This window comes from Cibotium barometz, chromosome 20, assembly GCF_041138505.1.
Source record: "Cibotium barometz isolate CiBa-2024 chromosome 20, ASM4113850v1, whole genome shotgun sequence".
Taxonomy (NCBI): domain Eukaryota; kingdom Viridiplantae; phylum Streptophyta; class Polypodiopsida; order Cyatheales; family Cibotiaceae; genus Cibotium; species Cibotium barometz.
Genome location: NC_141065.1, coordinates 19,566,931 through 19,703,072, shown reverse-complemented (window position 1 = coordinate 19,703,072; position 136,142 = coordinate 19,566,931). Strand labels below are relative to the sequence as shown.

General features: G+C 40.3%; 4 protein-coding genes across 14 annotated transcripts; all 4 read right to left on the bottom strand.

Annotated features, from left to right (window-relative positions):
• Positions 1-22,400: 22,400 nt before the first annotated feature.
• LOC147627638 (uncharacterized) lies at positions 22,401-22,916 on the bottom strand. The gene has a single exon (XM_086814559.1). It carries the CDS (start codon positions 22,846-22,848, stop codon positions 22,513-22,515), a length of 336 nt encoding a protein of 111 aa, XP_086670685.1. The 5' UTR covers positions 22,849-22,916; the 3' UTR covers positions 22,401-22,512.
• A 25,114-nt stretch (positions 22,917-48,030) lies between these two features.
• RRP41L (3'-5'-exoribonuclease family protein) lies at positions 48,031-97,171 on the bottom strand. 11 transcript variants are annotated; one of them, XR_015268275.1, is made up of 11 exons: positions 96,917-97,171; positions 96,701-96,779; positions 81,509-81,620; positions 81,266-81,386; positions 80,879-80,935; positions 79,702-79,790; positions 71,306-71,455; positions 49,202-49,306; positions 48,897-48,949; positions 48,752-48,794; positions 48,031-48,666 (listed from the first exon to the last, which is right to left on the bottom strand). XR_015268275.1 is itself a non-coding variant. In XM_086814554.1 (9 exons), exons 1-8 carry the CDS (start codon positions 97,050-97,052, stop codon positions 49,223-49,225), a joined length of 828 nt encoding a protein of 275 aa, XP_086670680.1. In that variant the 5' UTR covers positions 97,053-97,170; the 3' UTR covers positions 48,031-48,666; positions 49,202-49,222. The 11 variants fall into 11 exon arrangements, 5 of the variants coding, with proteins under 5 accessions (XP_086670680.1, XP_086670682.1, XP_086670679.1 ...); XR_015268276.1 differs by having other exon boundaries at positions 48,031-48,663; XR_015268272.1 differs by having other exon boundaries at positions 48,031-48,794.
• LOC147627637 (uncharacterized) lies at positions 67,648-68,897 on the bottom strand. Its single transcript, XM_086814550.1, has one exon. The coding sequence runs from the start codon at positions 68,752-68,754 to the stop codon at positions 67,714-67,716; it is 1,041 nt and encodes a 346-aa protein (XP_086670676.1). The 5' UTR covers positions 68,755-68,897; the 3' UTR covers positions 67,648-67,713.
• On the bottom strand, positions 68,765-69,890 carry LOC147627636 (uncharacterized). The gene has a single exon (XM_086814552.1). It carries the CDS (start codon positions 69,821-69,823, stop codon positions 68,912-68,914), a length of 912 nt encoding a protein of 303 aa, XP_086670678.1. The 5' UTR covers positions 69,824-69,890; the 3' UTR covers positions 68,765-68,911.
• Positions 97,172-136,142: the final 38,971 nt, after the last annotated feature.

The window sequence follows — 136,142 nt, the reverse complement described above, 5'->3', positions numbered from 1 at the left end:
AAAGTGGAGTCACACTATCGAGAAGCTCAGCATACTCCTCCCTAATACTTGTAGAGGCTCCACCCTTCTCATCAACAAGCTTATTGAATATCACTGCTCCTCCCTAATACTTGTAGAGGCTCCACCCTTCTCATCAACAAGCTTATTGAATATCACATCCTTAGTTACATTTGTCTCCATCTGTTTGATTGTAGTAAATGGATTGAAGTTTGCCCTAAATGAAACCATGTTTTCAATGCTTTGCTCTGCAGTTTTCTACTCTTTCCTTCCTCATATGAATGACTGTGATGACCCAAGTGTATTACACATCTACTAGTACCCTTATGGTCCCTGGGCAAGCAATAATACCTAAATGAAACCATGTATTCAATGCTTTGCTATAGTTTTCTACTCTATCCTTCCTCATATGAATGACTGTGATGACCCAAGTGTATTACACATCTACTAGTACCCTTATGGTCCCTGGGTAAGCAATAATATATCACAGTATGACACAAGGCCACGCTTTCTGGCAACTGGTCACACAATGTTTGCAAGGTTCCTGTTCTTAGGGCCAATAAATCCTGTGAGAAAACTCTTTTTAAATATGCCCTTCCATTGTGTTTCATTGTGATAACCAAGCCTATAGTAATAAGGACAATCAATGTTCACACAATGCAAGTGGCCTGAGCATCTACTCTAAAACAAACTTGAACATGTATTATATTCAACCCACTGATGACAATCATACTTCTCTGTTCCACATTGCTGACTTCTCTAAACATGGAGGTAGTTCAAATGATACATACCCATCATAGACCCTAGGCAACTCGTCCACTTGCTTAACTTCTTTAACACTATGCAAAGTTGCATGTAAACTACTATTCAGAGGCAATGCTCTTATTAAATGTAGAACACTATTTACATTACCTCTGCAGCTATTCACCTTGTCTCGATTAACACGCTCCTTATTGTTTAGAATAACTGCAACCACTTTGTAAAACTGGTGCTGCATGGCATCAAGAATGAACCCCTCATCTCTATTTGAAAGTAACACTAGCTCCAGCTTCACTTCTTCACCTCCCAGCATCAGAGGTCACAAAGAAATATGCATTCCTTCCAAACCGAAATGAGTTTTCTCCCCTGAAACAGAAGTTCAAAAAGAACTTTCCAATGTGCAATTGGAATTAATTGAAAATGTGTATAAAGGACCTTAGCCTAAGGGTCTAGATTTTCAGAAATTTTTAGATTATGGTCCAATTAAGGTTCCTATGGGCCAATAGGATCAATCCAAGTGTGGGGAGGAAATAAATCCAATGAATAAAAGAAAATACCCAAAAATGAGTAATGCCCACATAAGATGAAGAGTTGTTTGACTGAGTACAAGGTTTATTAGTTAAAAACTATGAGATATTACAAAAAAAATGAGATATTTTGGTATAATAATACATTTTTGACACCTTGGTAATAACGAGGGGGGAGACTTCAAGGAGGCGCCTATTTCACACATGTGGTGGAGTTTTTAACTCAAAAAAACTGTGATATTTTTATCTCTCCTCTCTCTTGGATCAAACCAAATCAAAAGGAAGCCAAACTAGGTCCAAATTTTGTCCAAATTCAGCCAAACTGAACCTGGGAAATTCTAGAACCTAGTTGGATTTGGTTAGAGGCCTCCCTCACCTATAAATAGATCCTTAGTCTTTTGTAAAAAAATCTGTGAACTATACCAGGCCAGTATTACATTAAAATAATGATATTTTTTATTATTTCTTAAAAATCCTCTACTTTTGGAGAGAGTGGAGCCTCTCTCTCTCTCTTCAACCATCCTTGGAGCTTTCCTTTCAACACACTAACCAATTGATTGGTTGGGGGCTTCTTCTAAGATAGAGAAGCAAGCAAAAACAAGAGGTAAAGTGTAATTTTATGGTTTTTTCTCTACTATTCTCAATGTTTTCACTTCTCAACCCCTCTCAAGCTTGAGAAGTTTCTAAATTAAGTGTTTATAATGCAAATCAAGCTTTTCTTAAGAGTTGTAATGAATAATTAAGAAAAGTTTACATTAATTAGGATGCTTTTTATGTTTATCTCTCTCTCCCCCAAAAAATGGTCATTCCTATTACCAGTTCTCTATTCAATTGATGCTTCTCATGGAGAAATTATCAATTCACAAATCAAACTCTAGGCTTGTGCAGCTAGAGGTTAAGAAAATGGTTTTTTATACTTATATGCTAGTAAATTATGGTAATCTTATGAGTTAAATACATAAAAATTTCTCTTTTTTTCATTTAATTTCTTGGATCTCAAATATCATGGGAATTCCTCTTTTTACATTTAATTGCTTGTATTCTAAATGTCATGGAAATTTCACTTTTATCATCAAATAAATTTATCTAAAATTCCTCTTTTCTTTAATAAAAATATCTTTTTTTTGGTAATGATACATTTTTGACACCTTGGTGTACGAGGGGGAGGGAGACTTCAAGGAGGTGCCTATTTCACACATGTGGTGGAGTTTTTAACTCAAAAAAATTGTGATATTTTTATCTCTCCTCTCTCCTAGATCAAACCAAATCAAAAGGGAGCCAAATCTTGTCCAAATTCAGCCAAACTGAATCTAGAAAATTCTAGAACCTAGTTGGACTTGGTTAGAGGCCTCCCTCACCTATAAATAGATCCTTAGTCTTTTGTAAAAAAATCTGTGAACTACACCATGCCAGTATTACATTAAAATAATGATATTTTTTATTATCCCTTAAAAATCCTATACTTTTGGAGAGAGTGGAGCCTCTCTCTCTCTCTCTCTCTCTCTCTCTCTCTCTCTCTCTCTCTCTCTCTCTCTCTCTCTCTCTCTCTTCAACCATCCTTGGAGCTTTCCTTTCAACACACTAACCAATTGATTGGTTGGGGGCTTCTTCTAAGATAGAGAAGCAAGCAAAAACAAGAGGTAAAGTGTAATTTTATGGTTTTTTCTCTACTATTCTCAATGTTTTCACTTCTCAACCCCTCTCAAGCTTGAGAAGTTTCTAAATTAAGTGTTTATAATGCAAATCAAGCTTTTCTTAAGAGTTGTAATGAATAATTAAGAAAAGTTTACATTAATTAGGATGCTTTTTATGTTTATCTCTCTCTCCCCCAAAAAATGGTTATTCCTATTACCAGTTCTCTATTCAATTGATGCTTCTCATGGAGAAATTCTCAATTCACAAATCAAACTCTAGGCTTGTGAAGCTAGAGGTTAAGAAAATGGTTTTTTATACTTATATGCTAGTAAATTATGGTAATCTTATGAGTTAAATACATAAATTGGATTTAAGATTAAAAGATAGTTATACTATCATAATTACATTACTAAGTCTTATTCTTTTTAAAAATATTAAAAATTATCAGTAATAGCAGCGGAGCTATGGTAAATTTTTTAAGAAATTGATACATAATTCATTCTTATGCATAACATGAAAAGAGGACTTCCTACCATATTCTAGGATTGCATATCCTAGGCTAAAAGAATGATTTTCATCACATTCAATGGAAAACTAATTTTTAAGGTTTATTTATAATTGAATAATTAAAAAAAGAAAAAATTATGGTAATTTTATTTAAATGATAAAAGAGGAATTCCCATGACATTTGGAATTCAATCATTTAAATAGGAAGAGTGGAATTATTAGCATATTAGAATTAATGGATATTTTATTTAAATTCAAAGAAAAATTTTAGATAAATTTATTTTATGCATGAGAAATATTTAAATGATAAAAGAGCAATTTCCATGACATTTTGAATTCAATCATTTAAATAGTAAAAGTGAAATTCTTGGCATATTGAATTAATGGATATTTTTATTAAAGAAAAGAGGAATTTCAGATAAATTTATTTGATGATAAAAGTGAAATTCCCATGACATTTAGAATACAAGCAATTAAATGTAAAAAGAGGAATTCCCATGATATTTGAGATCCAAGAAATTAAATGGAAAAAAGAGAAATTTTTAATATAATTCAATTTATGAATATTTATCAAAAATGGAAATATAGGTAGAATTAATTTTTGTAAATCCCATAAATTCTTTTATTCAAAAGAGGAATATTGAATATAATTCATTTGAGAAATTGAGAAAGAATATGGAAATAGTCGTCGAGAAAAAGAACCTTTATCTAAGCCAAACAATTGGTAGAAATTTAGAAAAAGTTTCATTATTGGTATCGAAGTAGGAAAAGCTACTAAATGGGAATAAGATGTGAATGGATGTGATAAGATATAAATGGGATGTGATAGGATGTGAATAGATGTGATAAGGTGTGAATGGGATGTGATAGGATGTGAATAGATGTGATAAGATGTAAATGGGATGTGATAGGATGTGAATAGATGTGATAAGATGTAAATGGGATGCGATAGGATGTGATAAGATGTGAATGGGATGTGAATAGATGTGATAAGATGTGAATGGGATGCGATAGGATGTGATAAGATGTGATAGGATGTGGTGTGATGAAAATGAATGTAGATGAGATGTGAAGTAAATGGATGTGGATGTGAATGATGAGATAAGAATGAGATGAGAGGATATGTGAAAGGGTGAGACGGGAAGTAAATGGATGTGGATGTGGATGTGTATGTGAAAGAATGTGATGTATGTGGATGTGTATGTGAAAGAATGTGATGTAAATGGATGTGGATGTGTATGTGAAAGAATGTAATGTAAAGGGATGTGGATGTGAAAGTGATGTGGATGTGGATGAGATGTGATGTGCTGAAAAGAGATGTGGATGAGAATGTGATGTGGATGTGGATGAGATGTGATGTGATGTAAGGGGATGTGGATGTGAATGTGATGTGGATGTGGATAAGATGTGATGTAATGTAAAGAGATGTGGATGTGAATGTGATGTGGATGTGGATGAGATGTGATGTGATGTAAAGAGATGTGGATGAAATGTGATGTGATGTGATGTGAATATATGTGGATGTGAATGTATGGATAGATGTGGATAGTCGTGCATGCGAATGATTGGATGGATGTGGATGAATGAGATGGGATGTGTATGAATGAGATATGATGTGGATGTGATGTAAAGTGGATAGAATGAATGAGATATGATGTGGACATGATGTAATGTGGATAGAATGTATGTGATGGAATGGGGATACAATGAATATGATGAATGTGAATGAATGTGATGTGATGTCAGTCGGGATAAGTGTGGATGGGTGAGATGTGATGTGATGTGATATGATGTAAATTGGGATAGATGTGAATGGATGATATGGGATGCGAATGGATGTGATGTGATGTGAATGGATGTGATGTGATGTGAATCGGGATAGATGTGAATGAATGAGATGTGATGTGATGTGAATGGATGTGATGTGATGTGAATCGGGATAGATGTGAATGAATGAGATGTGATGTGATGTGAAATGGATGTGATGTGATATAATGTAAATTGGGATAGATGTGAATGGATGTGATGTGATGGGATGTGAATCGGGATAAATGTGAATGAATGAGATGTGATGTTAATGGATGAGATATGATGGGATGTGAATCAGGATAGATGTGAATGAATGAGATGAGAGGTGAAATGGATGTGATGTGGATCAGGGTAGATATGAATGGATGAGATGTGAATGAATGTGATGTGATGAGATGTGGATATGGGTAGATGCGAGTGGATGAGATGTGACGAGTATAAATGTGAAAAGATGTGATGAGATGGAAAATGATGTGATTGGATGAAGGATGATGGGAATACATATGATTGGACTTGGATTAAGTAATGTGGATTAATGAGGAACAATGTGGAAAGACGAGAGTTCATTATAGAATTCGTATTTATGACTTGTTTTTAAATGACTGTTTTATGTCAAGAATGTTGGGGAAGCATTTTGACCGTCTTGTGAATGAGGTCATGGAGACCTAAGTGATAAAGTTGCAACAGAGAGTCAACGGAGGACGTCTCGCGTAGCACGTTTGGCCAAGGTCTTGACTAGCCTCGGTTCGATTTAAATGGTGAGCTTTCGGTACGGTGGATGAGGGACCAAGGAAGCGGCCTATGAGTGAAGTGCTAGGTGACCTGCGAAGGTTCCTAGAGGGTGCTAACCATACGGTGCTCGGGCTCTGGGTCATTGAAGATACCCATGCATGCGTTGAGGAAGATATTGGAGCAAGGAGTAAGAGTTGTTTTTTGAATTTGGGCATGGATCTGGTTGATTGACCTTGCTAGTCCTCAACGGATGAGTCCATGGCTCTTTTATATGGATCTGTTGGTTGATCTTGCTAATCTTCAACGGACTATTGAAAAGGCCCCTGAGTGGATAGGTGGTGAGCGTTCTGGTTGCCAATGATGCCATAGGTACACTGATGAAGGAATGATTGGAAACTAGAATTCAACCAGATATTTTGGAGGATTATGATCAGTGATACTATGATTTCATTAAAAGATTGTTTTAAAGTTAGTTGAATCTGTAAAACATGCAATTTCATATTGGGTGTGTAAGTGGTGTGACTATCTTGAAGTTTGCATGAAGCACCGGCTAGGGGGCCTGGGAACTCTTTTCCCTAGTACCTCAGATAAAACATAACCAAATTCCTAAACGGATTCTATCACTACAGTGGTTGGGGTGGTTGGCTAACCCATGGGACTGGATGGGACTGGATGGGGTTAGGCTAACCCATGGGACTGGATGGGGTTAGGCTGGACTGATGGATCCCTAAAATGAGACTCAATTTATTTATGGTACGATAGATGAGTTAAATCCCGGATAGTCTTTGTTCTATGGAAAAGAATCAACGGTTGTGCCTCTCGATGAGGGAAAAAGCGTTAGTCTCTATGATCCAAGTGCAAGTCTTTTCCTTGATCTGACCATGTGACTTATAGGTTCGGTCGGATCAGTTTGGTTAGTGATGACCTTGACTACGTTAGAATAAAAATATCCTGGAGGAATCGCCCGTGCTTTCTGGGCAAGGAAAGTTTTTTTCGGATTCGGTTTTGGAAGAACCGAGGAATTAGTCTCTTGTCCAGATATCCGTTTGGGCGAGGCCCCGAGTGAGAGGCTCTGCCCTGCGCAAGAAGTGCTACTTCCACTGCTAGCACCCCCGAAATCGTTGCGCAGAGGGGGCATGGATCTTTCAGCTGTGGTAGCAGAGCAAATTGGCTAAAGTGGATCAACTGAGAAGCAAGAAATGTGAAAAATTTATGTACCAATAAAAGATTGAAATTGTGTGATGAAATTCATACAAATTGATATCCAAAATAAAAATTCATAAATTGGTAATGGGGTCTTGAGATGGAAGTATTGCAATTGTATGGAATCCCTGACTTGCTTGAGGCCTAGATATGATGGTATTTACCTTATAATTCCAAGGACCATGACTACCCGTATATACCAAGGGTATAACTGTAGCTCTTTACTGGCATTATATACGAGTAAATCTAAGACCTTGAAATTATAAGCAAAAATGCTATCTAGATGATGAATTCGAGTGCTGGTTGATATGATTTTAGAATCCTAGTTGAGAATTGATGAGTTGATTTGGATTTTGATTGAAAGATAATGATTCCTGAATTCTAGTTTGAAAGAAGATAAGTTTAACAAAGCCACAATGAGGATGAATGGGAGGAATCCCAATGATGATGATAATAATTGGAATGATGATGATAATAACTGGAATGATGATGATAATAACTGGGATGATGATTGTGACTTTAGCAAATCATTATGAGATTAGTGGATTGTGCTGACAGATTGCTACTATTGACCTTGACCCAGTGACTCTAATAATAGGATCAATCCAAGTGTGGGGAGTAAATAAATCCAATGAATAAAAGAAAATACCCAAAAATGAGAAAATGCCCACATAAGATAAAGAGTTGACTGAGTACAAGGTTTATTAAAACTATGAGATATTACAAAAAAAAAATGAGATATTTTGGTAATGATACATTTTTGACACCTTGGTGTACGAGGGGGAGGGAGACTTCAAGGAGGTGCCTATTTCACACATGTGGTGGAGTTTTTAACTCAAAAAAATTGTGATATTTTTATCTCTCCTCTCTCCTAGATCAAACCAAATCAAAAGGGAGCCAAATCTTGTCCAAATTCAGCCAAACTAAACCTAGAAAATTCTAGAACCTAGTTGGACTTGGTTAGAGGCCTCCCTCACCTATAAATAGATCCTTAGTCTTTTGTAAAAAAATATGTGAACTATACCATGCTAGTATTACATTAAAATAATGATATTTTTTATTATCCCTTAAAAATCCTATACTTTTGGAGAGAGTGGAGCCTCTCTCTCTCTCTCTCTCTCTCTCTCTCTCTCTTCAACCATCCTTGGAGCTTTCCTTTCAACACACTAACCAATTGATTGGTTGGGGGCTTCTTCTAAGATAGAGAAGCAAGCAAAAACAAGAGGTAAATTGTAATTTTATGGTTTTTTCTCTACTATTCTCAATGTTTTCACTTCTCAACCCCTCTCAAGCTTGAGAAGTTTCTAAATTAAGTGTTTATAATGCAAATCAAGCTTTTCTTAAGAGTTGTAATAAATAATTGAGAAAAGTTTACATTTATGCTTTAGGATGCTTTTTATGTTTATCTCTCTCTCCCCCAAAGAATGGTCATTCCTATGACCAATTCTCTATTCAATTGATGCTTCTCATGGAGAAATTCTCAATTCACAAATCAAACTCTAGGCTTATGAAGCTAGAGGTTAAGAAAATGGTTTTTTATACTTATATGCTAGTAAATTATGATAATCTTATGAGTTAAATCTATAAATTGGATTTAAGGTTAAAAGATATTTATACTATTATAATTACATTACTAAGTCTTATTCTTTTCAAAAATATTAAAAATTAGCAGCGGAGCTATGGTAAATTTTTTAAGAAATTGATACATAATTCATTCTTATACATAACGTGAAAAGAGGACTTCCTACCATATTCTAGGATTGAATATCCTAGGCTAAAAGAATGATTTTCATCACATTCAATGGAAAACTAATTTTTAAAGTTTATATATAATTAAATAATTAATAAAAGAGAAAATTATGGTAATTTTATTTAAATATAAAAGAGGAAATCCCATGACATTTGGAATTCAATCATTTAAATAGAAAGAGTGGAATTCTTAGCATATTGGAATTAATGGATATTTTATTTAAATTCAAAGAAAAATTTTAGATAAATTTATTTCATGCATGAGAAATATTTAAATGATAAAAGAGGAATTCCCATGACATTTGAAATTCAATCATTTAAATAAAAAAAGTGAAATTCTTGGCATATTAAATTAATGGATATTTTTATTAAATAAAAGAGGAATTTTAGATAAATTTATTTGATGATAGAAGAGGAATTCCCATGACATTTAGAATACAAGCAATTAAATGTAAAAAGAAGAATTCCGATGATATTTGAGATCCAAGAAATTAAATAGGAAAAAGAGAAATTTTTAGTATAATTCAATTTATGAATATTTATAAAAAATGATAATATGGTAGAATTGATTTTTGTGAATCCCATGAATTCTTTTATTCAAAAGAGAAATATTGAATATAATTCATTTGAGAAATTGAGAAAGAATATGGAAATAGTCGTCGAAAAAAAGAATCTTTATCTAAGACAAACAATTGGCAAAAATTTAGAAAAAGTCTCATTATCAGTATCGAAGTAGGAAAAGCTACTAAATGGGAATAAGATGTGAATGGGATGCGATAGGATGTCAATGGATGTGATAAGATGTAAATGGGATGTGATAGGATATAAATGGGATGTGATAGGATGTGATAGGATGTAAATGGGATGCGATAAGATGTGAATGGGATGTGATAGGATGTGAATAGATGTGATAAGATGTAAATGGGATGCGATACGATGTGAATGGGATGTGATAGGATATGAATAGATGTGATAAGATGTAAATGGGATGTGATAGGATGTGAATAGATTTGATAAGATGTAAATGGGATGTGATAGGATGTGATAAGATGTGAATGGGATGTGATAGGATGTGGTGTGATGAAAATGAATGTGGATGAGATGTGAAGTAAATGGATGTGGATGTGAAGAATGAGATGAGAGGATATGTGAAAGGGTGAGATGGGAAGTAAATGGATGTGGATGTGTATGTGAAAGAATGTGATGTAAATGGATGTGGATGTGTATGTGAAAGAATGTAATGTAAAGGGATGTGGACGTGAAAGTGATGTGGATGTGGATGAGAATGTGATGTGGATGTGGATGAGATGTGATGTGATGTAAGGGGATGTGGATGTGGATGAGATGTGATGTAATGTAAAGAGATGTGGATGTGAATGTGATGTGGATGTGGATGAGATGTGATGTGATGTAAAGAGATGTGGATGAAATGTGAATATATGTGGATGTGAAGTGATAGATGTGAATGTATGGATAGATGTGGATAGTCGTACATGTGAATGATTGGATGGATGTGGATGAATGAGATGGGATGTGTATGAATGAGATATGATGTGGATATGATGTAAAGTGGATGGAATGAATGAGATATGATGTGGACGTGATGTAATGTGGATAGAATGTATGTGATGGAATGGGGATACAATGAATGTGATGAATGTGGATGGATATGATGTGATGAATGTGGATGGATATGATGTGATGTGAGTCGGGATAAGTGTGAATGGGTAGGATGTGATGTGAAATGGATGTGATGTGATATGATGTAAATTGGGATAGATGTGAATGGATGATATGTGATGTGAATGGATGTGATGTGATGTGAATCGGGATAGATGTGAATGAATGAGATATGATGTGAAATGGATGTGACGTGATATGATATAAATTGGGATAGATGTGAATGGATGATATGTGATGTGAATGGATGTGGTGTGATGTGATGTGAATCGGGATAGATGTGAATGAATGAGATGTGATGTGAATGGATGAGATGTGATGGGATGTGAATCGGGATAGATGTAAATGAATGAGATGAGAGATGAAATGGATGTGATGTGATGTGATGTCGATCGGGGTAGATATGAATGGATGAAATGTGAATGAATGTGATGTGGTGAGATGTGGATATGGGTAGATGTGAGTGGATGAGATGTGATGAGTATAAATGTGGAAAGATGTGATGAGATGGAAAATGATGTGATTGGATGAAAATGGATGGACGATGGGAACACATATGATTGGACTTGGATTAAGTAATGTGGATTGATGTGGAACAATGTGGAAAGATGAGAGTTCATTATAGAAACTGTATTTATGACCTGTTTTTAAATGAGTGTTTTATGTCAAGAATGCTGGGGAAGCATTTTGACCGTCTTGTGTGAATGAGGTCGTGGAGACCTAAGTGATAAAGTTGCAACAGCTGACGGAGAGTCAATGGAGGACGTCTCGCGTAGCACGGTCTTGACCAGCCTCGGTTCGATTTAAATGGTGAGCTTCCGGTATGGTGGATGAGGGACCAAGGAAGCGGCCTATGAGTGAAGCGCTAGGTGACCTGCGAGAAGGATCCTAGAGGGTGCTGACCATACGGTGCTCGGACTCTGGGACGCCAAAGATACCCACGCGTGCATCGAGGAAGATATTGGAACAAGGAGTAAGAATTGTTTTCTAAATTCGGGCATGGATTTGGTTGATTGACCTTGCTGGTCCTCAACGGATGAGTCCATGGCTCTTTTATATGGATCTATTGGTTGATCTTGCTGATCTTCAATGGAGAGTCCATCTAGATTTTTATAAGTGAATATATTTCCGAGTACTATGAGCTAGGAACTATTGAAAAGACCCCTAAGGGGATAGGTGGTGAGCATTCTGGTTGCCAATGATGCCATAGGTACACCGATGAAGGAATGATTGGAAACTAGAATTCAACCGGATATTTTGGAGGATTATGATCAGTGATATTATGATTTCATTAAAAGATTGTTTTAAAGTTTGCTGAATCTGTGAAACAGGCAATTTCATTAAAAGATTGTTTTAAAGTTAGCTGAATCTGTGAAACAGGCAATTTCATATATGGGTGTGTAAGTGGTGTGACTATCTTGAAGTTTGCATGAAGCACCGGCTAGGGGACCTGGGAACTCTTTTCCCTGGTACCCGGGACAAAACATAACCAACTTCCTAAACGGATTCTATCACTATAGTGGTTGGGCGGTTGGCTAACCCATGGGACTGGATGGGGTTAGGCTAGACTGATGGATCCCTAAAATGAGACTCAATTTTGTTATGGTACGATAGATGAATTAAATCCCGGATAGTCTTTGTTCTATGGAAAAGAATCAATGGTTGTGCCTCTCGATGAGGAAAAAAGCATTGGTCTCTATGATCCAAGTGCAAGTCTTTTCCTTGATCTGACCATGTGACTTACTGTTTAGTCGGATCAGTTTGGTTAGTGATGACCTTGACTACGTCAAAATAAAAATATCCTGGAGGAATCTCCCGTGCTTTCTAGGCGAGGAAAGTTTTTTCGGTTTCACTTTTGACTACGTCAAAATAAAAATATCCTGGAGGAATCTCCCGTCCTTTCTGGGCGAGAAAAGTTTTTTCGGGTTCGGTTTTGGAAGAACCGAGGGATAAGTCTCTTGTCCGGATATCCGTGGTGGTGGGCGAGGCCGCGAGTGAGAGGCTCTGCCCTGCACAAGAAGTGCTACTTTCACTGTTAGCACCCCCGAATTCGTTGCGCCGAGGGGGCAGGGATCTTTCAGAACAGGACTATGAGGATTCACAAGTTTCCAAACAAACCTCAGTTAAAGTTTTCAAAGGACCAAGTGTGCCATTGTACACATTGGACACTCTTCAAAAAGATGAGAGCCAAAAAGAGGATGAAAGTGAATGGGAATATGAAACTGACATGGGATCTGAAGTTGAAACAAAAATCGAAACATACATGGTTCCACTTGAATATTCTATCATGGTATGGTTAGATTTCCCTACGGGCAATGATGTTAAGCGCAGATGTCCATTGATTAGCCCTCGGGCTAGTTATAACATCATGATAATAGACACTTGGGTATCATTGGGAAAACCTAAAATCATCTCTAAAGACAATGGTCTTACAAGAGGTGCCAATGGACAAAACATTGAAGTTCCAAGTTTCTTTAACTATGCTACTTAAACAATCAGTGGAAATGTGGAATTTAGATTCCATATTACCCCAGATTCCCATGAGTATGATGTCATCGTAGGAGGCACTTGGGTAAATTACTCGTATTCAATTGATGAATCCATGCAGCAGTCACCTTGAACACTCCTGCAAGCATTGTGCAATTGCTATTACAGGAAAGAAACCTTAGAAGAGCTAGAGCTTCCAACATATCTTACTCAGAATATCCCAAGAATTATGGTTGGATTAGAATTTTCCAATAAAATCACCACAATTCAAGCACAGCTTCATCCAACGAGAGCACAATCTCATGACCCTTGAGTTATGGGATTTGTTAGGTCAACCAACAATCACGGCTCATCCTGATAGAATTCTATTCACACAAGACTTGAACATGCCAAGTTTGGGGTACTTTGAACATACAATGTATATTGAAAAACTAACCCCCTTATTTGCAAGTTTTTTGTGGTTGAGTATGTGTTGGCAGTAGCAGATTTGATCTTGGGGCATAAATGGACCATTGCTGCTCGAGCGCTACTGTGCTTTACTAGCGATAAGGTCATCATGATGGTCAACGACACAAAGTTGACAATACCATATTGTATAGAAAAGGATCCAATCCTAATGGATTTTTATGATGCTGAACGCCAAAGTCTACAAGCCTCTTCCTCGGAAGCCCCTCTACATGAAGACCTCCCATATGCATCACTGACCAACTCGGACAATGCATCTACCCCTTGACCTCCATCCTCACAACGAAGTCAAATGCCACAATCTTGCAATCAATAGCTATTCCTAAAGAAGTCCCCCAAGCGCAACCACCTATCTCTAAAAAGGAACTCAAGGGAAAATCTCTAGAGCCAACTCTCTTCATCGACCAACCTCACCAAAGGAGACGACTGCATGCTCAAAAGCCTCATCATAAAAAAACAGCCACTCCACTAGAGACTCAAGCCTCATTGTCAACCATTCCCATAAGTTTCAAGCCTGTATCCTCAGTGCCAACCAATGTGGAGGGCCCCAACCTTTCCACTTCATCCAAAAAGAAAACCCCATCACGATATCTTAATGGTATCAGAATGTGGGTGGAGAAGCAGCTACTTGTAGCTCAAGGCTACTACGAAGGTGCTAATCCAATTTGGGTGCCTTGAAAATCAAAGCCTCTTCCTCAACGCAAAACTCAAACGCCAAGGAAGAATAACAGTATTCCTTAGCATCGTCCACAAAAGACTAAGTTCCTCAAAGAACTCAGGTAACTCAACAAGTGAGGGTACCAAAAAGGTTACCTGCAAGCACAAGGGTACTACCAAGGTAATGCCATCAAAAAGTCCCCTAAGCATACACAAAGAAAGAAACCTCAGCACCAAAAGCATCAGCCACCACCAATTCATAATGTTCACAAAGAAAGAAACCTCAACCCCAAAAGCATCAGCCACCAATTCATAATGTTCATCAAAGATGGGTGCCTATGCACGTGCTTCAGGAACAAGGGTATTATGATGTTAATCTCATCAAAGATGGGTGCCTGTACACGTGCTTTAGGAACAAGGGTATTATGATGTTAATCTCATCATATAGTTGCCAAGATCGAACAAAGGGAGGAATGCTTCACAACCAACACCTTCAACCCTAATAGTTTCACCTAAATTTCAACAAGAATGGAGGCCCACGCAAAACCAAGCAAGCCACTTAACCCCTCTCATGCATATAACACATACACAAGAGCTTGCTTGTTCAATCAACCCCAATGGTGGTAACCAACTAGAAGCTATACCTACCGCCTCGAAAACACTTGAACCACAAATTCAAGAATCAATCCCCACGTCTACATCAAGGACAAACTCACAATGCTCTTTTCACCCCTTTGGATGAGAAGCATAAGTGCAGAAGCTACGCGGCAGACATAAGAATATATTCTCTAAAAAAGGAGAGTAGCCACAAGAATCTGTTGCTCGCAAGGTGGTAACAAAATTAAATTTAAGCTTTCATGCTTTAAGGTTTCACTTGTTAATCTTCGATGTCGTGACCTACAGTCTGCTACTTCATGGCACAAACTAATTACTCTAATAATTTCCCACATCACTCCAGTGTTGTTATTTCTCACTTCACTAACACTCTTCCCATCACCAAAAAGAAAGAAAAGGACACAAACACAAGGGAGCAGCCTCAGCCCGCCTTTGTTGGATCAGGAGTTCCATGCTCTGAACGTGGGATCATTGAACATTTCTTGTATATCCTCTCTTGTATAGAGACGATCCTCACCTCCTGCAAGTGCCCTAGGTATATTGTCCTCCTCTTCTTGTGTTTCAAGGCTTTTGTCGGCCCTTAGTTCCCTTTGTGATGGGTTATAGAGTTGGTATCACTCCTTCTATTATTCCCATCCACATGCTATCAATGGTGTTTCTAGATGTTTTTGGTTCTTTGCCAAATGGTCAAAATGAATTCAAATCCTCCATTTCCCTCTGTTCTGCCCTTGTTCTTTATGTATAGAGCTCTTATTTTCTTAAGCTTAAAAGCCACAATTATCGCTCTACCTTAGCCCTCTTCAAGTCCATTTCCATCTCCTCCGATGTGGGGAAAGAAGACTTGACCTGTCCTGGCGGTGCTTTCCTTATCCCTTCTAACCTTGGGGGTCATCCCACTAATCCTCAATGTGTTAGCATTCCTGGGGCCAGAAGGTTGGGTTGGTAAATCCAATCGTAGACCGTATCCTAAGCTTGTTGATGGGCCCGTGCCCACGGATTGTGCTTCATCTTACGTGTTGTGTTGGAGACAAAAAAATCCCTTGGCCATATCAAAGATTCCTCTAGATCTTACAGGAGAAGATGGTTTTTCTTCCTCTCCAAGGCCAAAGAATTTTAGCCCTTCTTCCATGGATTCCTCCAAGCTTAAACACTCAATTGAGTGCTCGTCGAGCGAACTGAGTCGACACTTTTTTAGTAGGAAGAACTTGGGTGATTTGACGCACTATTGTCTCGGGGGGTAAGTCGTACCTCAAGTGCATGAGAATGTGTTTCAACAGGCGAAATCACTACACCAACCGTTTCACCTCGTTTTATGCCGAACTGTCTTTCTGGTCTCCATGAAACAGCAGTCAATGGTTCGTGAACTATTATTCACGTTGCGGTAACTTGCATTTCACGTTTCAAAATTTTAGCTCAAAATTACATTAATTTGAGTCGGAGAGACTCTAATGGTGCAATTAGGGCATTCTCTTATCTCTGGTCTGACAACCCTTAATTTGTGAACTAGCAGTCCGTGAAAGGTTATTTCGTGAATTGCTAGTACGTGAAGCGTTAGTACATGAAGGGTTAAATCGTGAAGTGTTAACCCGTGAAGTAGTCGGTTATGGTTCACACCATGAAGTAGTAGACTATAGTTCACGTCGTGAAGTAGACTATGCTTCATGCCGTTAAACATAATGTTGTTAATGTCGTGAAGTGCTTTGCTGCTATTTTATGAGATAAGATTCTTCTGTTTCATTGTGTCAAATGTGTCAGGATAAGGCGCCCTAATTTTAGTAAGGTAATCCCAAGATTCCCGACAGTGATTGCGAAGTGTTTCATGCCGTGGAGTAGCAGGTTATACTTCACATCGAGAACAGTTTTCTGCACTTTCACGTGTTTACAGCCGCGTCGAGAGAATGATGGTTAGAAGCTATTTTCCCTATGCAATTGATCAAGAAAGGTTCTGCCAAGGATTAGGAATGTAATGCCAGACATGAACACAACCAATGGCTCCTTTTTTGTAGTTTTTATGATTTTAAAAAAAAACAATACACTACATGTCACCAACTGCTAGCTCACACTGTAGGAATTGGTGATAGAAAACAGCAACATTGAATGTAAAACTAAGTGTAGCTTTCCTCTAGGTTCTACCAAGTACTCACCCACACTTCTCAACACATGATTTTCCATAATTACTGTAATTCTTTCTCTACCACTCAAACCTTATCTACACAATTTCTTCACAATGCACCTTCCAAATGCAAAGGCAATAGTGAATCTTGCATAATGGGAGCTGGAGCTCTAAGAGGATGGAAGAAACAATGGTGTTTCCCGAGCAATAGCAGTGTCAAAAATGTTATGGACTACGGCATGTCCCAAGAGATAACTCTACCCATTCACAATTGGAAGAAGCAATAGACAACAACTATCGTTGAATACTTACCAATGCTTTGAGCTCACGTCCCTTGAGGCTCCCCAAGCCTGCTTTTGGAAGCTCCACTCCTCCAATCTCCACCTCCACGCTGTCACCAGACAGAGTCACTCTCACCACAATGTAAGGAAATCTACCCCTCACTCTTCCACACACATGCATAGAAGAGGAACATGCACTAGAGTACACTCACACTATCTCTCTCTCTCACTCACAAGACAAAGCAAGAGCTCTCATAGCACAAAGGGGAATTGTGTCCTTTCATTATGAGAATTTTTCTTTTATACAACTGGCCCTTATTCACACTTGGGCACCCAAAACTTACTAACTAAGGCCTTGGGTGGCTAGTATCTCAAAATGTACAACTTTTATATTGCCTTTACATAACACTTATTGAAGTCCTCATTTGGAGGAGCATCTTTGTTAATCCAAAATGGGATTAACAGCTTCCTAATATACATGGTCTCTTTACAATATAGTCTCTAATCCCTCTTCTAGCTTGAGGTTATTAACTTAAGCAATCAAGCTCCAGATTGCTTTTCGTGGAAAATCTATTTGTGAAAGTGGATTTCAAGATCTAGATCCATGGGGTTAAGTGACTTGAACCATTTCTCAACCTATAGAGGCTAAAAGTCTTGATTGGTTAGATTATAAACTCTTCCAAATGCCTCACAAATTTGATTAAAAATTTCCAAGTATCAGGCCCCTCTCCCTTTCTTATTATAAACTCTTGAAGGGTTTTTTCCTATAGTTCTGTTAGAAGGTTTTCTTATGCGCTCATAGCATGTTAGAGGAGTTATCACACATAGCCCTTAGTGGCTTGTACATGGTCTTAAGAAATCATAAGAGTATCTATATAAACATATCTAAAGCTTAGACTATTCAATGGATGTTCTTATGCTACTTTAAACTATCTTGAAGGGTTTTCTCCTATGGTTCTCTCAGAAGGATTTCTTATGTGTTCATAGTATTTGTTAAAGGAGTTATTACACATAGCCCTTAGTGGCTTGTACATGGTTCTAAGAAATCATAAGGGTGTAGCTATATAAACATATCTAAATCTTAGACTATTCGATGGATGCTCTTATGCTACTTCAAAGAGGGGTGTGTGTGTGTGTGTGTGTTCATCTAACCATTTGGAGGCTTTTTAAATGAAGAATTCATAAATATTGAGGAATTATACATGGCTTTTGCTTGTGCTAATGGGATTTCTCTTTACAAATATCTCCTCTCTAGTGGGTTTAATGTCAGTTGAGCTTTTAAAAGAGTATGAGTGTGGCATGTGTGTGTCGAAGCAAGTGTCTTGTGGTGTGTTCGAGTGTGATTGTGGGAACTTTTGGCCTTAACCCTCTCACAAGGATTTAACCATAACCTAGCATGTGAAGGATGTAGGCAGGTTTGGCTTGTTGGAGTCCTTGTTGGAGATGGAATTGTCAAAGAAGATGGTTTATGTAGATTTAAAGTAGGAGTTTTTGGGTAGCCAAGATAATGGCTTGGATTTGGATGTATTATCCAATTGTGATTCTGTTGATGCTGATGCATTTGGGAGGATTGTGATGTGCAAGAAACACCAAAGGCATTATTTTTTAAAAAAGGGGGATGCTTTGACATTGATGATTTGCTCAGTGAGACTAGTGGATGCAGGAGCTCAAGAGGACACCAATGTAGTTTGGTATCCACCTCAATGAGACTTAGGTGGATGTAGGAGCTCAAGAAGACACCATTGTAGTTTGGTGACTTTATGGAATCCCATGTTGTAAGTGTGAGATTTCACATGTAAATCCTTTGTGTGAATGCTTGTGGAATTTCAATGGTGGGTTATGACATTTAGAAAAGCATAATAGCAAGAGTGCTTGGCCAAAAAACTTATATAAAAGGGTGGAAGTAGGATAACTTTTGCTTGTGTTGGTGCAGATACAAGGTTTATAACTCTATATGGTAAGAATATTGAAGATCCATTTTCCAAGAAGGCATTTCATACCTACTTGGCGGAGAGGGGGAAGGGGGAGGGGGATGGGGATGGGGGGATGTGGGGAAGTGGCAGTTTTGTTTTTTTTTTTGGGGGGGGGGGTGTTGTAAATATGTGTTGATGTGTCTTAAAACATTTGTGTGGATAAGGTTTGGTGATAAAATTCAATCTTTAATCTGTTAGATTGCACATGTGTGCAATCTAACATATTAAAGGTTCGGTAATGCAATTCAATCTTTAATCTATTAGATTGCACACGTCTAAGGACTAGAAATCAAGCATGCTCTAGGTAAGAAGAATGCTTATATGTGGCAATTATTCACACCCAGACCCATACGTGGTAGCAAGTGGTGGCTATGCATGCTCGGCATAGGAAGAAGGTGTCTTTAATGGCATGTGAACAACTTCTTAAGAAGGGCAAGTTGGTGAAAATGTAAGCCTTAAAGGTGACCAATGGGTTTGTTTCAAAGCCTTAAAGGCGATATGGAAAAAAAAAGCTTTGAGTATGTAAAAGGTGGTGTCTTGGATGGCATGTGAACAACTTCTTAAGAAGGGCAAGTTGATGAAAATGCAAACCTTAAAGGTGACCAATGGGTTTGTTTCAAGACTTGGATGATATGGCAACAAATTAGTGGATGAAAATGTAAACCTTAAAGGTGACCAATGGGTTTGTTTTCTAGCACGTGGGTGATGCAGAGGCTACAAAGCTTTGAGAGTTTGTTGTTCTGTTGTTGGTGGCATTGGAAGGATACTGATGATAACCACAAACTGGAGGCGACCTCAGAGCTTGGCATGTTCGTCTGCATGTCCACAAACCAGTAAGTTTGTAATTTCACAAGTTGTTAAGCCAAGAGGTAGTCAAAACACTTAGCGAGACCTCAAACTAAGTAAGATACTTTGTTTTTGGGCATTTGAGTTTACCATCATCAATGCCAGGATTTATGTTATCTTGTTTGTTGTGTAAGAGAAAGGTTGCAAAGAGAGGAGAAAGAAAGAGAATTGCGGATGAGAGAGAGAAAGAAAGAGAATTGCGGATGAGAGAGAGATAGAGCAAGCATTGTGTGCTCACACACACACTTATACAAATCCTTGGAAGAATAACATGAATAACAACCTCCTAAATAGAGAATGATCACCTTTTTACCCAAAAAAAAAGAGTTAGATTATATTTTACGTATTTGAACAACCATTAAAATTAATGACTTAGTCACATCTTTATCTTGCATTATATAGAGAATATACTTAGTCACATCTTTATCTTGCATTATATAGAGAATATACAAATAATCATTAACGCCAGAGGTAAAAATCTTTGACACTCGTTGGTTTATTTTTAAAGAATCATTCTTTTTTTTAATATGTTAAATGTTAGAAGAGACCACATCATAAGGTGAAACAATACATGCTCAAATGCTAACCCCAATTCAATTAAAATTTAACACAATCAACGAAATGGGTAATGGAGGGTCACCTCTTCTACACGCTAAGGTGCTTCCACAATTAGTGAAATGGGTAATGAAGGGCCACCTCTTCCACACGCTAAGGTGCTTCTCCCGAGCATAGACACGTTGAAATAACAATACGTACATACATAGATACATACATATATGTATATATTTATTTATGTAAGATGTCAAAATCTTTTTAATTTAAAAACTCTAATGGCACCAATGATTTTTTCATTTAATTTGAGTACAAATTTGACCACATTCGAATACTCTCTGTAAAAATAACACTTGAAAATTTTATCAAATGGCTTGAATAGAGGCCTCAAAAAGGCACTTTAAAAAAAAGGAGGGGATGGGGGCAAGGATGAGGCTGAGGGAGATTACATGTGAAGCTCCAAAAAATTCCCCAAGTGCCTTGAAAAGAGGCTGCATCAATGTAGTATCTTTTCAAGCCATTTTAGCAAAATTTCAAAGTGTCATAACTTTCTCATACGATATCAAAATGTAGTCAAATTTATCCTCAAAACAAATGGAATGATCATTCTGAGCCCGTTGATACCATTAGTTTTTCAAACTTAAAATCTTAAAATTAAAATTTTAAAATATATTTTATTTTCTTTACAACATATTTGTAAGTTTCAAGGCATTATGATGTTTTTTGGGGGTAGTATTTGAAGCTCTTCACATACCTCTCCCTCGGCCCTCTCTCTCTCTCTCTCTCTCTCTCTCTCTCTCTCAACGTGTTTCCAAGTTTCAAGGCACTTTGGTGTTTCTGTGGGGGCAATATTTGACACTCCTTGCCCCTTTCTCTCTCTCTCTCCTCCCCCCCCGCCCTTACCCAAAAATAATAATAATAATAATAAAGTACCATACTTGATGATGTGCACACATTTAGGTAGACTCACAAACAAATGTATTAATACTTGCTCCATCCATGCTATCTAGTCTACCATACTTACACCTTAAGACAATAGCTTTATTCATCAATTTGAGACAATGCCTTTACACATTGGATTTCCATGCAACTTTTCGAACCTATTTTTAAGCCACCCACAAAGACTCCAACTCCCCTATACACCCTCTCTACACTCTAGAGCTTGAATTTGCACAAGAGACAAGGATAGCAATTGGCTGGGGAGAAGCTGATTGAAGAGGTCGATCTTGTTAGAGAAGCCAAATAAAACGAGATTGCCAAGCAAGCTCAACATTTTACTAACCTTTTTTTACCCACATTCACAAGGACTATATATCCTTCTTAAGATGTTGTGCATATGATTCTAATTTTCAAGAAATGTTCTCTTTGGAGGTCAGATGGCTTTCTTGAATCATTCCTCATCCTTCTGATTTTGTTGATTGGATTAGAGTCGAGTGTATTCTCTTAAATTTTCAAGTCTTCATTGCAACTTCTGCCTTGACTATTTCATCACATTATATTTATTTGTTTCAATTGGAGTTTTGTTTTTGATGTATATTTTAATAAGGCTAGTTCGCCTCTCACTAATTCTTTTTTTTCTAGCTTAAGACATGATGTTTGAGTGGTTAGTAAGCCTTAATCAAGGCTCATTAATCCTTTTTTTTTCTAGGCTTATTTAAACCTTAACAACTAAAGTTTACAAGCCTTAGCAATTTCAAAGTCTATAAACTACTGAGTTCCTAAGCCTAATAGACCTAAAAGCTTGAAGGACTACAAAGGAAACGCTTAAAGGTAGAATCGAGCGCTAAGATGCCAGGATTACAGCAGAGCGATGTGATGAAATTGGAAACATTATTCATCCCATGGGGTGATTTAAGTACAGAGACAGACAGAGCATTTAGAAAGTGGCCCTCAGAGGGCAAGCTTGGATAGGCACCTTCAAATGCTTAATTGCCGTAGCCGAAGCAGCACGAGGCAGTGGGGTTCTGGACGCAAATGGTGGGGCACTTCTTCTTCTTCTTCGCCTCCGCAGCGTTGGCCTCCTTCAAGGTGGAGGACATGGCGAGGGCGGAAGCGAAGGCGCCAAAGACGAGGGCGCGCCTCTTCATGATCTCGCGCTCCTTCTCGACCGCAGCGGCATCGTTCTGCACAGCCGAGGCCCTCAAGGGGGAAGCGGCGGCGGCACGGCCAGCGGGGCGAACAGCAGCGGGCGGAGACACCTTGAGGCCGGCGAGTGAAGCGGCGGAAGAGGCCAGGGTGGATGCAGCTGCGAGGGAAGCCATGGCGCACGCAGAGAACCCTAGTTTTCTGTGTTTGGTGAATCAACCCTAGCCTACTACTAACCTGCCCCTTTGGCTTATCCGCTTTCATATACCTCTCACTTATCATTCTCTTCCACGTGTATCCCTCTTCACCCTATCCACTTTTTAAAAAAAACTTACACAAACACCACCATCCTTTAGTGTACCTTGAGAAAAACTGGGTTTAATTTTGCCTAGCCTCTTCAATTTAAAGGTTCCACATTTTTGAACTTTAATAATAGTTATAATATCGATTAACTTACCCATTTTTCCAAATAAAAACCGTTTGAGATTGCACACCGATTACTCTTCTATTATCTAACTGGTTCCTTATACACCTCTTTTAACCTTCTCCTACAGAAAGCAGGAGAAAAATAGATGAAGGACGTGTGACAAATTTCACCCTTTTCACTTCTAAAGGCACTTATCTCATCAATTTTTTGGCATTTTTTATAGTACTTATTTAGCTAAAGTGCTTGCACATCTCCACCATCATGCAAGGCAATAATTCAGCAATCATTCGTTCTTAATGTAACTATGTAGATACAAACATGATCTACCAAAATAACATGGTAATGATCCAAGCAGGTGGTGCCATTAATGCACGCCTAAGCATGCATATCAAAATTGGCCAATTATTCAATCTCATTGTTGCTTGCTTTCTGGTGGTACCATTAATGCAAGCCTAAGCATGCATATCAAGCATATCAAAATTGGTCAATAATTCAATCTCATTGTTGCTAGAAAGAAAGCAAGCATACTTTTTCATGTATTGTATTGTTCTCAATTTTGTTACATGGAAACATAGACAACATAATGAAACAATATAAGACTACATTAAGAAAAACTAATTTCTCATCAACACATTAATAACAAGGATGCTATTAGAAGTGCACATGCCAAAATTTGAGAGTATTTGCCAAGAACAAGATAGAAATGCACCTCTCAAGATTTCGATAGTATTCAGGAACGAGGTAGATGCTCTGATCATTGAATACCAAAGACTCCTCTCAGAAACTCCTTGCACAGACTCCTCTCACATACTCCTCAGAGACTCCTTGCACAAACTCCTTGTGCACATGAACATGGTAAACTCCTTGCCATGAACATAGTAACCCTATATTGATTAAAGCTGATTGTTCTAACAAAAAACTAATTATGTATCAACACATTAATAACAAGGATGCTATGATCAAAATTTTGAGAGTATTTGTCAAGAACGAGGTAGAAATGCATCTCTCAAAATTTAAAAAGTGCACCTCTCAAAATTTCGAGAGTATTTAGGAATGAGGTAGATGCTCCAATCATTAAATACGAAAGACTCCTTGCATGTGAACATAGTAACCATATCACTTTTTTATTAAAGCTAATTGTTCTATAATAACTACCACATTTACTTAGTGCGTATGTGTGTGAGTAGAAAAAGAAAAGAAAAAATCATACACAAGGTATGGCAGGAGAGGTGGCAAATGTCTCCCCTTAAAACTATAATCTTAGGGGAATGTGGCATTTCCCTGTTAGAGAATAGTGGATTATAGCATGGGTGTATAGCCTGCAACAATGTGCTTACATGATTTCATGATAGGCCTTCCTTTAAATTTGATTTAGAGTACTCCCCTTGATTGTTCAATATTTGTTGCCTTCTGGTAATGATGACAAATGTTTTGTAAATTATATATACAATGAAATGTATGCCAAATTAAGATACAAGTCCATAGCTCAAACAATGCCCAAAAAGTACTATACACAATCAGGCCCATGAACTATCCCTAAGAGTAATGAGACCCTTGCATAGCTATGTGCATGCATCTCATACTCTCTTATGATGGATCTCTAACCATAGGGTTAGGCTAATCTAAAGGAGTATTCTCCTTTATGATATGCACTAGGTTTTTTGGATCTCATTTGGGTCCTCCAAGAAACTCCATGTAGGATGCACTTTTCTCTAAAACAAAGCTACCCAATGCGAGTTGTGGTAAGTGTTACCTCGGGGAGATTCACTTTATAGAAAAACTATATATTGCACGCATTCAGGGAGTATTTTGAAAATCCCTTTTCTGTAATCCCTTTTTTATACAAACTTTTTCAATATCAATTTTAGAAACCCCTTCTGTAAGTACAATTGTGTAAGTTTATTCCAAAAATTTTGAATTAAAAACACATCCTGATGAACTCACATGGTACGCTTAGATGTTTTTAAGTGAACCCCCCAAAAGTGTTACTAAAGTAGAACTCTTCAAGTGGATTATGGTAATTCCATGCAGTATGCATCAAAAGGAAGGTCATCAACAATAGAATAAGGAATAGAATCATGTTTACAACTGCTTTCCACATCATCAAAACCATCAACACCAACTATTCCAATGGCAGAAGCACCACATGACACATTAACTGCAAAGCCACATGACACATTAGCTACAAAGCCACCACCATCCACACAAAAGCCTGCATATCCTTGAGCACCAATGGTAGAATCTACACTTGCACAACCAACAGAATTTTCCATTGCACCAATAGCACTAGAACCAGCTGTGCTCAAGTAAGCACCAGAATTGCCCTTCAAACCAACACCATTACTACTGCTTCTACTTCCCACAGACTCAACAGTAACACATGATGTAGATTGGCTTGCCACACCAACAAATACGAAAGGTGAAGACCTGCTTGCTAGGACTAGGCCACCAGTAGTGGCCAATGAATGAACATCGTTGCCTTCACAAAAAATAATAAATATAAACATAAATACCTCACCAATGCCATATACATAAAAATAATAAATGTAAAATCACATAAATAAATGAGAATTGAAACATTCAGAAAAATATCACCATCAACACTTTTGCAAAAAGGACTTATTTTCTCATGTAGAACTGTTGGATAGCTTTGCAATCTTCTATGTGTATCATATGGCATCGAAATGACATCTTAAGCAGCAACCACATGAATATCATTGGAACAATCATACTTTTGATAGCTGGATGCACATTTGCCCAGTTACCAGCATTCCGACTTTAGGACTTCAAGAGGAGGAAATTTCCCTAAGCTCATGCTTATTAAACTTTTGTTTAAATAATTCCCACCCTCAGAAGAATCACATGACATCATGTTTTGAACAAGTAAACTAAAACTATTCACAGATACTTTGTTCCGATTGAACCAAACCTGCAAAACAAAGCTGACCACTTCAACATAAACCAATAACACAAAATCAAACACTTTGAACATTATCAAATCCAAATAACACATAACACACTTGTGTTTGAGGATGTTCAATAGGTTGAAAAGAAAAACATAAGCCAAACTAGGATATGCATCATCCATAGATGCATATGACGTATTAGTGGCAGAAAGTAGCAACAACATCACTGTCATGCACTAATACAGGAGGAATAATCAAAATATGTAGATAGTAATTAAATTAATAAAATGATTTTTGAAAAGATTAACTTATTATTATTATTATCATAGTGTATAAAGTACTTGCTTTTTGTTGTTGTATATAACTATTTTTCTCCCTTTAATATTAAATACAACAAATAGTTATTTTTATCCTAATTAATTACTTACCCCTCACTACAAGCCTTTCAATCAACACCACCATGAGTGCATGCGCGTCAACCCCATGTGCGTGTGCACTACAAGCTCACCACTCTCTCGATCAAGCAAACAGTGAAGCGGCCTCTACTATAGCCTGATCAACACCCTCTCCCATTGCCCCCTCGATCCAATCTTCCACCTATATGAAGGGTTCTCTGGAGTATGTGCTTCTACAATTAGCACTTCTCCACGAGAAGCTGGCTAAAGAAGAAGGTGGGTACTTGGACACATTAGCTAGTTTAAAGACTATGAATAGCTGTCTACAAAAAGCAAGTTGCTTTTTGACTACCAAAACTATGCATATACTATCCCTTTGTTTTCATAGTCCAAAAAGTAAGGCATTCCATTTCTCCTCCACCCCTTCCCCAAGTTCTCTCTTATATGTCTTTCCCATGCCCTTGTCCATTTCCTCGAGGCCTCTACCCCTTCATGCAGTGCTTAATTTCAATGGAAGCATCTCTTTGCTTGCTCTCTCCTCGTCTCCTTGGCATCACAGAGATAAAAAATGATTCACTAGCACAACAACATAAAGGGTGCGGGCACATTATTTGTCATACTATCCATAGGCTAATGGCCAGTGCATTATTCACCATACTATCCATAGGCTAATGGCCAACATGCAGAGAGCACCAACAAGACTTTATGTGGCATTTTAACTAAAACCGTTCAAGCCAACTGAATTAATTAGGAGAACAAGCTTATAGCTATGCTTTTGGCCTTATCCACATCTTAAAAATTGGCAACCAGTTATACAACATTCCAATTGACCTCCGAAGTCGATGCCATGATGCCTATGGGGTATATAGTACTAAGCTTGAGGATCGCAATCAATGAGAGAATGTTATGGTTGTGGAGCGATTCATTGATCTCTCAAGCAATTGGAAGAAAGTAGACTATTGTCCATGCGTGGTTTTATGGTAGAAAAGTTTCGACCAAAAAAATGATTCAACCAAAACATTAAGGAACTTATGGAAAGAAACCTAGTTCTTCTATTTGGAATATTAAGGAACTTATGGAAAGAAACCTAGTTCTTCTATTTGGAACATTAAGGAACTTATGGAAGGAAACCTAGCTCTTCTGTTTGGAACACAAAGCAATAAAAAGAAAAGGCTAAAACTTCTAGGTATGGGACCATTGAGGATCATGGTGGAGATCACTCAACAAGGGTCTATAAGGATTGAAACCCTTGATGGCATGGAGACGATGGTGGGTACATCAATGGAGTAAGGTGAAAAATTATGAATAGACCCATGGCCCAAGACATGCTTGCCCACATCCATAGAAAAAGAAAATTGAAAAAGGAAGAGGAAAGAGTGAGAAGACAAGGCTAAAATATGCTTTCACGAAAACTCTACCAATAAATATGAATGCACTAGTCTCCCTTGATGATGATGCCCTAGCTACATGGGTCAAGATTCAAGTATCTTCTCTATTGAACCTTAAACATTTCTCTAATTAACATAGGGTCAAGCTACTACTTGTTATCCTTTGAAACATGGGAAGCTTTAGGTAAGGTAACCTACCGATCCTAGGGCTCGTAATAAGTAGCCTCTATGCAAGTATGGTAAAGGTTAAAGGAAGTTTGAAAGTGTATACATGGTCAAAAAGGTTTATGTTATACTTGTAGGAGTTAGGGAAGAACAAGTGTTGTCAGGCATGGATTGGTACAACCACCTGCTCCAACGGAGAGAAAGAACAACCTATATACAAAAATATGGGTGCAGAGTAACAGTGCCACTTTGGACTTTGACAAGCATGGAAATTCCATCTTCAGCCAATATTGACAGCCTTCCAAACCCACAGATAAATAAAAGGAAAGGTAAGGGTAACATAGAAACGAGCACCATAGTCATAACCCCTCTTCGTGCTTCCAAAACACTTAATCACTCAAGTCGATGGACTAGAAAACAATGGGTCAATAGACTATTAAAAAATGGGCACCTACAAGCCTCTTTAATACACAAGGGTATTATGAAGGTAAGACACAAGTCTGGATACCTAAGCAAAGAGTGATGTCAAATAAATCCATAGCCTTAGACTCCAAGCAACCCTGCATCACACCAACCTTAATGGGGCAAGAAGGCCTCCTTGCTGGGTACCAAAAGCCACTCTAATAGCACAAAGACATGGTGCCAACCAAATATGGAATACCAAAGAAAGTTCAAAAGCTAGAGGAGATGAAGGCCAATACCACAATGCTAGCTAATGTCAAGCAAGAGAGTGTAGAAAGCAAACCTAACAAACCAAGGTAAAGCTAGATAAAAAGCCACAAGAGCCTCCCACTAGTTTGGAGGAATGTACAAGAGCCATCCTATATGACTACCATAAGAAAATCAACACACCAATGAGGCATGAAGAAACAAAAGAATCATTGATCAACCTCTCTAGTGACAAGGCAAAGAGCAAAGTACAGGAAACACGTGAACCAAAATCCATCATGGACGGCCCAAAAACCAGCTTCATTCACAATGGATGGAAGAAGATATGCAAAGCTCAAAAAGGGAGCTAGAACCACATTGTTAACAATATCACTTGAGCTCCAACGAAGAGAATAGTACTAGGGAACCTGGCAAACAATGATTCAAGAAAACCTACCAAAGAAAGGTAATCAAGGGAATAAATGATTCAAGGGAAGGAAAAAGAACATGAATACATGACTAAAGGAGAGGTGCATGTCATGATGAATATCTCAAGATATTCATATGAACAAAACATTGTTCAAAACGACAACATTGATCACATATGGAATAATCAAGGGATGCACAAGAAACCTTCCTACACCCTTGGAAGGTAAGCATAAACAAAAATGTTTAAGTTCACGCATGACTGGGGAAGTCACACCGGGAATATCTCAAGAAAGTCATGTTAAAAAAATTGTTGTACCAACAAACGCATGACGAGCCATACCTAGCTAGGTATGGTGATATGCTTTCTCAACCCTAGCCTACTAACATGTCCCTTGGCTTATCCGCTTTCATACCTCTCACTTATCATTCTCTTCCACGTGTATCCCTCTTCACCCTATCCACTTAAAAAGTTACACAAACACCATCCTTTAGTGTACCTTGAGAAAAACTGGGTTCAATTTTGTCCAGCCTTGAATTTAAAGGTTCAACATTTTTGAACTTTAATAATAGTTATAATATCGATTAACTTACTCATTTTTCCAATAAAAACCGTTTGAGATTGCACACATAACTCTTCTATTATCTAACTTGTTCCTTATACACCTCTTTTAACCTTCTCCTATAGAAAGTAGGAGAAAATGGATGAAGGACATGTGACAAATTTCACCCTCTTCACTTCTAAAGGCACTTATCTCATCAATTTTTTCACATTTTTTATAGTACTTATTTAACTAGAGTGCTTGCACATCTCCACCATGCTGTGAGTATATGCTTCTGCAATTCGCGCTTCTCGACGAGAAGTTGGCTAGAGAAGACGGTGGGTACTTGGGCATCTTAGCTAGTTTAAAGACTATGAATAAAAATCCAAGTTGCTTTTTGACTACCAAAACTATGCATATACTATCACTTTGTTTTAATAGTCCAAAAAGTAAGGCATTCCATTTCTCCTCCACGCCTTCCCCAAATTCTCTCTTTTGTGCCTTTCCATGCCCTTGTCCATTTCTCTCTTTTCCTAGAGGCCTCCCCTCCATGCAGTGCTTGATTTTGATGGAAGCATCTCTTTACTTGATCTCTCCTCCTCAGCTCCTTGGCATCATAGAGATGAAAACCAATTCACTAGCACAACACCACAAAGGGTGCGGGTGCATTATTCATCGTACTATCCACAGGCTAATAGCCAATGCATTATTCACCGTACTATCCATAGGCTAATGGCCAATAGGCAGAGAGCACCAACAAGACTTTATACATTATTCACCTTACTATCCATAGGCTAATGGCCAATAAGCAGAGAGCCCAAAAAGACTTTATGTGGCATTTTAACCAAAACCGTTCAAGCTAACTAGATTAATTGGGAGAACAAGCTTATAGCTACACTTTTGGGCTTATCCACATCTTAGAAAGTGGCAACCGGGTATACACCATTCCAATTGGTCTTCAAAGTTGATGTCATGATGCCTATGGACTATATAGTACTAAGCTTAAGGATCGCAATCAGTGTGAGAGAATGACTGAGAATGCTATGGTTGTGAGCAATTGACTATTGGCCATGCATGGTTTTATGGAAGAAAAGTTTTAACCCAAAAAAAAAAAAGATTCGACCAAAACATTGAGGAACTTGTGGAAGGAAACCTAGTCCTTATGTTTGGAACAAGAAGTAATCAAAAAAAAAAGCTAAAACTTCTAGGTATATGACCATTGAGGATCATGGTGGAGATCATTCCAGAAGGGTCTATAAGGATTGAAACCCTTGATGGTGTAGAGACTGAATGGAGTAAGCTAAAAAACTACAATATACCCTTGGCCCAAGAGATGCTTTCCCACATCCACAGAAAAATAAAATTAAAAAAGGAAGAGGAAAGAGTGAGGAGACAATCCCAAGATAAGGCTAAAAATAGAATAGCCAAGGCTAAAATATGCTTTCACGGAAACTCTAAAATAAATATGGATGCACTAGTCTCCCTTGATGATGATGCCCTAGCTGCATGGGTCAATATTCAAGTATCTTCTCCATAGGACCTTGAGCATTTCTCTAATTAACACAGGGGCAAGCCACTATTTGTTATCCTTTGAAACATGGGAAGCTTTAGGTAAGGTAGAATTAGAACCTACCAATGCTAAGGCTCATAGTACCTTCCATGCAAGTATGGAAAAGGTTGAAGGAAGTTTGAAAGTGTATATATGGTTGGAAAGGTTTATTATTCTTGTAGGAGTTAGGGAAGAACATGTGTTGTCAGGCATCAACCGATTGCTCCATTCAATGGAGAGAAAGAACAACCTATATAGAAAAAGATGGGCGTAGAGTAAGAGTGCCACTCTGGACTTTGACAAGCATGGAAATTCCATCTTCAACCAATATTAAAAGCCTTCCAAACCCACAGATAGATAAAAGGAAAGATAAGGGTAACACAAAATAGAGCACAATAGTCGTAACCTCTCCCGGTGCTTCCAAAACCCATAATCACTAGAGTCAATGGACTAGAAAACAATGGGTCAGCGGACTAGAATAAAATGGGCTCCTAAAATCCTCTTAAAGACACAAGGGTATTATGAAGGTAAGACACAAGTCTAGATACCTAAGCAAAGAGTGATGAATAAATCCATAGCTTAGACTCCAAACAACCCTGCATCACACCAACAACATCAATGGGGAAAGAAGACATTCTTGCTAGGTACCAAAAGCCACTCTAATAGCATAGGTACATGGTGCCACCCAGATATGGAATACCAAAGAAAGTTCAAAAGCTAGAGGAGTTTTCTTCTACCTTTCACACTTCCCCTTTTTCATATCTTCCATCCTTTTGCCGCTTCAAGCATTGGGTGTGCCCATTTACACCACTGGTCACACTATCTAGCATTGCTTTGTCTACACTCTTGGCCATCGCACATTTTTTCCCCATTTCTCTTGTCATCCTTATTCATGGATGGGCAGATTTGCATTATCTTGGACTTTCCCATGCTATGTTTAAGGTGTTAACACAACTTATATTTTGTGGAGGTTTTTCACATGTGCTTCACATTCCAGGTGGTTTAGTGTTTGATTTGAGAACTTTAGGTGTGTTCACATGCTTTGAGTGTGTTGGGAGGTGTTCACGTGCAGCCATGATTTACTACTACTATCCTTCATGCTACACACCATCATCATCATCATCGACATCATTTTGTTACCATCTCATATCCCAATCGTAGGAGATTTTCTCATGCACTATCATCATGGCTCTATGCTCCTAATCACAAGTTACCGTCATGTCTTAGATCACATTTCTTTTGTCGAGTTCACATATACCTTTGGGCACTTCAAGACTTAGACCTCTACATCCTCATTCGTTGCCAACTTCATGCTATGACGAGGTGACATAGTCACGCCATGGTTGGATGTTTGAGCTTGAGGGTTGGATTGTTTACAGGTATATCTTTTATCATATTTTTGATGCATAATGATCTTGATTTAATGTGTACAGAAATCAGCTTAATGGAATGTGTTCATGTTGTGGAAGTGGAGCTACACACATGAGGGGGGAGATTACACCCAATCTTGGAGTCGTGCTTTTTTGTGAGCTAAGTATTTTTAATTGTTTTATCTCAATTATTGAATATGTTAACCATGTGTTATTTGATGAGTTATTTGAATTAAATCAATTCTTGCAAGTTTCTTTTAAATTTTATCTTCCTAGAAAATTAGATCCATTGACAGTGGTATCAGAGCTAGATCTAGAAAGATGGAGACAAGAATTGAAAGCTTAAAATCTTAATTCAAGCTAGATCATCTAGAAAGATGGAGACAAGAATTGAAAGCTTAAAATCTTAATTCAAAGGTTTTTAAAGAGTTGCATTTATTATCTAAGGGGAAAAGACCAAAGGGAGGGTGGCAAACCACTATGTAGAAAAACCATAAGACCACCTTTTTCTTGAAAAATGGTTTTCCCCAATCCAAATCCTTTCTATGATCCAACCCTATGGATTGAATGAGCTTCTGAAGGAGGAATAAGTTTCACAATTCAATTGTGCTTCCATAAATCAATTTATGGAGATAATTAACTTAATCGGTTGTTGCAAGCTGATTTTTCTTTTTAATTAAAAAGTTAATTACTTAAGGTTTTATTTCCTTCTCTCCAATCGGCGGCTTTTGGTGGGCGGCGCTGATTTTTTTTTTAAATTTCACTCTCTTTTTCCCCAGCGACAACACTCCTTCACAGTCGGACCGCGGCTGCTTACCAAAAAGAGAAATGTTTCTTTTTTTTAAAGCTTAATAACCTTTTCATGAAGCTTAATAATAAAGCTTTACAAATTTTATTTTATTTATTTTTAATCTCTTCATGGGCAGCCGACGCCAATTGCAGACTATTTCTTTTTGTGAGCAGTGGGCGATTTAGTGAGAGAAACATCATTTCTTTTAACTTTGTAAGCTTTACAAAGTAAAAGCTTAAACTATAAGCTTTAAAGCTTATACAATTAAAGCTTTATAAGCTTACAAATGTTTATGTAAGCTTTAAAATTTAATTTATAAAGCTTACCTTTTAAAAGCATTGAAGGGATCTCAAAGAAGAATAAGGGTTTATTCAAAGGGAAAAAAATTCAGAGAAAATTAGATCTTTCAGAGCTGTATGAAATTTATAGAAAATTTCAGAAAAAGCTCTCTTTTCTTTCTGGAAGCCCCTTGCTATTAAATTTCGGCATCAAAGAAGTATTGGCTTTTGTAAATTCTTGGAGGACGGAATCAAGGCCAACTACTAGACAACAAATTCAACAATTCTAGAGCTAAGTCTTCCGTCTTCATTTATTTGCAATATTGAATTGCATTGTCTTTATCTATTTAATTGCAATGGCTACTTCACCCGCACCATCCACTGTGCAAGAACAAATCCTAGCACTTCAAGAGTAGATTGCCAGTGAGCAAGAACTCCAACGCAAATTAGAGCGTCAAGTGAAGCATTCCAAACACAAACGTGATTCTTCCAACTCAGACGAGGAGGAAAGTGATCATGTTAGACACACTGTTAAAGCTACCTTGCATGCTCAAAATTCTCGGAAAGACTCACGAATCAACCGAAAGGCATTCACTTTCCAAAATTATAATGTGGCAAGAAGGATGCTCGAATTCTTATTGCATGGATTAGCCAACTAGATGACTATTTCTCTGGCGAAAAGTTCTCAGAAAAGGATAAAATAAAATGTCATTATAATCACTTGATCGAAAGTGCTACCTTATGGTGGAATGTGATCAAACAAGGTGAACATAGACCTTCAACATGGAAACAATTCCAAAAACTCTTAAAGAAACATTTCCTACCTTCACAATACAAAGCTAAGGCTCGACAAGGATGGTCTACATTCAGACAACTTAACGAAAAGAATATATCAATTTATGTGGACAGGTTTTGGAAAACTTTATTACAAATGTAGGTAATCGATAAGGTTCACACCAAGGATCAAAGAAAGTTCATAGCAGGTTTGAAACCTACAATTCGATCAGAGGTAAATATGTTTTGACCGCATTCTCTTAGCTCAACTATTTCATTAACCTTAAATTGTGAAAAGAAAACTTGGTTTTCTAAGAAATCAATGGCACACCAAACCTCGACGTCGACATTTTTGAGGCTTAAACCCTCTCCGAAATCAATTAATACATCTCTTAATAACCATAACACATGTATTGACACTAAGATAGATGATTCACACAAAAGGCTAATAAACATGATTCAAAGAAGTGTTACAGGTGTAATGAGATTAGACACATCGCATCAAATTGTACATAGAAGTCAAAGTTTATTTCACTAGGACTCAATATGATCAATGATGATGAAGAATAAGAATACCACGATGACTACTCCGACTCTTGAGGTAACATATTTATTCCATTTGATTATTTAACACTTTTTATTAAGTTTCAAACAAGGAGTGTTTGAAACTTCTTGAAGGAGCTAGCCCTTCCATCTTGAACTATACTTTATGAATTTTTCACGATGTATGAATCAAAAGTAGAACTTCTTGAAGGAGCTAGCCCTTCCATCTTGAACTATACTTTATGAATTTTTCACGATGTATCAGTCTTGTGGTATGGGACATGAGATTAATCCTGTGTGAAGGATTCCGATGTATACTTATCTGTGTGGGATAATTTCTGGTGGTATGGGACACTAAAATTTATTACGTATAGAAGTCCTTCATACAATGTCTTTATAACTAGAGAACATACTTGAATTTATCTATTATAAGACAATTGATCTCCTTTCCTCACAACAATAAGCAAACACGCATCTGAGGTCCAAGCAGGAGGGATGTTACATAATGTCCACCCTTTAGTTGTATTGGGACGCTCGGACGCTAGTGTGCCATTCTAGTGAATTGGCATCGTGGGTGACTCCACATTAAATAATGATTACCTAGTGGTATTGGCATAGCTTGAGACCATGCTTGACAGGTGTATGTTGCTAAAGTGTAACAAGTAGTGCCATGCTTAACAACTATATTGTAGTCAAAGTGAAATAAGTGGACTATGCTTGACAACTACACACGATCAAAGTGTAACAAGTGGTTTATGCAACTGATGCACCATGCTCTTGGAGTGTAACAAGTGGTAGCTCACACCATGCTAGATGATGTGTACATGATGATACTCTCATCACATAGTGAAACAAGTGGCAAATATATGTTATGTTTATGCCTATCAATGTTTCATATTGGGATTAATTGTACATAAGGCAATAAATTGGGATATGTTTACAGAAATAGGTGATGAGCAATGTGTGCGTGTCGCACATAAGGGATCTTGTCTATATCATATCATTTAGTATTATTATTTGTGAATTGACGATGGGTGTGCGAGGATCACCAATTTAGGTGTCACACAAGTTTTTGTTGTTGTAGCATTTTCTTCTACACAACTGAGGACACCCAATCTTGGAGTCGTGCTTTATGAGCTAAGTATTTTTAATTGTTTTCTCTCAATTATTGAATATGTTGACCCTGTGGTATTTGATGAGTTATTTGAATTAAATCAATTCTTGCAAGTTTCTTTTAAATGATATCTTTCTAGAAAATTAGATCTGTGACATCGATGCCTAGCCATTTGAGGCAATTAGATCCATGACATCGATGCCTAGCCATTTGAAGCAATTATTTAATGAGAGGGATATATGTGGTTGATGGTCCAGGTGGTCTCGACTTTGTTGATTTATTGCTTGGCTACCTCGACACGGATGGTTCGGCATTGTTTGCATGGGATGATTCTTATTCTGGAGACTTTACATGAGTGTAGTGCACTCTTAATCCATCATGATTATGTTCATGAGAATGTAGACTACTTTGACACAGATTTAAATGATCATGATGATGTATTACACACATACACATGATGTTGTATCGCACACACATACTCATGATAATATTGATACATGTGCACACAATGATACACATGCACATGATGATATTGATACATTATGCCTATGAGCATAGGCCTGAGCTTCTTGTATTATATGTGTTTATATATTCTTCTAGGGCTTACAGATGTGGGTTCATTCTTGATTTGACCACTACTCCTAGATCTGCTTTCTTGGTAGTGTTCCTGTGGATAGAGTTTATATATTTGAGCAGTCAGGCATAGTATGTGAGATTAGTAATGATTTTGTTGAGGTGAGACCTCGTAAGAGAGGCAAGACTATGCATATGGAGCATATTCTTATTAGATCATATGTTGTTGATCTTGAGATATTTTTATTTGAGATAGGCATTATCTCAGATTTTGTACTAATGGATATTGATCTATTATGAGATATAGGTCATATAGGGGTACCCTTGATGGAGATAGACTATGGGGATGACTTAAAGACCTTAAGGATGCCATGGATGATACCACTTATCTCTCATGTGTGGATTCATATTCAATGATGATTATGGTGATCTTGATGATCATGTTTATACTTTAGTTCATCATACACATATAGATGGTCTTGCATATGAGGATATATTACATGGTATATGCACCATGCCTATACACATATTGATGCAGTGGATCATGCCTCGAATTGTCCGAGAGGTGCTACATGCTATGACATCATTGATTGCCATTTGATCTTGCATGATACTGACCTTAAGTTATGTTACTTTGGCTTCTATGATTGTCAACATGATCCTATGTTCTTTGGAGCGAGGACATTTATCTTTGGATACATTCTATGCTACTTGGGGTGTATGGTATTTCATTACCTGGCGGCATGTCATTCGGATACACATGCGAAACATTTTGGTTTGGGCCTACATGATGCTTCATTTGTGCAAGGACAATTCATCATTCCAGCTATAACTAATGGCTTTAGTTGTTGGTGGATACCTTAGATGATGTCGAATTCACACTATGGTTAAGTGGAAGAGCTTGTGAGTTTTACCTTCAACCCATGAGCTATTACTACATTAGATTCAGAAGTCCGTGATGTATACTACAACTATCCATTTGACCTAGGATGATATTTGGCTAGCTTCATCATCGACAATAGTTCCTTACACTTTACATTTAATCTAGGTTTATTTAGCTATCTTCACCATCAACCATGGTTCCTTATGCTTCACAATTGATCTAGATTTATTTGGAGCCATTGTTCTAGAGTTTATATGGTGTAGATTCCCATTTGATCGAGGTGGTTACATGATTAGCCTCCTCTTCAACGGCATACCACCTTTCTTTTCATTCGATCTAGGGGGTCATGCGACTTTTACGTCGACGTCACGTGACATGTTTTTGGCATCCATTTGTCTCGATACATCGACACCTAGTTATGGTCAATTTTTTTTGCTTTTGTATACAACCTCTTGTATATGTTGTTTTGTGCACAACCAATCTTTGAAATCATTGTAGGAGGGCATGGATTTAGTAAAATGAAGGATTTTAGTATGCACATGGGGCATAGGCCTAGGCACATGGGGCTTAGGGCATTTTTATGCATATGGGACTAGGGCACATGTGGCCTTGGGACTATAAAAGGCACATGGCCTTTGTACTTTGTACCCTTTTGATATCTTCTGATAATATACACTTTGTCTTCTTGGAGCTTATGGCCCAAGCTTTTATGGATGTGTCATGGCAGACTTCCCATGTCTAGGTGCTACTCCCCATGATGAGTATTCTCTTTAGGATGGTGACCTACACCCATGTCTAATCCATGCCTTGAGTAGCCCCTTTCTTGCACATTGCGTGTATCATCATCATCCATGAAGATTACACCCTTCTCCATGATTGTTGCTGTGCACATCAATAATATATAAGTCATCTCTTAGGACACCTCAACAGTGTCTTCGTTACTTGCATGACCTATTTCCATCTTGATATACATCTATGAAATCCTTTTAAGGATGTCTGGGTCATCGTCATCTCAATCTTCTCTCTATGAGGACAAGGCCCATCACAAACCCTAAAATCGTGAGCATGGTTCTACATTTTTATGCCAAGAGTTCAAAAAAACTAGTATTTGTACCTTTTTCGAACTCACACTACCCCCAAACCTTCCAAAAATAAAAAAAAAATCACTGACTTTTTTACGTGAAAAACTAGAAGAAATTCACGCCAGATTGGCTTTTCATGCCATTAAAAACTTATTTTTTGAAAATAAAAGCAATTTACTTAATAAATATGCCCTCATGTCACCATTTTCGTGTTTCACATCTACTTTCCTATATTAAGTTTACACATGAAGATCTAAGGATATACACATCGTGAAAAACCAATCTGGTTTTCCATGCCATCGTGAACATTCAAAAGATGCACTATTCATATGATTTACATCTTCTTTTGGATTAGTAAACCAATTTAACATCATTCTGCCTCTAAATGATGACCTCCATTATTAGACATGAATTTCTTAAGAAATTCATGCGTGAATATGCCACCCAATTCATTCAAATCATTTTAAACATATGCACTTTAACCTCCACCCAATTCATTCAAATCATTTTAAACATATGCACTTTAACCTCCACCCATCATGTAGACTACTTGTAGTACTAAAAACATGCATAGATAAAGCCAAGACCATCAAATATTTCACACGTGAATATCCCCAGATATTCATGCTATCATGAAAAAGGCTTGGTTTTTCATGCCATTGGGAACCCTCTCAAATAACTCTAGAGGCCTGCAAAAATCACTTCAATAATTGCATATATATTACTGGCCAATAACTACACATAAAAACCATCATGGAAGAAGAAAGTTTGGGGAAAGACCCCTACCAGTCTTATGCTGACAAAATTTGATGGCCAATTTTACAGGATGAATCGTAAAAATATGGAGACACAATATGATTCCGAGTATGCCATAACCAAACCAAAATCCTCGCAAGACCAAGGATCCACCCAACCAAGAAGAAGCACCAACAAAAGAAAAAAAGTGATCTAATGCATAGAAGCTCACATATTTGGGATCATACCTTAGGGATGTTGCTAGTCATATTGTCTAAAAACAGAGGTACCAACATCCAAGGCAAGGTTGATTTCTAATACCACTCCCCCAAATGCTTATTGTTCCTGGAGACCCCAGAAATGAAGGCAAAACTAGAGGTAATAAGGCTTGATAAGTATACAAAGCGGCTTCCCCATGCCATTAATGCAAACATGTGTACAAAGTTCATAACATCTCTTATGAAAAAAGGACAAAGACATTAGAGGTAACTTTACAGGATGGGACCAAAATAAAAGTCGATTAAGAGAGGATGACATCTGCCAACAAGCCATGCAGTTGCTAGGACAACAGTAACACCACATCATAAGGTAGAGCGTAAGGATCTCCGCTTTGATACCATGTTAAAAGAAAGAAAATTCAACAATAATGGGGTTATGAAAATATCAAAGAGAAGAAAGATGAGCTTATAGGGAAAGCCATCTCCATGATATTGCATGTAAAACCAATTGATCGGTATAACATGATAGATCTCCATGATATTGCATGTAAAACCAATTGATCGGTATAACATGATAGATCTCCAAAAACTTCAGAAGATCCCAATGTATCTTAACAATGATTGCGCACATTACATTCAACAACTACCTTTTGTGCAACATCAAAACAAGGTCATAAATCCATATCTTTTAACAAAAAATCTAAATCACATCATAGGTGTTCCCTTGCCCCACCAAAGAAGAGATGATAGGAAACATCATGGATATTCCCTTGCCCATCAAAGAAGAGATGGTCGAAAATATAAGGCAAATTTTGGATTCAAAAAGGGGGTGTTACATACCACGTAATCACCAACTTGGAAACTTCTTAAATATGCAAAATTATCCATCATGCTATATATCATTGGAAAGATCTCGAAAAAGTAGATTCCCAACATACAATCTTCGATAAATTTTGATTTGATTTACAAAAATTTGACCATCGGCATGTTTTCTTCGAAAAAGCTGACATTGCATTTCTTAGAGGGTCCCTTTTTAAGTCCAAGTTTTGCTTAATGCAACATTATAGGTGTTTCCTTGCCCACCAAAGAAGAGATGGTAGGAAACATCATAAGTATCCCCTTGCCCATCAAAGAAGAGATGGTAAAAAATGCATCCAAGCTCAACAAAAGGAATGGAAGATCGTAATAACCTTGGGCAATTAGCAATTTCTTGGGCACCCATCATTGATTTTCTTGATAATGGTATGAAGTTGGGGTGGATGGGCTTGGTTATATTTTCTAAGTGGTGGTTGGATGTCAAGGAAGTAGTCTGAATGGTCTAGTGGTTGGATGTCGAGGAAGTAGTCTGAATGGTCCAGGCTCTGGTGTTAGAGATGGTCATTAATGGTGGCGAGGTTTTAGATTTGATTTTTTTTTGAAGGGGGTGTGGATGTTGAGGCTTTTGCCTTCCTTGGCAAGTTCAAGAAAGGATTTCTCTAAGGACACTATCAACATTGAGGATGGGACTTGGTTGAGGGTGGTTTAGAAGCTAGCTCTTCTTCATCACATATGAGGCTAACCACCTCCTTGATTTCAAGCTTCAAGGTAGCCGCTTGATTTGTTGAGTCCTCTCTCTCTCTCTCTCTCTCTCTCTCTCTCTCTCTCTCTCTCTCTCTCTCTCTCTCTCTCTCTCTCTCTCTCTCTCTCTCTATTTGTGCTGTTTTGTGACCACTTTGGGATGACATGGACCCACCTTGGGACGACATGGACCCACCTGGGTTCAAGTCTCTCCGTCTCGATTGGTCTCTCTAGATCAATAAAGGCGGCTCTCTCTCTCTCTCTCTCTCTCGATTTTTGCTATTTTGTGACCACCATTTCGCTCTCTCTCTCTCTCTCTCTCTCTCTCTCTCTCTCTCTCTCTCTCTCTCTCTCTCTCTCTCTCTCTCTCTCTCTGTTTTGTGACCACCATTGCTGCCTCTCACCATCATTTGCAGCACCCTTTTGCATCCCATGGCTGACAGATTCTTCATAGCCATAGCCTTCCTCGCCTCCTCATGCACTGACTGTAGTGCCCACGAAGCTACTAAAGCCCACCATTTGCCTGATCTGCTCAACCCAAGCCACCAAGAGTGAAGCGTGCCATCGTGCCTATGGCTCTGCGGTGCCCCATCTTCGGCCATCGCCCTACATGGCGACCTAGTCAGGTATTTATCTGTAGAGTTTGTGCATGTGTAAGTATGTCTGTGTAAATGAGTGTGTGCATGTGCAAGTATGTCTGTGTAAATGAGTGTGTGCATGTGCGCATGGATAGAGAGTTTGCGTGAGACTAGGTGCATGTGTTTGTGCAACTATTTGTACGGACAGAGGGGTGCGCACATGCGAGTGTGTGTGTTTTGCATGGGGAGAAGGTGTGCAAGTGTGTTTTGGATTTTGTGTCTGTGTGCAAGTGTGTGAGTGCAATTCTTTGTGTGTAGATGGGGTGTGCACGTGTGGGTGTTTTATGTGTGTTGATTTGTGCACGTGTGGGTTTTGGTTTTGGTGTTGGTGTGTGTGTGTGTGCTCGCACGCATGCGTGCATTTTTATAGAGAGTGTTCACATGCATGTATTTGTGCAAGTTATACATGGATAGAGGGTACACATGCCAGTGTGTTTTAGTTTATGTGCACATGTGTGCATGTGTATGTTGGTGCATTTTGTGTGCGCATGTGATTTTTTGTTGTTTTTTTTTAAATTCATCATTCCCAAGTAGATGTGCATGTACAATTGATAGTATGAGGTGATACGTTACATCATATGTACAAATAGCATATAAGGCTTCTGACTTACCTCTTGTGAGCTTGATAAGTAAGGGCGAAAAACTACATATCCATCCAAGCAAAAAGCTTTGACACCACCATCGTTGGATTTTTGCTAGTGTGCTTGATTGCACTTTCTATGTCCACTTCTAGCTAGCGAGTTGGTGTTATGGCGTGGCCGCACGCGGGTGATGTAGGACCATGGTAATGATTGCTTTGAGTCTTAGGGTTGCTTGGCTATGCCATGGAAGTGTGTGGGAATAATGTTAGGTAAGACCACTGCACACGGGTCACGTCATATTGCCTCATGTTGCGTAGTGTCTGTAGACCGTTTCAAATCCTTTGGAAGTGGTGTCGTACATGAGTCGAGGGTCCATTGCTCTCCATTCTTGCTTACCCTTTGGGGTTAGTGTCAAAGGCATGGATTTAGGTCTCTACTCCATGTTTGGTGTAGCAGTTTTGATGGCATGATCGTTGAGGCTTGTGGTACAGGTTTTGTTGGTCTCGAGACCAAAATGTAGAGGTTCCCTTTGTAGGATCCTTGAGCTTTTTATGGCATGTGCTTGGGACTCAACAAAATTTTGTCTAGTGGACTCGAACTTTGGTTCAGGGTCACCGCTCGACTCTCTTTGGGCTTAGGAGGTAGGGATGCAAACCATGAGGTTTTTGGAACTCAAATGGAAGGGTTTCCCTCATAGTAGCCTTGAGGTTCTAATATCTTGACAGTAATCTAATGGGGCTCAAGTTATGGGTAAAACTCTATTGCTTAGAGCTCTTGCTTGGAAAATTTTTGCCCAAAGGTTAGCTTCGAGCTAAACTGTGTGGCTGCCAAGTCCTAATTTGCACATCATACCTTCTTGGCTAACTAGGATTTAGGTACCCACTCCTTGGTAACCTCTTTGAAGGGTTTTTGGGGTTGATGTTTGTTAGGAGGTGGTCTTTGTCTTCATTCTCGAGGAGGTTTTGGATCTTCATAATGATTCAAGGGGGTGAACTCCCCAGCGAGATGTGGTAAGATGAGAGGAATGTTGAGTGTTAAGGGTTACTTGAAGTGATGGCCTCTAATTAGACGCGCGGCGAGGCTTGAGATGTTGAAAGTTTTGGGGTGTTCTCATCCCCCAAGGTTATGGTAGCTATCTAGTTGGAAAGCTCGAGTATAGTGTTTCTTTTTTGACAATTGATCACGCAATCAATTGCCAAAATATATCCCTAGGAAGGGATAATGCACTATTTTGTTGTACTTGTAAGGTCACATAAACCTTACAAAGCGCAAGTGTATTTCTAATGTAAAACTTTACTTCAAAATAGTCCATAGCTATGGACTAGGAGTTAATTACAACGATGGTAGTTACCAATGGTATGATAAGTGTCTCCCGAGATGAAATGTTGTGACTACCCTCACTCTCAACCAATGCTCGCCATACAGTTAGGTGGTCTTAATATGGAAACTCAAGCTCAAGGCTATTTCAAATTCCTCTAGCACGAACAAGGATGTGGTTTTGATATTGAACAATGGTGCAAAAAGTGTCCCAAGCATGTGTAGAAGAGTGTCTATGGTTCCCAGAATGTGAAACTAGTCCTTAGAGTCATTAGACTCTAGGAGGAACTCATATTTTAGATCCTCATCTTCACCATCCAACATCTTGTTAACAGGCTTTTAAAGACATCAATTGTGAGCTTTTGTCTTATATAAGCCTCTCCTGGAGTCATCAAACTCTAGGAGAGATTCATATTCCAGATCCTTGTATTCACCATCTAATATCTTGTTTACAAGATTTATAAATATCAATCATAAGCTTCTGTAGAAGAGTGTCTATTGTTCCCACAATGTGAAACTAATCCTCAGAGTCATCATACACTAGGAGGGGCTCATATTCTAGATGCTCATCTTCACCATCCAACATCTTATTATAAGCTTTAAAGATATCAATCATGAGCTTCTGTGTTATATGATCTACGTATATCAACTAAAGTGTTCTAAATGATTGTGTCGGACTTTATTATTTTTTATTTATTTTTTAAGATTCTTTTAAGCTATCAACTCCAACAATACATGAAAAATATGAAATGCATCAGCAAAAATTAACTTTTTCACTCTAATCCACACCACGTGGTGCTCAAAGCTTATATTTTTGGAGTGGATTCCACTCCTAATCATAATATTTGATCTATTTCTTAATTCAATGCAATGAAATTAAACTCTCATAGGCTTGAAAATCATGAAAATGAGGATCCCCATCCATCAAGGAAATATAAGGAAGGAGGCTCGATTAGCTTTTCCACCAAAAGATAAAGGTGTGGTTCCAAAGTGTTTCTAAGAACCAAAAGGTGTAGCCAGATCGAAGACTAATTGGCCATTATTGATATAGAATCCAAGCCAGAGTATATAAAATGGAAGCTTCGTCTCAAAGTCCTATCAAATTAGCTTATAAAACAAAAGTGTTTGTGTCAAAGATTAAGGTACTATTCTCATAAAAGTTTCAATCACATAAACTAGAAACCTTTAAAAAGATTGAATATGAAACTTTGACTAAATAAGAAACTTAAATTTAACTTAAACTCTTTTCTTTGCTCCCTAGATTTGAAAATTCTAGACATTGATGAGTTAAGGTTATAAGACATTGCTCGAGAGAAAAGAAATAAGGAAAATTTTCTAAACTAGGCAAGTCTGAAGAAAATCTCCAAACAAGGTCTATAGCCAACAAGGATTTCATGTGAACCCACATTTGTATAAGCCAAGAGAATAAGCAAGTATCAAATCCTTAATTGCATGAGCAAACGCGGTTGAAAAACACCCAAAGAGAACAAAAATAAAGGATAAAACTTTGAAGCAATCGGTTGAATAAAACAAAGATTAGAACTTACTTACCTCTCTTTTTTTATAACTTAATAACTTGGTTAAACTTTAATGTTTAACTTATAGAAGCACCGCTATGAAAATCTTTTCCAATTGCTAAGTTTTCTTTTTGCTTTTGTAAAAGTCTCTTTCTTTCTTTTCTTTGTGAGGGTAAGAGGGCTTTAAAGCTTGCATAAATATAAGCATTTTAAAGCTTATGTAGTGGATAAATTATAATCTTTTAAAGCTTCTAATACTTATATAAAATTTTTAAAGCTTATATTACTAAGCTTGAAAAGGTGTTACTTCTACTCCCACTAGCGACTAACGGACAACAAAAGGGAGAATAGAGAAAGGAGTGTATAATAATATAAACTTTCTCTCTTTTTAAAAAAAATAGTTATTTAATAAGCTTATGTAATAATAAGCTTATAAGCTTAAGCTTGTAACAAGGTCCCCCATGGCAACTACTAAAAACGCACAGTGCACTACCATGAGAAGTAAAGAAATTAAAAAGAAGGCCGCCGTTTGTCCCCGCCAGAAGAAAAAAAAATTATCGCTATCGTCGTCGCCAAAGGGTGAAGAGAAAAGAGAAGAAATTTAAAATGGATTTTTTCTTGATTAAGAAATAAAAGCTCATGCTTCTCTTTCTTTGATTGAAGGCCTAATCTCCAAGATTTTCTCCACTACAATATGCATTTTTTTTCCAAATTGTTTTATGGGCAATTTCTTATCATCGATTATGGATTTTGAGCATACCAAATGTTTAGCAATTCTAAAATTAGGTCGTTGATCTCCTCAATGTACTAATTCCATCCATACCGATGGATTGTGGAGAGAATTAAAATTTAGAAAAGTGATTTTACGGTGGTTTCTCTTCAAAAAGAGTGGTTTTCTAATCAAACTTATATTAAACCATAACCCTTGATTTAAATCTTGATCCAGAGGCTCAGAAAATTCACCCTTCAAGCTCTTGTCCATGTGTTCTTGAGGCTTTCACTACTTTACTCTTTGGATTCTTGTGAGCTTACCCCTATTCTTCAAATCCAAGTACCCCTATGCTCTAATACCACTGACATGGGATCTTAAATATTTTTTGAAGAATAATACAAAACTCACAAATACAACAAAGACTAAACCATAGATTTGAATTTAAATTAACAAGATGAGCATAAATTAAAATAAAAACAAGAGATAGAATGGACATCACCTTGAACACAGTATTGGGTGCAATCTTCCCCCCCTCCCCAAGAAGTATCGGCATCCTCCCACTTCTTGGATATTTTATGTCTTTATTCATAAAATAGCTCACATGCCAAAAATAGTTGCACGCTTATGCATGGACTTTACCTTTACAAAAATAGAAGTTGCTTTTATCTAAAGCTTAGATAAATTCTTCCTATCTAAATCACTAAAGACAAAATACATAAAGAACCCTAAGGACTAATTCACGTGCAACAAAATCAATAAGTCCACACCCAAGTATAACAAAAGTGGAACTTGATAATTACTCATGCCAAATCACTACCATCATGTCCCAGCCACACCGACTTACGAGCACAAAGCCCGTCAATCTCACCAACCTATAGGTTGTCCATTCAAATACATTTCACATTAGCAACATATACAAAAGATACAAAACAACACATAAGCATTAAATCCAGCACTTAGATATGTCCTACATATGGAATATAAGGAATCACCCAAGTGCCATGCTACGAACATAGTGATAATTAGGCGTCTCCAATTAACCGTAGAAGGACGGATGAACAAACCATAACAAAATGTGTATTGTTAAATGTCAAAATTGACTTATATAAAAATGATTAGCTTTCACACTAGGCCAGACAAAACTTAAAAATAGACCATTGGCACTAGTTCTAATCCAAAGCACCTATGTACATTAAGTTTATCACTTTCCCATTTAGCATTAAGCTCAAGGTAAAGCAGCTTTGTAAAGTCTAACGATGTCTTATAAGAATAGAGCTTCTAGTACATGCAAGTAAGATGGCAAAGCACCTTACGGAGGTTGAGTGATATAACACACACATACATATATCTCACCAAACCCATCTTATATAGTCACTAATGATTCACTGTAAAATGAAAATGCCCTTTGGTATATTCAAACGCAATACCTCCATTTTGAGAGGCATAAATATTATCGCTTGGGCTAGTGAATACCAACGGCAAATTCACATACATACATATATATGTATGCATGTATGTATGTATATATACACACATATATGTACACACACACACACACACACACACACACACACACACACACACACACACACACGTGTTTACAATAAAGTGTGTATGCACTTTTGCTACCCATTAATGAAATCAACATTTACAAAGCTTTGAAACCAATTTGTTGAAACCAAATAGTTCCACTTTTAAAAATATGAGATTTATACACCAATAAACTCCAATTATTGACTGTGCATTTCTTGTTCTATTTCTACCTCTCTTTTTTCAAAGTTGAGATTGGGCATTGAGATGAAATGCCCTTTGGCAGATTCAAAGCCAATAACATCAAACCGGTATTTTCAGGTAACCATAAACAACAACATGCCAAATGGTGTTTGATGAAAAGCATTTCTTGACTACAAGTTCTTGACTACAAGAAAACCAACGAAATGCCCAATACCAGCCCCAAGGACTCTCCATTTAGGGTTGTTATATAAGTACACTCTTTTTCACTCATTGAATGGATCTCAAGGTAATAGAAGAGAGCACTCCACATTGACCTAGTTTGATCAAGGCAAGCAAATAATTATCGACCACTTCCACAAGGTAAGTCCTATAAGTCCTATAAGTCGGCCCATTTATAGCTAGACAAATGATGGAAGTGTAATAGATTATAAATGAAAGTGTGCATTGTTTTAAGTTATATACTATTTGAAATTGTGAGGAGGTCGCCACATCATCATTTTGAGAACTTGAAACTTGACTAAGATTGCATCAAACTATAGCCAAGTTAGTACCCTTGACTACAACAAGGCCATAAAGAATCACAACAAGATTTAGAAGAAAATTATTGCGTTTCATATTGTAGGATATCACGAGTCACTTTCGCTCCATAAGAAAAATATAGGTGAGAATTTATATGATGCTTACACATTACAAATCCAGGTTACCAATAATTGCAAAAGAGATTTCTACTGAGAACGAACAGTGTGAAAGAAACCTCAGTTTTAGTCCCGGATTTAATAAGAACCTCTCTACTTGTGACCTGTGTGGGTACTTCCAAAAAACCACAATTCAGTGCAGCCTACCTAACTGCACACTCTAATCTATAACATTCCTCTCAATGGCGTTGCTGCCATTACTTGTTTTCACATCAGAAGGGACTTTCTAATAAGCCAGTGTAATGAGACTATCACCGGTAAAAGTCGATTAAAAAACTATGTTTTTCTTTGGAAAGCTTCACCCACTGTAAGGGGGTAGTATGGAGCTCAAAATTGATAGACTAGCTTGCTTGAGTGTTGGGTTTGAACATCATATTGATATAGAGATACATAAAGTCTGCATGGCGGATAAAAGTATCTGCCTCCATGATCGGCTACTGGCATCAAAGCAACCAAAAAGAGCATTCAGTACTACATTCCCCACCACTAATTAATGAAATGCACCACTAATCCATTCCATACATATTTGACCATGATGATTATGTATGTGCCATAGATAGTAGCCCTGCAAGAGCGCAGGTGCAAGTTAGATCTGTTAATCATCCATATGCTTGGAAAGCCCAATTTTAAGAGCTTCAACAATAACAATAGTTAACTTAAAACATACACGTATGAACAAAGTAGACAACAATTTCTCTCCAAAAGCTTGAATTAAACCCACTGCTATGCAAAAAAAAAAAAAAAAAAAAAAAAAAACATGCATCAAAGCTTGCTTACTTCACATAGCAGTAACAATGGTCAGCTTTCAAAAAGCAGTGATTTTCAAAGCATAGCAAAAGCACGAGAACCTCGTGGTTTATGTAAGCACAGTCTTACTCACACAAAATTTTAGAGTCACTTGATCAACTTCACGTGACAATGTGAGCTACATTGTCCACATCATGTCTAAGGCTATGAGCAGGGTAATCTCACCTCCTTTGGTCCACATCATGTCTACTCATCCATTGCAGAATCTTTCAATGTAACTCTCATTAGCTCGGCCAATTTACCACATGCATCAAGACATAGATTTAAACCCTGTGAATACAATATCAATTTGAAATTTTGTTCAGTCTTCTTCATAAAAAATTTATGCATTTCTTTTTTTTTGAAAAACAGCACAAGTTTAAATGTTTACCTATACAAATAAATAAATAAATAAAATCGTAAAGGTAAGAACGTAATATTATGCAAAGGTAATGTACACAGGCCTCATGGCCAACAACTGGGCTAGAACACAAACAAACTCAGAAAAAGGGGGGAGGGGGGACAGAAATAGCAGACAGTAGACAGTCCAGACAACTGATAAATTTTCCCGAGCAGTGATGATGCCGCCAGGAAAAAATCCTCTATCAACTATGCCCGCAATGGAACTGTGCGGACGATCCGAATCCAACAAGCGGCCAACTCTTGGCCTATCACATGCACGGAAGCCATGGCCGAAAGCTGCCACAACAGCAAGCCCCAAATTCGTCCACTATGGCCCTGTATACCCGATTGGCCATTGAAGATGAATGCATTTCGGGTGAGCCATATGTGCCACAAGCCAATCCACCTAAAGAAATGAAACAAAAAGTGCAGCCTCCACTATTCCACCTGGAAGATTGCTGAAAACCCAATCCGTGACCGAAAAATGTGTGCACAATGGACCGCCAAGCTCGGGAAACAAAATCCCAAACACGTTTAGCAACCAGGCAATGCATAAATAAATGGCGTTTATTCTCTGGGTAAGTGGTGTAGAAAACACAAAGTCCTGTTGCAAGCTTCCTCCTGTACAATTGATACCCTGTAGGCAAACCTCCCACCAACACCCGCCAAACAAAGACTTTCCCTTGAAAAGGAATCTTGGAACGCCAAACACCCATCAACGTATGCTTCCACCACGAGCGTCCTCGAGCTACCCACCAGACTTTGTTGGCTTTTTCAGTAACCCACCTCTTATCCTCAACCAACAAATGGTAGACTTGGTTAGCAGACACTAGCATAAGATCCCTAGGCTTTTTAAGCATCCAATCAGCCCATGGTGTAGCAGCCTCGAGGGCTGGAATATTCCCAAACGAATCTAATTTCTCCTTAATCACGCTCCACAGTGAACTATAAGACCTTGGAACCTTGAAATGCTGACGAATCCCACGAAAAGAGAAAACCTGGCCCCGCCTCGGTATCAATGCATCAGCCACCCACACCAAGTGCAACCTAGCCATGCGGCTCAATTGCTTGCAATAATCATCCCTCACTAGCCAAGTCACAACCCGTGTAGTAACAAAAGGCTCTCTCTCCAAGGAGTTTGCATGAAGCCTATCCTGTGGTGGATTCCAACGAGTATGCGATAAAACTTCTTGCCAAGAGATCAGCAAATATGAAAGCAACTCAGAAGCAGGCACCCTGACCCTCTATGCCCCATTCAAAATCTCCCACCATGATGCAGCAATTCTTGTCTTACCCTAATGAATACCCAATTCTGCAATAAGTTTGCGGGCCATATATACCCAAGGCTGCGTTTGAAGACACAGGTCTTGAAACAAGGACCAACGGCGAGCCAACAGATGAATGTGCACATCCAACAAAGCTCCTCCCCCTAATCTCTTAGGTGTGGTAATATGCATCCAAGAGACCCAAGTCTGTCCAGCCCTATCACCCTGCTTTTTCCACAACATAAGTCGAACAGGCTACATTAACTCACCTGTCATGTGCACAGTGTGTATCTACCGTGTGCTACACGCACACAAGACTAGCTTCGAGGTTGGGGAAGCTTGGAACTAGGCAGGCTGATTGACGAGCTGAGTTAGGGATAGACTAACGGACGGGCACCCAAGTATGGACGGGCGGCATCCGAGTGAGGACGCCTGATGACCGGCCAAGAGCCTATAAAAGGGTGGCCAAGGTTAGTCATTAGTCATATAGAGTCTCGCGTGTCTTTGTGAGAGCTCTATGGTCAAGAGCCTGGATCTAGTGTAGACGTGCACCTGCTTCATGCAGCCGAGGCCGGCAGCAGTCTCGAGGCCTGCAAGGGTAGCTTCGTGGCGGCATGGGACGTCACGAGGTAGAGATTGGTCGGTACGTCCATCTAGTTAGCTCAACTCGTGGCTCGGTGGGGACAGCCAAGACTTGTGGGCTTGCCCACGGCTGTCGAGGTTGGGAGGTGAGTCAGGCCTGCACCCCCTTCACGTTTGTTTCGTTTGTTTGCAGGTTTCGAGTCTTGTACCACGAGCGTTCCACGAGGAGATCCTATGGGGATTTGACAGTGGTATCAGAGCAAGCCTCGTGAACGAGCAAGTCGGTAGGTAGAGAAAAAGAGGTCGAAGAAAAGGTATGAGTTCAAGAAGCTTGCTGTTTTTTCTGTGCATACTGCTGTTTTTCAGATTCAGTATGTTGCTTTTTCATCGTAGGAGCCCGTGATGATGGAGATTGTGGTCTAGAAAGGGTTGTTTGCTTTGCAAAGAAGAGGAAAGATGTTTTTGAACTGTATGAACAGTTTGAGAGAGAGAAGAAGTAACAGCATGTTGGCTGTGTTTTTGGTAAGAGAGAGAGAGAGAGAGAGAGAGAGAGAGAGAGAAGTAGCGAAGGCTGTTCATGCCTGGGTAACGCCTGAAGGCTGCACAGTCTACATATGTGAAGACAACACAAGTCGCAAGCGGCAGGATACGCACGCGCACAAGGTGGTGCACGTCGGTAGGCTAGTACACAGACTAATCACAGGCGGCGCACATATGCAGGCGGACGGGTGACGTTTGCAGTCGGTCAAGTACACACGCATAACCAAGCATAGGCGGGCGTGTATGCGCACAGCCGATTGCAGACAGCATGCGGGTGCAGCAGAAAAACGTGAAAAGCAAACACGTGGAGTTTTTCTTTTAGCTTTCGTTTTTTTTTTTTAACCCAGGCCTAGTTTATCCTTGCTTTCGTTTTTTTTTTGCTAAACCTTAGTAAAAGTGTTTAAGAAACCCAAGTATTGCTTTATAAGTGTTTTTTTTTCTTTTTTTAAAGAAAATAGAATATATATATATATATATATATATATATATATATATATCCTCCAAGCTTCACCTCCACGCTATCACCGTAGAGTCGCTCGCACCACCACATAAGGCAATCACTCTCTCTCACTCCTCAACACAAGCATGTAACATACAAGTATAGAAGAGACACAAGTGCTAGAATGCTCTCCCTCAGTCTCTCTCTGAAGACACAAACAAGAGCTCTCAATAGCACAAAGGGAGATTTTGTCCATTCATTATGAGAAAATGCCTTATATACAATTGGCCCTTATTCACACTTGGGCGCCAAAAACTTACTTAACTAAGGCCTTGGGTGGCCAATATCTTATAATGTACAACTTTTATATAGTGCCTTTACATGACACTTATTAATGTCCTCAAATGGAGGAGCATATTTGTTAATCCAAAATGGGATTAACATCCCCCCCTTAGGTTCTGTCCTCAGAACCTGTTACCGAGGTCGAAAGACCTGGTTGCCGAACTCATGACAATAGAAGTTACAGGGTGACTCAAGCTTTTTTAAGGTTCTTCTGAATGCGGAGTGTGATCTCCAGAACTCGGTGTCGACCATGTCTTTGAATGTGACATGCATATAGGCTAGTAGACACCTTAGGCGATAATAATACAACATCCTATCTTTGTCACAAGGTCCTTGATTTATATCAAACTGCAACTACTCAGCATCATATCCATCATACCTTTCCTTGGGTTGATCTATCAAAACCACGAGCAATTTTAGGAATCGAATGCTGGCCACTATTGTTGGGTCATGGATACAGCGCCATGCATGTATCCAATTCAGCATCTGCTTCCTTTGCTCGCCTATATTTGTAAATGTGGCTGGCATAAAGATGGGGAAGTTGTAACATACATGTGAATCCCGTTGCTTGGCCACTTGAAACTCCAAAGGTGTCCATCTCTTATATATATATATATATATATTATATTATATTTTTATTTTTATTTTTATTTTTTTTGCCCAAAAAAAAACACAAAAGCAAAAGCTAAAGTTAGCTTTTGGAAAAGGCTATATATTCCCCTTAAGCGAGCTTCTTGCCACACATCTTTCAAGCTCTCAAGCTCTCTAGCACTCTTATTTGTGCAAGATCAACCTTTTCTCTTACCTTGCCCTCTTCAAGATGTCGACCCAAGAATCCGAGTTGGAGCCCTTTATCGAACGTGAAGACCTGCCGGCAAGCCACCAATGCCGATCTTTTCGACGATTATGTGTCAAAATCAGATTTCCAAGAGTTTAAAGTTGCTCTCGAAGCTTCTTACTCGAAACGTCAAGCACAAATCGCCGCGCACATGCAGGCTTTACAGAACATCTCTTTGTTGACCACTACCCTATCTACTCTTTCTGTATGGATACCTTGGCATCTGCTTTAGGTCCCAATATTACTCCGGAACAGTTTGGGGGCGAGCAAAAGCAGCGTACCAAAGGAGATAGTGGACACTTGGCTACATAAGTGACAAGTCCATTTTCAGTTCCATCCATATGACGATGGGAAAAAGATCCAATTAGCAACAGGTTTCCTCTCAGGCAAAGCTTTGCTTTGGTGGAAGGAACTCAATCCTAAACCAACGACTTGGGCACAGTTCGAAGACGTATTCAAGAAAGAATTCTTCAAGAAAGAGGATGACTATGATGTTGTTGCCTGGTTTACTACTTTGACCATGACCTCGCAGAACCTCACTTATGAGGTCTATCTCCAAAAATGTAGGGACTTGCAGATGAGAGCTACGAAGATAGATCCCACAACTCTTTTGGGTTTCTTCGTAGCCGGTTTACTCGACTCATACCGTTTACACGTTAAGAACAACAAATGCAAAACTTTGGACAAGGCCATTCATTCCTCTCGTATCTATGATGATACAATAGTCTCTTCCAAGTCTAAACCCATTACCGAGCAGGGGAACAAGCACAAAAGGAAGTTCTCCGCACCAATGGCTAGCACGACTGAAGGAAAGTCTGCGGACCAACCTTCGAAGAATTCAACTTCGACACCAACGAAGAAGAAACGTCTCCTTAAGGCTTTGAAGCTCAAGGAGGAGAGACGTTGCTTCAACTGCGAAGAAAAAGGACACATGCGTAATGAGTGCCCGAAGCAAAAGGATGCAAAGACCAATGCAGGATCCAAGCCAAAGGCAGCTAACCAGTTGTCTTTGACAGGTACGTCGGTTACTGTACTTTCTCGCCCTAGTACATGTTCTGATTGTCTCTTCAACTCTAAAGTTTTTGGCTTGCATGATCTTCTCCGAGTTTATGGAGAAGTGAATGGCCATAGAATCCACATTCTTCTAGACCCTCGCAACTCACACAACTTTGTTAACTACAAACTTGTGCAGAAATTGGGTCTTGACACAACACCCAGCGATCATACCTATGAGGTACGCCTACCTGCCGATCGGCAAGTATGGGATCGAAAGGTGGAGATGCTACCAATCCGGATTCAGGACTACAAAGATACTCTGGAATGCTATATTATGCACCTAGAACATGTAGACTTGTTATTAGGGATTGAGTGGTTTAAGACTCTTCAAGTCCAGATAGATTGGTCTAGTCATATTTTTTCTTTTGAACATAGGAACACCCAATATAGTATCTTAGGTGATTGTATACATCCCTCTCAAGGACATCTTGTAAATACAGTTGATTTTGGCAATATAATGGATTCTTCTTTGTATACTACTTTCCATTGTGTATTGATTCCATTTTCTTCATTTCTCATACCTTCTATGGATGTCAATGAATTAAGTGTATTTCAAAAGCAAAGAATTATAGAAGATACTTGATTCGTTTCAAGATGTATTTCCTAAGGAACTGCCATCGGGCTTACCACTTGAAAGGGCAGCAGATCATCGTATTGACCTGATCCCTGGTGCTCACCCTGTTAGTATTCCACCTTACAGGATGAGCCAAGCTGAGGAAGATGAGTTGGCGAAACAACTCGAAGATTATTTGAGGATGGGCCAGATCCGTCCAAGTAAATCACCTTGGGGTGCACCTGTGTTGCTTAAGAGAAAGAAGGACAACACCTGGAGAATGTGTATAGATTACAAGAGATTGAACAAGCTGACAATTAAGAACCGTTATCCTCTCCCTACATCAGATGACCTGATTGACCGTTAGCAGGAGCGAAATATTTCACGAAGATAGACTTGCGTATCTGGCTATCACCAGATACGTATTCATGAAAGGCATGTCGAAAGAACCGCCTTTCGGACTAGGTATGGCCATTATGAGTTTGTCGTATTACCTTTTGGGTTAACCAATGCTCCAGTCACTTTTCAGCAAATGATGAACAATCTTTTTCGTGAACAATTGGGAAAATTTGTGGTTGTGTTCCTAGATGATATTTTGATATATAGTCGTACTCTTGAGGATCACGTTAGACACCTCACGATTGTCTCAACTATTTTAAGACAGAATCGACTATATGTTAAATTAAGTAAATGTGAGTTTTTCATGACAGACATCATTTACTTGGGACACAAGATCACTAGAGATGGATTGAGCATTGACTATGACCGAGTGCAGAAGGTTCTGGCCTAGCCTATACCGCGAACAGTGAAACAACTTCGTTCTTTTCTCGGTTTTGTTGTTTTTCTTCGAAAACCTGTGCGGGAGTACTCTCAGCTCACACTACCGATGACCGACTTGTTGAAAGGTCGTGGACGTAAGTCAAATCAGCCTATCAATTGGAATAATGATCTGGATATCGCCTTTAGACTTTTGAAAGATAAAGTCAAGGAAGCACCTATCTTAGCATTACCGGTCGGCCTTATGTTCTTGAAACTGATGCCAGTGACTATGCTATCGAGGCTGCTCTATTTCAAGATGGTAGACCTGTTGCTTTTAAAAGTAAAAAGCTAGACGACACTCAAACTCATTGGCCAACCCTTGAGAAGGAGCTTTATACTGTGATTCACGCTCTCAAGGTTTGGAGACATTATTTATATGGCCTCAAGTTTGTGGTATTGACTGATCATCAGTCAATCAAGTATGTGTGTGATGCAGATGATTTGAGAGGAAGAAAAGCTCGACGAGCCGAATTAATGCAAGATTTTGATTTTGAGATTCGTTATAGAAAAGGGTCCATGATTAGGGTTGCAGATGCGCTTAGTCGAATTTGAGAGGTGAATACTTTGTCGTTCACCGAGATTTCTACTGACTTATTTCAGTCATTGAGAGGGCTTTACAGGACTGATAGTTATTTTGGTCCATTTTGGCAGAAGATCCAGGACGGGAGCTCATTGATTGACCAAGACTCAATGACTGAGCAGACTACTATTCAAGCTACATGAGACTAGTGTGGATGATTCGGAATGGTTTACTATTCCGTAATGACAAAATTTGTGTACCACAGATCCCGGACGTTAGGTCCAAGATTCTTAAGGAGTGTCACGATGCCCCTTCTGCTGGACACCCTGGGGTACACAGGACATTCGTTAGTGAAACACACTTTTTATTGGCCAAAGATGAAAGGATATGTAGAAGATTATGTTCTCAAGTGTCAAGTTTGTCAAGCAAATAAAGCTGAACGCTTTAGACAGGCTGGGTTGTTGCATCCTTTGCAAATCCCAGGTAATAAATGGGAAAGTATTTCCATGGATTTTAGTACCGGATTGCCAAGAACACATCAAGGCCACGATTCTATTTGGGTTGTGGTAGATCGCTTAACAAAAATGGCTAGAACTTTACTGACCTGGAAGACTATTACAGCTACGTAATTAGCAAGGCAGTTTATCGAGCAATTGTTTAGACTGTACGGGTTACCGCAGGACATAGGCAGTGATAGAGAGACTAAGTTTATGAGTGATTTTTGGAAACTTGCTTTTGAGAAGTTGGAAACAACTTTGAATTTGAGTTCCTCAGATCATCCTCAATCTGATGGCCAGACTAAAAGAGTGAACCAGATTTTGGAGGATATGCTTCAAGCATGTGTATCCAAAAGGCAGAGTTCATGGGAGGATTATCTTCCTATGTTAGAATTTGCATATAACAGTACTAAGCATACGAGTACAGGTTTTAGTCCTTTCATGCTTATTTATGGTTTTCAACCTAGATCACTTGTTACAGTGGGATTCTCACGACTTCAGCATGATGCAACACGTAATTTTTTGCAAGATATGCAAGAAATGTTACAAGTTGCGAGGGAATCTATTAGAAGTGCTCAAGACCGAGACAGATTTTATTCTAATAGACATCGTTCACCCAGAGAGTTCTCTGAAGGAACGATGGTGTATTTGCAAGTTCCGAAAGATTCCGAGACTTTACGGACAGGTCGATCTCCGAAATTATCCCCTAGATACTGTGGACCATTTCATATTACACGACGGATTGGTTCACTTGCATATGAATTGGATTTGCCTTCTCATGTGAAAGTTCATCCTCTATTTCATGTCAGTAGACTTAAGGAAGTACTGGGTGGAACAGACCAGTTAGTTACTCCTCAAGATATCATAGATGTTGAGGACATGACATTTGTTCCACACGAACTTGAAAAGATTCTTGGATTTCGTGAAAGAAGATTGCGTAATACGCTTATCACAGAATACAAGATCAAGTGGAAGGATCGTGTTGAGGAGGACGCTACATGGGAGACATTGACTACTCTTCAGAGAGATTACCCTAGCTTTTTAGTGAGCTCAGGAGTGAGCTCTTAGAGGAAGGGGAGTATGACAGTGTGTATCTACCGTGTGCTACACGCACACAAGACTAGCTTCGAGGTTGGGGAAGCTTGGAGCTAGGCAGGCTGATTGATGAGCTGAGTTAGGGATAGACTAACAGGCGGGCACCCAAGTATGGACGGACGGGCATCCAAGTGAGAACGCCCGATGACCGGCCAAGAGCCTATAAAAGGGTGGCCAAGGTTAGTCATTAGTCATATAGAGTCTCACGCGTCTTTGTGAGAGCTCTATGGTCAGGAGCCTGGATCCAGTGCAGACGTGCACCTGCTTCATGCAACCGAGGCTGGTAACAGTCTCGAGGCCCGCAAGGGTAGCTTCTTTCAAATTGAGGCCAAAATCAGTAAATTGAGCCTCTTTCGGTTGCAGAAATTTGGGGCTTTTGTGAAAATTGGGCAATTGACTACACATTGAAGCAATTACAATGCATAAAAATAGGGGCTTTCCAGTTTAGGGCATGTAATAGGGGATTACAGCAGTGATTTGTCACATATGTATACACATTGAGTGTACTTGGACAATTTGGTGTAGGTTTATACTTGCTTCAGGTTGCAGGTAAAAATTTGCACACGACATTTGGTTGCTTGGTAGTGCACATTGATACTTGGTTTGCTTGCAGGTGTATTTTGTCTACATGGCTCAAAATGCTATAGATGTATTTGGTGTGCTCACCCAAGAGGACAAGTTGGATGGATCAAACTACTCCCTCTGGAGTTTCATGATCCGTAATTTGTTGGTAGCCAAAGGGCTTTGGGGCAAATAAGTGTTGTACATTGACCTCATATTTGGTACGAAGACCTTATCCGTACGAGGTACGGTACATATGGAGTGGTACGTAAAGTACTGAAGGTACTCATCGGATGAGTATGGGTACGGAATGCAACTATGGGAAACACTGTATTAGGTACACAACGAGGCAAGAGTTTCCTGCTTGAAGAGGCAATTGGATCTTCTTTCTATGGATGAGGGTGACTCCATGTCAAATCATCTCACCAAAGTGAAAGATTTGCAGGAACAATTGCTCAACATTGATGAGGTTATCCCAGTCAGACAGCTGGTCACCAACACTCTTCATTCTCTACCACCTTCCTACTTGGGCTTTCACACCTCTCAACCTCTCTATGAGAGGAGGTGCTGATCCCGTCACTTTTGAAGAGCAAAAGGGTTTACTCTTTGCAGGAAGAGCAAACAAGAGCAAACCTATCTAGCAACCATGGTGGAGACAAGGCATTTACAGCCAAGGATAAGGGTAAATCAAAGAGCTTTAAGCCTAGGGGACACCAATCTAGTAAAGCTGGTCATGGACAGCCCTCTTCTGGTGGTGAAAAGTCTGACAAAGGGGATGCAAACAAGCCTAAAAAGAAGGGCAAATGTCACTATTGCCATAAGCCTGACCACTACATCAATGAATGTAGAAAGCGGATTGCAAAAGAGAAAAAGAAAGATGCAAGCAATGCAGTAGCAGACTCTTCTGATGACAAAGCAAAGCAATCGGCTAATGTAATTCAGGAAGAGTACACTTTTTTGGTCACATGCACTAGTGACACACCAAGTGCTTCAGACAATGATGTCTTGCATTGCATCTGACAGAGAGGATGTATCATGGTATTTTGATAGTGGTGCTTCGAGCCACATCATCTATGCAACCAAGTGCTTCAGACAATGATGTCTTGCATTGCATCTGACAGAGAGGATGTATCATGGTATTTTGATAGTGGTGCTTCGAGCCACATCATCTATGCAAGTGCTTCAGACAATGATGTCTTGCATTGCATCTGACAGAGAGGATGTATCATGGTATTTTGATAGTGGTGCTTCGAGCCACATCATCTATGCATAGATGATGTGGCTCGAAGCACCACTATCAAAATACCATGATACATCCTCTCTGTCAGATGCAATGCAAGACATCATTGTCTGAAGCACTTGGTGTGTCACTAGTGCATGTGACCAAAAAAGTGTACTCTTCTTGAATTACATTAGCCGATTGCTCTGCTTTGTTATCAGAAGAGTCTGCTACGGCATTGCTTGCATCTTTCTTTTTCTCTTTTGCAATCCGCTTTCTACATTCATTGATGTAGTGGTCAGGCTTATGGCAATAGTGACATTTGCCCTTCTTTTTAGGCTTGTTTGCATCTCCTTTGTCACACTTTTCACCACCAGAAGAGGGCTGTCCATGACCAGCTTTACTAGATTGGTGTCCCCTAGGCTTAAAGCTCTTTGATTTACCCTTATCCTTGGCTGTAAATGCCTTGTCTCCACCATGGTTGCTAGATAGGTTTGCTCTTGTTTGCTCTTCCTGCAAAGAGTAAACCCTTTTGCTCTTCAAAAGTGATGGGATCAGCAGATGTATTTCAGCACTTGCTTTATGCTTCAAATGGCCGCACTGTATCATGTGCAGATCATACCACTTATCCAGTAAAGGGAATTGACAAAGTCATACTTGTTGCAGCCAATGGTGCCAATATATGTATGACAAAAGTATTGTTTGTTCCAGGGATAAAGAAAAATCTGCTCTCCGTCTCAACCATAAACGACCAAAGTTTAAAGGTTGAATTTGAAGATGGGAAGTGTTTGGTGAAAGACCCATCAAAGGGTTATGAAATAGTGACTTCCGAAACACAATACAAAGGCTTGTATAAGATGGACAGCTACGACAAGCGTACTTATGATGCACATTCAGTGGCTGCCCACACTCCTGCTATGCATAATGCAGGGCTTTGGCATGCTCGTTTTGGGCATGTAAATTTTCAGAGTTTAATGCTTTTGCAGAAGTATCATATTGTTGATAATATGCCGCCTCTTGAGTCTCCAACAAGACATGTATGTGAGGGGTGTATTTTGGGAAAGATGCATCGAAAACCATTCCCCAGGGATGGAGTTGTTAGAGCTGAAAGTAAATTACAGCTCATACACACTGATGTATGTGGTCCAATGCGGACACCATCCATAGGGAGGCCTCTTTATTTCGTCACATTCATTGATGACTACTCCAAGTTTGCTTGGGTTTACCCCTTGAAAGCGAAAGCAGAGGTGTTTACATGCTTTTGACACTTTGTAGCAATGGCTGAAAATATGTGATGTAAAGTCCAAACACTCCGCTCAAGATAGAGATGGAGAATACATGTCAAATGCATTCAAGGATTATATGCTTCAAAAGGGCATCAAACACCAATGTATTGTGCCTTATACACCACTACAGCAGAATGGTGTAGCTGAGAGGAAAAACAGATGTCTGGCAAGATGCATGGTGAAAGCACAAAAGTTGCCTCACAATTTTTGGATGGAAGCTATAATGTGTGCAACTCATGTGTTGAACAGGTGTCCAACAAAGGCTTTGAAAACCATAACACCATTTGAGGCTTGGTATAGCCGAAAGCCAAAAGTGGATTATATGCGTACATTTGGGTGTTTGGCATATGCACCTGTGCCAGAACAACTCCAAACAAAGCTAGATGATAAAGCAATAAAATGCATTTTTGTGGGCTACAGCATCACGCCGTATTTTTGTCAGTAGAGATGTGGTATTTGCTGAAAATTCAGTTCAGCCCATGTACAGCTTGTATAAAAGTAATGATACAGGCACACAAGACATGTTTGATGGGCTATTACCCATTGCAATTAGGGGGGATTCAGATCAGCCAGCCTCATGTAGAGCATGTAGAACACCCAACAATTCAGCTCCCTTCTATGGAAGAAATTGAAGATCTTGTCAAGGAAGAGCAAATAGCCATAGACACAGCCAAGTCAGTGCCAAGATGGTTGCTGAAAACTTTGCAAGATAGCAAACTTGCAGCTCCACTGATAGGTAGAACAAGGGCTAGTTCCAGCCATGCATTGAATATGCATCATGGGGAGTCTGCATTAGCCATGGGTGGTCTCTTTGATTCAGAAGAGCCTTCTTCTTATGAAGAAGCACAGGAGAATGAGCACCTTTCTCAAGTTGATCCATAGGGGAAGCTTTCCCAAGATTCTCTTCATCCTCTTGAAGACTTTTGTCGCGAAGAATCGCAACAACCGAAGATTTTAACACTCCAAACGTTTCCATCGCGAAGACTTCTGCTGTCATCGACACTACTTGCAATTGGTAAGCTTTGATGCTTAAATATGGAAGCAAGTAGCAGGAGGAAAGAACCGAACTCCATGATCACATACCCTGTGTAGCGTTCTCTTGTCCTACGTGCTCTCTTGCAGATTGTTGCTACCATGTGTTGGTGGAACGATAGAGGACAAATGGTAGGGAACATGAGCACTTGAGAGAGTAGTGTGAGTTGCAAGTCTACACCGACAACCACATTATTTGCAATATTGTATTCATATGCATTGGTATGAAAATCTGGTCAGAAATGCCCATGACACTATGTACTTGATTCTCCCAAGATCAATATACTGTAATTGAGGGAGGGGCCAGCCGTTCCGGCTCATTGTGTGTATCTTGTCAATTCAATAAATTAGTTCTTGTATTGAGCATGTTGTCCATTAAATCTTGGTGTATTTAAGTGTATTGATTAGCATTGTGTTCAACCAAGTTACAAAACAACTGTCCAGAACCTGCAAAATAGTGGACAGCCACCTAAAAAGAACCAAAACCAAGATAAAAATGGTCCAAAGGTTGAAAATAAGCCTACGAAGAAGCGTCCCTTCCAAGTGAAAGAGGGAGGAAAATCCCAATGTGCATATGGTTTCGGATGTGCAAGGCAATACTTCACATGATAGCAAAGACAAGGTTGTATGTAAAGCTTGGGGATAGCTTAAGGATCAACCCGCTTTGTTCATGTTTCATGATTCTACAAATGAGAACTTCATATCTACTCAGATGGCAGCTGCTTTGGGTATTGAGGTGGGAGACATGGGTCCTCAAATTGAAGTAGGGGCTGCCTTTGTTGGTAGAGAAGTGCAAGTTATGCCAATTATTGACAAGTTGTGTGGACACATTCAAGGATATGTAGATCATGAAAACTTTATTGTAGCGCCGTTGAATGATTGTGATGTAATGCTTGGAAAGCCTTGGCACGACACATTGATCCGCGCAAGGCTTACAAGACCAACAGGATCACCTTCATGCATAAAGACCGAGAGCATGTGATTTATGCTGGTAAAGAGAGTGATACTATTCGCCTTGTATCTAATGTATAAATTAAGAAAGTAATGAAAAAGAGTATTTTTGTATACTTGATTTTTGTACGAGATCATGTTGAAGAAACTAATGTGCATGTAAACACTCTTAGTAATGACAAGCTGAAATTCTTGCAAGAGTACACTGATTGTTTTGCTGATGAGTTACCAAATGAGATGCCACCCATACGACCGCAAGATCATCACATTGATCTTGTACCGGGTAGTTCACCACCTAATAGGCCAACCTATCGTGTGAGTGCATCCAAAAGAGAGAAGAACATGAAGCAGGTAAGTGAGCTTCTTGAGAAGGGTTTGGTTCAGCTAAGCTCTTTCCCATATTATTCACCTATCCTCTTGGTTCAAAAGAAGGATGGATCTTTCGTATGTGTGTGGATTATAGAGCTTTGAACAAGCTCACCATCAAGAATCCGTTTTCAATTCCACGCATAGACGACATCCTTGACAAGTTGGATGGATCGGCATGCTTTAGCTGAATTGATCCCAAGAGTGGATATCATCAAGTGCGTCTGGTGCTTGAGGATGTACATAAAACTGCTTTCAGGACAACATTTGGACTTTATGAGTGTATCTTGTTATGCCTTTTGGTCTTACGAACGTCCCGGCTACATTCAATAGAATGATGGATCGCATGTTCCGTGGATACAAAAAATTTACAGGTGTCTTCTTTAATGACATCCTAGTCTTCTCGAAGGCTCAAGAAGAGCATAGAGCTCATTCAGCTATTGTTTTTGAAGAACTCCGTAAGCATAAACTCTTCATAAAGGCAAAGAAGAGTGAGTTCTTCTTGTCAGAGATACACTATCGTGGGCATATTGTGTCCAAAGATGGAGTGCAGATGGATCCTACAAAGATTCATTCAATTCAGAATTGGCTTGAATTGAGATCGGTGCATAACATCCATAGTTTTCTTGGATTATGCTCTTACTACCGCCGCACGTCCATTCCACATTTTGCATGGATTGCTTCTCCTTTGCATGACTTGACAAAGAAGGAGGCTATATTAAAATGGACTTACGTAGAGGGAGATACATTCCTCAAATTGAAAGATGCAACCCCACATGGTCCAATGTCGATCATTCCATATTTGCAAAAGCCATTCAGTGTCGAATGTGATGCATCTGAAAATTATATAGGAGCTATCCTTAGTCAAGAGGAACATGTTGTGGCTTATGAGAGCCGTAGATTGCATGATGCAAAGCTCTCTCTCTCTCTCTCTCTCTCTCTCTCTCTCTCTCTCTCTCTTGGAATCTATAAGAAAGAGCTCTTACCTATAATTTATGCATTAACCATATGGAAACATTACCTTTTTGGAACTGATTTCATTGTGAAGACAAATCACCACAGTTTGAGGTATTTTCTTACCCAAACTAAATTGTCGGAGAAGCATATAAGGATGGACATTTTCCTCTCCATGTTTCATTTTCAGGTCTTGCACACTGCACGAAAGAAGAATGTAGTGGAAAATGCATTGTCAACGAAAGCCATATGTAGCAGCTATCTCAGTTGCCTTCCATGGAGACTTGTCTGCCATGCGTAATTGTATCATACGGATGCTAATTTGGGCCAATTTGATGGCTAGTCATACACATGCCTCATATGTGATCAAAGATCTTATGAAAGATAATTGCCTATGTGGGGTGTCTAACATGAGGCAAAAGATTTTGGATAAGTACCATGCTCCTCCATATGCTGGTCATAGATGCATGATGCCTACTACACACATGATTGAGCGGTATTTCTTTTCGCCAGCGAAAGGACATAGAGGGACATATACGTGAGCGGTATTTCTTTTCGCCAGCGAAAGGACATAGAGGGACATATACGTGCATGTATTACTTGCTAAAAGGTGAAATTTGATAAGCAAAAGGCGCCAGATTTGCTTCAACCATTGCCTATTTCCACACGACCATGGGAACGTATTACGATTAATTACATTATGGACTTGCCACGAATCCACCAAGGTAATGATGCTATTTGAACAATTGTCGACAGGTTTAGCAAGCAAGCTCACTTCTTGCTAGTTAAGAAGACCATCAAAGCTGAGCATACGGTTAAAATATATATTGCACAAGTGTTCAAGCATCATGAAATGCAGAAGTCCATTGTAGGGGATAGAGATCCCAAGACTACAAGTCTCTTTTGGCGGACCTTATTTGATAATATAGGCACCAAATTGGACTTCTCATCAGCTTATCACCCTCAAACGAATGGACAAAATGAGGCTACAAATTCAGCCGTGTTGGATCTCTTGAAATGTTATGTGGCGGATCAAAAGTCTTCTTGGGAGAAGTACTTACCGCTTGTGGAATTTGCATACAACAACATGGTGCGTGCATCTACGAGAGGCCTCATTTGAGATTGTTTATGGTAAGGTGGTTTTGCCACCCATCCTTCACACAAAGGATGAAATATTTACAGTTATTGATGAGTATGTAAAAGACTTGGATATTACATAGTCATTGGCACATACACAATGCTTTTCATGTGAGTCTCCGTCGCAAGTATGTAGGGCTGGAGCCCAATGAGCCGGTCATTGAGGATCCACCAGAAGTGGATGAGCTTCAAGAGCTTTTGCAGCCAAAAAAGATTGTGTATCACAAGGAACGCAAGCTTGCTGTGCAAGCAAAGTTGTCATTCATGTGTTACCTTGTGAAGTTCAAGAACTATCTTCCCATTAATGCTAAATAAGTAGATGAAGAGTTCTCTAGAGATTACCCGCACTTGCTTCAGATGTATTTGGATGCTTTTCAGTTGGCAGACAACAATTTAGAAGCCGAGGGAGATGTCACCATTTGGCCACCCAACTGGTCCACCCGTGCTTTCTCATTATGTATGTAGATTGGACTAGCGTCCATGAAAGTTGCATATGCCAAGGATCATGTGATACTGTGGACTTGGCTTTCCGTTGGGACTTGTGCCTATGTGTACATGGCCAGAAATGCTTGGAGGATTGGTGTTCCATTGGGTCTAGCACCTTGTGTACTTGCCTAGAACACGTCTATTTTGGTATACTCTCAGAAACGGGGATTGTCCATACCAATGTTGCATTGCATAGCATCTTTATGTACTTGCCAGAAATGGAGTTTGCATGCAGTTTTCATGCTTGCCTGGCCAATGTGTAGTTCCAGATAAGGGGACGCCTGTCCATGAACCATGCGCGTGAAACTGTCTTCTGACATGGTTATGTGGCATGTGGCAAGTGGTAAGTATTGGTCAAAGTCTAGCCTTAAAAACTAGATTTATGAGTGAGTGTGTAAAGTTTTGAGCAGCCGAAACTCACTTATAAATTATGGCCAGCCCTATGTTCGCACACACTGATGTCCCAAGGTGGACAAAACTCAATGTCCACCTCCCCTTTGTTTAAAGAGAGCAACCAACCATGGGTCCATCCCACCTTGCACCACAAGTCACTTTTCCTCTTTGCCTAACACCCATGGTGGACATCTCATCATCTCTCGCTTCCTTCTCTCTGTAAAAGTTGGCACCCTCCTTCATGAGCCTTTGGCTATATTTTCTGCACTTTCTGCTTCCCAACTCCATATCCAAGCTTGCTAGTGTGTTTTCCAAGCTTCCAAGAGCCCAAGTGGAATTCACTCTCCCGATGACTGAAATTCAACAAAGCAGTCCTTTTATTTGCTATAATTTCTGGTCTTTTGGCTGAAAACCCTAATTTCAGCATTCCATTCTCAAGTTGAACCATACGGAAGCTTTCCCACGGTTCCCTTATGCTCTTGAAGACTTGTCGCGAAGGATCGCGACCATAGTTGTCACGGTACGAAAATACGATACCGTACGGTGCGATACCGTACGGGAATATTCGGTACGATATGAAATTTTGGGATACGGTACGATAAAATACGGTTTTTTAAATTAAAGAACACCTACAAACATAGACATTTTCAATTTGGAAGGGTAGAGTCTAGAGAAGTTGTTTCAAACCAAAATATCATTAAAAACAACTAAACAAGTTTGAAGTGACAAACAAAAGTACATAAGTATAGAGGTGCGATGCGATCATGCGCGCTAGGCGCGAGTACAAAAAGAGAGGCTAGAGCCAAGGCCCAAGGAGAGACTAGACAAAGGCATCACTATCAGAGCTCTCGCTGAAATCATCCTCATGAGAAGAGGACACATCAGTGGCCTCGCCGAAGTCGCCATCGCTAAGAAGGTTGCCCTCATCATCGAACTCGGGCTCTCTAAGCTCATGTGAGAAGCCAAAGGGAGCATCCTCATCTGCAAGAGCGAGTGTGGAGCTACCCGATCCACGCCGCACATAGGTATGCACTATGTCCCTGGGAGCACCACGAACCGTGCATCCACGGCTTCCTACTTGCACTCCTCTGCCACTACCTCCACGCCCACGACGAGTGCGAGTAGGTCGTCGATCAAATGACTCGAGCTCTCGATAGATCTCTGCATAGATCCTCTCCTCCTCCTCATCCTGCACTTTGTTTACACTCTGAAGAGTGTCCCCTGTGAGCTTGAATGCATCCACATTCACCTACATTGTACAATGATCAAGTGACAAGCAATGTATTAGAAATTTGGTTCCAAATTTCAATAAACATTGAAGTTTGAAATTTGAATGCTTATAACTTATAACTTATAAGTTGTAACTTATACCTGTCTCGCTGATTCCATCTTTTGCATTGCGCGCAGCATGCGCAAGTTAGCGCGGCAATACACTAGCCGCTCTAACTGTTGCGTGCTCAAGCGATTACGTAACTTCGTGTGTACAAGTGAGTAGGAACTCCAGTTCCTCTCACATGCACCCGAAGAGCAATCCTGAGCTAGGATTCTCAAAGCCACCTTTTGGAGGCTTGAGAGCGCATACCCAAATGTCTCCCACCAAAAGAGGGGCTTCACAAGGGATTCCCTCTTCCAACAGGTAGTAGATGCAAACGCGGCTCCTCCCCTTTGGTCATTGTAGCTTATGAGCTCCTCAAGGAACTTCCCATGGCGATCCTCCGGCAATGCTTTGGGCAAGTAAGCATCTCGGGCTTCAAGTAGCTCCACGTTGGTGAAGAGGGCGGGTGATTTGTAAGCCGGATGCAATAAAGCGGCAAGACCATGGATAGGTCTTCGCATCCACTTCCATCTCTTCTCCACAATGGCCAACATACCATCGCGCTTCTCCTCGTCGATGGAAGGAGAAACGCGTAACTCTGCTATGGCCTCTCCCATGAAGTGAACAAGAAGGCCCATGGTGGCTCCCTCCATGTCGGTCATCCGCAATACCCTATAGAAGGGCGTGACCGCAATGACAATAGTGCGGACCGACTGCCAAAACTCCTCCTTTAGGCAAAGCCGTTGCATGGCTTTGGCCTCCGCCGATTCTCGCTCATCCCACTCATTCCACATTGTGGAGACCACTGTTTGGCGAAGGGAGGATTTCACATCGTGGAGGCGCTCCAAGACGAGCCACATGTAGGCGAAGCGTGTAGATGAAGGCTTCTTCAATTCCAACTTGCTATGTTCGCGGAACATGGCAAGCACCTTCACCTTTGTGGTGAAGAAGGTAACAATAGAGATAGCTTCGGTCATTACTTCCTTCATCCACACTAACTTGCCCATATCCTCCATGAGCAAGTCAATGCAATGGGAGGCACAAGGCGTCCATACTATGGAGGGATAGTCCTTCTCGAGCAACTTCCCCATCCGACGGCAATTTGAAGCGTTGTCGGTGATGACTTGCACCACGTTCTTCGATCCAACCTACATGTCACAATGCACATGAATGGATGCAATGAGCGTATGCCGTATGAGACTTGAGTCATGACTCATGATATAGCCACATATGATCATATGATTCATATCACATATACCAAAGCCTAAACTTTAAAGACTTTAGTGCAATTTGAAAGTTGAAACTTACCTCCATGATGGCTTGCTTGATATGGCGATATATGAATGCACCCGATGTTTTCCTCCCCGCCTTTCCGGAATCCACGCCCCGCACAAAGTATGTGCCAAGAGGGCAAGAGACAAGTATATTGATGATGCCTCTCTTCTTCCGGTCACTCCATCCGTCGGAGAGGATGCTACACCCATACTTGGACCATGCCGCCCGCACCGGATTGAGAGATCTATCGATTCTTTCCCTCTCGTCCACAAGCCTCTTCGTGCGCATGTCATGATAGGAGACGCCGGTCCATCCTTCACATGGGCCCACATTTGCAATGGCTTTCACCATTGACTTCCATTGATCTACCTTGAGCACATGGAATGAGAGATTGCACTCAATAATGGTGCGTGCAATCTCTATATCCGCTAGCCGTTGCCGTTCTCGGAGATGTGATAGAGAAGAAGAGAACCCCCCGGTGGCTTGGGCTAGAGTGGCTTGCCTCGTGGGAGACTCAAGCCTTTGTCTCTTTGAGGAGGCGGAGGCGGAGGTGGAGGTGGCACCGATGGAGGCGGCGGGGGAGGATGTATCACAAGGCGGGGAAATGACCTCATCATCCGCCCTTGAGCTTCTACCACTATCATAGTGAGCACCCAATCCACCCTTGATCTTGTTGAAGATCTCATCGGATATAGCAAGGGGGACTTCCTTGCATGGCGCAACTTGCCCCCCCACCTTTCCAACATGTTGGAGAAGCCTAGTAACTCCACTTGTGTATTGTTTGCCACAATACTTACAAGTCCACCTATATGACTTGGACTTTCCATCGGCTTTCTCTACATGGATAGCATGCACATTGAAGGCTTCATTCTTCTCCCTTGTCATTGTAATAGAGAGAGAGAAGTTAGAAGATTCAAGAGATGGATAGGCTTGAGAGAGAGAGAGAGAGAGAGAGAGAGAGGCTTGAGAAAATGAGAGTGAGGCTTGAGTCTTGACTCGAGGGAGAGAAAGCCTAAAGGCTTGAGAGAGAGAGAGAGGCTTGAGAGAGGGCCTATGGGGGAGAGAGTGGCTTGAAAGTTGAGAGTTGAGAGAGAGAGAGAGAGAGGGGGGGGGGCTTGATGGTCACTTGAGCAAGACTCAAGAGAGGGGGGGGCTTGATGGCTTGAGTAATGAGCATTGAGAGGCTAGAGCTTTGAGAGAGAGAGAGAGAGAGAGAGAGAGGCTTAGGGGGTGGGCATTTTATAAGGCCATGTAGCATGGGCCATGGCCAATGGGCACATGGGCCACAAAGCATGCCCAAAACGGCCAGCAAACGGCTACAAAACAGCCACGAAAATGCGCAGTCGGCGGCGGCGCAACGGCTAAAAACGGGCAAATCTGGCATATCGTATCGTACGGTATCGTACCGTACGAAATCGTACGGTATCGTACCGTACGAATCGTACGTACGAATCGATTCGTACGCGTACGAGAAACAACCCTGATCGCGACACATTGAAGATTTCATCACTCGAGACGCTTCCATCATGAAGACTTCCGCTGTCATCGACTCTACTTGCAATTGGTAAACTTTAATGCTTAAGTAAGGAAGCAAGTAGCATAGGGGAGGAGCAAGACTCCATGTTCACATACCCTCTGTAGTGTTCTCTTGTCCTCCGTTCTCTCTTGCAGATTGTTACTACCATGTGTTGGTGGAACAATAAAGAGTAGATGGTAGGAAACATGGACACTTGCGAGGGTAGTGTGAGTTGCACATCTCCACCGACAAGTGTAATGTTGTATTCATATGCATTGGTATGGAAATCTAGTCAAAAATGCCCATGACACTACGTCTTGTATTGAGCTGCTTGTCCATTAAATCTTGGTGTTTTTAAGTGTATTGATTAGCACGTGTTCGACGAAGCATTCCACACCGACCAGTGGAATTATAGGTAGAGGACAAGGCCCACTATATGTTTAGATGTCCATCATATTATGAGATACAAGGTAGATTTCACTACCTCTTCCGGGAGGGGTTTGGGGATGATGTTGATGCTAATAGTTGATGATGTTGATGGTACTGTTGATGCTAATGCTACTCATGCTACTGATGGTAAATGCTGACCTAATCAGGGATTAATGCTGTTCATGCCAAGGATTAGCCATGGCACGGGCGTGCACGCGACAAGAATCTACTTAACGGGGGAAGACCAAGTCGCCTCTAGGAAGGTACCAAATTGTGAATAGAGAAGGATCTACTTAAGGGGGGGAAAGGGGGTGAGGGTGATGGAGTGCATAATAGGACAGCACAGCCCTGGTACCACAGATGAGTGATAAAAAAGGCCAATCATAGTATGCATCAAAAAGATTTAAGGAGAGAGCATATACCTCAGATAGCCTCATTTGGGGCCATTCTCCTGACAGTGATAGTTGAGTGATTTCATTTCGAGAAGTCATGCATGCTAGCATTAGACTTCCATCCTGGCTATTCTCCTCTGCCAAAGTTGAATCCAGCAGCAACCTTTTCTCAAAGCAACTCTGCATTATACAGTACATGACTCATCAGATGAGAAGAAAAGTTTGAAATGTTTGTAGAAATACAAGATCATAATAGTAACAGAGAAACACAACACGGTGAAAATCTGGAGAAAAGAGCCCTATATTCAGTCAAGGACCTATAAAATTCATTGCTTGTAGACCTTAAGCCTCACTGGTCTTACAGATATGTCTGCCAACAAAGGCCTTCCAAGAATAGAAGATCATGTGAGTGTCATCTGATGCAAGCCAAGCAATCCAAAAAGGTATACCCCCACAGATGCATCTCAATCAGGTTAGTACTGAGCAACACCCTCCTCTCTACTAACACAGGGATATATGTATAATATTATAAAAAACTATAACAAAGGGGGGGCAGTGCCATCTTGATGGGTTCAAAGAACAGATAACGGCAAGATCTAGTTGCTCACAAGGCTCTGTTGGATGCTTGCATTTGTGTTCCTCAAGAATTGATAGGATTTATTTTGGGCAAGAGGCTAACTACATAGCTCACACTTTGAAGATGTGGGTTGATCCTGCTTCTACTCTATCTGATCACTTCAGGCTAAGATGGGGGTGGGAGGATCCTAAGTGTTGGATAGCGGATGCCAGGCTTTTTCCTAGGAGGAAATTAATTGCCAAAAACACTTTACTCAGGAACCCCTGTGGAGGAAGCCAACAGTGCCATTGAGTTTCTGATAGAGAGGTTCTGATAAGAGGCTGGTCAAAGATTCGAAAGTGTGGGACAGGTTTGTAGAGAGAATGCAAAGGGTGATCAGGAAGGTGGGAGCTGGTGGAGAAGAGACATAGGGAAACTTTGAACCATGAAGCGAGGGAAAGGATGTGGTGGTGCAAAACTCAGTTGGAAATTTCGGAGAACAAGAGAGCTTAGATTGGGAGAATTTGTCTACAAAACTCATTTTTAATGCATCTCAGACCCCTTCTAAGCTTTTTTTAGATCCCTCAAAGGTAAAAGAACTCAAGATGGGTGCTAGCAGAAGCTGAAGCTCTCCTGCAGCCACCCTGCCACCGCGCCCGCCCCGCCCCCCATTGCAGTGGCCTCCTTCTACCCTTGCTCCCACGCCTTCCAGCCCTCTGTGTACCCCTGCCTGCACCTCCCCCAGCGCCCCCCCACCCCCCGGCGCCTGCCTCTTAGCCCGCCTTTGCATCTTAACCCTTTTTCCACCTGCCCATAGCCTCTTCCCCGCATTCCACCTGCGCCTCTTTCATCCCCACCTTTTCGCCTGCTCTTACATCCCCGATGCCCTTTGATTCTTCCCTAGCGCACTCTTGATCCTTCCCACCTTCCCCGAGCCCTATCCTCTTCAGCCTCTCCTTCGACCGGTGTTTTCAGCTTTTGGGCAGTTGTTTTCTTCGGTGTCTTCTGGTCTTCGCACCTAAGGAGGAATCAATGGCAGCCACTCCGTCATCCCCGACCGAGGCCAGACACTTGAGCACCCAGATTTCAAACTGCTTGCAACAGGATTGAGGGAGAATTGGCATAGTCCAGATTTCCACACTGGTTCAGCCACCACAGGGGCTTTTGGACGCAGACCTTGGAAAGATATCAGGACTTTTTTATAGGAGGCCACACAGAGCAGACTGGCTAGAGGAGCATCCGTGTCGGAGCCCCTTGCAGCTTCAGGAGTGTACCCCGGATAGCCCGTGGATTGAGACCCAGATGACTACAGCCTGTGCAGAGCTTAGCTCCATTGAAGAGTAGAGGATGGAGAACAGATAATATGCTAGAGCTTCCTTCTAGACCCAGGCGGGAGACAAGGTCACCAGAGATTTCTTTGAGATTACAATCCCACACAAGCAGAGGATGGTATCCGTAAAATCGTGAGGCCAGGATGGATCCATAGTTGCTGATCCCCCTCAGGTGCGAGCTTGCAAAACAATATTAAACATGCATCATTTACACATTAAAACATGTTTTCAAGTTAAAACTAAAGAATCTAGGTTAAAAAACGCTTAAATCGTACAGTTCCAGGTGGACACGAATGAAACGCATTTCATTCGTATGAAACGTTTCATTTAATTCAAAATGAATGAAACGTGTTTCATTGCAACTATGCATGGAAGCAATGAGATTATGTCCACAAGCTCCATGCCAGAGAGGTTGTCAGAGGAATTGATTATTGGATTCCCAAGGAAGGTGGTGACAGATTGGAAATTTGGCAATAGAGACCCATCACTCTCCCAGGGACCGCATACAAAATCTTAGCCAAATCCATGAGCCAGCAACAGCATCCTTTCCTCCCCGATTTGATTCATGGGACACAAACAAGTTTTATTCAAGATCGGAGCATTCTGGACATCACCTTCACTTTTTGGGAGATGACCGCTTCGCCCAGGTTGCTGCAATAGGATTAGATAGTTCTCCTCCTTGATTTTGAGAAAGCCTATGACAGGGTGGACTGATGCTTTTTGGAGGGGACAATGTGCCGGATGGCATTTCCAGAGGAGTGGGTTCAAGGTGTTTCTGGGCTCTATTTGGCCTCGCACAGCCAGGTTCTCATCCAAGGGGCCAAGAGGTAACAAATTCCCTCCTCCTCGCTCGGTCCGGCAGGGCTGCCCATTGGAACCTTTTCACTTTTTGCTTGTTGCCAAGGCCATGAGCAGTTTTCTCTCCGCACAAAAGACAAGGCTACAAGAGTTATGTCTTCCCATTCGCTCGTAGGAGGAGCTACTTGACTCAGAGTTTGTTGATGGCACAGCAGCATGCTTATCCGGAGATGAGGGGAATCTCCAAAGATTCGCTGATGAAATAGAGATCTTCTGTGTTGCATCCGGCACATAGATCAACTGGCACAAGTCGTATGGATTCTCGGTTTGTTATCGCCCGCCCTAACTTGGAGCCCAGATTGAGGCTTTTCAACGGATCCCGAGCGGCACTCCAATTTGTTATCTTGGATGCCAAGTTGGTATCGACACTTCCATGGAGCAGCAATTAGCCCCTCTTCTTCTGAGTGTTCGGAAGAAGTTGCTATACTGGAGTTCAACCAAGCTTTCCTTACCTGGCCAGGTCGTGGTGGCAAAACAGCATATATTTTCAAGTCAATAATTCCCAAACCTCCACAGAAAAAACCTTGTTCCACGTCAACCAGTGATGTGGTCTTTTTTTAACCTTTTTTACTCCATAAAAAGACCTTGATAGGAGACAATAGCTTAAGCCAGTGATTCCTCTTGAAGTCCAGCATGGGTTTAAAGAATTGCAAATAGGATAACTGACCACCACCACTCTCACTCTGAAGGGAAGGAAAGCATTGCTCCATTTTTTCATTTGACATCCATCTTACTTAGCACCCAATCCACTAACTGCTTGTTGGTGAGCCCAACTCACATTGGGCAGCCAAATGCTTGAACACATAGCCTTGGTTAATGACTGGACACCACCATCTGGAAATGTTAATCCTATTCTCCTCTGGCAAGATTATAATCCTAGACTTATGCAGATTGCACCTAGAGCTAGATGCATCGACAAAACACTGAACTATGGCCAATACTTTTCTCATATTTTTATTATTGGCATGTAGTAGAAAGAGGATTGAGTCATCGTCAAAGCATTGTATCACCACCTATCTCATCCCAACCAAGTTGAGGCCTTTGATTTGACCTTTATCAGCAACAAGTTCCATAGCTAGAATCAAAGGGTGGGGGTGATGACTGCAAACAATAATGGGACAAGGGGATAGCTTTGCTGATAGATCTCCTAAGGGCGAATTTTCCCACCATCATACCATTCAAGAGCAAACTAGACTTTGCCCGTATATCAGATTAGAGATCAATTTTCCAAAGCCCATTTTACGAAGAACCCTACTCAAGAATGACCTGTGAACAGTCATAGGCTTTTTCCAGATTTTCAGATCCAGTCAAAGCGTAACACATTTTTGTTTTGTTTGAACATCCAATTCCTTGCCCACCATGACAGAATAATATTATCTAAAACAGACCTCCCTTTTAGAAAGTCATGTTAGCTCTTAAAGACATGCTTTTGAAGCAGAGGAGTCATACTGATAGCCACAACCTTGGTCAAAAATTTGTACAACACAGGGAGCATTGTAATGGGTCTGTAACGAGAAAAGTTCTCACAAGCTACCTGCTTTTGGATAGCGTTGTAAAACGAGACCATGAGTGAGTTTCTCTATCCTCACACCAGTCTTTCGCTATGTAGCTATATCTCTAGTAGGGTTAGGGGTCTCATGATGCTCAGTTTGACTTTACAATATCTTTTCAGGATGCTTAGTTTGACACAAGAGGATGGCATGATTGCCTTTTTCTTCGAGCCTTTACTTTCGACCCATGGTCATGTGAGAGGTTAGCCATGGGTCTAATCATTTTGTTAGGCTTCTCTTCTCCACCTAGACCAAGCAACATGACATAATGATCCAAGAGAACATCATGATAGCTATGATGAACACGGCTCTATAGATCTAGCTATACCATATGTTACCCTATAACATTAAACTTCTTAGATCGATGTATCGAGTCATTAGTTTTTCCATCCCTCGTGGCTGAATTATTGTGCCTTATCGAGTATCATATATTTTGGCCACTTAACGTGCATTTGTACATGATGAGATTTTGGGCGTCATCCTAGCTAGCTCATCTCTTAGATACACACAAAAGAGAGCCAACGAGCATGCTCGGGGTATAAACGACATAGGAAATGTATTCCCTTAGAGGAGGATAAGAGTGATATTATCCCTTGAGGATACACTCTTTGTAAAAAGTAAACTTTATATGTAAAAAGATGTTTTCATTTTTCTCTCGTCTTGTGTAATGTCTTTTTGTTTTTAATATTTATGTATGGATTGCATTACACAAAAATGGCACAGAATGCGACTGTCACTCCTAAGAAATTGTAAGAAAGGAGTCAAGAGAGAGAAGACTCGTTAACGTGGAGTCGAGAACACAGGACATCATTTACATGGTCTAGTCCAATACACGGGCATTAGGCAAAATATGGACTCTCATTTTTTCCCCTTAAGGATTTCCATACCTCCTCTCTCTAGAAAAATGGGCTCATGGTGAAATTTTTGCAAATCAAATCAAAAGTTGGTGGAGATTACACATTTAGAATCTAGTCATCGAGGCCTTTCCCAATGATACATAGCATGATGGAAAATTTTGATTATTCAAGAAGTCCCCAAATTGATGATGATGTGGCATATGAAGTCCCCAAGTTGGTGATGGCGTGGCATATGCCGCGTCATCACCAATTTGGGAACTTCTTGATATGAATAATCAAAATTTCCCATCATGCTATATATCATTAGAAAGGTCTATGCCATGTCATCACCAATTTGGGGACTTCTTGAATAGTCCAAATTTTCCATCATGCTATATATCATTGGAAAGGTCTCCATTAGTAGATTCCTTGGTCCTTCAGCCTAGACCAAAATTCATCAAAGAACTGAATAAAAAAACCATGCTAGAAGGTTTTTTGTTAACAATCCAAGCCACTTGCTCTTTAGCCTGGTCCAAAATTCATTAAAGAAACAAAAAAACCATCCCAATCAGATGTCTTATCCTTCAGGCTTCCCCAGTAGTTTGAGAGCCTCCCAACAATCATCTGCTTCTATCTTCCTCTTAATACATTTGGCTTGGTTAGGGTCTATGTCTTTAGGTATGATCTCCAACAACTAGTTCTCTGCTTGAATCCTTTACCTAGATATGCAGAGACGTCTTCAAGAAGACTGAAGGTACTCCCCAAAAACTGGACTTATTAGCTCTTGAGGATCATCAACCAGATTCTCTTCTTCATCTTGGATCTTGGAGATGACTTCTTGAGTTCTTTTTTTTTTCCAGAAAGAGATCCTTCTATTAGTTACCAAACATAACAGCCTTGCTGGCTAAGTACAAACTCAGCTCCATAGAGAGAAGCGAGAATCAAGAAAACTGAGAAAAAAGGGAGAAGAGGGGCTGCTCTGCGGGGGAGAAGGCTACCTCATACAATTTTTATTTTTTTTATTTTTTATTTTTTTTTATTTATTTTTTCTTGGGGGGGGGGGGGGGGGGGGGGCGGGGTGGGGGGAAGGAAGCAAGGTCGCCCGTAGTGAAAATGCAAAGAATCCTCTACCAAACATGTTGAGCCTTCTGGCAATCCCAAAGGCAATGTCGTTGGGACTCCTAAAGATGGCCACACCTCGAACAAACTGCTGGCCTACCTTTGATGGCCAGCTAGTGCCAACTACTAGGCTCTGATGTGCCAACTGCCATAGAAAGAGGGTAATCTTTTGCAGCCGAAAGCTGTCCCACCGAATCTTCCAATAATCTGAGAGAAACTGAGGGAGGCCCTAAGACTGCCAGTGCCCCACTGTAGGGGTGCCCTCGATCGCGGGCATGTAAATCCTATGTCTGAGCCATGCGGTGTTAGCAAAGAAAGGGGTGTCGGGATCGTGTCCACTCTCCCGGATCCCACTGAAGTCAAGTGAGAGGGCGACCCTCCCATAGCCATAACCATCACAATCCCTCTCATGGAAACCAATCACCCTCACCCTTTGCAAGGTGCATCCATTGAAATCCTCCAAAGGGGGCTTTGCTCTGTCGAGTCTGCCGTAAGGTCCAATAGAGAAGGTGAATGTGCCAACTATGCTCATGGAAAACAACCACCCTCACCCTTTGCAAGGTGCACCCACTGAAATCCTCCAAAGGGGGCTTTGCTCTGTTGAGTCTACCATGCGGTACAATAGAGAAGGTGAGGAAGGCATAGCTCTCATCAACGCCATGGACAAACAAAGGTATGCTATGTCTGGTGAACACTCCCAACCACCTGTTGGGGGGGAGAGGGGGGGGGGGAGGTGGATGGAAGAGTCGATGTCAAGACTAAGTTTGTCCCCGCCCCGTATCCTAGTAAGGCTCCTCTCTTGGGCCTCTGGGAGAAGCTGTCTAAAGAGAAGCCAATCTTCGAGAGATCAAGGGAGCCCCATACTCTCAAAGCTCCCCACGATACATGCAGACGTGATCCCAACATATGACCATTGGGTAAGGGTTCCATATCAGGGGTTGACAGAGGCGCTCCTCTGATGAAACTAGAGTGGACTGTTGAAGGACCGGCTTGAGGTGGTCCCAAGCTCACAAGAGGCAAGCTGAAAATCTGTCCTCAAATGTAGGGCTAAAGCCATGAGCCCGCATGTTTGTGAAAGTCCATCTCGTGCTCTCGGGCTAGGGACCCTTCAAAACAGGGGTGCAAGTGGAGATCCACGCTAGGAGAAAGTCCTTCCAGGGCTCACCACCTGGAAGGAGTCCATGAACTATCAACTTGCCCAAAAGGGCCCAGCTCTGAATAGAGGGGTCGATGATGCCCAAGCCCCCCTGTGTCAAGGTTGGATGATCACTCTCCAGGCCACCTTGGCTTGTGCAGGCCTCCCATCGCTAGAAAGTTGCGGATCAACCGCTAAACCTAACCAATGCAAGCCCAACAAAATGCCTAGCAAGAGGTGCTGTACCATAGTGTGGCAACAAGAACCCATTGCTAGAATGGCTAAACAATTGGGGATCTTTCTTCTACAAGAGCAAAAGTAGACCATTATGCTAAGAATGATTGTGGAACACTCACAGGTTTATCTAAAAGGTTGTTGGAAGGGTATGCCTTGGGTGGGCAAGACTTTTTCACTTGCCCCGAGGAGCCCCTTTGTATGGAATTTTTAGTCAGGGAATGAAATGGGTTCTCCCCTTAGCTAAATGGTGTGGCTCTTCGAGGAGCCCCTTTCTATGGAGTTTTTAGTCAAGGAATGGAATGGGTTCTCTCCTTAGCTGAATGGTGTGGCTCTTAGAGGGTCACTAGTAACTCAATTCTGGGATTACATGTTTGGTGGTCTAAGATTTTAATCCCCCATTAGCCTTGATTGATCCTAGGAAGGGCCAGAAGGCTGAATAACAAGTCTATAATCGACCTATGAGATCTTTGGGATGGCCCATTGATTGATTGGAGAGAAAATCAGCAAATTAAGGTGATGTTTTCTTTGAACAGGGAGGACAAGGAAAACTCTTCAATTGTGGTCTGGAATAGCCAAGCTCTTGCTGCCTAGATAGCTAATCATTTCATTTTGATAACTGTATATATTTGATTATGTTGTATTAGGGGTTTGGTTTGCTGGGGACTCCACCTTGAAACTGTAAATTATTGCTTGGTTAGCACGGCAGGTGAAAGACTAGCTTTTTTATAGGCAGATTTTTTTCACTATTATATAAAATCTTTTCTTCCCCCCAAAAAAAATTTGTAAAAGATAACTAGTATGTACCAAGGACATAGCAGAGACCAAGTCGTACATAACAATTCCTGCATCTGCAAGAGCTAATGATGCACAAGATATCACCACAGACAAATCTCCTGCAAAAAGAACATTGAAATTAGCAATACTAGACTGCAAATTTTATTTTACAAAGTCTAATGACTAGATTCAGCTACATACCAGAGAAGCTAGCAATAGAGGAAGGAGGCAAAAAAACAATAAATTGATACAGTGTCACACATCACTCTCTCCTCCTTTCACTACCAAGCAATTGGCATGTCAAAAAAGTTTTGGGCAATAGTTCATCGCAAAAAGAGGGCTCTGCATGGTCTATGGATGAAAAGAGTTGTTGTCCCATGAGTGATGCAGTGGAAGACTTAAACATAGATTAACGCTATATGCACATGACTCATGAGAGATTAGTGTTGATCAAAACTGAGCAAGACAGGAGAGAGAGACATAATCTATGGTATATTGCCAAACAATGAATGTACATAGATCTTGACTTAGATCCTCATTGTGCATACTTATCTTATAATGCATATAAACTAGCTGATTCACAGCTTCTCTAGTGATCTAGACGCTTCGGTTGCTATCATCCTCGGTCTTGGCTCTATTGAAATTAGGGTTAGCACAATGCAACACCCCTTTTTTGTAAAACCACACATTCTAATACTTTACTGTATAAAGAGAAGAGCCCCCAAGATAAGTGCACTTCTCATACAATGTAAAACTAAAAGCAGTGCAAAAACAAGTCCAGATGCAACTGGTCCAGCTGTTGGTGCTGAAAACAGTCATATAAATATTGACGCAATGATTGACGGAAGTAGTAATAGTGTCCTTCTGAATCGACTGGAACACCAACCGATTGCAATCAATCCAGATTGTCCAAAGTGCTCAAAATCTTGTCCATGCAAAAAAAGGAGCTTTGTCTGTCAATTTTCTTGCCAATCTGCCAAAGATCAAGAAGTTTCTAGAGAAACATACACACAAATACTCAAGCTCACAAAGATATTCACGAAGTGATAGAATCCAACACAAAGGAATAGTAAAACCCTCACAAAGGTGCTCACAAAGGGCAAGGTTTTCACAACTTGAAAAATCACCAAGGTTAAGTCACAGAAAGTAAAGTATTCAAATGGCCCTCTTCTCAAGGAGGGAAAAGAGGGGGAACGTTAAACCTTGCCTTGGACTCTCTGCCAAAAATGCAGGCTGCCCACATCTGCCCCGACTTCTCTACTGCCTACCAAACAGAGGAGAATGTGCTGCAGATTAGCTGAGTAATCACAGCTGCTAATGAGCTCTGGTTGAGCTCCAAAAAACACAGAGTTGTGCAAAGATTGCTTTGAACATTACCCAATCCACAGTGGTTAAACACACAGAGGGTGGACACACACACATTCGCTTAGCCCTTTAGGGGCGGTTCACACACATGGTGAACACACACGAGAGCTCTGAAATCCCCCTCCCCCTCCCCCCCAAAAAAAACAAGAATCTTTATGCTCTTATCACAAGGTCATTAAGAAGCACGTGCAAACAAATAATGATAACATATTCGAAACAATTAACTTACCACCCCCGGACTGCAAAACAAGAGCAAATACGTCTACAGTTGTCTTTGGAAAAGTGTGCAATGCGACAGCACCCTCCAAAGCTTTGTGTAACATTTGTGAGTACTCTTTCTCCTCTGCACCCTGTAGTAGTCATTTTCAAAAGCCCCATGGAATGAATTTTTTTTGGTTGATTAGCACCAATGGTTTTTCTAGAAAAGCACAATGGTAAGTACTTGATATGCAGCTGAAATAACAAGCTTTACCTGGCCTGCCCTTCCCCGAACAGAACCAGCAAATGAAGCAAAACTGACATGGCAATTTAAACGACCAATATCACTATAGGCCTGTGCCTTCTTGCTCTCTCTTGGACCAAACCTGTAAAAGCTAAGAAACTTGCATTCACATGAAACTTCACACTGCAATGTCAACCCAAATAAACCCCAAAACCACTTCCTTGAGACGTCTATACATTCTTATCTTTATGAAACAGCTCTGGGAATACTAAAATATTATCCAGTAAATACAAAACAGCTTGTAACAATCCCCCATAGAGTCACAATTCAACAGCTCCGTCAGAAGACTTAGAATCGCACAATTAATAATTTAATGGCCTTGTATTGAATGCCTTACATGTTCTTACACCTGTGCAAATAGTAACCGTACATAGATGAGCATTTGGACACAAAAGGGCCATTTACAAGATTCTGAATTAAGCACAAAAATTCCTTAACACTAAGTTGGTAACCTAACAGGACAAAAAAATGTCCTTGTTAGGGGTGTTGGTAGCAAGAAAAAATTCTTAGATGGAGGCCACTATTCTGCCATCAAAGAGCAGCAGAAGAAGAAAGAACTAATCACAACAACAATCCTTCAAGTTTTAGGGCAAAAGAGAGACTTTAAATCCTATAAGATTGATTTTTGACTAAAGGGCTTTTAAAAATACGAAATAGGCCCTCTGTACCTCTCCTTTCTCCGAGCTTATTTTTTATCTTTTCTGGACCTTATTTTTGTTACCAAGAATGTAAGTTATAGAGCTTTGCATAATTCTCTTACCAGAAATCATATCTAACCATACTAATTTTTTGTTGTGGAGTTCAAAGCATGGCAAAGAGAATGCAAAAGATAGGGGTGTTGGTAGCAAGAAAAAATTCTTAGAATGGAGGTCACTATTCTGCCATCAAAGAGCAGCAGAAGAAGAAAGAACTAATCACAACAACAATCCTTCAAGTTTTAGGGCAAAAGAGAGACTTTAAATCCTAGAAGATTGATTTTTGACTAAAGGGCTTTAAAAAATACGAAATAGGCCCTCTGTACCTCTCCTTTCTCCGAGCTTATTTTTGCTCTTTTCTGGACCTTATTTTTGTTACCAAGAATGTAAGTTATACAGTTTTGCATAATTCTCTTACCAGAAATCATATCTAACCATACTAATTTTTTGTGATGGAGTTCAAAGCATGACAAATAGAATGCAAAAGATAGCATGTGAAAAATCATCATAGGTAACAAAAACCCACTTAACAAGACATAAAAAGTGTCCCAAGACACTTTTATGTTATATTACTTCCAAAAAGCTATCTTTTATGTTGTATGTGTTGGGTTCTCTGCCCCGGTAGTCCCCCAAAATCTGAGTTATATATTTTGGATTTTGCAACGCCTTCTTTCTATAAAACGGTCCTCTTCATCATTCCCTTTTTGCCCTTGGTTTAGGTGAGGGGGGGTTCGTTTTAACGATGTAAGCAGTCTTTGTCCCTCGAGCACAACTTGACCTCTAGTCCTCTGCACTGGCCCATGTTTTATGAACCTTTGAGCCATGCTTTCAGCCTCCTCTGAGCCATGTTCATAAGCCACTGAGCCAGTTGCAAGGTCCATTCTTGTGTTGGAGTACGGGACTATTGAAAATTATGCATGCAACTCCACCATCACTCCAAAGGGGAGCTTTGCTAGAGTTAGTCTGGAGTTTGGTCAAGTGTCCTTAGTGGTGTGAACACCCTCTTATTTAGGGCGAAAAGATAAGCCCTTGGTGCCTATAAAAGCATTGTCAATGGTGAAAGTATTATCATAATACAATCATTCTTGTGTGGTGCGACTCCTAACTTTTGTGTATTATCATCTCTCCCTGTCTCTCTCTCTCTACATTGATGGGAAGAGGGTCGAATAGCGCCATCTGGCCTATGAGACACGGAGGAAACAACATGAAGACAAAGAGATACACACAGCAATCTGGAACTGTAATGGAGTCCTATGGACACATCCAGGGAGACTTGAGGAGGTGATGGAGGGCCGGGATATCATCTTGATGACAGAGACACATGAGAGCCCGGAGAGGGGCTTACCACGGGTTGAGGGTTATCAGTGGGAGTCAGCTCACCGACAGGGGATGAGACAGGCCACCTCCCGAGGTTCAGGAGGTATTGCAATGCTTTTCAAACATGGGTTACATGAGCATGTTCGAGTCGTAGCACGAGACTCGGAGGCGAGATACATGTGGATTAGCTTACGCCTCTCAGAGACCAGATGGATTTATATCGCCCTTTGCTACTTTCCTCCGAAAGGGTCGCGGTTTGCCACCACCGAGGAGCCAGGTGGAGGAGAGGCTAGTGAGTCTCCATACTCTGTCTTATCTGAGGAGATCTTACACTATTCGACACTGGGAGAAGTCTTCTTCATGGGGGACTTCAATGCACGGACTCAGAGCAGATAGTGCGAGCTCTATGACTTTGAGGATCCCTTGAGACTAGAGCCGCTAGCTATAGAGGATACAGGGACCACTCGGATCTCCGCTGACGGAGGAGCTAACAGCACTAGATATGGGCAACATTTGCTGGAGCTTGGGGCCCGACACCATCTCGTTATTTATAACGGGATGACTCAGTGGCCAGATTCAGGTGGGTTGACTTGCTTTCCAGTGGAGGGTGGCAGCAGTACAGTGGACTATGTGATGGGATCCCTCTCACTTTACCGTACCACCATGCCCCATTGGGGCGGATCATACATATCTATCCCTCACTTTTAGGAGCTTACTGGAGACCCACCCACCCATCATACAGCCACCATGCACTATTTTCCACTTCACTCAGGACCTAGCCGATGTGTATGACTATCATGTTCATGATCAGCTATTTGCCTTAGACCCATCGGCACCCATGGCTATGCTCACCTCCCAGCTCTCACATGTACTGCACTCCGCAGCCGCGAGGAGTTTCCCATACCACATTCAGACAGGACAGCCACCTACATCTGGGAGTATGCCCCAGAACCGATGGTATGATGATGAGTGCAGAAACCTTTACCGCAGTCTCCGAGTGCAGAGGGATCGCGGGGAGATCACCCAGAGACAGGCAGGCAGGAGGATGCATCCTCTCACCCACCGTAAGCGGCGAGCTTATGAGGAGGCTCAGTACTGGGACACATCACATGCTCATCAACAGAGATGCTGCTCCTGCTTGGAGGAGACTCAAAGAGCCCCCTCCTCCCACACCTATTACCGATCCTCAGACCTGGCAGACATATGCAGAGAGACTCTATGATGTGCCTCCACAGCCCCCTATACCACAGCCCACAGAGCCATGCCCCACAGTCTCCACCTTCTTCACCCAACCTATGGTTAGGAGGGCCATATGCCGACTCCAACATGGACGGGCGACAGATCATACAGGATTACAGGGAGAGCATCTCATCTATGCTATTGATACATTGGCACCATTTCTTGCTCATCTCTTCAACAGAGCTCTGTCAGAGGGGTTTCCGGCTGAGTGGACGATGCACACTATTGTGCCAATCCATAAAGCGGGAGATGTACTAGACCCCGGGAACTACAAGACCATCATGATTGGCCATATATTGGCCAAACTATACGGGGCAATTTTGGAGGCAGAGCTGAGCACTCATGCAGAGGATGGGGGATTGAGAGCAGCAGACCAGGCAGGCTTCCGACGAGCCTTCTCGACCATCAACCACATTTTTACATTGAGGTGCCTGATTGATCACGCCAAGGCACGGAGGCAACAGCTCTATTGTTGCTTTGTGGATTTCCGCAAGGCATTTGATACTGTGCCCAGAGAGCGCCTCTTTCGGCGACTACAGACACTAGGCATACCCTCAGACATGATGTGGGGCATATACAGGCTATATGAGCAGGTCTTTGGGAGAGTCCGATGCCCAAGAGGCTTGTCCGACACAGTTGCTAGCACCATTGGTGTGAAGCAGGGGTGCCCGCTCTCCCCCACGCTCGTTGGGCTCTATATTGATGAGGTGGTCGACTACATCACACAGGGAGGAGGCTTTGGGGTTGAGCTATCAGGTATTACTGTCCATGTTATGCTTTATACTGATGACATCGTCTTGGTATCCGACACGCAGCTTGGGCTTCAAAGACACCTTGTGGCTCTTGATGACTTCTGCGCACAGCAGGGTCTCACAGTGAACCTTGGGAAAACCAAGGTTATGATCTTCCACACCTCACCCGCAGTCAGGAGCCACACTACTCTCACATTAGCAGGAGGGCGGGTCGAGGTGGTGAGCTCTTATGTTTACCTTGGCATCACATTTACTAGCTCAGCTCGACGCTTCTCCATGGCTCAGGCAGTCCGAGACAGAGTGACCCGGGGGTATGCAGCTCTTGCTGGCCTTGAGCGTCAGTGTCATCAGGCACATTTTCAGGAACCCCGCACGAAGGGGTGGCTCTTTGATACATTAGTGACATCAGCCTTGATGTATGCAGCAGCGGTTTGGGCACCAAGGGTTGCATCCTCCACATGGGTACAACTGGAGAGACCACAGATCTTGATGCTCTCGAGGATGATACGCAGCAAACCATCCGTCCCGCACGACATTGTTCGAGCTGAGTTTGCTGCACCACCTATGGCAGTGGAGGCATTGTTCCAAACGATCTCCTTTATATACAAGATGAGGGAGATGCCCACAGAGAGATTATCCCGCCAAGCTTTTGAGGCATCGAGACAGCTGGCCGAGGCTGGACACACTGGATCTTGGTATGCACAAATGCTACAGTGGTTCTCACATCATGGGATAGACATTGAGCGGTTGCCACCTTTTCAGTATGATCAGTATGCTCCACGGGGTTACCTCTCTCTCAATGAGAGGAACAGAGTGATGAGACAGGACATATGGCAGCACTACATACAGGAGACATGGACAGCACCAGAGAGCCCACTACCACCGAAGATGCTGTATTACAGAGACCACTTTATGAGCATCTCAGGGGATGGGTTTATACAGCGACCGCGGTATATGGATGTATACATGCCGCACAACTCTCGCGTTGCTATTGGACAGCTACGAGTCTCATCACATCAGCTAGAGATAGAGGCTGGGAGAGCGGCACGGGTTCCCAGAGCCGAGCGGATATGCAGATTGTGCCACGAGGAGGTGGAGACTGAGGATCACTTTGTATGTAGATGTAGAGCCCACCAGGGGGTCAGAGATAGTTATGCAGGATTGTTTGAGGAGCACTCTTCACTACATCAGTTGATGGAGGCCTCGGACCAGCGACAGCTTGGCAGACTACTACGAGAGCTTCATAGTTCTCGAGAGAGACTCCTCCAGACACCCACTCCCACTAGGGGTGGGAGACAGTCCCAGCTCACAGATTTCTTCCAGAGAGCTATGCCAGTGCCAGAGCTGATGTACCACGTGGGGTGACCCCACAGAGAGCAGAGGAATTGAGAGCCAGGAGGAGACCTAGACAGACTGGACACAGAGCACCCCGACTATGAGTCTCTCCCTTACATAATGATAATGCACCTTAATGTGCTTTGTGTGAACATGAAACACTGGGTTTCTCACAACGGCTAATGCACTCTGGCTATCAGTGAAGATGGAGATGGGAGACTGCTGTCCAACACCAAGATCTGCCAAAAAGCGTCTGGGCCATACACACTCCATAGTTGTTGTAAAAGTTGCACTGTACTCAGCTTCACAGCTCAAAGTGGCCACTGTTGGCTACTTTTTACTAAGCCATGATATACATGAATCACCAAGATGCAAGCAAAAGCCACTAGTGGACACTCGCATTGTCACCATTTGGTCCCTTCACCAATCTTGATGAGTATTTCACACACAAATTGGAGCCAAGGTGTGAACGGGGATTTTCCACAAAAGAAAGCTGAAGCTTTTACTGGCAAAGTTTGGCCTGAAAGATGGCTACATAACATAAGCACTATGGGACTTTATTCATTAAGGCAATGACTCTAATCTCCCCGGGCTCAGTGGCTAACGAGCCGTCCTGTCTCCTGAGCTGGCGTACACCTGCTCGAGCATGGCGGGGTCTGGTAATCTCAAAGAACTCCCCAGTCACTCTATCACCAAGCTGCGTACACTGTGAGGCCTGGCGATGATAGTAGAACTCATGTCTCTACTCCTCTGCCTCTCTAACCTCCTGGCGTGCCTGGCTCAACTGGGACGCCACCCACTCACATGTAGGCTGCTGCTCTAAAGGCACTGGAGCGAAGCAAGGCTACGCCTCAAGCGACGCTCCCGCTCTCGTGTCTCTCCTAGCCGTGTCAAGGCTACAGCGTGCAAAAAAGAGCTGAGCTCAATGAGTCCCTGGGCACACTGGCCTGCTGCATCTAGGTCAGAGCTCTGGCTATCATGCCATATCCTCTCAATGTCATCAGAAAGAGTGGAATATGTGAGTATTCTCTCTGGGATCCTCAACTGCAAGCTGGTCTCCCTAGTCCCCTCCTCAAGTGTCAAAATAACTAGCGCCTGGTCGGAAAAGGAAGTGCCAGCGAGAATGCCAACGGAGCCCCCACGCTCCCCGAACCTGTCGCCCACATAGAAGCGATCAATCCGTGATAGATTAGTCCCTCCCTGCTGGCGATCCGACCGACAGAAACTAAGACTGTCCTGAGAGCGAGAGAAAGCCTCATGCTGCCATGCATCAGTAATCCGCAGTCATGCAAAATCGCTCCCAAGCTGCAAGCTCCGTGCCGTGCACGGTAACATGACTGCCTCCAACCCTATCTGCCGGGTCCTCAAGCATGTTGAAGTCTCCTCCGACACACCAATGTGCGGCCTCAAGCAATGCATCTGTAACAAGGGTCCAGAACTCTTCTCTGGCACTAGCATGGTTAGGCGCATAGACATTGAGCACGCCAAAGAGCTCATCATGCATCCTCAGAATAACATACTGTGCTCTACCCGGCACAATGACCCCGCGATCCTCAATGGCCTGCCGCCATGCATAAGCAATGACCATACATCAGGGTTGCAGGAAACGCCAGCCTCGCAGGCGGAAACGCCGTTTCAGCGTTTCCTGCAGCGGCGAACGTTTCCGATACGCGGAAACGTGCAAGAAACGGGACACGTTAATTCTCTGCCACATGTTAAATCGCCTCAACAAATTAAATTTTTTTTAATGCTTTTTCGTTTCGTGTAAGTGACGCGTTAGTTTTTTAACGCGTAGAATTAAAAATGCGTGTTCTCTGCGCGTTGCTCTTTCTCTGCGCGTTGCGTCGTCTGGCGCCATCGTCGTCTGTCAACAATGCGAAGCAAGACTTGGACCAAGCATTGTCTACATAAATGGGCAGACCACTTCAGCATTTGTACTCTCTTTCTCTCTCTCTCTCTCTCTCTCTCCATCACCATGTCTGCCTCCAATGTCACTGGAGAAACAGTCTGAGGGTAGAAATCCTAGGAAAGAGTGCTTCAGCTTTGATTGTGCGCCACGTACTGTGATCTTTGAGCATTGCAAGTGTCCACTTATCATTAGAGGCTATCTATCCCTTGACCACGCCATCCGAGAGAGAGCCCGCAAGTGCAAGTGTCCGAGCATCATACTCTTACCAGAGTGGTTGTGTGCTAACAAACAGGACACTGCTTTTCCACCAATCACCCGAAGGAGAGCACCGCTATTTTCTTAAACCTCGCCACAATATGTTTTCCTCACCATCTGCTTCACAAGGTCCTCCACCAATAGGGTTTCGGGTAAAAACACCACATTCCCCGGAGCCTTTATGGAAGTACGTGACAGAGAAAGGTGCATTTGGTAAAGGTGGGACCAAAAAATGGGCTTGCTCATTTTGTAATCGAGAGTTTGGAGGATCCTATCCTCGTGTGCGCGCACATTTGTTGGGGATCACAAAGGAGGGGATCCAACTTTGTTCGAAGGTTTCACCAGAAGACAAGGCACGTATGGCTAGAGAAGAGCATGAAAGTGCTAGCAAAAAGAAGCAGAAGATCACTCATGCTACACATGCGTCCGGGAAGCAATCCTTGTCGCAGCCTTCGGTGGAAAGTATGTTTCAAAATGCGTCTAGAGAAGAAGTGGACGAGGCAGTGGCTCGCTGTTTCTATGCTAATGGTTTGTCCTTTACTCTTGCCCGTTCTCCATACTTTCACTCCATGGTTTCTGCTATTTCTTCTTTTGGGAAGGGTTATAAAGCCCCAAACTATGAGAAATTGCGGACCACACTCTTGGAGAAGGAGCGAGAAAGAGTGGCTACTTCCCTCTGTCCAGTGGAGGCAAGTTGGGCGGAGTATGGCTGCTCCATCATTTCAGATGGGTGGACAGATACAGCAAAGAGGCCTTTGCTTAATTTCATGGTGTCAAACTCTCATGGAGTATTGTTCAAGAAGTCCGTGGACACAAGTGGGAACCAGAAGACAGCAGAATTCATAGCGCAGCTTCTCAAGGAGATTATTATGGAGGTTGGCCCTAAAAACGTGGTTCAAGTGATCACAGACAGTGCAGCAAATTGCAAGTTGGCCGGTCAACTCATCGAAGAGGAATTCCAGCACATCTTCTGGACTCCTTGTGCAACTCATTGCTTGAATCTTTTACTCAAAGACTTATCTATAATTGAGTGGATGAATACAGCTATAAACAACGGTAAGAATGTGCAGCAATTCATAGCCAATCATGATGCTACGAGGGCAATGTTTAGCAAGCATTCCAAGCTTAAGCTCATAAGAGCAGGCGATACCAGGTTTGCCTCAAACTTCCTTATGCTCCATCGACTTGCCAAGGTGAAGGAACCCTTGAAGCATCTTGTCACAAGTCAGGAGTGGGAGAAATGGAAGAGCCAAAGCAATGCTGCTCAGGAGGTAGAGGATCAAATTCTTTCAGCTTCATTTTGGGAGGGGATTGAAAAATATGTAAAGGTTTGTTGGCCAATTATGGCCATGCTTCGCATTGTTGACAGAGACGAGCCATGCATGGGCTTTGTGTATGAGGGCATTGACCAGGCACTTGAGAAAATCAAGGAGACGCTCTTGGAGTATACAAGTGGTGAAGCAATGCACGAAGAAATTCGTGCAATTGCAGAATACAGGTGGAATATGCTTCATTCTCCCCTTCATGCCACTGCCTTTCTTCTCAATCCTATGTTGTTCTTAAAGAATGCACATAAGGATAAGGAAATCATGAGAGGATGGAGGTATACCTTGGACAGGATATGTCAGAATGCCAATGAAAGGACTATCTACAAGGCTCAATTGGCAAGGTACATTGGGAAGCAGGATGATTTTGCAGACATTGACGCTCCTGGGGACATGCTAAAGTTATCTCCTGTTGCGTGGTGGCAAATGTATGGTGTAGGTACTCCTCAATTGCAAAGATTAGCTATAACTCTCTTGTCTCAAGTTTCGAGTGCATCCGCTTGTGAGCGGAATTGGTCTACATATGGCTTCATACACTCCATCAAGCGCAATCGCCTTGGCCATAAGATGGCAGAGGATTTGGTATATGTCCATAGTAACCTCACGTTAACCTCTCGAAAAGATTCATCATATAAGATGGGTCCATGTCATCAATGGGATGTCATAGAAGAAGATCCCATAGATGAATGGTCTGAGCAACAAGTTGATGTAGAAGACTTGACTCCAATGTCTTGATCTATGAAATTTGAGTTTTCTTTATTCTTTTTGCCTATGTCAATTTTCAATATAATGTTCTTTAATGTCATGTTAAAACTCATCCTACCCCCGACGTTTCCTACTACCTATGCTCACCGTTTCCTTTGCCGTTTCGACGTTCGACGTTTCCTTGCTAGAAACGTTTCGTGTGACTTAGCCATACATACTCCTCCCTGCCCACCCAAGGGGCCAAACCCTGCAGACCAAAATGTGTCCCATCTGCCAGGCATCACGAAACCATATCTCCGAATCCTGCTCGCACTCAAATGGTGCTCCTGCATCATCAGAATATCAATACTGCCCCTAACCAGGCATCTCTGAAGCTCCTGCCTCAAGCATCCATGATAGCGTACATAGTGTGCGCCGCCAAGGCCCTGTACATTCCATGAGATGATCCTCATGGATGACCTGCTGAGGTGGAGGCTATCTCAGCCATACGGCGAGCCTTGGCAAGCGGCTTGGATGGAGAATAGTCCCCATCCGAGCGGCTACGAATCTGCCCACCCAGTGTGCTGCAAGAATCTCGGATCAGGCGCCAGTGGCTGTGTCCCATGGCGACTGCCTCCCGTTCAGAGAGAGCAACCTCGTGTATACATACATATCCAAGGTCGCGTGCTAGGTCTGCCACTATGCGAACCACTAAGTGGCGAACCCCGGAGGCATCCGCACTCCCGGAATCAAAGAAGTGAGCCAGCTCCCAGAGTCGGCCTATCACGTCTGTCACCTCCAGATCGCTCACATGGTGAGAAAACTCAACTGCCTGAGTCTTCAGAATGCTAAGAGCGAGATCCAGAGTCCACTCCCGGTCAATAGTGCCGCAAAGAGGGAAGGAGAAGGCCACCGCTGAATCAAGTGCCTCCTCCCCTCGGGCCGGAGGTATCACCATATGCACTCTGATGGGTGCTGGCTCATGGGGGCCCTCCGCTCCAAAAAGCCGTGTGAAGGAGTAGTCAAAAGCCTCCGAGCGCTGTCGAGCATCGAGCCTACTCAGCCGACTGCGGATAGAAGATATCCGTGAACCGAATCGGCATGGTAGGTCTCCTCTGCGGAGCTCGAGCAAAGTCGGTACTCAGTGCCCGCCGGACAACAAGTGAGCGCCAGGGTACTGCCAGGGCCGCCCGAGGAGCTAAGGCGAGCGGAGGGGGAGGGGGGGGGAGAAGGGGGTGGGGAAGGAGCCGCTGACAAAATCGGAGTGGGAACGGGAGGAGGCGAAGGCGGAAGCGAGGCGGGAGGGGGGGACGAGGGGGGGGGGGGTGGAGGCGAAGGAGGGGGTGCTGGCATCTCCAGATCCTCAGGCTGCGCTGGGGTCTCCTCCTGGAGGGGAGCAAAACTGTTCCTCACTGGAACCCAGTGATGCTGAGACTGTGACTGCTCTGCATCAGCCTCTGGGCCTGCTGCTGTGGCTGTCTCCCTCTACGGCGCCCCTGTCCAGGCTGCCAATATGAGGTCTCCGTGGGCTGAGCAGGTGTCCCGGAGGCTGCCTGCCGAGCCGCATCTGTGGGCGGGCCATCGCGGGCCTGCTGCTATGGTGAAGGTCGGGGTCTCCTGCGAGGGCAAGCCTTGGCCAGGTGGTCGACCTGCCTGCATATAAAGCACTGGTTCGGGAGCCCCGAGAACTCCACTCTCTGATCAATCCTCTGATCAATCCATCTCCCCCCCTATCCTAGGTAGCTGAATGACCTTCGGAAGGGAGGAGATGTCAGGAACCAAAACCCTAACTGAAGGCAGGCCAGCTGCTCTAGCCACCACTGAAGCTGCTGTGGGACCAGTCTCAAGCACCGAGCCCACCAATGCCCCTATCCTAGAAAGGAGCGGACGGTACTCGCGGTGGAGTCCAGGGAAGCAAACTGTGACATGAAAAAGGCGCGCTCCCTGCTCGGCCGCTGCTGGGTCGAAGCCATGCTGCCAAGGTCTGAAGAAGGCCCGAGCACCCCTGATGTCCAGGGGACTCATGGCTAGGACCTCGGCCGTGCTCTGGGCACTCGAACTCGATCTGGTAGTGTCCGCGGCCCAGTAGCTGAACGTCGAGGATCTTGCCCACATCTGCGAGAAGGCGAGCCTGGAGAAGATCCCGGATCTCCCCTCTGCTGGGGCGAGTGCCGACTATACGACAGATGGTGGAATGTGCCTGGAGGCGTTCCACCTCTGCGGCGAGGCTCGCTTTCTCTTCCGGAGAAAGAGAAAGCCTGATGGGGGTATCCTCAGGGGCGAGCGAGGGGGCTGCGGAAGAGTCCCTCTGAGGTGGGGCGGGAGGAGCCTCCATCAATGTCTGAAGCTTTGTCGAAGGCGAAGCGTAAACGGAAAACCCTGCAGGCACCGAGCTGCACAAACGGCGGAGGAGGGGGAGAAAACAAAAGAGGGGAAAAAAGAAAAAGAGGGGAGGGGATTTCAAATACAGGCGGCAAGGGCGGGGGGGGGGGGGGGAAGAGAGACGGAGCAAAAAAAGAGAGAGACACGCAAACCTTGCTTTCCCACCTCAGAGATTAGGTTAGCTCTGATGCCAACTATGACAAACTCCCTTCGGATCATCTTAAACACACACGAAACAGAAGGAGCATAAACAACATAGAAGGGTGCATGCAAGGTCACCACTCAACCACGGTCCACATCTGCATATATCTCCTAAGCCATGGGGCGAAGATCCACATGTCAGTCAGCCCTGGCATCACATACCACCAGTGCCTACCCATACAAGCCCCCGAGAAGACTTCGTAATCCGCCATGTCCCACAGATTCACGACGGTCACAATCATGGCATCCCATACCACCAATGCTGCCGTACAAGCCCTCGGCAAGACTCTCTCCGATCCACCATGTGCGCAGGATAGTGTGACAACTCTTGATCCAAGTACAGCCAAGCTATCAAGCCATAATGATAATAATCCATAAGTCACTTATATAGTAACTACTGCTCTGCTATAAATACCCATCCAATCATAAATAGCCAGTCTCCATGTATTTATTAATAATGAACACTTGCAAGTTGCCACCTATATCAACCTACTTTCCCTAATCTCAAGGCTCCCCTAATCTTGCCACATTAGGCTCTAATCTGGAGGATTAGTATTAGGTACATAACCATTGGTGACACCTTCCTTGGAGGGGTTTTGGTGTGGGTATCGAGACTGAACAAAAGACAAAAACATTCTCAAACTCCTGTAATGGTCAAAACCTAAATATAGTAGATTGAGATCAAACTTGTTAGTATAGGGCTAGGCTAAATGATAGTGAGAACTTCCTAAAAGGTCGAAACTAAGAAAGAGAAAATGGGGAGAGATCTAGAGCTAGGTGTGGAAAAACATCCTCCCTTGTCCATTAGTACCAAACGGAGTCTAGAATGGACATTCCCTTGAGCTGGGATCCGACGGCGATCCCATATTTTGTGGTTCTGCAGCAGAATGCTAATGCCTTTGCTCATTAGCTGAAGTGGAGTGCTGAATTGTCTTGGATTGATGCCACGCCAGATTGATGCTCTCATGATCAAATGATTGGACAATGGAATGGGAGGAGGAAGGGCTGACCAAATCTGCCCTCTTCTCCTAGTCCATTTAGTTGCTTTGCTATATGACCTACAACCTGACCTGCTGCTGCTTGACCTGTCCAAACCTGTCTAGTCTTGTCCAAACCTGTTCAGATGGGCTGCCCATCTGTCTGACTTAGGCATCCTGCCTCTAGGTTGACGATTTGCACGTCTAGACTCTAGTGCCTGGCAATTGGCATAGTAAGCTGCATGGACATCTATACAAACATCAACTTCAAGTGGGTTACAAAACCGTGCAGGCTTTGCGCATGCTCAACTTCCTGAACTTACCTTGGCCTACCTTGTTGGCAACTAGCAACTTGTCACTAGACTAGGGTTCACAAATTATATAGTTCACAACATTAACCCAAAACTTGCACCTTCTGATACTATTGTGTCACCGTGCCACCAAAGTACAGTGGTTGCACATGACATCCCCTCCTGCTTAATTTGTGACGATACTGCACTGCTTCTAAGTAAACCATCAACTAGGTCAAGTACTCCTAGACAAAAAAACTCCTCTTCAAGCCAAACTATTGCATGGGGACGGGGGAAAAACTGCATCAGCTGAATCATTTCATTTCACTTCGTATGTATTATTTACAACACCTTGGATCTATCCTGGGATCTGTAACTCGTCCCCACTTGGGAAGAGCTTCATCAGCTGCATCATTTGCTTTATTTGTATCATCTGCAACATCTTGGGATCTATCCTGAAAGCTGTAATTGGCCCCCACTGGTGTTACTGCCATACCTTCCTCTTGTAAAACTCCCTTCTTGATACTGCACTAGACTTTGCACAACAACCTCAAGAAAAACCTTAGCTCTAAACTGTCCCAAGAATACCTTTGCTCCAAACTTCCTCAAGAAGACCTTTGCTCTCTAAACTGCCTCAAGACAGCATAACCAATGTTGCATGCAACATGGCCTTGCTCTACTCAGATATGTAATTAACAAAAAGTGCCATGAATGGCTTTGTTGCATTGACTAGAGAGAAAGAAAGAAAGAAAGAAAGAAAGAAAGTTATATTAACGTCCACGGGAGGCCGAATCCGACCTATGGGACAGATCAAGTACATCCATTTACATTCCACTCTGGGTATCAATGCCAAAGAGGCATAAAACTGAAAAAAAAATAACTGAAAAAGAGAGAGAGAGAGAGAGAGAGAGAGAGAGAGAGAGAAGAAAACACCCTAACATCTGATTCGGTCCCAATAACTCACTGAAGGGCCCCCACCTTGCAGAGTATCCGCTTTATTATGAAGTTGAAATGAGTAGCGTGTATCTTATTCCTTGACTTGACCACATCTCCTTCCTTGCTTAGCTGAATTTTAACGTGTATCCAGGATAAACAGAAGGCAGGAACTTGCTTGTCTGTGCTGACTGCCTCCTGAGCAGAGATCCTGTATTGCAAGACTACAACAAAACGCTGATTCCTTTGCTCATCTGCTGAAATGGAGTGCTAAACTAACTTTAGTGATGCTGTTGCTCTGCTTGACCTGATCTGGATCTGAGATTAGATGATTCAAATAGGAGGAGGAAGGGCCTATTTATAGGGCTGAATCTGCCTCCTCCGACTGGTCATCCTGGTCGACCTGCTACCCGACCTGTCCAACTTGTCCAACCTGTCCAGATGGGCTGCCAGATTGCCTGACTTAGGGATCTTGCCTTGAGGCTAGCATTTGGCCTAAATATTAGGGTTTTTTTCTTGCATTAGACTACACTCAGCACTACGTGTGCTGATTGATGATTGCAACCGATGAAAGAACATCCAAACCATTACAACCAAGGGATATTTGGCTGTAGCTGTGCATTGGCAAGCCAGGGTGATACCACTCGGTCTGAGCCGGCTGGCTAAACAAAGGGCTTTTTTTGGGTAAATATGCAGAGTAAAGTTAGGGATTTTCTAAATGACATACTTGAGCTGAAATTTATTTCTCAAACTAAGCATCCAGCCATTAATTGTAGGGTCTCGAGCTTTCAAGAGTTACGGATGTAAAAGAACGTGCCGATAGAAAACTCCAGGCCTATGCTAATGCAGGAGAAAGAAGGGCACTTACACTGAGACGATGACTTTTGTCTGGCCGAATTCGGCATAGGCTGAGCCTGCTGCAGCATTCACTGCACCCGTCTGCAAGACTGCAAAAATAACAACCCAAAATGGATAAGCAGGCATGGGACGCTGAGGGTATTGAAGATGAAAAATCATGTGGAAGAGTGTGTGTGTGTGTGTGTGTGTGTGTGTGTGTGTGTGTGTGTGTGTGTTGAGTACTTACAGGCAGCCCTGCACTCGTGTAGATGACGGCCGTCTTCTCGGATGCCATGGGGGGAGATGAGTGGCGTGGAGGACCTTCTGTTAAGAGAGACTCGCTGTGATTCTAAGGAGTAGCTTGAGACCCTCGAGGTAGCCATATCTCTCTCTCTCCTCCCTCCGTCGCTCCCTCTCTCCCTCCCTCTTAGTTAGGAGGCAAGTCCATTTTTCAAACGTCAAGGACGGATTCAGACAGCAAAAAATAACAAAAAAATAGAAGCTATAGCTATGTTTCACGTGTCTGTAAGCCCTTGCCCCCAAAAGGGAGGCACCGGGTTCGATCGATCAAATCTACTTGCTTGCACACTGGCATACAATTTCTTTTTTATGCAACTAATTCCTAGTTGATGAGAGGACTCCTCTTAGGGCCTTGCATGCCCTTTTACAAGCACCACACCTCGCAGACAACATTACAAGATAGCATTATTTCAGGTAATTGGCAGGGTTTGAACCCATAACCTCGGGCATATCAACAAAACACCTTAACAACTGAGCTATCACGATGATAATGGCATGGAATTTCAATACCCTCCCTCACTTTCTTTTAAACGTTTCTCCAATAAGGCTTGAAGATAAAGATTCTTTTTGGCAATAATCCACCATTATCTTCCTAATATAGTTATACCTGACAAATATCTTTTCTCCATACTTTTACCTCTCTTTGCTTTCTCTCTCGTGCTCTTTGGATTGGTCGAGCAATCGAGCGATCTTCAAACTACTTCACGAGGCGTCTCTCTCTCTCTCTCTCTCTCTCTCTCTCTCTCTCTCTCTCTCTCCTCTCTCTCTCTCTCTCTCGTAATAGAAGATATATTACCAAAATTGCTTTACAAATGGCAACATGGCCACCATGTGATGTACTAGCTTTCCCTCACTAATTACTCCGAACCACAAGTGTAGCTCAGAGTACCCTCATCCAATATTAGCCGCCACCAAATGAGCTGACCACCCCACAAGGAAGGGACTTGCCACAATAGTAGCCCTTTTATACGACCTATGTGAGCTGTAATACCAACTTTTGCATCAAATATGAAGGCATTCGTAGTTTACCAGATATGCCACAAACCTGTCCACCTGAAAAAATGAAAGAAAACCGAATGTTCTGGGTTATCTGGCCCATTCGGAATCTTGCCAAAAATCCAGTCTTTAACCTTTACGGGCCTATCTGTCAACGGAGTCCATATGCGAGAAAGGAAATCCCATACCTTCTTTGCCATCGGACATGAGATGAAAAGATGCAAGCATGTTTCCAAGCATGTAGTACAAAACACACAATTACCAGAAGCAATCCACCGCTTTAGCAAATGGTCTCCCAATGACAAGCCCTCAACTAGCATGCGCCATAGGAACACCTTTCCTTGATAGGGAATCTTAGACCACCAACCCTGTAAGATTTCTTCCTTCCACTAGGCCCTACTCTTCCTAATGTTCCATACCCTATTAGCTTTCTCAGTGATCCAACGCTTCTCTTCTACCATCATATGGTACACTTGATTTGTTGTACGCTAGACAATGTCTTGAGGCTTTCTAAATGCCCAATCTAACCAAGGTTACTAATCCTCCAACTAAGGAATATCACCAAACGGTGTAAGTGCTTCCCTCACCTTCTCCAATAACTTCTCCAATAACTGTACATATCCACGTGGAACCCAAAAATATTGATGGATTTTCCAAAAAGACAATAAGCGGCCTCTACGTGGCAACAAACCATCCAGAATTCTCACTAGTCCTAATCAAGCCATTCTATTGAGTTTTGGCCACTCAACAAGTTTATCAGGCCACGCCAGAAGGCCTAAAGTAGCCAACACCTCACCTGCCATAGAATTCAACTGCAACCGCTGATCTGAAGGCTTCCATTTAGTGTGTGCCAACACCTCCTTCCATGAGATCATCAAATGAGAAAGGAGAGGTGAAGCCACCACTCGAACCTGTTAGAACCATTCACTACATCCCACCATGTACCATCAATCCTGGTATTACCATGCACAAGTGTGACCTCCTCTATGAGGGCCTTAGCTATTAGCACCCATGGCTCTTGAGGTACACACGTATCTTGCAATAAAGGCCATCTCCTAGCAACCATATGTAATCTAACATCTAATAGGGTTGCGCCTCCACTCCTCTTCGGAGTAGTAACATGTTCCCAAAAAGTCCACGTCTGCGCTGGCTTATTTCCTGCTCTTTCCATAGCATAAACCGAATTGGCTGTTGTATCTGATGCAAAACTTTGCATATCTCTCTCTCTCTCTCTCTCTCTCTCTCTCTCTCTCTCTCTCTCTCTCTCTCTCTCTCTCTCAGTTTGAGACCCTCAAGGTAGTCATGTGTTTCTCCATCCCCTATTATAATGATGGAGGCAAGCCTATCTTTATAGACGGATTCAAATGGGAACACAAACAAGTATACGTTATGGATCATTCTCAGCCTCACAATAACTCTACCATTTTATTGCACATACTCGAGCAATATGTTAAGAAAACAAACTGCAAACGTAAAGCTATATCTTTTGACATTGGCGATTATGTACTTGAAATCAAAATGGGAGATTGGCAAAGAAAGCAAATTGCAAACGTAAAGCTATATCTTTTAACATTGGCGATTATACAATCAACATGGGAGATTGGCAAAGAGTCTTTTATATGTGAGAATTATCTATGGACAGGAGCTCAGTGTAGGTGGTTGTAAATTTTCAGTGTCTACGGATGAAAGAAAACTCTAGACCATATCCGATGTTGTTGGGCCGCCGACCCTAGCCACAACATGGAAAGATTCACCATAGTTGGGAAATAGGCTGGTCTTCCCATTCTTAAGCATGGGTTGTTATATGGTCTTCCCATTCTTAAGCATGGATTGTTATATGATAATCTTTGTTTGATTTTTTAAGCATTCTTAAGCATGGGAGATAGACTAGTCTTCCTGTTCTTAAGCATGGATTGTTATATGATAATCTCTGTTTGATTTTTTAAGCATTCTTAAGCATGGGAGATAGACTAGTCTTCCCATTCTTAAGCATGGATTGTTATATGATAATCTCTGTTTGCTTTTATATTGCTTTCCTACCAAACTACACTAAAAATCGAACCATTTTCCTCTTTGTAAACGAGCTTTTTTCTGCTTTCCTATCAAACTACACTGAAAAACAAGCCATTTTCCTACTGGACTATACTTTTTTATTACTTTTCTACTAGACTACACTAAAAAGCAAGCCATTTTCCTCTCTACAAACTCCAAGAGGGAGTGGACTTTGGGAAATTGTGAAGTGCATTTCCCAGAAGGAAGGGCCATGGGGGGGAACTTTCAAGGGTGTTCCCAATCGGATTACCATCCGCCGAGGCAATAAGAAGGTCAAAGTGCCAATGGTCAAAATACATCCGTATGTCTCACCTCTTTATGTAAAAGCTCTTAATCAACTAGGAAGGAGTGGAGAATATTGAAGAAGAAAAAATCTTAAAGAAGAACCCATATTTGGTTCCTTGTTGTCTGGATGTTATCTAGTTAGTTCTCAATATGAGCTATCATGTCAATAGTACAACCACTCATGGTAGCACCAATGGTAGATCCAGCACTGGAAAAATCAGAGGACATAGTCAAGAAGACACTTGAAGAACCTAGAGAAGTTGAGGTTCAAGTAGAGATTGATGTAGAAGAAGAAGGAGATGTAGAAAAGTGGTCAGGTTCAAGAAGATGAACTTGGGAGCAAAATCCTTGAATGGTTTGGGTAAGTGCCAAACTCAGAGAAGAATGGAGGCAAAATTTGTAAGAATTATTGTTTAAATACAAGGAGGTATTTGCTTAGAGTTATGCAGATATGAGGGGCATAAAATAAACCTCCTAGAAGATGCAGTTTTGGTTTGATAGCTAATTTATCGAATGAATCCAAGTATGACAAAGGAATAAAATAAACCTCCTAGAAGATGCAGTTCTGGTAATGTATCGAATGAATCCAAGTATGACAAAGGAATAAAATAAACCTCTAGGAAGATGCAGCTCTAGGTCTAAGCAGAGATATCAATGAACCTCCAGGAAGATGCAATTTTGGTTCAATAGAGTAGAGGTATCCAAGAAGATGTAGTTCTCGTCCGACCTCAGAGGTATCGGAATAAAATAAACCTCTAGGAAGATGCACTTCTACTCCAACATCATAGGTATTAAATGATTTCAAATTATGCCAAGCAAGTTGAAGAGGAGATTGACAAGCTAATAAAAGTGGGTTTTATTTACCTAGTTTGACAAAGCCAGTTAGGTGCCATCGATATAGTAATTGCCATTTGGGTGTCATTGATAGTGATTGCTAGTTGGGTGTCACCAATGGTAATTGTCCACAAGAAAAATGGGAAGTTAAGAGTTTGTGTGGATTACATGAAGTTAAATTCAGCCCCACCACCAACACTACAGATCACTTCCCATTACCCTTTACAAATTCCCTTTTGAATTTAGTTAGAGGACATGAGATTATTCATTTTTGAATAGCTTCTTCAGTGGTTACAATCAAGTCTAGATGGCTTCAGAAGACAAAGAGAAAATGCCTTTTGTCGCATAATGGGGGATATTTACCTCTAATGTCATGACATTTGGATTAAAGAATGCCCAAGCCAATTTTCAAAGAATGGGTCATGAGATTTTGTACGATTATCTCACAACCTTCATGAGGGTATTTGTAGATGAGTTTAGTGTGTTTGTTGGGAAGCGCTAAGAGCATCTTCAACATTTTATAATGTGTCTAGAAAAGTGCTAAGAAATTAGGCTCAAAGCCTAAATCCTGCAAAAATGTTCCTTTGCAAATAAGAAATGTTGGGGTGTTGCCATTATTTCAGAAGAAGGATTAGTAGTGGATCCCCAAAAGGTGATTGTTGTGACTGCAAGCTCTACGCAATATCAAAACGAACTGGGTAGAGTTCTTGGGCAAATGAAGTGGCACACAAGATTTCTTATATACTTGGCACATGTGGCATGTCCTCTATGCCCAGTATGTGTGGAATGATAATAATGAGCTGTCATTTTGGTATCTCAAGCTGATGTTAGCAACATCCCTAATTGTACAACCTCCGAATTAGAAAAGGCTATTTCATGTATTTGTTGATGCGTTGAATGTTGCTATTGGGAGTGCACTTATGTAGGAGACAAAAAGAAGGTTGGTAGTTCCCAATTTACTATGCAATCCAGATGTTGTCTATTGCATATAAGAATCAGCTAGAGAGAGGGGGGCTTTGGGTAAGATCTACTCATTAAATGATCTCCAGCATTACCTTCTCAATAATCACTTTGTGTTTCATGTTGACTATTAAGACTTGGTGTATTTGGTGTATTTTGTAGTAGAGAAGAATCTACTAAACCTCTCACTATCAATTTTAGATTGTTAAGTTTCCAAAAAATAAATCTTATCAAATTTAAATCATGCCTTTAATAAGGGAAAGAAAACATGCACTTTGTCTATAGCAGAAAGACTAAGGAAGAAAAATTAAGAATTAAATGAGGGAGGCTAAGGAAGGGGAACTGGGGAAAGGGTAGTTGGAGAGCATGGTGGAGGCTCCTTGTGCCACAAGGTGTAGGCTACACTCACAATGTCATGGGGACTTTGATCCTCCACTGTTGAGAGCACACACAAGCTCAAATCAACAACTATTATGCTATAGTAGCTAGCTCACATAAATGGGGTTGTGGTGTGCCACTGACCTCAAATTGCTTGCATTTAAGATTCTCACAGGAAGGTCGGTTGTGAAGAGCACTTGGGAGCTCAATCTATTGTTCTCTCCTCCACACACTCCTCATAGCTCGATCCTCTCACTCACACAATAATATGCAGGCACATAAGAGCTCAAACATAAGAGGCAAGGATGCAAGAGAGTAGAGAAGAGCACACTAGATAATGCATAAGAAATTGAGTGGTGAGAGTTACATTTTAGGTTTTGTATGTGACCTCTAGGGTTCACACTCTTAGGCAGACAAAGTTAAAAGTATGGTCCTTGAGCTCATTCTAAGATGACCTCTAGGGTTCACACTCTTAGGCGGACAAAGTTAAAAGTATGGTCCTTGAGCTCATTTAGCCACCCTAACTAGTGTAACCACCTATTCTAAAGCTAGCACTCTCAACCTAAGATCCCATGGCACTCCTTTAGACAAGCGACAATCGCATACGCAAAATAATACATTACAATATTTTTTAAGTGAAAACTGGCATTTCTGAGATGACATTGACCAAATTGGTTGAAAATTGTAGGATGACCAACATCAGTTGCATAGAAGTCTTTGGTAGTAGTGCTTAACATGCCCCCCCTTCCTAATACAGATTCTGTCCTCGAAAGATGTTGACGAAGATGAGTCGATGTCACATACAGGAAGGCATATTGCCGTACCTGCATAAAACACAAGTCAACAAGTAAAAATGTCTCGTTGAAAAGGATAATGTTAAACAAGGAATCAAAAGAAAAGGATGTGTCTACATGGAGATTGTTTCCTTTTTGGTTATGACTGGTTTAATGTTAATCACATGTCATAAAGAGGAAAGTTAAAGCCAATTTAACTTAAAGGTTGGTAATAAGTCTATCCACACTTAAACTAATCTTAGTCACATGCCTACAGTTATACGGTTTAGTCTCAAGGTACTCAAACTTATATGAAGTTAGAAGGCATATGCTAAGCATGTTGTTGGTAAGATGAAAGATGATTAGATTTTATTTAAGTGGGTTATATATATATATATATAGACAATTTATAAATATATATGGATTAGGCACCAACCTTAGCCCATAGACGTCTGCCAAGAGTATCAAAGGTAAAAGGAAGGACTACTAGGAATCTCTTGATTATGACACTCGTATAGCCTCTACTTTATTAGCGTATTTTTTACACAAGGTCCTACCCCATGAGGAATAATCGGTCTCAAGATACTACTATGAGGAACCAAGAGTCCTACCAAGATCCTACATGGCGTTGGTTATCATCTTGGTCACTTTTTTGTTTTGTTTTGTTGTTTTTTTTAAATAAAATATATAGGAGTCTTTTCAATACAAATGACTTAGAGATTAGAATATACCTGAAGACTTCACTAAAAGATGAGTGGGAGTACATGGCATACTCCATTGCCACATTTTGAAGGTCAGTCAAGTACATATATGTTTATTACTAAATCTAAGAAATAAATTGGCCTTGGGGCTCCGCTAAGCGACAAGCATAAGAGATTTTAGTCCAGTCATAAATTCATTTAGTTAATGCATGAATGCACGAAGGTGAAGTGAAGAACGATTTAAAAGGTTAAGTTAGTTTAGGATACACCTAAGCAAGTCAAAAATTACGATCCATATCAAGGTTACTAAAAATGGATTTGGTGCACCGTGATGGAAGCCTTTAGACCGTAACTTGATAACTTATAAAACAACTTTATCTAGCAAGCTCATCATCAGATAATCATACTTCATAAGAAAGCTCTAATTTGACATCACTATGTGGATATGCCTCCTCACTTGGACCTTCTAAGATATAACCTGATGTTGGATAAGTAGGTAATGGTTTCAATGATTTTTGGCTATAAAATGGCATAGACACTATAGGTAAGGTGGTCAAGCATCTCATAGCCTGAAAAGTCACAATAAACTTCCTTACTGCTACCCAAAATGAACATGGTGTGAGTAAAAGTATCTCATGAAGTGATAGGTTTAGTGTACGATAATGCTATTCCCTCCATCGCTTATCTACTTCTTCAAGAGGTGTTCGTACTTGATCAGGTCCATTGACTGCTGCGAAAAGAATGCTCAGGTCATCATGCCTTTGCAGCGTTACTCCTATGGATTGGAGTAATGTTATCCCATAGCATCAAAAATAGATTCTATAGTGCCAGCAAATATGGGACGATGTAAACATCATATGTCGCTCACATGCATGGCATAGAGCAATGGGATGAAATTGCAATAAACATAATTCAACAAATGCATGTTCACACAACAAGTCTCCCCTAAAGATGCATATAAAAGTAATGAGAGTGGGTCCAGAAAGGTGGTATCCTAGTCACTCCCTGATAATACCATTCTTGATAATATGGGTCCAAGATAGGTGCATTTGTGTCACGCCAAGTGAAATCCATCGCTTGATACTTGAAACATCAACAGTTAGTCTTATAGAAAAAGTCAATACATTGAGATTACTCATTCTCTTGTTCTATTGTTATTGTGTTCCTCTCTTATCTCTCTCTTTTTATTGGCTGTGGGGGTTAGTTTGTGTGTATATTTCCTATAAATATGTATAGATGTACAATTCCCTTCGCATGTGAACTTGAACAATTGTCAAGGAGTGGAGATGTTCTAGGGGTTAAAGATTTAGGCTTTATGGAAACGCCCCCTTTCCCTGCCTGCGCTGGTCATCCCTCGACTTCACGCAGGCTTATGTAAGCTTTCTATAGCGATCCTCTCTAGCTTTTATTCACTTGGGATTCTTAATTTGGGGTGCACTTGGTTGTTGATGCTATTGAGTAATCCAGGATTAAAGGTGGTAAGAGGATTTCATAAGCGCACGGATAGGACTTGCACGTTCCTAGAGAGGTGTTGATGTTGATGCAGGATCTTGTTGAGTAGCAGGCCTTTCCTCAAGTATTGAGCTCTCTTAAAGTACTTTTGAAAATGGAGTCTGGTCAAGCATTTGAGACCTCGTGGAAACTGGAGGCTTTGTTGGAGTCTTCTTTTCTTAAGGGGCAAGCCATCTTTTAAACAGCTTTCCGAATCCAAATCTTATGAGATCTTGGCAATGAATGTTCATTATTTTGTTTTCCCTTGTTTGCTCTAGTATTAGGGTTAGTAGAGATTTTTAATTGGCCGATGGATGTGTCTGTGTGGATGATGAGGCTCTAGACATCTGCGTCCTCTTTGGCCCCAAATCCATGTGTTACCCTTGTAGGAGCCTTAATCTTAAAGATGACGGATCAGGATCCATTGAGAGATAACCTGTGCTTTGGCTTTTTGTTTGCTATGGTGCCTTTTGGTTTTTTTTGACAGTGTATTGACAAGTTAAAGTTGGTGGTGAAGCTTTAGGTACCCACTTGAAGGTAGGCTGTAGCCTTTTTTGTGGTGGTGGGTTCCTTGTCGAGGTAGACGTGGAAGCAAGGATTGCAGATGAAGTAGTATGATGTTGGAGAGTGGATCTTGATGTGGAGGATGAAGTATCAGAGTGTATCAAGGTAGAGGCTTCCTCCCTGTGGCATTTAAAGGCTTTCAGCATTGAAACACTCTTTGTGGCCCATTAAACACCACATTGAGCCGCTATCATCCATGCTCGTCCAAGAACAACATGATCCTCTAATGCTCCTACATGCATGAAAAAAATGACTATTTTAAGTAAGTAAAGCACTTTGGTATTCTTGGTACCTATGCCATCTACTCTCATGTTAGACATTTGAAGTTGAAGTTTATCCAATTGATTTCATGCACAAAAGAGGGTAAATTATGACTAGCACCCGTGTAAAGCTTAGCATTGTAGAAAAATTTACGATAGGGGCTATTTAACTCAATGGGTGTTCTAAGAGGTGGAATGTAATCTTCCTTATCATCATCTACAACTTCTCTAATATGCGCTTCCGCAACAAGCAGGTCCTAGGTTTGCTTCTCAATGTTGTCGTCATTTGGTCTATTGCTCGTGCCTCCTCTTCGGCTCGTGCCTCCTCTTCGGCTCGAATTTTCTTTAATGCAGCATGTTCCTTGGTGGTTTATTTGTCATGGGAGGCACACGAGGTTTCTTTAGTGAGGGGCCATAGTTTTTTCTGGATTTACTACCATTAAGGAAACCCATGGTTTTAACTCCATCAAGGGTCTCAACACGTATAGTATTTGCGGCATAATTTCATAAACCCTAAATGGCCCTTTTCCTATGAACTTGAGCTATTTCTTCTCACTACACATACCCCATACACAAGTACAAGGTCCTTGTCCTTAATGTTCTGGTCAAACCACCTCTTCCAGCGGTCTTTCTCAATTAGCATGTTTTGCATAGAAAGGTGTCTTTCTTCCTTAAGTTGTTCTAGACCAAACAACCATTTAGCTAATTCAATACCCTCAAGATTCTTGATTATAAACACTCTTAAGCTTGGAATCACGAACTCCTAAGGCATGATTGCTTTATGTCCATACACCATCCTAAAGGGTGTGCAACCAATTATAACTTTATATAAGGTGCGATAGGTCCATAAAGTTGTTGCGAGCTTAGAGTCCCAATCAGTGCATTGAGCATCACTAGTCTTTATCAGTATAGAAAAAAGAACTTTGTTGGTGCTCTCCACTTGGCCATTTGCTTGTGGATAATATGGCATTGACTTGTGGTGTGCAATCATGAGTGTGATGGTATGTTTAATAACGTCATCAATGAAATGTTTACCTTGATCACTCACTAGCTCAAATGGACATATAAAGCGTATAATGATGTTCTCATAAAGAAACTTAGCAGTTGCCATGGCATCCACTTTTCTTGAAGCTCTTGCTTTTTCCCATTTGGTAACATAATCTGTGGCAACAATGATGAAGCGTGCTTGTGTGCCACAAGCAGCAGGACTAGGAAGCTGGTCGTGAAGAGCACTCGGGAGCTCATCCATCGTCCTCGCCTCCACACATTCCTTGTAGCTTGATACTCTCACTCACTCACTCACTCACACAACAATATGCATGCACACAAGAGCTTAAGCACAAAAGTCAAGGATGCAAGAGAGTAGAGAAGAGCACACTAGATAATGCATAAGAGAATGAGGGGTGAGAGTTACATTTTAGGTTTTGTAGGTGACCTCTAGGGTTCACACTCTTGGGCGGCCAAAGTTAAAAGTCTGGTTCTCGAGCTCATTTGGCCACTTTAACTAGTGTAACCACCTATACTAATGCTAACACTCTCAACCTAGGATCTCGTGGCACACCTTTATAGACAAGTGGCGATGACATATGCAAAATAATACATTACCAAATTCTTTTAAGTGAAAATTGCCATTTCCAATGACATTGACCAAATTGGTTGAAATTTGTAGGACAGCCAACATCAACTACGTAGAAGTCTATAGTAGTAGGGCTTAACAATGGCAAAGAAATGAAAGAATCTATACGTACTACCAGGACCAAGAGAGAGATCCATGGGTATCTAACATGACTGACCCACAAGGAAATTTAGAATTATTAGAAGTGAAATGTGATGATAATCACAATCGGCATTGTTAAAAGTGAAATATGGGGTAATTATAATCACAATTAGAAGTGAAATATGGGGTAATTACAATCACAATTAGCATTGCTAGAAGTGAAATATGGGGTAATTACAATTAGCATTGCTAGAAGTGAAATATGGGGTAATTACAATTAGCATTGCTAGAAGTGAAATATGGGGTAATTACAATCATAAATTAACATTGCTAGAAGTGAATTATGGGGTAATTACAATCACAATTAGCGTTGAGAAATGGGGTGCCAAAGAGGACAAGGAAGTAGTAGGGAGTGAGAATGAGTAGCCAAGAAAGTGCAAAGCCTAGCATGAAGCCACATGAGCAAAGGGATTTATCCCACATTGATGTACAAGCCCAAGGGTATACCTCCTCATATAAAAGGGGCCATTTCAAGCAATGAAATCATATCACTTGCACACATCTCAAGCTTATTTATAAGTATGTCTTAATCTTGTAACCTAATTGTGCTCGAGTCTATTGCACATACTTATCATCATGAGTAAAGTTAGATTACATCCACCTTAGATTAATCATATTAACTATGTTTAATTAGATTAGATTACTATCTATTTAGGAAGTGATTTTGTCATTAGGAGAGATTGATCCATGATTCTTAACAATTCTCTCCAAATCCAGCTATTGGATGCTCACACATAGTTTGTGAGTGTTGGGAGTCGTAGCATTTGGGAATTGGGGAGCCACCTGTGTTCTTAGGCTTGTGGGCTTGGCACCATAGCTTGGTCTTCTTTTGAATGTAGCACCGCATGATATGAATTTCCACCTTGTCATATATGAGGTTCTGCTCCTCCTTGTGATATGTAAATATTTAGAAAGAATTTGGAGGGCATTTTCATACCAAGTTACGAGGTAATTATAATCACAATTAGCATTATTAGTATAAGAAGTGAAATATGGGACAATTGTCACCATTTTTAATTTTTTGGTTGATTCTATGAAGAAGTTAAGAGTCTCACAAATGAAAGTATCTCCTATGCCTAAAGCATCTACTCCTAGGCCTAGAGCCATTGAGTAAGTTCATGTGGTAGAGCCTTCTAATGGACACTACAGGGACTTGAAGCCTCCTATTTTGTAATGTAGTGTAAAAGGATACAAATAAATGTTCTATCCACATTTTTCTCAAATTTTTTAAGGTATTTAATGCCCTGAAGGAGATACCCCTCACAACCAGATGGTGGCCCAAGTAAGTATCTCACTAGGCCTTAAGGTATACAACATGTGGGGTTAAGTTTAGAGGAAGCTAATCATCATCAAATTATGTGGGAGAAGTTTAGGCTAGAATGCATACAACATGCGGGGTTGAGTTTACAGGAAGCTAATCATCATCATTAAATTATGTGGGAGAAGTTTAGGCTAAAATGTATAAAGAGTTTAGAGGAAGCTAATCATCATCATCCATTTACATAGGATAAATTTAAACACACAATGTATAAAGAGTTTAGAGGAAGCTAATCATCATCATCTATTTACATGGGATAAATTTAAGCACACAATGTATAAAGATTTTTTTTTCTTCGAAAACAAGCATCATGGTACTTAGGTTGGCTATGAATGTGAAATGGCAAGCTTCTCCTCCATGGAGGCATATGTGAGTTACGTTTTCAAGTCCCATCTCCATTTTTCACTAAAGCCACAAAGTTAAGTGGTCTTATGTACAACTCATGTTATTTCAATTCAGATGTGCTTATATATGTATGTGAAGTGGGATTATGAGGACTAGATTGGCCAAGGCAATCGGTACATTCTTGGATGCTTTCTCACAAGGTTCAATTCGCTTATGGAACTTCATATATGCCATGAAAATATGCCCAATCCACTACAATAGACACAAAGGTACACAATAGCATTTATTTGTATCTCTTTTTTCACATTCTCAATGTGTCCCATTTTAAATCCAAACTTGCCTTGTTGGCTTTTTATTAACTACTTATACTTTTAATAGATTTACCTTTGTCGTGCAATAGGGGTAACAATTGCATTGCACTTATAAAAGTGTGCATACCCCCAGCATTTCATGGTTCTAATCATTGGTTCTTGTGAAAATGATGCTCGTGAGGATTATTCCATTAACCAAGACAAGGACCTAAGTGCCTTTAGAATCCCAAATGTACATCCGTCTCTAGTAAAGTCTCATCACAATACAAGGCCCCCTAAGAAATGTTTACATCCTAAAAAACAACATTACCTTCTTCCCAAGTTGACCTTTCTTTACTATATATTTCAAATACTCAGTATGTCTTCCTCATTTATCTAGACCTACCTCAAGTTCATGTGAAAGACTAGGAATTTCCATGAATTCAAGTGGGGTTTCCTTATTTACCATACTATCCTCTCATGCTGATTTTTCTCCGTAGGCAACTTGCATGAAACATTGAATGTACTCTACATCCATACGGTAGATTCAATTTGTAAAGCAACTGAACCTATTCTTTTAAGTATTGGGAATGGAACATAATACTGAGGATATACTTAGCACATTACTTAGTCTTAAAGGTTACAAGTGGGTACCTATAAGCTTTGATTCTTTGAATAAAGTCTGTCTTTATTACATGGTAAGAATTTACCTAATTTTTTGCTCTAGATTGAGTTTTATTTATGTTGTTTTGAGCTAGCCATTTTTTATATCATCAAGAAAGTCTTTAGCTACCTATACCTTGTCTTTCTTTGGCCAATATCTATCTGTGGTTATAATATGGCTTTTTTACCTTTCTCTAGATTTGTCCAAAGAACTACTTATGGTTATAATATGGCTTGTCTACCTTTCTCTAGCATCACATTTTGACGGTAAATTATTAAGTTTTGATCTTAAAGTTAGGCTAGGTTATTAAATCCAATGAATACCACATGTATCTAATATCCCACCCAAGGCCCTTCAATGTTATAATCGATGTTGGCCTCACATCCACACTAGATACCTTTCCATATGTATCACATCCATTTTAGAAGTTGTCATAACACTTATTCCCAAACTAAGGGGGGGCCAAGACCATTGCCTCAATCCCTTATATTTCATTAAGTTCTAACTAGGGGTGCACATGTACACCTTTTGTGTCTCCACACCCACCCTGTCTTTGATATAGAGATTTTTATATAAAGATTTTTATATAGAGAAGACATCCTTTTGATGTACACAAACTAGGAAGGGGGGTTTCCAACCAAATCCCAAAGCTAAGAGAATGAAAGCCAATTTACATTTTCAAGTTGATCACCAAATTTAGTGGAATAGATGAAGTTCATATGAAGAAATTTGCAAGGCTATTGGAAATATTGCCTGCCTCATAAAGGTACATGCCTTTGGATTACCTTATGGCAGAGTGAGCTAAATGGCTTTGCTCACTAAAACTAAATTAAATATCGTCTACCCCATAAAGGTATGTATATGCCTTTGGATTGTCTTAATGGTATAGTGAGCCAATGGTTTGCTCACTAAAACTAAGTTAAATATAAATTTCAATTACTATTAGTGTGGTTCTATTAACACATGCGCTCGACCATATCTGTTCATGGGTAGAGGTGGAGATGACCTATAGTCATTCTCAAGTGTTGGTTCATTGTCTAAGTAAAGAAGCACTTAGCTTCTATGCTCTCGCCCCCTCTATGTAGATTCTCTCTATCTTCTTTTTCATCAGAGCTGAGATGAGGAGGACCTTTGGAATGGAGCCATAGTCATCGTTTCTCCTTGAGCCATCTCTATCATTTTATCATCTAGATTAAATTCTAACTTAGAGCATTACTCACACAAGTCAGGGTCCCTAATTAGTAGGCATTTCTCCTTGGACCATCTTTATCATGGAACATCTAGATTAAGTGCTAACTTAAAGCACTACTCACATAAGGTTGGGTGGTCCCTAATAATAAAAAAATCATGTAGTTATAATTTCTTCCTTTATCTATGGTGTGAATAATGTACCCTTGGCTCTGCCTTGAGCTTCTGTAGCCACACCACTTGTGCCTTTCTCTATGGTGTGAATAATGTACCCTTGGCTCTGCCTTAAGCTTATGTAACCACACCACTTGTGCCTTTCTCTATGGTGTGAACAATGCACCCTTGGCTCTGCCTCGAGCTTTTGTAGGAACATCACTTGTGCCTTTCTCTATGGCATGGACAATGCACCCTTGGCTCTCCCTTGAGCTATTGTAGATTGGGAACTCCTTGTCAGGGGGTGCCTTGCTTTCTTTACCCTCAAAGTTAAATCTAAAAGCAAAAGATAAGCAATATGCTAGTAGTTTTGGTGCCATGGGGATTAATTGAAGAGTATGAGATGTTTGGTTTATGTATGTTATGTGGCATCTACCATATTAAACATGTTATGGTTCTCTTGGGGTGGCTATAATTAATACTTAAGCATTGGCGCACTTTATTAAACATTTTATTAAACATAGATAGCCATCTCACATATTTCTAGCTGGTGGTTAGGGTCCCTACTCATTTGTTGGACTTATAGGCTCACCTAGGGTTAAGTAGGCTACATGGGATGGACTACCAAGTCTTAATATTAATGACAAAATAATGCCGAGTTTGGTTGTGTAAAAGGCACAAAAGGGTTAATAATACGAGTGATAATTACTACCTAGCTTTTTAGTCTCATGTAATCTCACGACCAACTAAGCAAGACCTTATAGATAAATAAATTAATAGTAAGTGAATTTGGTAGATTCACCATTTCCAAAGGTTAATGTCAAAACTTATCACAAACTAGGAGTTATCAATTAGTCTCTCAATTTAGGTTTTTTAACCACTCTAATCATTTAAGGAAATTTGTAAATGAATGTGCTAACTTATTTAAGCTAATTTTGGCCTTAAGGATGATATGTCATGCATTAAACCCTACTCCTCATGTTTCCTTATAAAAGAGAACTTATTAGGATGGAAAATTTTGAGAGGAATAGAGGGCTATGAGGCTTGCTATTTCGTATGGGCTTCCCCACACCTCCCGACAATCCTTGCTGATTATGATAACATCAATACCACCATCCAAGATAAAGACTATCTTTTGTACACAATAGGTAACACGACATTCATTTTGTCTATTCATGGGCGCTTTCGTCCACGCCTTGGTCTTGGTAGGGAAGGAGAGCGCTCAATTTGGCATGGCTCATCCTCATCCTATTCTAAGCTCAGTTATGTGGGCTCTTAGGTAACATGACATTCATTTTGTCTGTTCATGGACACTTTCATCTATCCCTTGGTCTTGGTAAGGAAGGAGAGCGCTCAATTTGGCATAGCTCATCCTCATATATTATAAGCTCAAATATGTGGGCTCCTAGGTGGTTCCCATTTATCTAGATGGATAATCTCCAAAGATACAAAATAGCCTAAGTTACCCTCCTCTGCATACCCACACTTATATTAGACGAACAATAATTAGGACTTTGTGAAGCCATGTCTCCGTGGTTGCCGAACAAGATCATGACATTATTTACTAGGCTTTCCACAACCTAAGGAATAGAGAGGGTGGCACACATGGGATGCCAATAGGAGTAGGCCCTCATCTAGGTTGAGAATCTTACAATAATGTACACAATGGAAACCTAAACTTAACGTTTTGCTAGAAGAGGTTTTTGTTTTAGATGTGCTTTTGTTAGGAGATGCATCATCTTTAACAATCCTCCCTAAATGAAGATGCATTAATTAGGGGGGAAAACAAACATGGAGAAGATATACAATGTTTGCTTAAATTATCAAAGTACATGTGAAAGAGTTATAATTCCATCATGGAAATTTGGAAGTCCCATACGTCGAAACTAAAGTAAAGCAATGTCTAAAAGTATGATAATTCCACATATGGAACTAAGCAACAGATAGATCTAGTAAATTGAGGTAATTTAATGCTTGGATTTGACACTATAAGAAGCAAATGTTTTTACTCTCCCAACATCTACTAGAATACTCATATGCCAATAATCTACATGTGGATGATATGGACCTTGAAGATAGTGAGGAGATGGTACCTAAGACCATACCAGAAGGTGAGGATGATGAGATGGTACCTAAGACCATACTCGAGGTCTTGGTTTGACCCTTCAATAATGGATGCACCCTCATGGAATGTAAAGGGATTGAAGGATAAGGGTGAAAGGAAGCACTTTGGAGCCATATATCTAGCAAAAACTATAAACTATGGTCCATTTAGGAACACAATGGGAAAGGGGTTAGAAGAAGGAGGAAATCCTTCAAACATTGGTTAATATTCTATGGGGGTGGGAGAGAAACTATAGTGGAGTTATGTTCTTGTGATTGATGAAACTTTGTAACCTATTATGATTGCACCACCCAAAAGACCACCATTAGAGATGTAGGAAATATTAAAGCTAAGAAAAGGGTAGGTGAGCGGTAAGAAGGAATGGGACATGTTCTCAAAGAAGAGACATGATAATTGGCTGCTAAAGGTCATTCTTAATACCATCTCTCAAGGTCAAGAAACATTGATGGAAAGGAGAATCCAATAGGATGATTGCTTACAAGCTCTCAAAAAGATGGGGAAGGAAAAGACCCCTAGATGGAATGGACTAACTATGGAGTTCTACATAGAATATTGGAATGAAATCACATAGCATGTAAACTTCATTGTGTCAACCAAGCTTTTAGGGATGGTAGATGTTATATGTACATTATGTGTGCTATGTTATATACACATTATGTGTGCATATACTAGGAGGCTAACCCACATTAGGCTTGTGAGCATGGGAGCATGGGAACAAGCTCTAGTGGAGCATGGGTTAGGACTAACCTTAAGGTTTAAGGTTAGGGTCAGGCATCCAAGGGTCACACATGAGGAATGGAAAGTCAAGAGTCACTTGAGGGCCCTCCTATATAATAGGGGCATGGGGCACACTCAAGGGAGCTTGGGGGGGCTTGGAGGTTTGGGCTCCATGAGGCCAAGGCTATGCTATGGTCTCTTGTGTAGAGGTCCATATCTACTCACCTACCATTTCACACTATAGCTACATGCTATTGGTTTGTATTATACCTCTTGATGGTATGGGACATCAAGGTAGAGGTATGATGTATTTCATTCTTTATTCATGTGTGCATCCCTTGGGCTCGGGGGTGGTTGGGTGGTTGAGTTTATGCCTGTTCTATGCATGTTTTATGCATAACAATTATCTAGAGAGATCTTAGGGTTTTAACAGTGGTATCAGAGCAATCTCTATTTAATTGTTGATTTTTTTTAGTAAATTTTAATATTTACTAATAAAATGTTATCTTTTGTTGATTTGTGTTGATGAAATGCACATGGATCATCGTTATGGTGATTGGAACGTGTGGTACTTCAATTCAATGGACGAATCGACGTTGCGGGGGAATACCGTGAGTTAATGCTATTTTTCCCTATTTTTTATGGTTAAAATCGAGCATTAATGGATTTTTTTTTTTCAAAAATACCATAAAGTTTATGGTGGATATTTTTGAGAGGATGGATTCCCTGAATTTCTAGAATTTTTAGAAATTTTTTCCTAATTTTTTAGGAATTTTTTGAGCATTTTTTTGATTAAAAATGTATTTTTATACATTTTTTGCGGGTTTTTTCCGCGGGAATGCGATCAAATTCTGTCAATTTCTACTGAAATTCAGTAGGGGACAGCGTGTTGATGCATGAGATGCTCTCCCGTGTGCGTGGGGTCCTCTCCGTTTCTCAAATCTGATTTTTTCTCATTTTTTCCGTGAGAAAATCTCTTTAAAATGATTTTTTTAAACATTAATCATAATTAATGATAATTATGATTAAGATATGATTAATTAAAAAATTAATCAATGGATTAAATTAATCTCTGTTTAGCAGAGAGAGGAGATTGGAGAAAGAGAATGAAAATGAAAGTTGAGAGGAAAGGGAGGAGAGAAGGGAGAAGAGAGAATCTTATCTCTCTCTCTCTGGTCCATGCGCAGGCGACGGGAGGGGGGGGGGCTGCGCAGCAGCCGCCGGCGAAAAATCGCCCCCCCCCCCTAAAAAATTCAAAAGGCTAAAAGCCTTAATAAAACATATATTCATTTTTTTAAAAAAAAATGAGTTTTTTTTATTTAAAAAAAAGGCTTTTGAATTTATTTCAAGGAAAAAGCTTGGGAAAAAGCCTGGAAGTTTCTGAAAATTACTGGATTTGAGTAAAAAATCTCAGAAAAAATCCTGAAAATTTCTTATTGAAAAATATTGGCTTTTCAACTTCCGGAAAACCTTTGGCTTTCCGTTTTCCCGAAACCTTTTGGCTTTCCGAATTCCGGAAAAACTTTTGACCTTCCGTATTCCGGAAACCTTTGACCTTTCACATTCTGATTTTTTTTGTCTTTTCATTTTCCCAAAACTTTTGGCTTTCCGTATTCCGGGAAAACCGTTGGAATTCCGAAATTTTTTGACCGTTCGTATTCTAAATGCGTTCGGGGTTGATTAAAAATTTCAAAAAATTCCTGAAAATTAGTGGAAAATTAGACAAAGGTTATTTTAAATTTTGGAAAAATGTGGGGTTGGTGTTTGGCACGTGGTGTGTCCATTCGGGCGCCCGTGACCATTCAAATTCCTTTAAAAATATATTTTTTGAACCAGAAAATTAGAAAAATCCATTAAAATTAAAAATTTTCATTGGATTTGAGAATTGTCGGGCGAAATTAGAAATTTCGTGAACGATGGGATTCTCAGGGAAAATTAGGAAATTTCTAGAAATTATTTTTAGAAATCCTAAAAATTGGTATTTTTAAAATATCAATGGTATTTTGGCAAATTAAATTGCTAAAAATTTTCTGGAAAAATATAGGTTTGGAATGCCATGGGATAGGTTTGGTGGAATTCAAAATTATTATATTTTGAAGCCCTATAAATTTGGGAAAATTAGAAAAAAATCATGATAATTCTTTTTCTCGAGAATTTAATATTTTCGAGGGTTATTTAATGTTGAAGTACGTTTCCTCGTGCTGACATTAGATAGATGAGGGTTATTCCCACATTATTAATACGATTATACCTCGTATTAATGGATATTTATGTTTGGATTAATTCTAAACGATGTATTCATGATTTTTTGACCATTGTTTAGCCATTCTTTTTGGACATGTTCCTTAATTTCTTTGGCTATAATTTACGTTCAAAGTGTGTTTCACCTTTGACACTTTTCCATGATAATTTATTTTGCACTTATTAAAGTGTGGTTTGTGCTTAATTTCTTAAGCCTCTATCATGGGTTAGTTGATCGGTTTATTTTGGTGGACTTCTATTGGATGTTTTCCAAGTTTTATATGGACTCATCAGGTTCTGCCTAGATCACTTATGTCTAGGGTTATCTTATTGAGTGCTACACACATGTGTTTCACTTTCTTACTTTGGAGTTTTATTTGAATAACACAATGTTCATATACTCCGGATTGATGAGTTGGCCACCAATTTTAATGCTTCTTTTGGCATGATTAAATGTCCATTAGATGGTATGCATTGTTTTTTATGATCAACTATGGTTTTTATGGATTTAAGGAGCTTCTATGCTTTTATCCATGATGTTATAAGGATCCTTTGATCTTTTTGATAATTACATGTGCTTTGAGGGTAGCATTTGCCTTCGGTTTTTGCACATAATTTTGGAGTATATTTCTTGTACTCTTGTGTATATTCCAACTCGGATACCTAGTTGCTTATATATCTAGGTGAGTTATTTTTCTACCCTAACTTTATTGTGTTTTGGGTAGTTATCATTAGAAAGGCGCCAATAATTCAATTTCTTTTCTAATGATGTACTCATAAGGATTTATTCCTTGATGTAGTCTCAAGTATATAGAGACAGGTTTAGTATGTGAAAGTCTGGATAAGGCCATCTTATTCCTTTTATACAGGATTTTATTCATATTTCCTAGACGGCATACTAAGGAGTTTCAAATTGTTAAGATATGTATGAGTGGTATCATGGTGGTATGGGACGCTAGGGATCCCTCACATATATTATCTTATGGGATAATTTGGACTCAAGATTGTTGCTTTGCTTACATCACTTAGCATGTTGACCTCAACATTCAAAGACAATCTTATTTTCTAAATTCACTAGAAGTTATAGTGTGGGCATTCTCTAGATAAACTTCTTTTATCTATAGCCTACATGTTATGATGAGGGCAATCTCATCGGCATTTTCACTTGTGGAAATCTCTTTCTAGAGTTTAAACAAGTTTATCTTGTTGTGTTCGGATAAGGAAATTTGGATTCTTCCTTTGTTGGCATTTCTTTCTCTAGTTCCGTACTTTAGGTGATTTACACAATCAACCTGATAGGTTTACGGATGAACATATGTGTCTCATCGAGACGTTGATGATTCTCTATGTTGATATGGATAACTCAAGACGTTGATTATTCCATATGCAGATGTGGATATGTCGGGGTGCCGATGAATCCCTGGTTTCTGCTGTTATAATGCCATGTTTTCCTACTTTATTCCGAATGGTTTACAACGAGGAAGTTATTTTGAATGTGAATTGTTCTGATCATCCGCAGTAGTCTGATGGGCAAACAGAGTGTATGAATCAGATTATAGTGTATATGCTTTGTGCATATGTCTATAGAAAATCATCATATTGGGAAATATCTTCCAATGATGGAATTTGCCTATAACAGTTCTAAAGTTACGGCTATTATTTTAGTCTGTGCATACTTATGTATGGGTTTCATCTCAGGGCACCTATTAATGTCAGTCTTAAGGACATCGAGCTTGATGCATCGAGGGATTTCTTGCGAGATATGTAGGAAATTCTGACCGAAGCTCGGGATTCTATCAGGAGTGCTCATGATAGGGCACGGTTTTATGCTGATAGGGAACGCTCATCTCGGTCTTTTGAACCAGGAGCGTTGGTTTATTTTAATGTTCTTAAAGATTCTCAGACTTTGTCAATGGGAAAAGGCTCAGATTTATCTCCTAGATATTGTGGTCCATTTCGAGTTATATATCGGATTGGCACGGTTGCGTATGAACTAAAACTATCTCCAATTGTTAGAGTTCATCCAGTCTTTCATATCGATAGATTGAAAGGGAAACTGGGAGGTGAGGATGACACAGTTACTCCTCAAGAACTCGTTGAAGTCGATGAATTATCCTATGTTCCACATGAACCTGATAAGGTACTTGAATTCAGGGAAAGGAAACTTTGTAGTTGACTAATCCCCGAGGTTAAAATAAGGTGGAAAGATAGGGAAATTAAGAATTCGACTTGGGAGTCGGTTGAGATTGTTCAGCGCAATTCTTCTTCTTTTCATTGCAAGAGTGCAATGTTTTGAGAGAGGGGAAGTATGTTATATGTACATTATGTGTGCTATGTTATATACACATTATGTGTGCATATACTAGGAGGCTAACCCACATTAGGCTTGTGAGCATGGGAGCATGGGAACAAGCTCTAGTGGAGCATGGGTTAGGACTAACCTTAAGGTTTAAGGTTAGGGTCAGGCATCCAAGGGTCACACATGAGGAATGGAAAGTCAAGAGTCACTTGAGGGCCCTCCTATATAATAGGGGCATGGGGCACACTCAAGGGAGCTTGGGGGGGCTTGGAGGTTTGGGCTCCATGAGGCCAAGGCTATGCTATGGTCTCTTGTGTAGAGGTCCATATCTACTCACCTACCATTTCACACTATAGCTACATGCTATTGGTTTGTATTATACCTCTTGATGGTATGGGACATCAAGGTAGAGGTATGATGTATTTCATTCTTTATTCATGTGTGCATCCCTTGGGCTCGGGGGTGGTTGGGTGGTTGAGTTTATGCCTGTTCTATGCATGTTTTATGCATAACAATTATCTAGAGAGATCTTAGGGTTTTAACAGTAGACATGAGAAGAGAATAAAAGGGGGATTCATCATATTGGTTCCTAGAAAATTGCCTATACAACACATTACAGGCCCATCACTATGTACTTGTAGTCTATAAGGTTTTACCCAAAGTCATTGCTATTAAAATCACCCCCTCTTGCAAAAGGTGGTTGCTAAAATTTAATATGGCTTCATAAAAGGTAGGTCTATCTTGGACAATATATAATATGTGCTCATAGGAAAGGAACTAGTATTGAATACTAACCAAAAATGTATTATGTGTTAACTGGACCTATAGAAAGTCAAAAATGTAATATGTGTTAATTGGACCTATAGAAAGTCATGATAGAGTTCATCGTTCCTTTGTTAATAGAGTTTCAGGGAGGGTGGTATTTGTTGAAGCTATGAAATCAAGCATCTATGTTCTTTGCTTTGTTTTTCAATATAGCCTCCTTCTCAACGGGGTTATGGTGGGAAAGTTCACTATCAAAAGATTAGCTAGACAAGGATATCCTCTAGCCCCTTTACTATTTTTTGTGGGAACACATACACTAGTAATGGATATGGAACTTATTACAAAGAAGAAGATCATTATTTATGGGATTGAACTTGCAAAGAAGGTAAACAACTGGTTATTCAATGTTTTGATGATGATTCCATCCTTTTTTTATGCAAGCTAATGAGGAGAACTTGAGAAGGGTTTTAGTTATAATATAATTCTTTGAAGATGCTTCTAGGTTTACATGTAATCGTAATAAGTCTAAGATTATAAGACTCATTAAAAATGTCTCCTTTGACATATCCAAGTGAGGTATCAACAAGTTGTGAACAAATGGAGTATCTTTACACACCTAGGATGTCCAATAAGGGTTAATGTTACCAACAAATAGCCAGTGGGCTGGATCATCAAGCCGATGGATTAGATCGTCCATAAAATAGAGCCAAAGGGCTAACAAGTAGAGGGATTGGTGCTACCAATAAACAACCGGGGTGGATTGGGTCATAAAAAAAATAGAGGCAAAGCTATAAGGATATGGAATAATACCTACTTGCCCTTTCATGCCTATAAAGTCAAAGATATAAGGAGATGGAATAAAACCTACTTGCCCTTTCATGCCTATAAAGTCAAAGCTATAAGGAGATGGAATAGATTAAAATCTATGATACTTGCTTTCCCTTTTGTGCCTATATACAATTAGACACCCCCTTGGTAGAATGGAATAAAATTGTTATTGGAATAAAATGTTGAAACCTATAAAATCCATCCTAAAAAATCTTCACATTAGATCTCTTAGAGGAGAGCTTGTTTGCCTAAGCTTGTTTGCCTAACAAGGGAGGATTGATGGACACATAGATACTGGATCACTTCATATTTGGAAACTTCATATTGCAAGGTCAATCTTGGGCTCAAATAATGAAGTAAATAGTAAAAATAATGAGGGATTAACGGAAAATTGGAAGACTCAATTGGATCACTTCATATTGCAAGGTTAACCTTGGGCTCTAATGTTGAAGTAAATAACGAGGGATTAAAGGAAAATTGAAAGGAGCCAATTGGATTGATTTTTTTTCCCTTGGCTCCTCTTTCCTTCAAAGGCACTTTGTAGCTTTTTCATTAACACTTGGAAATAGGAAAGGGAATATTGTAGTGTCTTAGAACTCTCTATTAAGCTCTAGTGGTTTCATTTGGTAGAATATTAAGAATAATAGAGTGAGTAAGAACTCTCTCTATAAAGCCTTCACATCTAGTGGTCTTTTGAGCTTCAACCCTTCAAAGCCCTACAAGATCTAGGTGGAGTTAGGAGATTGAATGGTGCATTTGTCTTATTTGTGGGATGGACCCATTCTTGGATGGAAAGCTAGACAATAGGTGAGAGCGATGTTCAACAGATTGCTATCCATTTTAAAGGGATGAGTATTAGTACAAGGATTGGCTTTGGACTCATGGAGTCCCCCTTTATAAACCCGGAACTTCTATGCTCTACCTCAAAGGGACCAATAGAAATGGACAAAAACTATAAAGTGAAACGGGATGGAATTGTATGGCTATCCAAATGAACAAAATTTGGGAAGCAAAATAGAACGATATTTATGGCCATCCAAATGTACAAAGATATGGGAGCTCAGACTCCCCTTGTGTGGATAAACAGTTTCATCTGTAAGGTGTTGTTTCGAGCTCCTCCTTACGGGGACTAAACTCTTATGAGAATGAACTTTGTTAGGTGCTTGATATGCAAAAGAAAGCTCAAAGATGCATGCCATTTGTTTTGATGAGGATGTCTTCTTATAATTAGAAGCTTCTAAACTCAAATGCACATGTGGATATTAGCAATGTTGTGCAACTCAGTGTCATTGGTTCTTGCCAAAAGAGCTAAGTCTGGCCTTGGAAAATAACCTCATGTTTTGGGCTATCAAATTTATTTTCTTGTGGTAGATATGGGTCTCTAGAAATGATATTTGGAGAATCCGATAGTTAAGGTTTGGAATTTTAGGGTATAAGATAGAAATGTATATAAAATGTTCATATCCTATCTCACATCAATACGTGTAACTCTAATAGCTTTAAGATACTCATCATAAAATCTAAGTTACTCTAAATCTATAGATACCTTGCTATCACCATAGTTGATATGAGGGTGAGGCTTTGGAATAATCCACTGGGAGAGGTGGGCATATTAGTTGGAGCCCCTAGTAGATGCTCCACTTGTAAGAAATTTAAAGACAAATGGATAACAACTAACACACTCATCTATTATTGCTATCTTACATGTGGGCAAGCTTTCTTGTGGACAGAAAACTATTTTACTTATATTTATATGCTTTTATATTCAGTTTGGTAGCCCTATGATGCTACAAATGTAAACTCCAAGATGCATAAGTATGTATAATTATGTAAGGCAATGTTGTCCCATAAGAAAAGTTTAGGGTTGTTTTGTAGAATATGATGTTGTAAAATGCAAACGCCAAGATGTAGAAAATGTTGAACCATAGCAAGAGTTTATGACTATTTTGTGAGGGGCTAGTATGGTCTACATATCTATATAACATGGGGTATATATTTTCTTTAAGTTTTCCTTACTCCTAGTGTGGGTGGTTAATAGAAATTTTGAACCCCTTTCCCAATAAAAAGATTAGCACTTGAAATTCTTGTTTTTTACATGGAAGTTTCTACATATTGAAATCAGATCCGCATATGGAAATACTTGTAATTTTGTGCATTGCTACATTTGATATCTCTATGCATGGAAACAATTACACGTGGAATTGAGATAATTTTACATGTGAATTTATGTTATTCGTGGATTTGCATATCCACACATGGAGTTGTAATTCCACAAGTGCAATTAGCAATTAAAGAAAAAGTATTTCATCATCTTTTTCTTCTTCTTTTTAGAAGAAGAGGGGTTACGTTAGTCCTTCTCCTTACCTTTCTTTGTGCTAGTAGAGAAAGCAAAATCACCACCATCCATACTCTTCTAATACATCTCGTCCTCCATGATCATGGCACTAAAACCTTCAAAAGTTAGAGGAGGATTCCTCACCTTGAGGTGACCAAGCTCTCATACTTAGGGGCCAAGATTCTGATGCACTTGAGTGCCAAATCTTCATTTTACTGTTGATCCTAACTGCCACCATTACATCTCGCACAAATTCTTGATCCCAACAACTATTTCCATCTAATCTCACACAAATCCTTGATCCACATAATGTAATTCCGAAGGTTTTATATCCTTGCTTGATTTGTAGTTGTTTTACACTAGTTCTATAGAGCCATTCTAGCCTTTGCCATAGTAGTCATATGTTGGATCGCATGGATTTATAGAATCATGAGTTAGACCGCGCTTCATAGCAACCCTAGGAGTTATCTCTCCCATAATTCAATAGAATCCAAAATGGACCTTATCCTTGAGCTTCTAGAGTCTATAACTGGTTCCATCCAACTTCCCATCATCAAATGATGGTGGGCTAAAGCCCTTGTGGTTGTAGGTTATGCCATTTCTTGAAATTTGCTTCCAAAGGACTACTTTACCCCCCAATCTTGTCATCTTGAGCTTGAGCTCTAATATATGGTATTTGTCCACCTGTGTGCTCCGTCTTGCAGCTCTAATAAGGAGCTTTAATGGTGATCTAGGTAGACTCTATATAAATGATATCTTGCACTAGTAATAAGAAAGATATCTATGTGATGTCTAATATAAACCAGTAAGGGGAATCTTGATTAGAATATGTATAGGATCCAAGTGATATTAATGTAGCCAAGTTATGAACGACCATATTTATCAAATTTACATACCTCTAGTTGGGTATATGGGTACGTGAAACCGACTGTGCAACCCAGGGACAAGGTGTCTCGAGAAGATCTCCTTCCACCTTGAAATTTCCACCTTGAAATGCAGTCTATTGACCTACACATGTAGTGTAGAAACTAGGAACTATCATGATTTCTCACGGGCACTCAACACTAAGACACTCCTCATACATGGGAGATTTACAAAATAGAGCAACCCGCCATCACTTGCATAATGACAATGACGAGGGTGGAGCAATTTTCTAGCTGAATGCTCAAGTAAGAGTACAAGAAAGAAGAAAACCTAAGAAAAAACTCTGTTGTGCATCAGGGTGCATAAACTTGCATCATGAGAAGAGTGTTTTATATACATGGAGCCTTTTTTGGTAGAACTTGACAACAAACATATACTCGCTTGAGGTAATGTAATCCAAGGGCTCTTTCTCAGTCACACATAGGTTTCCACATAGCCTTAGCCTTGTAACTTTGGATTTCTTCATAGCACATGCATGATTACAATTTCATTTATAGATTAGTAAGGCTTTTCTCCATGGCCTTAGCCTTGTAACTCTCAATTTGTTCATAGTACCCAGGTGATTTAAAATTCATTTATGGATAAGCAAGGGTTTTTAAAATAGCTAGTACACACGTGGTTTAAAATTCATTTATAGATAAGCAAGGGTTTTTAAAATAGCACAACCATGTTAGCTAATGTGGTTGTTTACCTTAACCCCACATCAAGAAGATGGATGTTGAATGAGCAAGTTCAACATCATTCTCCACTAGGATTAATGCACGTAACGTCCATTATGGGGATTCATGGAATAATCACCATACATGTCAAAGTACATTATATTGGCTTGATCTTCACCTTTTTTGTGGATGCATGTATGTATTTATCCTAAAGTCAAAGGCTATTGGATAGGTGTAGAGGTACTATCTTAAGATTGCATTGTTGGATGAACTGGCAGATGAAATAAAAAACTTTTTATGCTCTACATTTCTATCATTGGGATCTTGTAAATATGAAATATATCTCCATATTTTCAAGTTTCTATGCAAAAGTTCAAGATAATTTGCACTTACCTCTATTAGTGAGCTTTTATAGTCAAATCAAAACATTGAATCGAACCATTAGATGAAGATGAGGTATTCTACAAAGTTGTTGTACACATAAAAATCTAGAACTTGACGATTTGGATTAGCAAAATTATATCTCACGTAGGTGAAGCAATCTAATCAATCAGCTCTTGTGTGTAATAGCTGTGATTGTAGCTAGTTAGGTGGACTAGGTTCTACATTAGATCGCTTAAGCTCAATTAGCTTAATAGGTGAGTTATAATGGTCTAGAAAGCATTTTATTATACTCTATCATAGTGTGTGTTTGTACATCACATTCATCATTTATTGTGATTAAGCTTAGATTTTGTCCCTTTCAGGTCATTTGAATACTTTTTCATTAGTGAGAATACATCTGGTGAATACTTTGTTCATTAGTGAGAATACGTCTGGTGAATACATTTTTCATACTCTAGTGAATATATACATCTTTCATACTCTAGTGAATATATCTTTCATACACCAATGAATGCACCTTTTCATGCACTAGTGAATACATCTTTCATATACCAAGGAATACACCTTTCATACACTACACATTGTTTGGTGTTATTTCCAAGTTTTACTATCCTCATCTTTCATTTTAATGTCTATAATGTCTTGTAACTTAAATATTTGCTTATGCACATATTTTTTTACAAATGGACCTAATATAGCTTCTCAAGCACCCTAGAGATATAGAAACTTATTGCCTATCCATTCATTTTCAAGTCTAAAACACCTCCTTTGGGAGAGGGGAAAATATGATTTTTCCATAAGTGCCAGGAAAGTAGTTTTCGCATTATGTAGATATTTGGGCACCTAAAAAATAAACTAAACCAAAATATCAAAAAATTAAAAAATTAGAAACGGGAATAATTCCATCCTTTATTGCATATATTGAAATTATTAAATGGGATCAATTGCTTTAGGATCACCCATTTACACCATGAAATTAGCTTCTTTCCTTACTTCAAGCTAGTGGTTATCAAGCCATGCAACACATTATTAGACTTCTAATAAAGGAGAAAATAGAATGTAAAGGATCATGATAATAAGCTAATTTTATGCAACAAAATAAGAAAATAGTGTAATTTATGTGATATAAATAGAGAAGCATAGTAGCTTTTGTGATATAAATAGAGGAGCATAGTAGCTTTTGTGATACAAATGCAATAGCATGATAGCCTTTACTATGGAAAGGCAAATGGAGGGTTAGAAAGCCCTTTACTAATAAATGCGAATAAAAAGTCTCACCCAAAGGAAAGGTAGGAAAGAAAATTTAAAGGCAAAAAAAATTTGAAGATAAATTATTTATAACACTCAACAATATTAAAAGATGAGATGAGAAAAATTAATTGAACCTCTCTTTGCACCACTATAAAGATACATATCACACTGTTGGTAGTTGTTAATGTTTAAAGGAGTTTAAAGGAGCTCCACATCAAGAAGGTAAAGTTTTTGATTTGCGACCCAACAAAATTTATTTTTGTTCTTGAGGCATCATAGAAATAAATGTTTGGAAGTGCACACGATCCGATTCTCTTCATTGGTTCTAGAAAAATATTTAAATTTAGCTAATATGAATTTAACCTTTTAATGTATTTGTCTTATAGCTAGGGTGTAGTTAAATATTCATCTTGAGACTTCTTATAATAAGAGATGTTTTAAAAAATTTATATAAAATATACATATTATTTGATACCCTTTACTGGGATTTCATTTCATAGGAGTGAGGCCCCTATGGAAAATGTTATACTAAGTCAATCTAAGCTTGAGTGCCTCATTAAAACTTAAAAATTTAATAACCATGTATAACATGCTAAGGAAACATGCATCATCATTCCATTATCCCTTTTCTCAAATCCTTTGAAGGTATGCTTGGTCTTTTTAACACTTGGAAATATAATAGGTTATGTATGGTAAATACAAAATCACATGCTTGCCATTGAAGTAATTCCCTAACAATATTATCCTAGAGAAGATTCTTTTAACAATATAATATGATCATTGATTTTCCATATCTTCCCATGATTAAACTCACCACAATCGTCATAAGAAAGGTAGAAGGCCTTATCCTTACATATCTAGATTTAAATTCTTAGGTCTTGGAGACACTCATTCCTTGGAAAAAAGGGCTTACCTTAAAGCATAAATTAAATAAAAATTAAAGCTAATCCTCTTGTTATATTAACCACAATGGTTAATATTACATTTTTATGCATGAGATATAGTTTTGTCTCTATATTTATACATGCACAATGTGCTTCAAGTAAAGTATTTTGGAATTTGCCAAGCTTCCTAACATAATGATAATGCACCTTAATGTGTTTTATGCAAGCATGAAACACTGGGTTCCTTGTAATGACTACTAATGCACTCTGGTTCTTTGTTAGTGAAGATGGAGATAAGGGACTGCTATCTAACACTAAGATCTACCAAAAGGCATCTGAGTTGCCATACCCACTCCACAATCACTCTAAAAACTATCTTGTACTCAGTTTCATAGTTTGAAGGCTACTTCTTACTGAGCCACGACATATATGAATCACTAAGGTGAAAGTAAAAGCCACTAGTGGTGGTAACATATAGTCCAGTTAGAATCATTGAAAGCATGTAATTGAACATCACCCCCTTAGTATAGAATTGTTGAAAATACAAGTGAATAGGGTGTGTGTGGGAACAAGATCTTGGATAGAGGCTGTAAAAGAGGAGATGTAATTGTGAAAGAACCTGTGAAAAGGTGAGAAGAATCTACAGGGAGAGAATAAAGGGTAGCATGAGAGAATTTAGGAGTGTGGAGTTATTCTGGGAGGTATTCAGGGAAAAGAGAAGAGGTGGAGAGAATCAGGCAAGAGGTGGAGATATTCTGGGAGTGAATCATGGAGAAATCAATGGGATTTGATGCTTGATGTAAACTCTATAAATTGAGGCATAGCCCTAATGAGAATTTGCTGGTTTTTGAGTATCCATGCCTACAATAATCGATTTGCTAATTACATCTTAATTATTTTTTAATCACTTTGTTAATGATGTTGATTCTAGTGTTTGATCCACCATAGCTCATCATTATGCTCAAATTTTGACATGGTATCAGAGTCATGCCTAGAATCAATTAGGTTTATGAGCCCATTAGTTAATTAATTAGGATTAGTAGATAATTAGCAAAAAATCAAATTTTTAGTGAGTTTTTCATTTCCCCCTTCACCCCCAGCCAGTGGAGGACTCCATTCTCCTTGCACACATAACATTAAGCTAAGCCCTTTTAGGTACTCATAGTAGACTCATAGGGCTACACACACCTCAAAGCATGTGGGCCAATTCAGCGCAGAACGTCGGCGGGAGCTCGATTTGCAGGCGCCGTTTTTCTGAAGGGAATTGAAGATTTCTTCTTGCTTAGCTCAAATCTTTCTAATTCCTCCTAGCCCAAGGGGTAATAAGCATGCTCTACAAGCTGGTGAAGACATAATTCAGTTTCATCAAGTCTACAGTGAGATCCAAGCTCTTTATCAAATCTACAGGTGACTTTGGTAAAATGGAGATTAAGCTTTCTATTTGGTCAAATCTTGTGTTTCTTGGCTTAATCCTCTACTAGACTCATTGCTATTGATGCCTTTGAAAGCATTTGAGCTCATTTGAAGTGTAAGGCACCAGATCTGGACTCCCCGCATACTTTGTTTTTTGCACACAAAACAGAGCATTAATTTGCTAATCAGTGATTAATCAGTGCTAATCACTATATTTTGGTGCAATTGAGGGTTCAAATTAACCATTAGGTATCTGATACAGATCCCTAAAGCTTCAGATTGCAAATCAGAGTTGGTTTGATACTCCAACCATCCCGTACAAATTGGTTACCTTGATTTAATGTAATTTCTGGTAAAATTGTGCTGATAAATTTGTGATAATCATCATTTTGCATTTAACCCTTGGTTAATGCCTGTAAATCTCACTCAAATTCAGGATTATTCACAGCTAGAGTTGCATTTGGAATGTGCATGAGAATGAATGCTATACGCATTATGTATTGGGCACATTGCATCAGTGTAAAAATGGGAACAGACACTTTCCTTGTCCAGAATAAGGCAAGAGGTAAGACCTCCCACATAAATTTGGGTTTGCATTGCATAATGATACAAAATAAACATAAAAAGCGAACTGCCAGCAAAACATTGAAACATGTTGCTCACATGGAGCAAAATGACCTGACGGACGAGCTCATGGCCCCAGCCATGAAAGAAGAAGAATATCTCTTTCCAAGAAGAGGATCCACACCAAGAAGATCTAAAGGAAGACATGGACACGAGAAGAGAAGCTGCCCCGAGAAGACTGAAAGAAGACATGGACGCGTGGAGAGAAGGTGCCACGACAAGAAGACTGAAGACAAGAGAAGATGTGAGGCTCCAAAGAGTGAGGAGCCATGTGAAAATCTCTGAGAGAGAGAGAGAGAGAGAGAGAGAGAAAGAGAGAGAGAGAGAGTGTGTCAAGGACTATGGAGTTTAGGGACTTGAGGCACTGGTCTCGCGGGCTATCAAGTAAGAGGGAAACTTGATACAGGGTCCAGGTGTGCTAGGATTATTCACTTGAGGAGAGATGTTGAAAATACAAGTGAATAGGGTGTGTGTGGGAACAAGCTCTTGGATAGAGGCTGTAAAAGAGGAGATGTAATTGTGAAAGAACCTGTGAAAAGGTGAGAAGAATCTACAGGGAGAGAATAAAGGGCAGCATGAGAGAATTTAGGAGTATGGAGTTATTCTGGGAGATACTAAGGGAAAAGAGAAGAGGTGGAGAGAATCAGGCAAGAGGTGGAGATATTCTGGGAGTGAATCATGGAGAAATCAATGGGATTTGATGCTTGATGTAAACTCTATAAATTGAGGCATAGCCCTAATGAGAATTTGCTGGTTTTTGAGTATCCATGCCTACATTAATCTATTTGCTAATTACCCACTAATTACGTCTTAATTATTTCTTAATCACTTTGTTAATGATGTTGATTCTAGTGTTTGATCCACCATAGCTCATCATTATGCTCAAATTTCAACAAGAATAAGCCAAGGGACTAAGTGCCCTATAAGTATCTGAATACTCATTTGGTAGCGTGCGAATCTTTTTTCCAAGACTGTGCATAAACTTGCTCAATTGGGAGACCCCAAACTGAACGTCTAGCCTAGTATTACATAAATAGATGGGGCACCCAATAGCCTACTAATAAAGTGATGCATAAAGTGGTTCACTTGCATCCCAGAGAGACTAAGTCTAGCACCTATGTTTATTGGTGTAGCAACAAGCTTACAATCTTCAAGATTAAAGTTTGTATAAGTAGCCTCTGTCTGTACTTAAATTGTATGCCCAAATAGTAATTTAGCATTGAAGGCTGAAATCTTCTCCTCATTAGGGTCTGTGGAGTAGCATTTCATCAACATATAAAACAATGAACAAAAAATAGAGAGTACCCTCTTTACATAGAGGGTACTCTCAGTTGGACTGTTGCAGAAACCATTTTTAACTAAGTATGTGTTTATCTTCTCATACGATGCATGAGGCTGAGATATAGTTACCATTTAAGAAGGTAGTCTTGATATACAACTAATGTACATTCTAACCATGATGCACTAATGCCTATGCAATAATACACACGATCATAGTTATACAAGACATGGATGCAAAGGTCTCATCATATTCTATGCCCTCCTCTTGAGAATAACCCTGGGAAATATAGTTACCTATTGAGTAACCGAAATTTCTTGGTGATCTACCATATGATCCTATTTATGGACTAGTGAGGGGATTCTATATTTATTGGAAACACAAAAGGATCCAAAAAGAACTTGAAGGCTCCAAAGAGCTTAAAGGCTCTAAATATTATTTTAAATCCACTATGAAAAAAAACTTTTTTTGAAGGGCTCCATATCAAAGGGTGAAAATAGTATATTTAAAAAGTGCAAAAAAATAAAAATACACGGTCCTTTGCTTCCAACAGAAATTCTAAATATCTTCATGATACAATGGGAAGGCCCATGGTCTTGACTTATTTTTTGTTGCAAAGGAATATTATGTAGATATCAATTATAGTGGTTCAAGCATTTATATTTGGATACACCTGTATTGATTTAGTAGTAGATGCTCTAGTAGTGGGGAATGTTGGGAGACATTTGGCAATAATGAACTCTTACAGTGCTTACAATTGGCTTTTCTTTCTTTGGGGTTAGGATACTCAACCAATTTCTTAGGAAGGTGGAGGAAGTCTAACCTAGTAGCCTCAATGTAACCATGAAAAATATGATTTGTATTATTGGAATTTTATTATGATGTTTGAAAATTGGACCCCTACTCCTCACTAAGGGTTTGATTTCTATGATTTCATTTAAGGGGATCAAGGGGATTGTTTCAATGAACCCATCTCACATGCTTGTTAAGGCTTATTATGAGTTTTGGTTCTATGCAAGACTAGATGTGGAGGCTCTCATAGGGAAATTGTAGTACATGCTATATATCCAAACAACCATTGCATAGTGAGGTCAAGGTAGTTAGACTCAAAGGATTATTGGCTAGAATTCTATCGATAGGGAATTCATTCATGCAATGAGGTCCATGGAAGCATTGCAATGAAACTTAAGTTGATGTCCATGTCGTCGCTTGGTTGGGGTTGCCACACTTGATATAATGGGTATACTTATCATTCTCCATCATGTAGTGTGATTAGGCATCGATGATGGACTTTGTAGCTTAACTAGTTCACTATAGGTGTAGAGCCTTATTCTAGTTTCTTTCCCTCAATAATCTCATTAGTTGTTGTTAGATAGTTCATGAGGGTCACCACACCGCATGGTCGAAGTAGTTGAGGTGCTATGGGAAGTGCTAAGGGCAAGACTTGATCCCTCTTTGGGGCTCCGTTTTTGGTTCATAATTTACCCCTGGTTGGATTCATTTTTGTTTAATGTATGAGCTGGTAAGGCAAGTGGCTACCTATGATTAGGTGGTAGGTTGTTGTGATGCCTACTACTACTGGTTGTTGTGGCTATAGCTATTAGGATTCTCATGATTGCCCGTTCACTAGTAATAAGCATAGTACTAAAGTGGCCTCTATCTTAGTTGAGAAATTTCAATGCTCATGTGGTTTTGAAGAAAAAAACACATACTAAACAAGATCACTACGTGGGAACAAGTGAGGATGACCTATATTTTTATCCAAGTGGTCACCACCTTTCTTGGGTGCTCTAAATGATAATGGAGCCAAATGAGATGACGGTGTTCCCATTACTCTCGTGAGTGAACGTTATCATCAAAGTCAATTGCCCCTCGATGATAATGGAGCCAAACAAAAGTTTTGACGATGCTCCCCTTTCTCTCATGAGTGAGCATTCATAAATTTATTGTCAAAGTTGATTGCCTCTCTACATTGCTCAAATGAGGTATATTTTCTAGAATAGACTAGCATTATGAAGTCTATTATCCTTGATTAAAAAAAATAAAAACCAAGGAGAAGCTAACCCAAGGCTTTGGATGAAGGTTTGGTAGTACAACTCTCTACATAGATAGAATTAGACATAGATATAGATTGTCAAAACTACTTTAGCTAGTAAAAATAAGATGAAAATTTCAAAAAAGCCCTACCAATCTAGTATTGAGGCCACTCAAAATCATCTCACTTCATAGTGTTCTTATAGTCCCTAACCTTATGAATAGAACCACGCTTTCACTTAAAAATAATCTTCCTTCCTATTGTTCTTAGAATCACCATGAATAGAACCACTCTTCCAAATTTTTACAGTTCTTATAGTCATGAACTCCATCCACTTTTCCAAAATTTTAGAGTTCTTATAGTCCCTAACCCCATGAATGGAGCCACTTTATTAGATTTATCCTTGAATGACTTAATTTACATAAAAATTCAATAATCTTAATTATATCCTTTTGTATGAGATTGTCTCGATAACCTACAATCACTAACTAATGCCCAAGACAATGCCAATTATAAAAGGTATCCTATATCAAATAAAATTATAATTAAAAGCTCAAAGAGCCATTATTTTAAAAGGGCTATTATAATTTATTTTGTGAAATTGACCTACTAGTTATAGAATGCCATGGTGTCCATCACCTCATAGCCAATTGGGTTGTGAATTGAGAACATATAAATGCTCCCCCCTTTTCCTACCCCAATGCCCTAGGCGAGTTTCTAATTTGTGAAAGGGTGTTGTAAAAAACTAGCTTCCCTATGACAAGGATGAGTGGGGAAGTCTCGCTAAACTTTCCACTTCTCTACTGATGATGAGTCTGGTTACTAAACAACATGTGTAGTGTAAAGACGTGCTTGTTCTTATATGTGTAAAGAAGAAAGCTTGCTTGAATGTTTTCCCACATCATGGGCATGCACAATGGGTACATAGATTGTGTGGTGCATAGGTTGTGTGTATAACTAGCCTAAATGACAAGCAAGTTTTTTTCTTTTCCCATCATATGATGTGACTAAGCGTGGCATCAAAGCATCTACTTGCCCACACCCCTTGGAAAAAAAGATGCCATATCTAGTAGCTACTACTACGTTCAAGGGTAGTGGGCCTCGACTTATGAAGCCACTTTAAACTACATGTGCCTTATCTATATTAACAGGTGATGCTTGGCATGCCTTTGTTTCCTTTTGATTAGTCCATGAGTAGCAACATGCTAAAGTGTCATGAGACAAAGTGTTAAGAGAACTATTCTGGACTTTTAGGTGAATTAGCAATCATCATTCTTTTGTTTGGTGCATTTGAATAAGTTTGGAGTGTTTAGAGGAGTAGAAGGTTAATAGTTATAGGAACTGAATGTTCAATAATTATTAGTAAATTAGTAGCAATATGCTAACATGCTATGACTGAGGAGGTTAATATTTTGAGTGGAGTTACAATCAACATTTACATGTTAATGGATTTGAATGGTTTGAAGCTAAATTAGAGGATAGAAGAGTGCTAAAAGATATGGAAATAGAATGTTGTGATTTGAATTGGCATGTATATTTTGCATTTGCATGTGCAACAATTTTAGTACAAAAGAGTATATTTGTAATGAGGGTGTTGAAAGTAGTTTATTTGTAATGGTAAAGATCAAGGGTATTGAGTAGGTAGTACAAGTGAGATATGTGGGCATGAGGGTAGTTATTGGGTTTTAAAATGGGTAGAGCTTTTATCTACAAATATCTTGGTAACATTAATATATATATTATATAAACTTATAGCAAGTAATTTATATTTTACAATGTAACTTATGAACTATAATATACAATAAAGTTATATTTTTCATTAGTTCTACTTTAAATTTTTTTACATATATTTATAAGAATTGGCTTATTCAATTCATATAAAATCCTAGGAGGTGTGATGTCTTCTATCTCTATTGCTGCTTTCATGGAAGGCAAGCTTGATGGGATGAACTACACCTCTAGAGATTCAAAATCAATTTCTAGACTCTTTGAGTTCTTAGAAACTGTTCTGGGAATGGAAGTCTTGATCCCAACAACCCTGCAAACATGCTTCCGCCCAAAAGCTGCACTTTTTCGGGCACGGAGAAGGCGCAATGCTGATGCACTTTGTGCTGTCATCACCAACATAAGTGATTCTATTCTCACTTTGATTCAACATACTACTAAGGCTCTAGAGGCTTGGATCATACTCAGAAATCAATATGAAACTCGCAATCAGACCAAGATTTTGAACGTGGAGAATCAGCTTGCTACTGAAAAGTTTGCTAAAGGAGAAGCTGCTGAAGCATTCATCTCTCAGATAAAAAATATGTGAGATCAAATGGCTGATGTAAGGATTACACACACTACTAAGGAGTTGGCCCGGAGGCGGAGTTCTTCCACCACACCACATAAATATGATGGCTTGGCTACATCACTAATCACTCAGGTTAGAGTACCATCTTTATCATTTGAAGAATTTAGTGCTATGTTACTTGAGGAGGAGATGCGACTAAAGACTCGTGATTGGTGGTGATGCTGCATTTTTGGCCAATGCTAAAGGCAAAGGCGTAACATCTTATGATGAGAAGAAGAAGTTCTTCCACCACCACATAAATATGATGGCTTGGCTACATCACTAATCACTCAGGTTAGAGTACCATCTTTATCATTTGAAGAATTTAGTGCTATGTTACTTGAGGAGGAGATGCGGCTAAAGACCCGTGAGTGATTGGTGGTGATGCTGCATTTTTGGCCAATGCTAAAGGCAAAGGCGCAACATCTTATGATGAGAAGAAGAAGTTTCAAGGGAGCTGCTATTACTGTGACAAGAAGGGTCACGCTTTCAAAGACTGGAAAGAAGGAGGCCGACGAGAAGAACGGCACCTTGAAGTCTTCATGAAAGGGAAAGGAGTCAGTTAACAATGTTGAGACCAAGCTTGAACTTTGGGTCGCCATTGAAGAGGTATGTTCATCTGCTTAGGCTTCAATTGATGATTCTTGGATTTTGGATAGTGGGGCATCCCGATGCATGACTAATAAGAAGGGCTATTATAGTTGTGGAAGCCTCTATAAGAATTCATTAATGTTGTTGTTGGGAATAATGCTAAATGTCCAACCGAAGGGTCTAGAACCATATCTTTGTGGTAGTTACTGGTGAAGAGAAGAAGCTGTCATATGTTCTCTATATATCCCAAATAAAAAGAAATCTACTATCATTTGTTGCAATGACAGATCGTGGGCTTGAAATACACTTTAAGAAAATTGAAGCAAAAATTCTAGATGCTGCTGGCGGGAAAGAAGTAAGGCACAACAATCTCTATAAGCTGATGAGTGCCCTAACAGTGTATGCAAATAAGAGCACAAGCAAGCTTTGGCACAAGCGATTTGGTTGGATTTGAA

Bases quoted from the DNA above. Each gene is read 5' to 3' on its own strand.
- RRP41L (XM_086814554.1), bottom strand. From the start codon at position 97,052: ATGGCTACCTCGAGGGTCTCAAGCTACTCCTTAGAATCACAGCGAGTC. The intron at 96,780-96,916 runs GTAAGTACTCAA...TTATTTTTGCAG, and splicing joins ACACGAGTGCAGGGCTGCCT to TCTTGCAGACGGGTGCAGTG. The intron at 81,387-81,508 runs GTAAAGCTTGTT...TGACTACTACAG, and splicing joins TTCGGGGAAGGGCAGGCCAG to GGTGCAGAGGAGAAAGAGTA.
- LOC147627638 (XM_086814559.1), bottom strand. From the start codon at position 22,848: ATGGCTTCCCTCGCAGCTGCATCCACCCTGGCCTCTTCCGCCGCTTCA.
- LOC147627636 (XM_086814552.1), bottom strand. From the start codon at position 69,823: ATGACAAGGGAGAAGAATGAAGCCTTCAATGTGCATGCTATCCATGTA.
- LOC147627637 (XM_086814550.1), bottom strand. From the start codon at position 68,754: ATGGGGAAGTTGCTCGAGAAGGACTATCCCTCCATAGTATGGACGCCT.